The sequence below is a fragment of the Echiichthys vipera genome (assembly GCF_963691815.1).
Source record: "Echiichthys vipera genome assembly, chromosome: 5".
Classification (NCBI taxonomy): Eukaryota; Metazoa; Chordata; class Actinopteri; order Perciformes; family Trachinidae; genus Echiichthys; species Echiichthys vipera.
Window position 1 is genome coordinate 17,197,206 of NC_139830.1, and position 144,179 is coordinate 17,341,384.

Consider the following 144,179-nt stretch of genomic DNA (forward strand, 5'->3'; position numbering starts at 1 on the left):
AAAAAAGAAGAGACACTTTTATGATTCATCATGGCGCAACAATGCCATTATTCTTTAACTCATTTTACCTGTATCCACTTTTCTCCTCTCTACCCTTCCCCACCTTCACTTGTACCCACCCAGTCCCCCACCATATCCATACAGTGTCACTGTGATCTACTGCTAGCATACTGGCTAGTAAAAAGAGAGACAGACTGGGAAAAAGGGTCTAATATGCACAGAATGGCAGAAATGCTACTTGACGTTCAATGACACCTTAAATGGAGAGACAAGTTCCAAACATACAGCAAATGTATTGAGATGTATTCAAGAAAACATATGATGATATTGTATGAATCAATCTTGAATCTATAAACTGACAACGACATTGAGATTATACAGAGAGATCAAGTGTTGATGGAATTAACAGTTGTGTTAGGGAAACAGGGAGGGGGGTGGGGGGTGGGGTTACATAACAGAGAAAAGGTGGTCTTCAAAACTAAAAGATGTGTTTTCAAGTCCCTCCCGCCTCACTGAAATTTATTTTTAGCTTTATGCATGGTACTGTATTTGCTAACTCTAAGTTTATTTGTTTTTCCCATTTTTCTCCCAAAGCTTAATCCCATAACAAAGATCGTTCCAAAAAAAAGAGTTGGTCCAATTGTTTTGCAATGGTAAAACGTAACATCAGGGCTCTCGCAATAGAAAAAAGAAAAAGATATATGTTTGTTTTCAAAAGTATGTACATATATATTTCTATTCAAATATATAGCAAATATATGAATATTGAAAAAAAGCAGAGAAATATAAAAGCCGTTCTAATTGAAAATATTTATAAAAGATCACAAGACAATCGCTCAGAGTGAAAAACTGCGAGAAGGAAGAAAGAAAAATAGGAGGGATGTTTAAACGGGTAGCACAACCATGGATGGGAGATCTTGGAGAGAAAGGAAGTGATGTGAAAGAAAGATAAATGGTGAAATTGTTGGTGATTTGAGGAATGATACATTGACCCCCTTGTGATTTTCTAAATGTTCCAGCTGTAATGCCTGTGCAGCAGATAGCAGCTGACTGGGACAAGCACAGTAAAGTCAAATTATAGTGTGAGATTGTGTCGCTGGTTAACTGTGGTCTTTGGCTCAGTGCAGAAAGTGTGATGTTGAAAAAGAAAATGCTAACACAAGGACAGCCTATACAGTAAGTGAGCCTATTGTAATATGTTGTATTGTACCTTCCAAAGGTGTGTTCACAAACTCAATGCCATTACCTGACCATAATTATTGAAAGACAAACAGACCGAAGAGTATTTCTGTTTCTTATCTGTGTCATAGCGAGTCCTCAGCAAACTACAGGAGTGCAGGCCAATAAACATACCACACAGTAACGATTATAACTGCTAATATATGTATTAATGCTCCCTTTAATTTTAAAACTAGACCGGAGAGAAATTAATTAAGCTTTCCGTTGTTTATGGTTAAGATGCCTTTCCTTTTGGCCTTTATTTTTCAAGTTGTGCAAATACTTGTTTTTTTCAGTGAAACAAGAGTTTGGGAATGGGGCAGGCCTGCTTAAGTAACCAAAAAGACAGAGGCTTCCTTACTCCAGTTGTATGGATATTGGATGGAGAGATGATAAAAACTTGTGTCCAACCTGCTTTCCCCAGCTCTTCAGTGAAGTTGCCTCTACTGTGAAATACTGATATACTGTCTGTTTGCTCAGAGTATATGTCATTTGTATGTTTAAGGAAAATTCCACCCTCTGATATGTTTAAACTGTTACTGACAATATCAGAAATATTAACAGTAATGATTTTTTAAAAGAAAAGAGTTTTCATTAGTTTTCTATTTTTGGAAATATGCACATTTGCTTTCTTGCTAAGAGTTAGATAAAAAAAAAAAAAAGCATACTGTAAAAAAGTGTAAAAATTAAACGTTGTGCCAGACTATTTATCGGCCAGGAGACGTCTTATCGTCATTCCGAGGTTGCCAGGCAATCAGCGGAGATTTGACATTTTTACACTTTTGTTTTTGTTCAGACTAACCACACAAGATATAATGTGGTAATTAGTAAGCTTTTGTGGTGCAATATAGCAAATAACAGTGTCCCCAAAGTGTTGAAATGAACCATTATTATTATCATCATCTGAAATGATGGCATGTTATTGTATTAAAAACTAAAACTGACTAGTTGCTTAAGGCAAATGAAATTGGTAACCAAATTGTCCTCCAATATTTTACAGTAGGTCATTTTTTTTATCATTGAACAACATGTTATGCAAATTTCTTGCAGCCCATCTTAAGACTTTGCCGAATGTCTACAATGTTTAAATGAATAATGGATAATGGGTGGTTTAGGGTGAATTTTTCCTTAAAATACAACAACGTATTTTTCAAACTGACTCTGAGTCTGTGTTCATGAGGCCAACTTCATATGTGCTACTTCCCCAACCTTTTTCACATCTGCTCAACCAATCAGATCTTCCCCTCTTACTGTACCCCTTGCCCACCGATAAAACATTATTTCTACTCCATAATAGAAGACTTGTGTACATATGAAAGTGTTTTGTATAAATGAGTACTATTTTCGACATCTTCACTAGAAACCAGGGCACAATGTAAACTTTGAACTGAACTTATTGTAATGGAAGAGAAGACTTAATGAAAAACTATAGAATTATACAAACACTGCTTTATCTTGATTTATTGACCAGTTGAAACACGTCAGATGGGACCATGCAAAGTTAACAATATTTATCTCTTCTTTAACATGACATTTGGTTGCATTGTCTCCTTTTCTATTTATTTTTTTATCTTTAGTTTATTCTTTTTTTTTTTTTTTACTTTGTCACAGGTTGCTTTATTTGGAATTTGCCTTTGTATTCCTCTTTTTGGGGGGAGGACAGCAGCATTGCATGTTCTGAAATTTTGCTGGTTATAAAATAAAAAAAAGGGAAACGGTGAATTGAGCAATTTAAAAAGGGGGTTAATTAAAACATTTTAAAAATGCAGAGGTTGTTCCTTAAACTTTTATGGGAAAACGTTGCTTGAATTTGCAATTGCTTGTGTTTAACTCTACATTTTCTTTTCTATGAAAACAAACAAAAACAGAAAAAGAGTACTCAACACCTTGTGCAATAAAGCTATCTTTTTATGAACTGTGATATTATTCATTCTTTCACAACCATGTAGCATCAGAGATAAAGGGCCTTCTGTATTATCCAGATTTTATTGTAACCAGAACATGGAGACTACTAGACTGACTTTATGAAAGTCTTTGGCTCATTTGTTAAGATCCACAGACCTCACTGTGAACTGTTTTATAAGGACTACTTTGGGCAGAAAGTATTAAAAGTGTTCCAAAACACCAGTTCTGGGGACATACATTCAGTTTTGCAAACATTCTTTCAATTATGTGAGGACCAAAAATTAAAGTTCCTTATAAAAGTAGAAATAATTTGTGTTATGTCACTTGTTCTGACATTAAACTAACTATGACTGGTTTCTGACATACTAAACGTTAACCTTTTAATCATTCTGTTCACGACGTACTGTACTGTGACTTTTATATGACGTTTTTATGACATACTATACAATGAGTTTTATATGCTATTTTTCATGACATAGTATATACTATGACTTTTTAACGCTATTTTTCATTCACAAAGGATGGTATAGTATGTTATGAAAATAGCAAAAAAAATCAGTAATGTCACGATAGTATGGTATCTCATGAAAATGTCACAGTTGCCTTAGTCTTTTTAGAAAGCATTTAAAAAGTCATAGTATAGTATGTCATAAAAAGTCATAGTATGTCAAAAAAGAAATAATAATTCACAATATAGTATGTCATAAACAGTCAGAGTATAGTGTCATAAAAAGTCATAGTATGTCAAAAAAGAAATAATTCACAATATAGTATGCCATAAAAATTCATAGCAAAGTATGTCATAAAGAAGTAAAAAAAAAAGTCATAGTGTAGTATGTCATAAAAAAGTTTTAAAAAAAACTCATAGTGTAGTATGTCATAAAAAGTCATAGTATAGTACATCATAAAAAGTGATAGTATAGTATGTCATAAAAAGTCATGGTATAGTATTTCAAAAAAAGTCATGAAGAGTCATAGTATAGTACCGGTACATCATAACAAGTCAGAATGTCGTAGTATAGTATGTCACAAAGTCATAGCATAGCATGTCATACAAAGTCAAAGAGTCAGTCATATAGTATGTCATAAAACGTAAAAAAAAATCATAGAATAGTCATAAAAAGATGTGAAGTATATTCTAAAGTCATAAAAAGTCATTGTATAGTATGTCATACAAAATCATAAAAAGTCATAGAATAGTATGTCAAAAAGTTGTGTAGTATGTTCTAAAAAAGTCATAAAAACGATGTTATCGTATGTCATAAAAGTCATAGTATAGTGTATCATAAAAAGTCATAGTATGTCATAAAGTCATAAAAAGTCAAAGTACAGTATGTCATAAAAAATATTTAAAAGTCATAGAATAGTATGTCCTAAAAAGTTATAGTGTGCCATAAAAAAGTCAGCGTTTAGTATGTCATAATACTGCCATATACATGAAAAAAAGCATAAAAAAGGTTATTGTACATCATGCCATTGAAAATGTTTGAGGTTTTATGGTATACTATATGACTTTTTATGAGACACTAATATATATGGCTTTTGGGCAACAACTCCTCCATGAAGACCACTTCTTCTTCATCCACTGCAACAAGTTTCCTTGGCCGATCACTGCATCTACGATCCTCAATGTTGCCCGTTTCTTTGTTCTTCTTCAAAAGAATTTGAACAGCACATCTTGAAACCCCAGTCTGCTTTAAAATATGTGTTTGGAGAGACTTTGCTGATGCAGTATAACTACCTTGTGTAATGTTGCTGTGCTCAGTCTTGCCACGGTGTATGACCTGTGACATGAAACTGTCTTACACAACCTCCCCTCACTAGCCTGAAAGCTTTTTCACAGTAGTGTACATTTTATTTTAAACAAACAAATACACAAGAAACTATTAAATAAATGATAGGAAGAAGTTACAGCCAATGAAGTTCGTCAAATAATTCAAAGCATTTTAAAAACTCACCTTTTTTCAGTCAACGACAAGCCAGAGCCAGTGATATGATTGGCTAGGGCTATGTTCTGGATGGCTATATAGCCAGTTATTATTATTATTATTTAGATAGTTTCAGAATTGTTTGTATTTCTTCATTTGGTAATTTAATGTAATATTAATCTATTTGATTCTGAACACTTGTGGTCTTCATATTGACCGTACAAAAATATAAATTAATACATTCCTGAAAATAAATGTATGCTAATGTTCATCCATGATGTGATTCAGAAACGTACTGAAACACTAGAGGGCATCATGCTGCAATAAAGCAAAGCAGAGGCTACCAGAGGAGTTTATTGAAACAAGTTGGTAACATTAAACACAAACATGTTTGTTTTAGAAATATTCACATTGCTGACAATTTTTTTTTACATATTTATATACTCAGAACATTGGTCGTATATATTTAGATCATACTCACAGTCACATCCACTCAGTCACTCTCATCACAGTACATCTTAACTAATATTTATTCAGATGTAGTGTGTATTATAATATATATAATATATTATTCCCATAGAATATATTATTCCCATAGAATATATTTACAAACAGCTGTTTGAGATGTGAGCTATAATTGTATATTAATGTTTTTACTTCTCCAGGAGCTCTAGTTAATATTTATCTGTATGTACATTTTCATATGAGGGCATAGATGCATTTGTGTCATCACAGAGTTCATCCATCCTTTAGTGAACCCACATACGCCCCATCGTCTCTTAGGCTTCCAGCACCAGTACTACTAGCCCTCTTTGTCCATCTACTTGCCGTTCTTGTGCTTCTTCTGTTGGAACTTCCTGAAATGGGTCTGGATAGTGGAGGCGGCCTTCTCAACTTCAACAGGGCTGAGCGGAGGCACATCATGCACGGTGCACGTCCCGTTGCTGGCGTTGGAGCCTGAGCACGACAGGACACAGGGGACAGCCAGAGACGCTGAGGCAATAGCCATGGAGGCATAGTCTGTATCAATGATTAAGTTCAAACACATGGTTGTCATACTAGCCTTGATGAAAGTGTGCTAGTTTTTTGGTAAAGTTTTAGTCAGTCACACTGGATTTTAATCAAGTAGTTTTAAGATTAATTAATATGGCAGTGTTACTTACTCTTCCTATAAACCCCTATGCTGTTCCTTCTGAAGCCATCAAACTGTGAATGAAATAGAACAGCTATGTGTTAGACATACTCAGTGACGTAAAGAGAGAAAAAAAGGACAAGATGCATAAGATACTGGTTAGGTATGACCATTATCAATGTTACAATCTCATCTGGAACTTGAACACAACATTGTTCACATGCCATTGACTGGATGGTACAAAATCGCACGCAAACAGATAGTCTCAGAGGAGCTTATGCTCTGTTCTTCAACTCAAACTGTACAAAATGTGCAACATACTGTACATGTGTGATTGCACCTTTATGCATGTCCTTTCTATCTACAGTCAGAGTAATGACCTCAAACATAAATCCCCTTGATTGGGATTACTGCTCAAGCAGAGCAGCGGCAGGTAGGCCAGAGGCTGATGACTGCACAAGCTAAGCCTGCTTACCAGTTTGGCTGTGTGCCTGCATTCAGGTCCACACGCTGGCTCCATGACCTCCCCAGTCCAAAGATGTTACGTTGAATTTAAACTGGAGCCAGTCTATGGCACTAAACTAAGTTCTACACCTCCACTTCTGCTTTGTTTTTGTTTTTTTACCTCCCTGCTTGCTTTATGGGCTTTGCTTTTATGTGTGTTATTTTTCATCAGGACCTGTTCCCTCGGTTAACCACCAAAGTTTCTCTCCCTGCTGCAGTCGAGCCCTTTGCCCCTATTTGTCTTTTATTCACTTTATAAAGGTGTACGTCAGAAGTAACCTTCATACCAGTTACCTCGAACTAAGAAAACGATAAATGAATTCACAGACAGGTGAACACTTTGGACTGTCCCTCTTGATTCAGGAATCAATAGTGAAAGCCTAAGGAAAAGCCAAATAACTAAAGTTGTTTAAAGATCATGACTTATTCATTCTTTGATATTGATTCACTGCTGCACAAAAGGCCAATGTTTAACTGACTCTGATGCACTCTACTTCATTTTCATTTATTATTTGACTGTTGCTGTTTGAGTTCAGAGGCACCATCTCTGTCTCTGTATAACACACCGGCACTCCTTTCCTCAACAGTCCTCCTCTGAGACACTAAAAGCAAACATAGAACATGTGACCAAGCTTACATGCTCACATGCTGAGTCAAGGTTGACTGCTGAATTTAAGGAAAAAAGTTCTTGTGAAAAATGTAACCCTGAGAAGACTCCATTGGAGCTACTCAACATCCAAAGAGAGGTATATGGTTACAGTGGATGACTCAATCATTTGTAGAATGAATGTGCGTCATCTTAGCTGTAGAGAATCAAATGCCTTGGTGCATCAGCATACTGATGTGTGTGCAGGACAGCAACAACTGAGGTATAGATAACTACTATAACTACTAACCTCATCTGCTTTGCTGGTCCTCCGACTGTGTGACACTGAGTGAATCTGCCAAGGCAAAGGCTGGGACACCATGTAAGGCAAAGGGTCCTGTTGCCGTGCAAACCGCATACCTATCTGAAAGTGAGAAGGAATTTGGGTTAGAGGTGCCAATGTAGGAGTCAAGGCGTGCAGCACAAGCAACCTCATCACTCAGCCGACCTTTCTCCCACATGAGGAGGCACCATTTACTTGTACTTACGTCATTATATCAAATGCTTGGGAAAAACGAAACAAAAAAAACACACCCCATTTTAGTACAGTTTGGCCTACTGAGGTTTGTTAGAGGTATTTGACTTTTCACTGGTGACTTGGTAATTTTTTTTTTCAGAAGCATGGCTATAATGAGCAGAGAGGAATAAAGAATAACAACACTGTACATTAAAAGGTTGGTTTACATGACATTAATTATGTTTGGATGCTGTCAATATAAGCCTGGTTTAACTTGACACTGACTGCCTGTTTTAACACCCTTACTACATTTTGATGTTTCTATATAAACCTGTTTTACATTGGACGCAGAAGACCTGCTGGGTGAGAAAACACAATGTTATGGTTGCAGCAAAAACACAAAGCACTTTACCCACCTATGTATTTCTTTCTATTGAAATATTCTTTATTTTTCAATACAAATACAAATAATATTTTCATATTCTTAAGATATTTTAATATGGAATATTCAAAGCAAATCAAATATTAGCTTAACAAATTTAATAAGCATTAAACTATTACTACACTAACTTAAGAAAAAGCTAATCAACTGAAATTCTATGTCTACTCCAGTATCAGTGTAATAATCTTACCGATTCTACGACTCTGACCACCATATACATGGCTGTTAGCATGGTGACCAACATCTCGACCACTATTCCTTTAGTGTGTCTATAAATCCTTAATGTTCCCCTCGATTTTCGATGACTCTCTTCAGTCCTGCTGAAGGAAGATCTCAGCAATCAGGAATGCAACGCAGGGATGCTCAGGGAGAGGGCAATTGAACACACAGTGTTGGGTATGTTCACTCGCACAACTTTCTCAGGTACACACAAACACGCATACATAAACATGTGAACACATTTCATTCTCACAGTCCCTGCCACACAAGGGTAAGACTGCTAAAGAGCTTTGTAGGACAGAAATAGAGAAGCAGTAATCTTTTCCTTTACACAACACTTATCCCTCAGGTGTACTTTTACCACTCTGGCAGAAGAGACCAGGATCAGGTTTTATGTTTATTTATTCTGAATCCTGTGTTGGCTTAAAACAAGATAATAAACCTTACTGATTATTTGCTTTGCATATCATTGAATTTTCCACCTAGTTCAAACCTCTTGCTTGCTGATTATTCAAGCCCATGTGTTACACTGGTGTGAATCAGGAAGAAAATATAAGTTTATACATTTAGGACAAATCCCTTGAGATGTAACATCGTCTTTTCAAGGTAGTCATGTAAGACAAACAAAATAAAGACATTAAAGTCATAGGAAAGACAAAAACAACAACCAACAAACAACCATTGGAAACAGACTACATTTTTTGAAGAACACAACCATATATATGTATATTTGTGTAATATAATAAGGCACACTTTATGAAGTGTTTATAAATTGGCAATAATTAACACGTAATTTATTCACCCTTTCTAGATCAGCTATAAGCCTTCAACAAGAACACATTTTCAGTGGCCTGGTTGTGAAAAATCCCTTTGCCTGGCGTGTATCCTTACTAATACTTTGGTTATAAATGTATGTAATCCATTAATACATACATAATAAGTTTTTATGAATGTATTTTGGTCCAGATCCTTTATAAGCATTTTATATATTGTGCCTGATTGAAAAGTGGTGCCAACCTATAAATAGATAAATAAAATATACCTCAGGGTAATGTTAGATTATTGCTTTTAATTGTTGCTTTTTATTGAAATCAGTATATTCCCATGATTTATGTGTGTGTGTTTAACGCCAACCACAATTTTGTGACAATAAAGTTAAAGTTACAGGATATTATTTGGCTATGCTCTCATTCAAACACCTTAAGAAGAGTAAAACAATTATGTCAGAGTTTTTTTTTTAGGAAAAGCAGTCAAGGCTGGAGGGAACAGGTTCTAGAAAAAATAAAAAGCTTTCTATGAATAAAAGGGAATGTCAGTCTGCCAGCTATCGACTAATCAGATAGACCTATATCTGAGAGATCACACATGACTAAAGGTTCGTGTGCGTCATTGTCTGGAGCCTCGCCACTGACCCCTGCAGACCAATGATAATACTTTCGGCAGGTGTCTCTGCTCTGTCAAAAACAACTACTGCCTGTTGTTATCCGAGTATCGAGGTTGTCATGTAAAGATGTTTTACATAATGACTAATATCACATGTTTACTCTTGTCGACGTGTGCCTTTATGAGTGGTGAGTCTTTGTGCGTGTGACTGATGTTCATTTTGTTCTCTGATACAAGTGCAGGAATGTGTCTTATCACTGAACAGACAGGTATAAGAGCTCTCCTGACAGAGAGACACAACCATAGCGTTGATGACGGATAAAATGCAAAGGATATTTCTTTGGCCAAGCAATTGCATGAGGAGAAATAGGTAAGGTAAGGTAATGTGATTTTAGTACAAATTCTACTAAGGTAAAATGGCACTATCGCAGAAAGATTCAAATATTTGCATTATGAGAATAAATAATCTGTCTTATTTGAGAAATTATACACAAAACTGCAAACTTGTTGCATGAGGAGAAGTATTTTAATACTCCATCTATCTAATGTAAGTTACTAGATACGTTTTTTATTTAAATATAACATTTGAGATCATAAAGTACAATGCATTGATTAAGATTAAATTAGTGATTCCCAAAAATGTTTTCAACTTGTGAACTCTTCACAGGTTCTCAGTGCACACTTGGTGCTCCTTGTCATACTTCATAAGTCGTTAGCATTTGCATCAAAGAGATATTCGTTTGTTTTTTTCAAATAACAAAAATTATAAAATTTCACAGAAAGCAAATATTACAGAAAAGACAGAAAATTGAATGCAAATTTGTGTATCAGAACTTTGTATTTTCTTCTTTCACCTCCCATTAATGTTCCATAACCCCTTTGTGGTGGAAAATTTCATATTTACTGCTTATATATGCTTATATCTTGCATGTTTACTTCTCATATTTTATATTTACAACGCTGAACTGTGGCTTGGCTCTATGATATCTAAGCGTACAGGTCAGCAGGCAGGTAAGCTTTATCTTCGGCATTTGCTGGTGCCTTTAAGATTATTTCAGCATCGTCTTTGATGTCATCTTGTGAATTTACCTTTGATGTGGCCATCAATTTTCTTCTGTTATTGTGAGAAGGCCTTATCCTGTCATCTTTTGTCTCTGGATTAGGGACAGGAGACCAGATCAGATCAGAGCCAGGTGCATTTAAAATGCACACTATACATACAGTTTTGTTTTTTCTATGCAACAGCTTTCCTATAAAGTCAAGTGCAACTTCATTCTATGGCCCCTCTTACAACAGCATGAGCTCTGCATGCATTTTGTGTTCTATACCTCTGAAAGACAAATGTTTTCTTTGAATTCACTTCATAAAAAAATCTACAGCACTCACACTCACACATTTATTGATAATACGCCTGTGCTTTTACTTAAGTGGGATTTGAAATGCATGACTTTTACTTTTTTACATTGGGGTATTGCTTCTTTCATTTAGTATTGGCTAAAACAAGGGAAACCTCCGCCACTTGGATCTGTGCAAAACTTCATCTAACCTTCATTGGGCCATACATTAATTTAACTCAGAACTAAGCTGAATATAAAGCGCTGTGAGCTCTAAGCTGTGAAATATTAAAAATAAGAAGCAGCCACGTCAATGTTGAGCTATTAGTGGTGAGTTTACGGTCTCTTTCTGCGGAGAGTCGACATCAGCATTTCAGTCTGTCATGGTTTAGGTTCTATTATCATAAAAAAAGATGAATAAAACTGGCAGGAGATTATTGCTTATGTGAAGCATTTAAGGAAGATAAAAAACTGGATGAACCGGTCTTCTCTGTATTTTCCACAATGAGCAGTCCCCTGATACAGCAGGATACAACATACTCATATCTATTGTTAAGTAGGACAAAAGAGATTTTTAGTGGCATCAGTGGTATGAGGCCAAAGAAATTTTCAGGTACTTTTGCCTGTGTTGTGCTGCCTTTTGATCTCCACTAATGTCAGTGTTATGAATTTTAATCACAGGTTTCCAGTCAACACTCAACATTGTTAATGATGTGTCTGACCAGGGAAGAAAAACTCATTTAAAACGAAGAGGAGAGACACTTATCTGGATTCATCATGTCACTCAAGCTACCTAAGAGGCTCAGCAGCAAAAAGAAAAGTAAGATTCCTTTTTGTTTTTCAAGGTTGTGGTAGAAATCATAGAAATGTGTTTCATTAAAAAAAAAAATAACTCAAGTATGCTGTGGCTTAATTTATTAAGAGTAATTGATAGAAAAAAATGACAGATCCATTTTTGCTCTTTTGATTATCAGGGGGCCAGTTCTCAAAAAAAATAATCCGTAGCACCTTGTAGAATTGCTGTTATGACAAACTAAGTGAATACAGACCGTGTTACCCCTAATCCTCAGCTACTGCAAATATTTACATTCAAATGAAGTGCATGTTTTGGGTAGTAATGTAAAATGTGTACACAACAACCATATCACACCAAATCATTTGGATAGCCTGTTCATGACATGAAGGAAGGCAGAAATAAATTTGCGTTACTATGTAACATTAACAAAAGAAATAGGAAACATAGTTAGTCATCAGGAATTTTAATATGTTTTCTATTTATTTAAATATAATACAATGTTATATTTAAAAATTAAGGTATTTTGCCACTCTTGATTTAAATTAGAATGAGGCAACAGTTAAAAACTCCATAATGCACAAATTAAGTTTTGATAAGAGATCAGTATAATTTTATGTTCAACAACATGCACACACAATCTATATGCTATTCATTTTTTTTAAAAATTTTGAACCAAAACAAAAGCAACTTTGATTAGTCAAGAAAATTATTTGTTAGCACTTTAACTAGACATACTTGAGGATTTACTGAAAAGTAACTAGTAGCCACTTTAAATGAAATTGCTTTACTTCCTAATCATATGACAATTTGATTACACAGTGTTAATCAATTACAGGAATTAATTGGACAAAATATATTACCATGGAAGTGTAGCTTATCCACAGCTAAATTACTGATTATTTTTCAAACCAGAACCGCCAAAGGACAATGCTCAGGCAGAGGTCCTCAAGAAGCTGGGTCTGGAGGCCTTCTGGACAACACCACTAGACCAAGCGTCTATGTTGGACATCAGCACTTGGACTCTGGAGAACCAAGCCCCGCTAGAGCCCAAGGATCTACCAAATGCTTTCCTCCAACGCCTTTGGCTGCTAAGCCCAGATGCTCGGAGTCCTTGCTACACTCTGCACAATGTTCTGAACAATAACAACAAACCACCAGAAGACATGATCAATGGTTTTGGAGAAGAAAACCAGAGTACTATCAACCCCCTTGATCTAGTTACAGCTGCCTTCATGTCTGCCAACACTTTTCTTCAGCAGGAGATTGCTGTGCGCATGTTGCAATGCCATTTTGCTGTGCCCCTGGTCCTTCCGAACATAAATCCAGAAGAACCCAGTCGTTTCTTTCTTTGGCCTTTGAGAAGTGCTGTAAGCCAATGGATGTCTCACTTTCCAGATAATAACAGTAAAGTCCACGAGGGGGACTTGGCAAGCACATACATGCCAGTGGTTTCCTGTGTGAAGCTTGGTCACAGTGGTATATCGAAGTCACAAGTACTAAACAATGTTATAAGTACACTTCGACCTCCGAGTGACACATTTCTCCACAGGGGAATGGATGGAGGACAGCTGCCCCGTAGGCTCTCTAATGGCCTGGTAGAGATTGGATGGTATCTACCCAGTGGAGACACTGCCAGAGATATTTTCCCTGTCCCTGTAGTCATCTCTAACCTCCGTGGTGATGCAAGTACACATGAGAAATATCTCAATCTACTATGCCAAGCATCTTCAGCTGTGGTTGTTTTCTGTGGGAATCTAAGGGAGAAAGAAAAACAACTTCTTGCCTCCTGCAAAGACAAAGCAAGCAAGCTCATACTGATTGACCTATCAGATGCTGAGAAGGACGATGACAGAGTTGTGGGGTTTGTTGGACATGATCTTGAAGAATTCATGGGGCTTCCCGGAGGATTGCTGCTGCAAGGGAGAAATTTGAGTGAGGAGGAAGTGGCTAATAGGCTCTGTGACACCCTGAAAGATCTGTTACCAAGTGAGCTGAAACATGTTACACTTGAGGCAGCAGCAAAAATAGCAGAGGAGCTAGGCCTTGATGTAGATGAAGGAGCGGTCTGTAAAAAGGCAATGGACACTGTGGAGGAAGTTTTGAGAGGTTTAGATGAGGGATCTGCTCAATTTAGGGAGAAACAGCTTCCTTTGCAGGGGTCGTTATGGAGCAAACTTGCTGAAATAGAAAAGGAGGAGGGACAACAGAGAAAAGAAGGAAATGAAATCAATCCCCACCTGCAAAAAGAAAAGAAAGTTATCTTGGCAGAGTTGAGCAGTTACAAAATGACCCGAGCGATGAAGATTTTCACTGATGCACTTTTTGCAACAGATAAAGTGGAAAGGACTTATTTCCTCAGTTGGATGAAGCAGAGGCTTAGGCAGAAGCAATCTCAAAAACTGAACAGTCAACAAGATCTATTCACAAACCTGCAGTCAGAAATGAAAGATGGCATGCCAGAAGATTATTATAAGCTCCAAAATGGAGTCACTGAAGACCAAGGGGACAGTGATAGTTTCTGCACATACTCAACATTTGAAGAGGAAACAACTGAAGAGCAGCAGGTATCTCAGCAAGAGCTTGAGATTGGCCACAGTTTAGAGCATATTATGCCTAACTCCACAGAAACAAACACAGAAACACAGTCTCAAGATAAAGACCATTTTGATCCAGCCATAAAGCAGCAGATTGGTGGTGAAGTCATGATTGAAAATGAAGCTGAAATTCCAGATCCAATCTTTGAGGACCAAAACCATCATTTGGAGTCTGGAGAAAATGGAACCTTTAGTTGGCAATGGGAAGAGCTAGATGAACAAGAGCAGACACTACCTAAGTCAGATTTGACCTCTTCTGCTGAACAACAAATGTGCCTAGATTTTGAACATCATGGAGCCTCATGTTCACAGCATTCTGAACCTGAAACATCGTTGCTCAGACTTGAGCACTTTTTGCGTGAGATGGGCTTGATTTTTGAGCTAACACATATCAGCCCCGGCAGTGGGAGCCACAATGTGTTGCGTCTCCCTAGTTTAGCTACAGAACTTCTTCTCTATGGAATTCCACTTGAACTAATGGATGGAGATGCTGCAAACATCCCCATGTGCTGGCTGGGCTGTGTCTTTGCAGAGCTCAAACGCCGCCTACCTCAAGAACAGTGCAGGACTCGAGTGCTGACGAACCTTGGAGTACATCATGGAAGGAATGCTGAGGTTCTTTCTGCATTATTTGGGGTGAAATTTCCTGAAGGATCCACCAGAGGGGTGTACATGATTGTCCTTTGTCTCCCTGATAACCTCAGGAAGGACATGGAGTGTGATTTTCTGTTGTTAGTTGATGTAGTAGGTCTCTGCTCAATGTCTCCAGACAACAAAATAAATATGCTGATCCGCAACAACGAGATGGCCACTGTTGCAACAGGACTGAGTGATGTTTTACTGCAGAACATCTCTTCACATGTGGGTACTGAGTTTCAAACTGACTTCCCTGTCATAGTCAATGCTCTATTACGCATCAAAGAATGTGGCAACATGCCCATTTGCCTACTTCTGACCCAGGATGAAGAAATAAACAGCTTAATACAAGCATCACAGTTAAAACGTGTATCTGATATGCTTCAGACTGAGATTGGGGACAGAGGAACTAGCACTGCTGATAACCATTATGCAAAGACCAAAAGCTGTATCACCTGTGTCAAAGGGCCTTGGTACAGTATGTCCCTCTCTGAACCAATCGATATACAGTATAGTGAGGCCGTGTTAAAGCTTAAGCAAGACCTGTTTGAGGCATTGAAGAAGTGTGCAGCTAAATCTGATGCCACAGGTTTGCCTGAATTCATGAGCCGCTTGTTTGGTGTTTGGGATGCAGTGAAATCTGAATCATTCTCCATTGGTCTGCAAAATACTGACATAGCTTTGGCATTTTCTTTACTGTGCACAGAACTTTCCCACTGGGAAGATAGTTTGGTTGAACACATAGAAAGCTGGATTAGGGGGGCAACAAAGAAAATCTTTGCCACAAAGGCAAAGGCTTTGGACACTGTGATCCAAAATGGCCTTCTGAGTGAGCTTAAGGATGAAGCCAAAGAGGAAATCAAAACAGAAGTGGACAAAGTCAGGTCAAAAGTAGAGGCCTATTTGATGAAGGACAACCTTCAGAAACTTAACACATTCAGGCCAATCCTAATGAGAAATATGGCTGACCTTCAGGGGCGAGTAACTGACGAGATAATACAAAGGTTGATGACAATCAACGAGAGCCATTGTTCTTCAACACAGTTGGAAAGGTTTGAGACCTTACTGGGAAACGAACAGGAATTCAAGCTACATGCACTGGTAGAGAACAGCAAGTCAATCCAAGTTCTCCTGCAAGATACAGAACTAGAAGAGGAGTTTGAGGGTATGTGGAGTAAGACATTGTCTAACTTTGAATTCAGACCTTCACAAACAGAGGATATTACTGCAAGAGTGACCAATATTTTGAAAAAGAATCTAATCAGCCGTGGTCTCCATAAACACATGAAAAAACTTGAAGTCATCAGCCAGAACCAGCCATCTAGCTTTAAAGTTTATGATGAACACTTTGGATACCGCAGCAGATTAAAGCACATGTTTGAAGATAACAACAGATTGCAGAGGTTAGAAGCTCACAAAGTAGCATGCAATGTCATAGAAGAATACAATCAGTTTCTAGCAGATGTATCTAGCTTACCAGCAGATTTCTCTGACAGCTACATTACAAAACTGTTAGACAATGTTGAAAAAGCTTTGAAAGAAAAATCTATGGAAATCAGATCAGCTTTTGAAGTGGATCTGAAAGTTTATCTCTGTAGTACTGCATGCCAAGACTTCCAAAAACTACATGACCGCTATGCCAAGGACAGCGAGCTATTGGTGTGTATTAATGCGACCAAGAGCACTTACTTGGCAGAGTTTATCTACCAATTCAGGAAGAGAGACCAGTGCCAGAGGATGGCTCAAGCATTTACCTCCATGGTCATCAAACCTACAGTGTTGGACTACATCTATAGGCCACTGGGGATGAGTATTGTCAAAGAGATCCAAGGTAAAGCCCAGCAGTATCAGTCTCCATGGGCCTTCCACCAAAGCTTGCTAGAGGAGCTGTTAGAGGAGGACCACTTTGAAAGCTTCCTGGAATATTTGCTTTCCTATGAAAACTTCAGAGTGAGGAAGATCCAGGAGACAGTGGTGACTCACCTCTCTGAATCAACCAACTTGGATAAATGGAGGCAACAGAGACTTGGAGAAATTGTAGGAAAGATTGCGGCAGCAGTGAGTGAAACGGCAGAAGGTACCAATGGAGTTCTGTGTGATACGAAGCCGCTGCTGGAGAGAGTGTGCCTCACTTTAGAGAAAGATGGAGATGTGGATGTCATCAGGGCTTCTCTGGAGGGACCTTTCTTCAGTATCACCACAGAATGGGATCGCTTTGTCACATGTCTAATGGAGTTACTGGCTGCACTGCGGTTGCACCTCGCCCAGGAGTTCTCCCAAAAGGTCGATATCTGCCAACTTCTTCAGTGCCTTCCAATTCAGCCCCAACATGCCCTCTTCAACAGAGTGAAAGGGTGTAACCAACAATGTCCTCTCTGCAAAGCCCCCTGCGAGCTGGAGGAGATGGGGCATGAGGTTCACAGGGCTCTGCTCCACAGGCCAAAAGGCATGTTGCCTCATGACTCAGGTTCTCTGTCTTGTATCAGTCAGCGTGATAGCATAACCGAAGACAAAGACGCATGCAGCATGTCTGTGGCATGCAAGGGCCTTCAGTCCCTCTATCCAGACTGGAGCATCCCCTCTGAGGACCCTAACAGCCAGATGCCCAGTGCTTACTGGAGGTAGTGTGTAGTTTATTAAGCCTTGAATATCATAATTATACTTGATTATATATATTTTTTTTACATAATCTGTATGTTATGTGCCAGTATATATTCACATTTTAAGGTTCCTAAAATTAGTCAAATATTCTTTCATTTACAGCTATGTGATGGCAAGGTTCAATGAGAGATTTGCAAAGGCATACGAGCAGGAGCCAACAAAGATTCCTGAGAAGTGGAAGAAGATCACAGCGGAGGAGGCCAGGATCGGTCTGACAGAGGCCTTCACTACTGGACAATGTTGATATAAGGACGGCTTTGTTCTTTATGCTGTCTTTATCATAATACATGTGAGGTTTTATTGATCAAGTTCAGGGTTTACCTGGTTTCAAAGTGTTTTCTATCTATCAAGGATGTTGATGATGGTTAATGGTAAAAGTGGTGAGAAAGGTAATCAAATGGACCATTCATTCAAAACCCTGATACAACTGATTTGTTTTTGTTATTTGACTAGGCCTCATTTGACCTTTTAAAGCATTGTAATTTAAATATAATTATGTATAAGGGCAGGTATTTAAAATACGTCAGAATCAATCCATCAAATATTGCCTCATCATTTTCTCACTTTGTATACAGCAGTGAATACACATTGTAACTCTCCTTCTATGAGAACTGAATACTGCTTTATCAGCTTGACTCGCCACTGTGGAACATTCACTGAAGTTTGGATTTTCCTGCTTGGCAAATAAGGACACAAGTGTACCTTTCTTAAGGAACCAGAAGTACACTTTATTGAACATACTCAGCATCAATGACATGAAGAAGAAGAATGAGGGTGAAGTAAGTCAAAATGGTGTAATCCACAAGAGGACAATCTGGGATGGAGGAATCCATGACAACTGAAGACTAAAAAGTAATTGGTGTTATATCAAAAATAAATAAATGTAATGTAATGTATGTAAATGTATTCCTGATAAAATTGCCATTTTGGAAGATTACATACAGTAACAGTGACAATGACTTATAGTAACTGGACATATCTTTTCCGACAGGTCATAGCCCTATAAAGGTCACATCTAGCCTTTAGCTTGAATTTTGTACAACCTCGTGACCACAAGGATCTCAGGCTGTATGTGAAGGCTTAAACACTAAATAGAAGAAGCTACAGTGGGCTCTGAGCAAGGTGATGATGTGCTTTAAGAATATAAAATGAATTCTGAAGTGTTCATGACATGGTCCGATTCCTTTATTTTGGTAATCTAATGCCTGGCAGAAGAGACAATCTGCAGACGTTCTTAGGTCACCCTAGACGGAAACTGTGAGTCCCAAACCGTGTTTCATTAGTGATTTTACATGTCAACTCTCATTTCTCATCAGAACTTTGTAATGCAAGGCACTGTATTAAATGCAAAAGGTCAGAGGATTTCTAGATGCCATTTCAACCTTATGTAACACTTTTTACATATATTTTGGGTTATACACTACGAATACAATTATTTTAAAGTTACATCTATTTTCTATCATTTATGTCGCGTCAAAATAGCTTCATCCTTACATGACCTGAAATACATGAGTCAAAGCACAATTGTTATCATCATCTTCAGAAAGTGAAATTAATATCTGGCTTCTTTTTCGGAACAAATCTTGTTTCTCCTTTAACGTCAGGAAACAAATTGCTGTGCTGTGCCGATTCAAGACCAGGGAGTTATCATCACACGATGCTACAAATCCTTAATTTTGAATCATCAGTCCCTTCTTCATTAAATGGCATTATAATCTGAGAATTTAATCATGTAATTATTAGGGGTGTGGCTTCTACACTCATCAGTGTATGAAGTAAAAAGGATAGGCGAACTAACATCCCTGCTGGGCCCCTGTGTTGAAGCTGACCTGTTGTGTACAGTTCATATACAAGTGGTACCATCTAGGGCAGCTGTGGCTCAGGAGGCAGAGCAGGTTGTCCACTGATTACAAAGTTGACGATTAGATTATAGTGTCATCTGCCATGGATGTGTGTGTGCGTGTGTGTGTGTGTGTGTGTGTGTGTGTGTGTGTGTGTGTGTGTGTGTGTGTGTGTGTGTGTGTGTGTGTGTGTGTGTGTGTGTGTGTGTGTGTGTGTGTGTGAATGAGTGAATGAGAGGTTAAATTGTAAAGCGAGTTGGATAAGAGCACTTTATAAATGCAGGTGGGTGGACAGATAAAAAAGATAAATAGATAAATCCAGGGGACTGTGGAATGAGTGAGGATAATAACGCAGGATGCAGGTCAAACACACAAACAATCAGGCAGAAAACCAGCAAAAGCACATATAGCAGAATGGAAATAAATAAATTCTCGCTAAAAGGGCGATTCAAAATTTTACAGTTTTCATACAAACACACAGTTGAATACCAAGCATCAAAGTCACAGTATTTATTGGGAATTCTCATCAAATTTGCAATAATCCTGTTGGAAATTTGATTTTCAGGATATAACCTACCCGCATGAATGTTTTAATGTTCTGTTTTTGTTGAAACAGTTTTAGAGAAGTTGAGATTCAACTATTATTTTTTGGTTTCTGGGTACGGCTATGGTTGGCTAGCTATGTCTAATATACAGGTACTTTTCTTCATCTAACCAATAAATACTGAGATATATGCATTACTGGCAGCTAATTTGACTTATTTTGTTTAGTGCCTCACATACTAAGAGAACAGACGATGTACAAATATTCAGATATGGAGGTGGCACTGAGTGTGCACTATGGACTGCAAAGCAACTTAATTCTTTTTAATCTATTGTATTATTAGTTTGCAGCATGATCGTCTATACAGAGGTGCACCACGAATGAAACACCTCAAGAGTGACAACAAAGGGAAGAAAATGATTTTCAGAAATGTATACATTACATTTGCATTTATGATGTTAGTACATTTAACAATACACTAAACCTAACTACTGCTGTTGATTTTTTTATTTTATTTTATTTTTCAGAATGACATATATTAAATCTTTTTAAACTCTACAGGCCAAGTCAATCCGTGCCCCTTGTTTGTGAATGATATTGGATCTGTGTTGCCCTTTTCATCAATACTTTTTTTTTAAAAGTAGAACTCTGAAGTACATTACTTTGACACCTCAAATTGATCAATAGCAGGCCCAATTACTTTTAAGGTGTTGATAACGATTAACGCGGGTAGTGAAGTGAGCCGCTCACTGCCAGTTCCCAGCTCTGTGCGTAAATACAGTACAAGTCAAAGGTTTGGACACACACGATTGACATGAATGAGAAAGCGTGTCCAAACTTTTGACTGGTACTGTAGATCTTGTGTTTATCTTCTTAAATCACCTGAAAACAACAGCAGTCTGCTAGTTAAAACATACAGACCTCTTGTGTAACATGCTATGCCCAGACAGGTGCATCATATACACATTAGGTGGGTTTAAGCTGTCTGCAGACACCATGATCAAGGTAAACTATCGGAAGTTATTATGAATATTAGCCACGTGGAACACGCAGTCTCTTTACAATATGATTCCATCAGACCTAATATCTACACTGTTTAACCAAAGTTGGCCACTATGCACAGTCCCTTTATATTTTACAGACATTTGTAGATATCTAATAAGGTAAAACATTTTGTTTATGCTGCATTTTTCACTTCCCTTGTTTCATGTGTCAGGAACTTCATTCAGCATGGCTTGTCTCACCCTCAAAACAGCCTAATTTAGCCTTAAATAATATAGGAGTTACTATCTCCTCCGTAGGAGATAAACTTAGGTTTTAGCCAACAATGCCTGAAAAAACAGGGAATTTCAACTTGCCTTTCAGGGCTTACATACTGACTAGTTTGCCCAAATCGAAATTTGAAAAATCTACTCCAGCTGTGATATAACCTAAAAAATGAATTATTGTAGCAGGCATGCATAAAGGTCAGGATATTGCTAACATATCTGCAATGTCAGATTATTTAAGATTAATTTTACTTGTAGCGCTTTCTATGCCAGTATTACAGTCAGTGGCAGCTCCTTTCAATTTGACTGATATAAGGCATTTCTTTTGCTGCGGCCTTGTGTCCGGTAAATTAGAAATCTTACAGCCAGCCACTATCAAACCAAACAAGAGCAAACTGAATCAAATAGCGCCTGAACTAGCAGATGCACTTGAAACCACAGTTGTTCTCAAACACAATATGCCCTGCTCATTATGTATGAAGGTCAACACTCACTCTGTCCTCAGCTGGCTTCAGCACTCAAATTTAGTCAAATTACTCAAATCAAGAAAGCTGACTATAGATCATGGAAGATCTTACATAACCTTAAGTGAAAATGTTGCAATAACTGGTGAAAGAAGCTTGAAATATTCAGAATTTTACCTGGAAATCTGCTGGAATATGAGTCATGCAGGCTTGAAAAGGGCACTATATCTTACTGAAAGGATGTCTATGTTCTAAACTGAATTTCCCTTGTTCTTTTGGTTTTGGACAGGCCTACGTACTGTATTGCTCTGCTGCAAAATGCTGTCATGCTTAGGAAGTGAAGAGCCCCACTGTAAATAAATCAACCCTTTCAAATGATCCTGATGGTTATTCTGACAAGGAAAAATAATTAGTGTGAAAATGTCCGAGAAAGTAAGGAGAGGTGGATTTTCACATGACCGGGTTGTTTTAAGATGGAGAATGGCACGGCATGGAATCAAAATGAATTGACTAAAATCTCATCTCATCTTCATCTCATCTTCAACCGCTTATCCGGGGTCAGGTCGCCGGGGCAGCAGCTCTAGCAGGGGACCCCCAACTTCCCTTTCCCGGGCCACATTAACCAGCTCTAACTGGGGGATACCGAGGCGTTCCCAGGCCAGTGTGGGGATATAATCTCTCCACCTAGTCCTGGGTCTTCCCCGAAGCCTCCTCCCAGCTGGTCGTGCCTGGAACACCTCCCTAGGGAGGCACCCAGGGGGCATCCTTACTAGATGCCCAAACCACCTCAACTGGCTCCTTTCAATGCTAGGGAGCAGCGGCTCTACTCCAAGTTCCTCACGGATGGCTGAACTTCTCACCCTATCTCAAAGGGAGACTCCAGCCACCCTCCTGAGAAAACCCACTTCGGCCTCTTGTACCCGCTAAATTGACTAAAATGTCACTGAAAAATGTCGACAGTATGTACTTGTGTGTACATTATGTGTGCGTGCGTGCGTGCGTGCGTGCGTGTCGTTGAGTAGATGTGCATACGTGTAAAAATATTGAATATTGTTCTCTTGTAAAGCTCACTTGTAACTAAAAGCTGAAACCTTTTAAATATTCTCTCTCCCTTGTCTTGGAAGATGCTTTTAACTAAGATAAATTGATTTATCCTTTTTTTTCTGGACTACACTAAAAACACCACTCCTCTCAGAGGCGGCTTTAAGCATCTGGGAGCCCATTTCAAGAGCTAAAGTAGGGCCCAATTCCGGGGACTGAATATTTTAAGGAAGTAAAGTCATTTAACTTTGCTGAAGATGACTAACTTGAATGGGGATAAAATATCTTAATCATGTGGCTTTTCCAAACTTCCCAACCAAATCAAATTCTGACAGTGAAACAAGTCGTTTCACCAAAGGTTTTGACACTCCAAACTATTTGTCCACCGTTTTTACAGCAACAGTAGTGGCTACAGACTGTATGGTAGCAACGGAGTAGTTATGGCAGAGCCAAGCCCAATCCAGCCCTGCACACTGCACCTTTCACTGTATCTCTGCTTGTTCCTCCTTCTGTCCTCATCTTCATCCTTTTCCTCCTTCTCATCACCACCATGACTGCAGTCACCCTGTGTCCCAGCATCACCTCCACTTTTGTCACTGGACTTGACAAACAATATCAATAAACTTTGATACATTGCTGTTTTTTCTTTTTAATCTCAATTTCTCCATGCTTACTATTTCTTTTTCATCTTCCACATTTTAATTTTCTCCGTGCAACTTCAGAGGGAAGTGAGTGACCCGGCCAAGGGTCAGGCTGAGCCAATCAGATTTAACAAAAAGCGGAGCATTCCGATTTGAGAGGGGCCGTCCGGCCGCTCGCATTCCCCCACTAAATTGACAATATTAAACTGGCCCAGTCTGACTGCCAGGCCAAAGCTCCGTTTTGCGCTGTTACGAAAGCCAGGCCAGCCAATGTCGCGGCTGAGGGCTGTAGCATCACCTGTTTTAGTACATGACTGTAACTGACATCTGAAATTGAAATATGGCTGCCGACTGATGGCCAGTCCACCCCTCCAGCCCTGGGACATGTACACAGCAAGCTCTCATGAATGACAAGTAAAGAGACAGACTCTTAACTTTTAAGAAGTGGGTGAATTATTAAAACTCTGAATGCCAGTCGGGGCTCGTGTAAGGGCAAGGCCTGTTTCAATTGAAACGGGTGAAACATAGCTAAGGCCGCCACCGACTCCTCTGCTTTCACATAAACCACTAATCCTCTCAACATGGTCACCTCTGTTCCCTCTCCTTCGCCTCTTCCACTGCTTGCATCTTGACATTGTTTCTTTCCTACAGGGTGGCTCATAAAGACATATGGAGGTCAGAGCTAATATGCCATGACTGTTACTAAATGTGTCCTTCAGGGACATTGAATCAAAATTCCGACAGCCTGTGTCATGTTGTGAGGCAGACATGCAGTGCTGCTACACCCTCAAACCATCAGAGTTCAGTTCTAATCAAACTCAAACATTCGACATACTGTGAAATAACCTGGTTTTATAATGTAACTGCAAATGTAAGAAGCAGCAACAATGGCAAGCACACCATCTTCTATTTTATGCTACTTCATAGTTCTACACCCATATTTTTTACATTTCTCCAAAACTTTTATGATTGAGATTATTTTTAAATAATATGATAATCATAAATAATACAAGAGGGGTTCTGCTTTAATCTCCTCAGATGGTTTGATTTACAATATTCAAAGCCCAAAGAAGTACAATCATCCACTGTTTCACAAACAAACCTGTTAGCCTCATTAATCCATTCAACACCTCTCAGAGTGGGTAACCCGACTCGTCTGATGGTGGATTTTCGATCTTATGATCTTGAGTTATTGCTAGAATTCAGCTGCTGTACAAGGTAACAGACTGTGTCCATTAGGGTTTGTACAGCAGTGATTGACAGCTGCTCTGTGTGTGTACACAGTGTAAGAGTTTTAATACTTTGACTTACTTGTAAAGTAGTGTTTTCATATTAACTGAATAATATATAACATTTTCCTAAAATAATGTATGACTAATTACTCAGATTAATTTTGTTGTAGCGGGTAACGTACCATGTTAGTTTTCCAATTCAAGTAATCAGTTATTTAATTATGGTCTCAAATAAGTAATCTGTTGCTTATAAACTATTGTAGTATTTCCCTGCAAGGCAAACTGAACAACAGCACCTGTCAGCAGAGAGAGAGGGTGCTCACTGTCAGATTGTTAGCAGCCAAAGGGTTGCACAGACCTCTCAGTTACCCTTGAGGTTTTCAATTTATCCTACATCCATGTATACGGAAGTACATGAATACAGAAGTACTCTTAATAGTTACTTTTCTAGGTAATGCCATATATGGAGCCGAAAAATGTTATCATTTGAAAAATAAAATTGTAAATGAAAAACAAAAATGTGAAGCTGAAAGTTCAAGTTTTGAACTTTAACTTTTAAAAAAAACTATTCAAACTAAAAATAAGTGTAGAAAAAATTGTTCATGTTAAATATAATTTTGATTTTGTTTTGGAATTACTTTATACTAATAGAAAGCTGCTTTTTAATTATTGACAGCTGTCTAGGGTAGCCAAACATGAAATATGAGAGCCGCAATAGTGAACCAAAAGATTAAAGACAGCAAAGAGCTGAAAAGCTCTGTAAAGGCGAGTGAGTGATAATTCTCTGCAGTCCCCAAAACACACACACAGACACCAACTTACAGACGCTCAACCAACCACTTAATGTACAGCAACCTCTACCTAACAGACACATTTATTTCACAATCAGTCAATTACAGTAAATAGATAGCTGTGACACACCGGTAAAAAGGTTAAATAAATGTCGATTCATACCTCAGTACCTGAATGCTTAATCATATATTAGTAAAGAGCAGAAGCGCCGTAATTATTATTCAGCCCAAGGTGCAAAACATTAGCTTAAAACATAATGCATAAACACAAATATCAAATATCTTGTTTTTTGGGGGTTGGCAAAGAAAAAAAATCATAGTCGGTTGATGGATAAAATGTTTTATATTCGATGCTCATCACACAACCAAACCTGTAATTATGCACTGTTGATGTTCGGTGTTTATTATTGATTTCTTCTTTTTACTGGTCATAAATGTCCTATTTTTAGTTCCTCAGATGAAAATCTCCTGAATACTGTTGCCTTTTCAGTCCCCTTTTACTGACAAGCTTGCTGTGGCAAGACAAGTCGATTTAACATTCAGTTTTCTTTCAGACTCTGAACCGTTCAGAACTGCCTCAGCTAAAATGTAATGATCCATATCTACTTTTTTCAATTTTTGCTCAGAGCTCTTATGTGTTTGGCAGGATAGTGTGTTGTATTGAGTGGTCCGCCTCATATTGAATTCGTCCCCTAATTGATGTGTGTGAAATGGTTGTTGTAGAATAGAGGAGATTTCTGACCTCAAGTGGCAGGTCCTCATCACATGTTTAACAATAGCGATAAGGAGCGGTCTTTACCAGAGAGAGAGGGGGAGTGAGATGAAGGGATAGCTGAGAGTCTGAACATTTTCTATTCTGCTCTCTAAGCCACTGTCGAAGTGTCAGCAGGGGTGCCTCTGAGAGGGCATTACATTACAAAAGGGCAGTACAAAGATAGATTAGAAGTGTGACAGCACAAGCGCCTGTGGTAAACAGACTTACAGCCTCACATGTGGTGTAAATTATTATATTAATTATAAATTTAAAATTGTGCTTGTGGATTTTGTATTTAGGACTGGGTTGACATGAGGATTTATTTTTTTTTATCAATTGGTTAATAATGCAGAGGCAGCAAAAGTATTTGAGAAGACTCACATTTCTCAACAAAGTAAATATGATGCTGTCCCTTTCTCTGTTATTCCTCTTCAGGTGGCAAATAAAGGAAAAAGAATAGGCTGCCCTCTCCCCAAAGGGCAAAGAATAGGTTGCTGCACAGGTCTTCATAGCATGTTGCGAGGGATAAGTGTGCCTTTTTGTGTGTGTCTAGGCTGCGTGTTAAGTATGAATGCGTGTGGATGCAGGCAAAGTAAAGTAGAATAGGTGGGAGGGGGCACAGTTTATGAGGGTTTCAGGCAGAGAGGTTATGTGGGTCCCTTTTCCTTCTCCCTCCGTCACTCTCCCTCAGTGCTGAGTGAGACAGCACCGTCTTGCTGCTTGACTCTTCATATCCCTGCAGGCTTCTGTATAAGCTGGAGGAAAGCTTTTCTGACCCCACATATAAGATCTGTAACTATAACGCAAAGGAGTGGAAGAAAAAAAAGGAGACCAAGAAAAAAGAAGAAAATAAGCTATATTTGCTGAACTGAGGCGACACCGCAGGGGTATTCTCAGTATCTCCAATTTCTAACATCTGCACAGGTAAGATATTCTATTAGATAAGTATCTATCTGCTGATTCACTGCATGCATTGGCAGATATGCGCATCTACACAAGGACATACAGATACACAAACATACACACACACACAGTACACACATGCATACCATCAACATTTTTTCAGTGACATTTTTTCCCAGTATTTGCTCTATATTGTTTATATTGAAGTGTACTAATATGTGGTAATTTGCATAACACATAATACTTTTTCAGGGTGCTGATTCACAATTATCATCATTGTAAATGCAGTATTTTATGATCAGCATACAAGGGCTGGACAAAATAATGTAACACCTGATGGGAAATTATCTGAATGGTGAAATATCTTAATCACAATTACAAACGCTGCCATAAAAGTTCCAAAGCAGCATTTGTAGTCGTGAAGGTCAGACAATCTGCACACTGATATGCAAGTTTTTAAAAGCATAAGCAAAGCACCAAAAAGGCAAAACCGCAGCTGCATTAGTCCAATCAGTCCTGAAAGACAACATCTTTCTTATACGCATGTTTTGAAGGCTGTGTGGGGTAGTTTATTTTTTCATATGTACATTTATATGTACCGTACATAATGCATATAGATATATTACAAATATGTGGTACTACTATATTTCGTAATCAATTAATAATTTATATTAATTATTTTATGAGAAATATCGCCAGTATTAAGCAAAATATAGACAAATGACAAACAGCAATTACAACACAAAACCAATTCACATGGATAGGACATACAAAGTGTGAAATCTCCTAGATATAGATGGACACAGAGGGAGGCACTGTCAGGAAAACAGAGCTGAATAAAGGCTATTGGAAAATGGCATTCTGAAGACTGTCCTTTCCCCTGACAGCTGAAGCTTTAAATCGTGCATTAAAGCGTGGGTGTATGTATAAAGCATGTATTATTCTTTTTGCAATTCCATAATAACCTTTGTGTAGTCAGCTAGATAATATGTCGATCAACATAAAAAAAACTATTTTATTAATCGATTAAGTTCGAAGGAATTTTGTGGTGCAGAAATGCAAGAGATGCAATGTTTTCAGTCTTTCAAATACGGAGATTTCCTGCTTTTCTGTTTTGTATCCTACATTAAACTGAATATCTTTGGATTTGGACTGACAAAACATGACATTTAAAGACATCGACAATTTTCACTATTTTCTGATAGACCAAATGCTTAAAAATATATTCGAGAGAATATCGTCAGATTAATTAATAATAAAAATAATCATTAGTTACATTCATACCTTTCAGCATAGTGAAATTCAAGTAATTGGAGAGAAAACTAAACATCTGCATCTCCTCTTGGCTCTATTTATAGGCTTTAGAAAAGCTATCCTGTGACGTATATCGCAAACACGATGATTGAAATGAGTGACTAGTATTGAACAGGTTTCTGTATAAAGCATGTGCCTATGATCGTCTGGTGAGAGGGGCTTAAGTCAGAGAGGGGAGAGCTGCAGGAGGAGGGCTGTAGTTGGAAATTTTGGAGGGTTTTTTTGTGTGTCTTTTCCAGAAAACTTCCTACCTCAGTTTTAATGTGGCAATGAAAACTAGTCTGGCAATTAGGGAAGTATTCTTTTCCTGCCTGTAAGATAATGCATGAACGTTGCACCATTAACAAACCACAAACATGTTCTTGACCAGTTGAAAATACGTTAGGAGACCCGCTTGCACTCACATTATTTGAAATGATTTGATTGCCTCTTGATAATACATCACCACCCCTTTGAGTTTTTTTGTTGTCCAACTACTTGTTGAATATTTTCATCTGACCAAATCTGCAGTAAACATTCCACCTCTGCATCAAACCAACGCAAAACCTTCGGCAGAATATTTTAAATGTCTGTCACATATAAATAGCCTCATTGCTTGTGCTCGTACATGTGCATTTGTGCTTAACAAAAGCCCACCTCTCTCAACTGGGCCGCCGGGAAGTGCTGCCTAGGCATGGAACACTTGTGCTCACACTTGTCAAACAAACTTTTGCCGTGATTCGTGCTTGGGCAAGGAAAGAAAGGTAAGTGTAAGTAGGCCACAACACAGCTAACCTTTAAACAATGTGTTTATTTTTCAGAGCTGATACCATTAGAGTGGCTTTGACCTCTCGGGATGAAAGGGTTAACGGAAGATAATAACATTTAGCCAGCAGCTGAGCATTAGCCCTGGAGACTTGGAAAGACATTCTCGCTGTGTGTCATTTTCAGCGTTCTCTCTTTAAAACACCTAAAAGCACCTAGTATCTGGTTCAGAAAACATAGAGTTTACTGCAGAGTGACAAAAATATGTTATCCAAAGTTAATGAGAGCACAAGCTATTTTTCTTTTTTGTATGCCGGAGTATTTGTGATAAAACTGTCATACATTTTGTGTGGCAATAATGCAGAGTCAAAAAGAGCAGTTCTCAATTGAGGTACAGCATTAAGTTATCCCATCAGAATTGCATATGATGAACTTCGAACTCATTTGTCTTTAAGATGTGTCCAGCCTCTGCCCCCAGCTCTCTTTGGATGCCTCAGCGGCCTCAGAGTAATGAAAATGCAATATTGATAGAGTGCTCTGGTTAGGAGATGTCATTGGAGTCAGCGAGAGGGGGGAAAAAAGGAAGAGCAGATTTAAAGACAGGAAAAGAGAGCAGACAAAATGAGGCGGAGAGAGTCGTCAAGAGTTGTTCTTCCTGTTTTGCATTTAGAGGGCTCTCAATTCTCATCACGCTTCACAAATTAGAAGCAAAGTCTGGATGGTTTCCACAAAGCCCATGGCAACAGCGTTACTAGGCAAGGGTGGATTTCTACCAAGCTGTCAAATGGACTGGACCAGATGGGATCAGAAAACATCTTTCTGTGGTTGATCATGGACACAATGTACCCTTTGTCCTCCACTGGGATACTACCTCTAAGGTGGAGAACTGAATAAGGACATGGAGAATTTTCTCCTTCAAAATGATATTGACCCACTTCAGTGGCTTCTTCTGCTAAAGATCTGATCAGCTATCTGAATCATTTATGGTGTTGGAAAGCTTAGCTGTTTTGTCAACACCAGATTTTATTATATGAGATTGTTCATTTCAGTTTTGACAAACTGAGCATTAGACCGATTAATTGATTGGCAAATAAATGCCATTTTGAGATAAGTGGCATCTGCAATCTCCGATGCCTGCACTCAAGATGACTGATGACTCATTAGCCCCCACCTACTACTGATGAGTTAAACAAATCAGATTAAGATCAGATTTGTCATTTGGTATGTTTGTGTGAAGGTAAGCAAGTGTGACTGTGAAGCATTTTAGGGGCTGTCTCCACAACAGATTGTTTGTTAAACGACAATTTCAAAAAAAAGATGGGGGGGGGGACAATGACAAAAAAATTAAAGGAATCATGGTTTGCATGTGTTTCCAATGCACTGTAGCGGACTGCCTGAATTTTATTTCCTTAGCATGCCAGACAATCAGACAATTTAATAGTTTGTATTGAAAGGTCAATCCCAACAGGGATAAATGAATAGGTGTTATAAGGCGTTAAAAATCACCAGACAGAAGGATCACAAATATACAATCAATAATTAGAGCCTCAATGCAAAGCCAGTTTAAATCATTGTATTACACAATGAGCTACACTCGGCATCAGAAAATGTCTTTTAAATAATTGTCCAAAAGGTCCAAATTATGTTCTCCAACAGAAACATAAAGTCCAAAGTTAAATCAAATATCACTCTTCGGTTTCAAGCACAACAAAATAAAGAAAGAATTTCAGTTTGTTTAATTCTGTTGTAGTTGTTTGTTTGTTTTTTGTAGGAATGAATCATCTCATCTTCTTTATAAACAAAATAATAAAGGATTCTCTGATAAGTTTCAGTTTCGTTTTTACCGTTAGGAGTGGAGCCTCTTCCCAAACAATTTAACAAACGATCTTTGAACAAGTAAATCTCCAACGCTGTCGGAGTTTTCTGAGAATTGGAAACACTCAATCATGTAGAGACAGAATTAACATGCCGTTAGGATAAATAACAGAAGGCCGTTTAGTGTGTTTACTAAAAGGACAAGGTAGTAGAGCTGTTCTATAGGACAGGGATCCTTAAATGAATCCTGTTGTGATCTGACGCTATTCAGAAAATACATACAATTCAATAAAATTAACTGGACTTTCAAGGGGGGCGGGGTGTGCGGTGTGTGTTTTTTTAGGGAGACAGGTCGAGGTGGTGGTGGATCGCTCCCAAAACAAGGGACTTTCAACTGACTCACAACATAATTTCTAATCTTTAAAAGTTAAAAACTAAATCTTTTTATGCCTAAACTTAACTGGTCACATAACTAGGGCTGCCGCTATCAAATCTTTTTGTAATTAAGTATTCGACCGATTATTCCATTGAAAAATCGAGAAATCGGTAGATACTAGACAGTATAGTGGCAAAATTTCAAAAAAGGAAATGTGATCGCACAGCACAAAAAAAAGAAGCACAGTGACTGAAAGAACAGTGAAAATTCCTAAATTGACATGGTTGCAGACTCTTCTTCTGTTCTAGCGGGGGTTGTTTATGATAAAGCATGATTAATAATGTGGGGGGCCCCAAACAAACAGTAGCCTGGGGTTCCATGACTACCCTAATCCGCCACTGGGGGAAAGCCTATTTGGTGTGGTAACTTAACAGGGGTGGGGGTTGTGTGTGTGCGTGTTTGTTAGTTTGAGTGTGCACGTGTGCTTGAGGAGGAGAGAGAGAGACGAGATGTGTGAGTGTTGAAGGCAACACACTCGCAGTTTACCATGAATGAGTTAACTATTTAAACGATTCAAAGTGACGCATACAATTCTACGTGACGCACGTGTTTAGTAAAACAGGTTTCAAAGATAAATAGATTTATTTAGAAAATTAATTAGAGATAGATATTATCAGGAAGAGAGAGTCGTTCTCTTCCTGTTTATCGTAACAACAAGCAACGTACAAAATGTGACTGACGCATAGTCAAACAAAACTATGAGGCGGCCGGTGGAACAGTTGTTAGATCTGTCGCCCCATGAAAAGAGGCTGAAGGTCCACGAGGCAGCGGCCGCGGGTTCGACTCTGACCTGCATATCTCCCCCTCTCTCTCATCCCATTTCATGTCTGTCCTATATAATAAAAGGCTTGAAAACTGCCATAAAAAAATTATCTTTAAAAAAAATAACTAAACTATTAAGACTGACCAGGTAGGTGACGTTATGTTTAACATTGTCATGAAAAACTGAACATAGTGGCATTCACAAGGACAGCTAACGTTACCCATTCTCTTCCTGTTTCTCCGTAACTACGGCAACTGTACTCCTTAACCCGGAACAGCGGCTGAAACGGGATGGTTTCAGCTCAGACACTTCTTTTTAAGTGTGAAATGATCCCAAACTTATTCTTCACCTCTTCCAGATGTAGTGGTGTGCATACGCAAAAATGGTCCGTGTGGAACAATGATCCCTGCACTGAACAGGCCACATAACGTGCAAGATAGGAAGTTAACGAATCATCGATGCAGGGATTTTGCTTTTTGTTTTTAGCCCTACACGTAATGATAGTTTTGGTGCCTAAACCAAACTGACAACTTTTTTCCCTAAACGTAACTGTTGAGGTAAAATGCCAGTAGTTGTTTTGTAAGCTATCATACAAATTTGTGTGCATTACTTTTCGTAAGATATCATAAAGACCTGCCGATGAAAATATGTTGTACTGCTTTTAGAAAAAATAACCTCCATTCATTTTCAGTCATAATTCCATTGATGAAAAAGAGACACACAAGCATGCTTCCCTTTAAGCTATGTTAGGGATTTTTTTTCACTTAAGTTTCAACAGGTTAAGTTGGTACAAACTGATATAAATGACTGTAATAATTACAGTAATTAACAATAAATTACTGTTTAGTATTTGTTCAGACCATGGTTCAAGGTAATTGCCAGTTGAAATTTAGATCCCCTCTTCAGCACATGTTCACACATACACACATAGATTTCAGGGCGGTAGCCCAGAGTCAACCATGATACGATGCCCCTGGAGCAATTTGGGGGTTGGTGCCTTGCTTAAGGAAAACAAAGTAGTGCCCAGGGGGTGAACTGCCCCATCTCCAGCTGCCAGTACCCAATCCGTATACAGAGAATATGTAGAAATGTCTGATTACTGTCTAACGTCAATCTAAAATCTCCCACCAGCGTTTAATTGTGCTGGGACCTGGGACCGCAATGGCATATGATTCATATCATTTTCATTCTCATCAAACCATCGGTGTTATTTTTCTGCACTTATACGTTCTGTTTCTGGCTCAAGGCATGAGTCATCTCTGGTCAGTTAGGCAACCATTTTGGTCCAGACTGAAATGTCTCATGAACTATTTCATAGATTGCATTGAATTTTGGTACCTCGTGACTTTTGTCAATTGCCTCTAGTACCACCACCAAGTTAGCGGAGTCAGATTACCAGCAAGTGGCTTTAAATAATAGTAAAGATTTGAAAAAATATATACTTGGTTCCCTTGCACTGTGCTGAAAACATATTGTGACAAGAGAATATTTGCACTTCTTAGTTAAATATGTACAGCATGAGATATCCATGTCATTGGAAATATGAAATGAAATTGGACTGAATTAAATAAATGCTGGATGCTGAACATACCATATCAGAACATGGTATGTTCAATAAAATTAAACATTTAAAAGAATTTCAGTCACACATTATCAAACTGCATTGTAATCAGCTACCAGATGATTAACTTCCACCAAGAGTTTGCAAGCACAACTCTGAAAACAGACACAACAAAACACTTCTAATTTATGTGATTTGTGCCTTGTCTCCTCTCCTCTGTCCTCCTGCCTGTGACCTTGAATTAAATTTCATTATAAAGAGCTGAGCGTTATAGCCAAAAGCTTCTATCTTCATAAGTGATTTCATATCTTGAAAATGATATCACGATACCATTAATTATTTTCGGTAATTCAATAAATTATCTATATGAAATAACCACATGGTGACGTCTTATTTTGTGTAACGCTGTGTGATTGAATAGAGCCTCTTCTCATTTTACTTAGATTTAGTGCAAAATAAAACTTAACTTGCATGATCCGAACGAGAAGTGTGGTACGTAAACATTGCAGTAACACAGTTCAGTCGCTGTTCTTGGATATTAAAATATAGTATAAATGATAGGGCTGCACAATCATAGTCAATATGATAATCAGAAATATTTTGATCAATATTGAGATCACAATTATTTATCACAAATATTCCTTGACTTTTGGAATAAGTGGAAATGTTTATGGCTCATAAACATTTGGGCTTGGGTTTTTGGATGTTGCTGAGGAAAAACAAACCACTGTTCCCCGTTGGACATTTCCTAACTCAAAACACAGAGGGAGGCTTACTCTGTGTTGTTGTTTAAAAGCCATGCCCTGCCTGGCATGACTGCCCCCCTGGAAGACTTTGCACTTTAACTGTAACCAGGTATGTTGCTTGGGTCAGGCAGTACTTGGATATGTCTGCATAGTGGGGTCCATAAACAATCTTGAATTGCATAAACTGGGTATGACTGGAAAGCTGAGACTATTGTGGATTCAATGAGCCCAATTGTATTCCTATGTGATGATGTTAGTCCCCATAAAAGCCATTACAGTGTACCCGATTTTTAAACTTGAGCTCACTGTATGACATGAGCTGTGACTTTTAGGGTAATCACCACAAACTAGACCTAGGGCACTCAACAAACAACTTAACTCTGGATTTACAAGTGAGCTCACTCTGAAAGACAAATAGTCAGTGGTCCCACCACAGCGGCCTGTTGAATAGTTAAGAGGTTATTGTTATCCCGACCTGGGGTGTGCGCGTGTGTGTCAGCGTGTGCAAAGTCACAACGTGCTCCACAATAGTAAACATTAGTTTACCCGCTAACGTTGCGGCTAAACCGCAGTCCCACTACTCAGTCATCTCAACAACCTTTACACCACTCAGCAGACTAAATCTATGTGGAAAAAAATGTAAATGACAAAACATTTATTTTACATTAGTTCGAAGCAACTTACATCACACATACATCAAAAATGACAGAAAGAAAACATTGACAATAAAATACGTACCTTTCCGTAGTAAAGACCGGGCGGAAATGAAGCTCAACAAGTGAGTTCAACAGGTAGCATTTCAAAATAAAACCAAGATAGCGCTTCCAGCGACAACCCACCTCTTTTCATATTAGTCAAGCCCCCACCACTGCGATTTCCTGGTTAATCCAATACGGAAGTGCCAAAAACTGCAGTTCTCCGAGTGTCCAGTAGGAGCAGTTTGCACAATAGAGCAGTTTCTCACAGACCCCCATGTTAAACAGGCCGGTTGTCACAGCACAATTAAACCTATTTAGTGCTTGTGTACAAAAAAACACTCTCCCCTGTATGGTTAAGTCATATCTCCATGACAACAGTTAGGAGGGTAAATATTTTTGTAACAGGCAAGATTTTATTTTATTGGAGGTTAAAGTTTAAGAATAATTGGGGGCGCAGCCTCTTGACAGACTTCTCCTCGGAGGCTAGTTGTCAGGATTAGCATGCTAACTCTGTCATCTCGACTGCAGTCATTCGTGTGGTGGTGTTACCATAAGTGATAAGATGGTTTGCTCTTCTATCAACTGTACAAACACATGGTTTAGGAATACACTGTGTTAACGTTAGCTTTGTTATGCTAATTAAATAGCCACACTCGCACCATGATTTGCAGTACAGTCAGCTATCTATGACCCATACACTAGATGCTAATTTGGAGCATCGGGCCGTGGGGGTCGTTGTTTTACAGTCCATGGTACTGTGTTGAATATCAGTTTAAATCATATATCATAAATGCTGGCTGCCTACACTTCAGTTCCGGACCTGGTGTAATCTCCGCTAGAGACACAGGAATCCCACTCCTGTTATCCAAAAAGTCAGAGTCTGACAAGATGGCGGCTCCCAGGGGCGAATATGATTGGATCAAGTTGAGAGAAGAGGCCCTGGCGGAGAGGCTACGTCCATTTTTTATACAGTCTATGATATTAGTTAGCAGCATAACATAAAACACTGTTAACTCTCAAGTACTCATCATCAGTCTGTCGATACCATCATTCTTAGTGACATGAAAACCGTGACAAATATATAACTGAAATGTGAACTCTTCAAAATAAAAAGTCTCTATTTATTCTACGGAAGATTTTACAGAGATTTACCAGGTCCTGTTCACAACATAGCCCAACAACAACATACCACTACTACAGTTGCATGATTAAAACCATATTTCACAACATTAAATAGAACAGTCATATGTGCTGTTTTGGGAGTCATTGGTAATCGACCTAATCTGTTGTTAGGTGTGTGGACATGTATCAAATATCACAAAAGTAGATTTGTAGTTATCCTTTTCACAGACAACAGTAAGAAAAGCAGTTTAAATGTCAGTGCTTTCTGTGCCACATCTATAAGCCTACTAATACAGAAATATTATATGCTTATGTCCTCCATACAGTAGAATAGGCCAGTTCAGCACACCTTAAATCCATTAGACACACCAGGAAACAATCTCTTTCCGACAGATAAGGAATTTTGGGTTGGTCGACCTGAAGGGTTAGATGCTGCTGATTGTTCATGTGCTGGTGGAAAGCCACAGCCTCTGACAGTAGTTTGATGCAAACAGCTTTGCATTCAGGTGCTCACTTCTGAATAGGAAAGTCACTTTTTAATCTATAAAACTTCTTGAGGGACTTTTCAATCAATATGCACTTTCAACTGAGTTTCCACGTGACCTTAAAGGGAGAAAAATACAACAAATCCTTTAGGGAAAAGCAAATATATTCACCCACAACAATAAATTGAATATACTGTATATGAAACACTTTATGTGGATAAAGGTCAGGGTTTGTTTGTTGTTGTTGTTTTTTTAAGAAAGGAAGATAACATTGAAAAAAAAGATTCAAAGGTATCAGGAAGGTAAAGTGCAGGTAGGGATTTACTTAAAGAATAAAAGCAGTTTGGTGTTTTCAGTATTAACTGCAACAGCTATGGGTATTACTATTATAAAAAAAGAAAAAGACTGTACTAACAAATATTCTTGACAATTCAATACAGACCTAATCAATTCAAGATTAAGAGTTCACAGAAACTTTCCCTGGATATGTTTGACTGTGGACTGCTATTTTATATCTACAGGCTTAAAACAAGACAAAATAAGTCAGATCACTGCAAAGGTATAAGCACAATGAAATGTGATTCTATGAAATTAAACTGAAGCTGATCAAACACAAATTTGGAACTGAGTTAAAATCAAAATCTATCACTGTCCGAGTAGTTTTATGATGACTTTTGGATCAAAACAGCCCATCCTGCTGGTATATTCACAATGCAGTGAGCCAGACAACAGCTGAAAGGTCCCGAGTGACTTAAACTTTTCGAGGATCATTATCTCTGATGTCCATTGCGGAAAAAATGTCCATAATTTTGCTTAGAAATGATAGAAATCCTTCATCCAAAGCTTGATTAAGAATAATCATGTTTTTAAGTTTTCTTTTTTTTTTCAACATGAAAATTGAATAAAAATAGGGCTTTATATCCTGTTTAAGTTACTTTTTTTATAGTCTTTTACACAGTTGCCAGGTCTTTCTCTTTAAAGAACCAGTTTCTTGAACAGTTAAAAAAGCCTTATAAGAGCCTTAGGTGTTACCTAGCCATGCAGTCACTTCTAATAATGTACACTTGTATTCTACTTCTATCAATATACTGTTGACTTGCTCTGTCCCCCATTTGAAATGGTCTAGAACCTCCACTGCATATCGTTGTGAACCATTAAATCAAAATGTCACTGCCACTGAAAGCCAATGTCAGCAACACTTTCAGATTAAATTAATTCCCTATAGAAAATGCCCAGGTGTTACATTAGATTATCCATGTGATGCTAAAAGAATCCCGAATGGTAGAAATGTGAGTAGGTTATACTTATTGATTTATTGTTGATTATTCTCTCCCTTACTTTAAGGTGGACCTCCAGAGACATGGATATCTTCATGGACGGGGATTTCAGTGTAAGCGGTAACACAAGCTATGCAACAGGACGACAAAGACTAGAAGACAGCATAAGCCAAGGACTCAACCACAGTGACCCCCTGGACATGTTTATAGGCATAGAGCTTCTTCTACGTTACAAGCCTCTCTTCCTGCCTCTCTACTGCCTTGTAGTGGTTGTGGCTGGTGTTGGAAACTCCTTCCTGTTGGCTTGCATCTTATCCGACAAAAAACTCCACAATGCCACTAACTTTTTCATCAGTAACTTAGCAGCTGGTGACCTGCTGATGTGTTTGAGTTGTGTTCCACTGACTGTGTCTTATGCCTTTGACAGCCATGGCTGGGCTTTTGGGAGGCTGCTCTGCCACTTGGTCCCCTTACTGCAATGTGCCACAGTGTTTGCATCAGTGCTTTCACTAACTGCAATTGCTGTAGATCGCTATGTTGTTGTAGGTAAGGGACATACCATTATTTTTATACTCATGAGAAGTTTTTTTTCAAACCCACGATTTATAGGGTTTGAAAATGTGTTGTTTTTGTTCAAGTGGTTTGTGGACTGAAACTAACACATAGACAGCACCATTTTCACCAAGATTCTTTTTTCTATGGGCTATAATACAAAAATCAAAACATGGTGGCTTTAATGTGTGAAAAAATGTACTGCTTTGGTGCTTTATCCATGCAATGTTTTTCCTTTCTGTCTCAGCTCACCCAATACGGAAGAGGATCTCTGTGTGGGGTTGTGGTGCAGTGACTCTGGGGGTCTGGCTTTTATCTCTCGCCCTTGCTGCACCTCAATCTCTCTACACGCGCTATATGGACCTGCGACCTAATGGCATCAACTTAGTAGTGTGTGAGGAATTCTGGCCACATAGTGGCAATCTGCGTCTGCTCTACTCCTGCTTTACTCTCATAGCCTCCTATATGATCCCACTGCTGTCTGTCAGCATATCTTACTGTGCCATCACTATCAGCCTGAAACGCTATTCCGTTCCTGGGGAGACATCTAATAGCCAGCGGCGCTGGAGCCAAAGGCGGAGGAAAACCTTCTCTCTGCTGGTAGCCTCAGTGCTTGCTTTCGCCCTGTGTTGGCTGCCCCTGCAGGTGAGTCTGAGATCCTAAACTGCAAGCCATTATGTCATGTCAATTGCTGATACATTTACATGTTTCCCAGGAAATTTTGCATATCTTGTGATTAGTAAAAGGTGTCAAATGGGCAAGAGGAAGTTATAAATTGCAGCATACATGTCACAAATTTGGTGAAATTGCTCCCTGGCCCCATGGCCATTTAGTATTAGCGTTAAACCAAAAGGTAATTGCATAATTAGTCAGACTTTTAAAAAATCATAAACAAAATGGCTTTAAGTTGAGTGAACTTTTAAGAATTAACAGATTCAGTGCATTTGAATAAAGCCATGTCCATAACACAAGTTTTACCATGTCACTGTTTAGGTGCTGAACCTGATGCTGGACTTGGATCCAGACTTCCACATCATAGGGAAGCGCTACATAAATGTCTTACAAGTCTGCTGTCATCTAGTGGCCATGAGCTCTGCGTGTTACAACCCCTTCATCTATGCCTCACTGCACAGCAAGGTGCGCATGCACCTGAAAGGTTACCTATGTCCTTGTCGCAATCCTCAGGGGGTAATGGTGGAGAGGGCAACATCCAGGAGCTGATTCCAGACCGTGCCAACTATGATACAGCTGCTGTAGCAGCTCCTGACATCCAGATCTTTGTCCTTACCAACCAGAACACCTACACCCATTAGACATTAACCATGTTAATGTCTGAGGTGTCAAGGCAACTGACAACTACTGCTCAACATCCATTTTAACCACATTTCTCCATGCTTTTCCAACATTTTGTGACTTATGACACATGTAGTCCTCTCTTGTACAATGTCACCAGAGGCAATGGTGAATATGGTAAATGGTAAATACGGCCACTTATGACAAACAGACGAAGAAGCAGATACAGACCAGACTGTATTTTAGTATAATTATGAAGAAGATTAAGCCATCCACAGGGATCTCTGTGTTTTTCTTGTATGTCTGAGCTTCTGGCATAGACACTAAGCAGATCCTACAAATTTACAGTAGAAAGGCGAGCATAAACACATGCATAGGCTGATGGGTTCTGTAGCAGACAGAGAGCAAGACTGGAGGTTGAGACCAGAGGTTGCAGGGCCTGGTTATACTAAAACAGTAAACGCTTAACTTTAGGGAGATGACCGAACAATGAACTCTTCTCACCAGACATGGATTAGACCAAGAAGAGAACATGTGCAACAGACATAATGTAATTGTTTTATCTTGTCCCTGGTACTGATGTATGTTATATATCTTTTGTATTGCACATCACCTACATTTTATTAGATTTACTATGTCGAAGTACACATAGCCTGTTCATTTTTAGTGTCATTATGTAGTAGTTATTCTCTATGTTTTGGCTCAACTGTAAAACTTTGTGTCACCTGGTTAAATAACCAGTGGGGTTAACGCTTTATTTATAATCTCAAATAAGTAATCTGGTACTTTTAAACTATTGTAGTATTTCTCTGCAAGAACAACCAAACTACCACCACCTGCCCCTGTCACCAGAAAGAGAGAGCGTGACTTTTATGCATTTGAGACAGAGGACAGACGTTTCGATGGCCACAGTTAAATTACAGAGTATGTCTCTGCAAAGACTTATCAGGTACCCTCAAGGTTTTATATTTAGCCTACTTTCATGTACATGGAAGTACAGACCCACGCACTGTTCATCTCACTGCCCACATTGCCACAACAGAGCTGGATTTAGGCTAAATATCTCTTCAGTCAAGTCAGTTATGTTATTAGGCTGCAAAGTTACTGATTTTGATCTGTAGACGGGGCTATGTAATGATGGTAGAGTCAGTACATTCAAAGGTAAGCATATGCGCATCCTCTGGACGATATAACCAACATGTGCAATAGATAGATAGATAGATAGATAGATAGATAGATAGATAGATCCTGTTTGTTGTTTACAGGAAATTACAGTGTCACAACAGCTTAAATACAGAGATCAAACCACACATTTCCTCTGATAGCCTCCATACTTAATGAGTTAAAATACAATAAATAAAAACTAAAAAAGTGCAACGTTATTTTTGTGCAAAGGGGCAAAAGTACTCTTAATGAGTTACGAGAAACATTACCCAACAATGTAAATAAGTGTGTGTTTGTGTATGTATATGTAGTGTGCAAAGTTTGTGTGGACTGGGGTGATATATATATATATATATATATATATATATATATATATATATATATATATATATAAAATGTACTGCACTGAGTCATAATATAATATATAATATTCAGTTGAAATAACACCTTCACACCTCTGTACCAAATTCATAAATGTGTTTCAGTGGCTGACTGACACAATGATCACCATAATATTCAGAGTCTGAATAATAAAGTCCCTTGTAAGTGTCACTTTGCTATCGCCATTCCTGTTGAGTTCCCATCAACTGTGGTTAATGCTTTCTTAGTGCTTTGTTGGTTATTCAAAGAGTATGAAGTACATTTTTGAACACGCCTCCTGTTAAAAGAGCTACCAAAGAACCGATTAATGTGATCCTAATTATATGTGAGCGGCATTAATTCTATTAATTGAGTTATTCAAAGTTCTACAACTTTCATTATTATTGCTGCTTAGGATATAAGCCAAAATTAGTTTGGTAAGCCAAGTGGAAGGAACTAAAATTCTCAGTGTAGCTACGATACACGCTGATGCCAACTGCCACCTTTTAATAATCTGATAACTTTGCCTTGGATTTTCTCTCTAAGGGTGCACTCACACTTAACGTTTGTACTGGGCCTAAGAACAATTCACAGTTAAATTCTAGTTCATTTGGCCCTCGTGAGTGCAACCGTACTGCACTGCACACTTCCCGGCCCTGGCCGGGTTGAGAGAGGTTGGCTTCGGCACAGCAAAATGCACATGTACAAGAATGAGCATGAGCAAACAAGGTATAGGTGTTCAAGCAAGAAGCAATCATGCCTTGACCTGGATCTTTTGAAGTAGTATGAGTGCAGGCAGGGTCTAAACAGTTCATTCAGAGCCCTCCATCTTTTCAGGTTCATACTCCTATGGGTGTTGACTTTTTTTCTTTTTTTTGCTCTTCTGTTGTCTGGGTCATATGATCAATGGTAATCAGGATGCTTCCAGTACCAAAATCCCACCCTGTTGCCTAAAGATTCTTGCATTGATATGCAGATATCCGTTTAAAGAGATTGAAGCCCCTGTTTGAAATCTTTCGTGTTCCCATGATATTATTCTAATGACACTAGTATCCGTTAAGTAAGCTGCAGTCAGCATCCTGTTCTTTGGGCTTATGCGTATGCTCGCACTTTGTCGTCATGAGAGACCAGCCTAGGCATAGAGGTTTATCTGTTTTTGTTATTGTTTTTTTGCTGGAAATGAGGTTGATGAGAGCAAAGTTTGAGGGACAGAAAATCAAAACGTCTTAAAATAGGCTGCCTTGTTCTTATCAAACTCAGTAATTTTGTTGTCCAAGAAACCCAAATGTTAACTAAAAAAAACCATGTATTTTATGTATATATAACTTGTGGATTACTGCGGCAGCCTATATGACTGTACAATACGCAGTGAAAATTAAATTTGTTTTGCTAATGAAATATTAAATCTAATGACAAATCACTTTGGGTATGTGGTGCAGAAATGCATTAGGGTTCGGACAAATTGAGTTCATCATTAAGACTTGCTGCTTCACGAAAGACACACTTAATAACACAGTGAGCAGCCGGCGAGCAGCGGCTTAATACAAATATTAGACGTGATTGCTAATCATGGAAGGGGAAATTAAAATTTATTTTATATTGAGTGCTGTCTTATCACAAACAATGCTTAATGCTGAAATAACTTCAGTCTAAGCATAGCTTGCCTACATAGTGCATTTAGACCAACCCTGCATTATGAAAATATGAGTAAGAACAGCGAATCAATGAAACCATATTGATTTCCCAAGGAGTCTGGCTACCGCCTGCGATAGCTCCTTAAAAGCTCTTGAGAGTTCAGAGAAAATGGATCTGTAATATCTGGGGCCTATTGTCACATGATGATGGATGTCGGGTCAGTTATTATTATATAATATTATTCTGTTAAAGACGGGAAATAAAATAAATAATTTGTTCATATATATTTGTGATGGATGCCTTTAGCCGATCAAGCAATTATTACTGCATGTTAAACCTTTAGCCACACAGGAACATATTTTGTAATTAAATCAAACTTCTTACAGTATACAAATGGATTTATTTGCTAATTTCTCAGTGGACTGCATCTTTGGGTAATTTCGACTTGACAGCATTTTTAACATTTGCAAATGTGGAATCAAATCTCTTTTTCAAGTTGTGCTTCATCAAATTGCCTCAAGCTTTCATTTGCAAGGGCACTGAGGTGAAATACCAGGGTGAGGTAAGGACATCTGTTGGGAACATCTCATGAAATCGTATGAATTATGATTTTCTTTTTTCCACCTGACTCTCTCCCAAGCAGCAGAGCTTTCTCTTGACCTTAAGAGAACACAGAATCTGATCTGGCAGATGAATCTTCACCAGCAGCGGCTTTACAGACAATGTTTATAGGTAAGATAATTCAGTTGGTTTGTTTGACAGATTTGTTGACAAAAGCAAAACTACAGAATATCACGGGATAACAACAACAATGACATTATCTACATATTAAGGGGGCATTTTAATAAAAAGATGTAAAATGTTCACTCACAACTTATTTAATTCAGACTGCTAAGTGCTCAGTTGATATATCAATATGCATTATAGCCCTCTTTATGGATGAGAGAGCCACTCTATGAATAATGGACAAAATATCAAAGAAAGAAAAACAGTAATGTTGATTCACTTTCTCCCACTCTTATCCTTTTTCCACCTAAATCAGTGTATATAAGCAGGTAACATAGGATAGACTCCCTTTGCCAGTAGACCTATATGTCACAAACAGTGGAAAACAGGTTTAGTAAACAGTAGAAAGCAGCATGAAGGCTAGTGACATGATACGGTGGTTACTTCTATTTTACATCTGTTACTTATTCAGTCTCTCTTTCAAACTCGGTGGCAACTAATTTGGAACAACGTTTGAGCACTGCTTGGGTGAAGATGGACGGAATTTGCAGTACAGCAGTGCAGTTTGGCCATTAGACTGGGGATGAAATCCCGACGATAGACTGACCTTTGCTCCTAAGGCCTGGCAGAAAGCCTTCCAGACACGGGAGGTGAACTGGGGACCACGGTCTGAGACGATGTCTGCCAGTATCCCCTGAAGGCGAAAAACACGGTCCACTAAAATTTGTGCCGTCTCCATGGCCGACGGCAGCTTAGGAAATGGAACAAAATGTACCATCTTTGAGAACCAATCCATAATGGTAACAATGGTGTCTTCACCTTGGGATAAGGGAAGTCCGGTAACGAAATCCAAAGCGATATGGGACCATGGTCGTCCGGGAACCAGGAGAGGGCGGAGAAGGCCTGCTGGGGGTCGATGAGAAGTCTTCCCTCGAGCGCAGGTGGTGCAGGCCAGGACAAACTCCCTGGTATCAGGAGCCATGGTCTTCCACCAGAAGTGGCGACGAAGAAGGGCTAGGGTTCTGGTGATTCCGGTATGACAGGAAAGGCGAGAAGAGTCTCCCCACTGGAGTACCTGGGAGCGAACGCCGGCAGGAACAAACAGACGTCCTGGTGGTCCACCAGGGACAAACAATTTTGCTTGGATATGAAAGATTCTCAGAGAAATTATGTTTGAAATTGTACAAAAAAGCCTCTAACCTGGTGCATTATTAAAATATGATATTAAGAATAAGTTGCATTAAAAGGACTGTACTCGACATTCAAACCAGTCATATGGCAGTAAACAAATATTGTAAACATATAGTGGCATCCTGAGCAGAGAATGAAGTCACTCTCCCTTTGTATGTGTTGTAATCTGACTTTCTGTGTTTGTTTTGAGGTTGTGCAAGAGACTGCCCTGGCATCGGTATCAGACACTGAGGGCCATTCCAATACGTTGGTATTTGATGAGTTGGGGTATGGTCATTGAGAATAGTGTGCAACTTTTTTGTCATTATTTTGAGTACAGCACCTTTAATGTACTTCTTTTTTTTAACAGTAATAGCCATGCCAGTTTTTCTCTCTCCCAAAATGTAGCCTTATTTTAGACCATTATTTAACCCTCCTCCCAGTTTTACTTTTTATGAATGAATATCAAAACACTCAAATGAAGAACTATTTTAATTTAATTAATTTTTTAAAAACCTAACCCTGGTCATTTTCCCCAGGAATTGTACCTTTCCCGTTGTTAGTGTAAATGGGTTTTTTTCTTTCTTTCGTTTTGTCTTTTCCTTCTTTACCTTTTCAGTTATTGTGGCAAACATAAGACTTTCACACAGCATTACAGGTCTCCTGATTGCAGCCTTTGCCCCCTTGACAATTGTGCTTCACAGTTGTGCTCTATGTCTGACACTAACGGCAAAGTGCTTGTATGGGCTTATTATTTCCAAAGGTCTTCCATCCCTGGGGAAATGTATAAAATCCAACTGCAAATTGATCATCATCACACATTTTTTTCATAAAAAAAGCTTAAAGCCAAGTACCTGCTCAAACCACTGCTTTATTTAGATAGATATTTACATTCAACAAGTTTCACTGATTGTTGGACGATAAATGCACACAATCATGCAAATAGGTGCTTTCTTTGTGGCATGCTTTAGAATTAACACACTTTCAGCCATACCAGGGCTGCACGATCACAATCACAACATCCTTGTATGGATTAGAAGGAAATCACAAGTGCTCTTCAACTTCAGCTGTGTCCAGCCACAAACCAGAAGTGGCTGCCACTGATGAATTCTTGTGAGAGCCTAAATACAATCCAATTACAGAGCTTGCATGTTATTCATCCCAACCCCCTTATCATCACTGTGCAGGATATAAGGGTGTGTGAGGGGGTGGGCAAACAAAGACGAGCGAATATCTAGCACTCTCAAATGATGTCTGACTGTCTGTATATGAAGGGTTGATTATGAGTTGCAAATATTCCTGCTGCATGCGTACTCGATTACTCTTAAAATTATGAGTTTAAACAGCCTCAAACATGACTCAATTGTTAATTATGTAATTGAGGGTCATGAATGGATTCAGAAAAACATAGTACCAAGCGTAATTGTATAAATGTATACACACATATACACACATTCATACAAATACAAAGGTTAACTTATACAACCACATATACAGCTTGCTTTTCATATTAAGGTAGTATTGGACTTTCCTCTACTGAATATAGTTAGAGCACAGTTCCCTGTTTGTGTCCCTCTATGCCTCCTCCAGCACAGTTTCACTTCCTCCTGTACTCCATTACTGACCAACACATACAACACAGGGTCCACCACACAGTTGAGACTGGACATAGCCAGCGTGCATGAGAATGAAAAGTGCATTTTTTGTTCAAACTGGCAGTAACTTCCCAGAGGTTGTATGTCATCACTGTTGTAGAAGACTAGTGAGCGTGTGAGAAGGAGAATGTGATATGGAGCAAAGCAAATTGAGAAGATCCCAATCACCCCAAAGGACAGCAGGCGGACCTTCCTCTTAGCCTGGGCGCTCAGGCCGGGACTCTGGCCCACAGTGGCCAGCACCCTCCAGTAGCTCACCGCCAACACCAGAAGGGGTAACAGGAAACCAATGCCTACTCTGAGCAGGTTAAACAAGGCAACAGGCTTCTGCATGGGATAAGTCTCATAACAACGGTCATTGTTGTTTACCTCATCATGGGCATCAGTGAGATTGTCATTGACCAGAACCATGATGTGCAGCGCCATCACTACAATATAAACAGTAGCACACTGTGCCCAGGCGTAGCGTGATGTACGGTGGGTTTTGGAGCGGAGCGGGTAGGTAACCATCAGGCAGCGGTCCACAGAGATACAGCAGAGCAGGTAGATGCTGATGTACATGTTGGTGTAGTAGACAAAGCCAGCTATACTGCAGGAGACAGCACCTAACTTCCAGTGGTGGTCCTGCCGGTAATAATTGATCCAAAGGGGCATCGTTAAAACAAAAAGCATGTCTGAGAGTGACAGGTTGAGCAGGAAGATGCCCAGAACGTTTTGACGGCGCACTTGTTGCCAAATGGGGCCCAGGGTCAGCACGTTGAAGATCAAACCAAAGATAAAAGCCAGAATGTAAACAGACATCAGGATGTCACTGATGACACTCTCGCCAATTTTAACACACACAGTTGAGTTTGTGGTTGTTGTTGCTGCTGGTTGGACTGTGAAGTTCATTGTTCCTTTGGTTTTCTTTCGCTTTCAGGGTTAGAAATTCACCTATAAAAAAGAGAGTTTATTATTTTACAGTGGTATAATCTATAACTTAGCACATTTACTCAAGTACTATAAGTAGAATTGTGAGGTACTTGTACTTTAATTTTCATTTTTATGCTACTTCATACTAATACACTGTATTTCAAAGGGAAATGTTCTTTTTACTTCACTATACAGATATTTGACACATATAGTTACTTGTTACATAAATATGCCTAAATGGTAGGAGGAAATACTACTACTAATAGCTCCGCATTGATGAATTAGAACATTCAAATATATTCATAAATGATAAAAACAGAATATGATAATAGTTCATAACATCACTTTGAAAGGAGCCATTCTGCATAATGAGTATTTTTACTTTTCATCCTTTAAGGGATCATATTCTGTATTTGTTTACTTAACTAACATTGAACTGAAACAAGTAAGTAGAGTTTTCCAAGTACTTGTTCCACCGAGAGTTTGTCAGTTTGGCTGAGTAGAAGTGAAAACAGCCATAATGAGCACACTCGATACCATAAGAGTTGCAATACAGCTTGGACATTTTGTATTCCCCATCCTATTTTGTGGTTCAGTGAATTCAAGAGAAAATCATTTGGTTGTCCTCAGACGTGTCTGAATCTGAGATAGTTTGGCTCTACAGTATATGGTGCTTAGTCATGCTCCCTGATGATAATGGGTGTACTCAGTACAAACAGAAACTGAGATGCCAAAATCCCCTCCATTTCGCTTCAACTGCTCTGTGTGGAGAAAACATGTCACTCTTTATTTTTTATTAAATGTCCTGTTGTTGTTTTTTAAACTGAGAGCATCAAATGATACTATAATTTTTTATATCAGATGATTTGATGTTAATACCTTGGTAACACTAATACAGCCCACTACTTATGGTGTATTTACCAGACACTTTACGGTGGTATATGAATACATAGGCATACTAGCTCCTACTTGTACTTAAATGCAGGTACAGCGGAACAAGGAAGTCACAGTTGTGATTTTTAGTGGAAATGAGAAATACCTTACACAGTTGTGTGTAATCTCTAAACCGAATCTGGTTTACACTATACAGTGAGTTGACAGTAAGTTGTGGGCTATGTTAAAAAAGTGTAAACGAAACCTCTGCTCCGAACTCCCCTGAGCAGTTCACATTTTATGCGTTTATTGCCATGCATGGTCTAAATCAGAGTGGCAGATAGCAGCAGCAAAGACTGAACTCGTAAAGTGGGCATTTGCATTTTACTGCAGTAAGTGCCTAATACAACCAGTTATTGCTAATTTAAATGTATCTTCACAGAGAGTGACTGATGGCCCAGTTTAATGTCTGATGTAACAACCATTAGCAGAACTTGGTGGCTTAAGCATCTCTCCCAGACAAGGGCTGTGTAAATGTTCACTGTGGCTTGAATAAGTAATGTGAACTTTATGCCCTATGAATAAAACAATTCATTCCTTCCTTGATTGATACTGTGGATGCGAGGTCAGCAGTGGCATTTCTGCATTAGGAACGCCGGACACAATAATGTGTTGCGCTTAACTAAATAGCAATAAAATGTTTGCAATTTTTCATTATATTCTCAATGCAATTTATTTTCTTGGAAAGCGTGTCTTTGTGTCTGATGTTGCTTGCTTGTGTCCGCTTGGTGGGTCACAGCAGAGCAGGTCCTACTTCACCTGTTGTGTTCTAAGTCGACATGCTCACGTGTTAAATACAAACTTTTAGTTTTTCAACTGGGGTCTGAAAGTCACGGCCCCTAAAAGCATCCCATTGTTGATTTTAGTGCATTAGTGTGCACGTCTTGCTTGCAAGCTAAAGAGGGACTGATATAGTATTTTAACGTTATAGTACAGAAGTCATCATGTGGATTATCCACAGTACATTTAGGACAGGACCGCAGCATTCCATGTTTAACAAGTCAACTTCAACATTGAGCCAAATGTATTATTATATAATTCCTCAATTATTAATTGCTGTATTGACTCACATGTATTAGCAGTGTGCCATTCACCGCATGAGTTTTATTATTCAGAATTATTATTTTATTTATTTCATTTTGTCATCACTGGTATTGGAGATGCATAGGCTGCAGCAAGCAAGTATGGTTCAGTATAATGTATATCTATGGTACATCTGGACTGCATAATCTTTTGTTTTTTTTTATGATTACTGTCTGGCCCTACTGGAATTTTCATACCAAAATCCTCACTGATGGTCAGTCCCATCACAAAGCTGTGGGTGTGATTCCCATCTGTTAGGCAGGCATCCTACAGTAGTCTATGTTGCTTCCTCTTGAAAATGTTCTGGTGCTGAAAAGCCAAAAATTACTGACTGCCCAGCTAGATGACATCAGAAAATGGGTAATAATAAGTCCCTGGTCATTCCTTAATATAGATCCGTTGAAGTATGTCCTAGAAAGACAACATATGGTTGCTATTTTGATGTAAAAGAGCCCTTATTACCTTTTTTTGAAGACTTAATTCTATCAATTCCCTCTCTCTTTGAGAAATCAGCATGAGGAAATGAAATCTACCTTCTGTTCTATCGCTTAGGCCTGGCCCCGGTGTGTTTATAGGCTCAGGAAGCATCTAATGCCATTAGCGTCCAGGCAGAGATGGGCTGTCCCATCCAAACTCAATAATGGAGAAGCCATTTAGAGCAAGGCCATTTTTAGTGAGCCATAATGTGTGCGTGTGTGTGTGTGTGTGTGTGTGTGTGTGTGTGTGTGTGTGTGTGTGTGTGTGTGTGTGTGTGTGTGTGTGTGTGTGTGTGTGTGTGTGTGTGTGTGTGTGTGTTTGAGTGATTGTGTGTGTGTGTGTTTGAGTGATTGTGTGTGTGTGTGTGTGTGTGTTTGAGTGATTGTGTATGTGCGCGCGCATGTGTGTGTGTGTGTGCAAATGTGTGTGTGTGTGTGTGTGTGTGTGTGTGTGTGTGTGTGTGTGCGTGTGCGTGTGTGTGTGTGTATAAATGGCTTTGATTTAATGGATTTTTCAAATTATTAGGGTTGGGAAACTAGACTGACTAGTTTCGGAAAGTTTTGCTCATAAGTTTGATACCTTTTCTAAAAAAAATTCCTTGGCTGCTGTTTAGTCATCAGTCTGGCTGGCTCTATGACTAACCATAAATCCCCCACCCTCCCCCCTCCACAATAAATCTAAAACTGACAAAACTTGGTTCTATCCACATGTTTCCATCTCTGCTTTTTACAGTCAATATGGGCTGTTTTCTATTTTCTCTAGTTCATAGGTTTTCATCCTTTGGTGTATTTTTCACATGTAAGATATTGTTTCTTTTAATTTTATCACCCTAATACGTTCCAACAGCTGGTCCAGGCTTCAGTTCATCCTTTCATCCATCTGAGCCAACTATGTGTTTGTTAATGTTATGAACGGAACTGAGCTGGTTGTTATTACACAGCCTTGTCACCAGTGAGGCTTTAAAAGAGCTATACTTCAGCCTCCCCTCAAGAGAGGGAATGCACGATGTGAAAAATCCCTTTCCAAGCATAATGGAAAAATATGATTTGATTTATGTTTTATAGTTTGCCTCCCTAATACCAAAGCTGTGTATCACAGTTCACCTGCAGTACATTTCTCTCTTCCACTGTCTTCTTGTCAAGTAGTTTTCCGCACTAGTGAGATTGTCGAGATGACACTGCTGGGAAAACATTCAACCTTGCAGAGATTTAGCAATTCTAGCCTAATTATTTTCGCCACGCCGACTCACACAGCCTCTTGCATGCCACTGACAACTATCCACAGGGGAAGAAAACAAAACTCGCAAAGAAAGTGAGGGTTCAAAATAATTAATGACCAACCTGCTTGCAAAACATTAAAAAATACTTCACATGCATGACCTTTTCCCGGTAACGTTTTTGAGGTGTTGTTTCTTTTTAATCCAGTATAATTTCCAAATATCTCACATCCAGAACTGTAATCAATGATGACCTCACCTGTTGTTTTTGGGAAGAGGTGTGTCCTGATTGTAAAACAAAGCTGTTCAGTGAGTGAAGAGTTTCAGACACATTCCAGGGCTGCATTAAGTTTGGTAGAGTTCAGTCCAGCAGTTCAGAGGACGAGCTTCAGAGGAGACTCTTCAGAGATACTGACATGCAGCCAAGCCACAACAGTCCCACATGGTGCTCTCAAATGATTACAGCAGATAATTATCAGCTAATGTAATAATAATAGTGGTTTCTCTGTCTGTTTACTGTCTGAATAATTTTTGTTATAGTATAGTTGAGATGACACGCCGTTGACAGCCTCAGTTGAAATGTCAGCAAGGAGTGTGGGGAATAGATGAGATGAAGTACAAAAAGGGGAAGACACATGTAGGAGGAGGGAGGTTCGGTTTTGCACACGTGCACAGAGGAAGTATGCTTTAGGGGTGGGGAAAAACATCAGACTGTGGCTGACCACATATGATGCAGATGTTAATGTCCCTGAGCCGATGAGAGTTTCGGAGAGCACTGCATTTTAAGGTAAACTGAAACTGCGTGCAGACAGCCAGAAATGTCACATACATAAACCTTTATTTCCCCATTTTGCTTTTACATAGATATGAGTATTGTCGTGGTGAAAAGGGTTGAATATAAATCCTAATGGGGATGGTTTCACTTCTGTGAAACAGCTTTCTCACTAAGTGTAAATTCTCTTTGACGCAAAGTTAGGCAGATCACTTTCTTTATGACTCAGTGTAAGGAAACTACAGTACTTTAACTATTTCACTGATAAACACAAAAAAGTGAGCTGAGACAGATTCAAATGTTGTGAGCTATGTACCAGGGAGTGTAGAGTGCGGTTATCAGATGCAGTAATTTACCCAGAACAACCCCTTGTCAGTGCAAAATCCAAGGCCCTCTTTTTGTTTATGAAACGAATCTGTGACCGAAGCTCGCAGCCAATCTGTTAACATGTTGTGTAAACATTTACACCAGTTGTGAATGTAGTGATATTTCCTATGAGCAAGAATGCCTACCTGAGGTCAGCTTCAGAAACAGCTAGAGAGGGAAAGAGGGACATTCGAAAGAGGAAAAGCTTAATAGTATTTGCCAACGAGTCGTATGGTAGAATATTTTAAAAGGGGGGTTCTAACCTCACCACCCTTCATCCATCACCTTTTTTCCTGCTTCCATAGAAGCCATGTGGAGTTTTGAGACTCTGTAATGAAAATGCAAGAACAAGGTTAGTAAATGTGGGTACCTGCCGTTGTCCACTAGTTCAGCTGACTGTTCAGTTTAGCTAATACAATGAGGTGAAAGTAGAGCTTTAGTCACAGCATATTTATCATTGTGAAAGCATTGCTCAAGTTTTCAGAAGCCAAACTCAAAGCTACAAAGCTTAAAGATTGATCTCGCATGAAATTTATTGAATCCACTCCTACCTTTTGAAAACAGTTTGACTCAAAGTGTGGATTTTTTTCAAGGAACACACTAACACACGTGCACATACAGTTATCCTGGAGCAATGTGTGCAAACGTGAGCTTTCACTTTGTGATCTGTGATTTGTCATAATATTTCCAAAGAAAATGTCACATAACACTAACTTTAAAGGACAGGGACACATTATTTAGTTACAATACTCAAAGGCCATATATTCACTGAAAGAGTTCAGGCTGTCCTTACTCACTGCTCGTACATATACCTACAGAAAGAAATGCACTATGATTTGTATGTAATCATATTTATTACTGTAGGAATTCTGTCCTGAGGAAGGAAAAAAAGGAAATCGGGGGAGGAGTGTCAAGGTGGTAGATGTGTCGGAGAACACAGGACTTTCATCCTGAAGACTGGTATACGTGTCCCAGAAGTACTAAGTCAAACCACAAGCTTTTTCTAATCTAAACGTTCTTGTGCCTAGAGTTAACCACCACCTTTTGTTACCTACTTAACTTGAACTTTCATACAAACCCGTTTCACACACTTAAATAGACTATTTAAAAAAATTACCATAAGATATCATGCAAACCCATTGACGAGATTACATTGAACAAAATCCAAGTTCAGATGAAGTTAATATTATGATTCAACAGCCTGTGTTGCTCAAAATATGTGGGTATTTTACAGAGTTATAGCCTTTTTAGTATGAAATCCCCAAATTGTTGCTTCCCCAGATAGCGTGTCCTTGCTGAGCTATGGAAGGGGATGGATTATAAAATTAATTAAAAGAGTAAAAAGACTATAACCTTGGAAGAAAACCACTAATCTGACTCACATTTAGCTTCAGCTGAACATTGGAACATATTTTGGCACCGAATGAGGATTCTGGATTTGGTCCCTTATCTGTTACAAGTACTGTTTTATGACTTGAAAAATGGTGACCCTGTATTCTTTGAATTTAGTTTGCCGACTGTCATGTTTTCAATTTTGCAAATATACTGTAATGCTTCATTGTGTAAATTAGTCGCTGTTGTGATTGGATTCGGATTCACAACAGACACACTTAAAGGTCTGCTGGAATACACATGACTCTCTAGTTAACAAACAACAATATGACTTCAGGAAGCATGAGTTCTTGATGCAGTGCTGTTACTGTGCATTACCGTGCAGTGCAGACATAATACTGTTTGCAATCAATCTTTGCTACGTATCTGGTTTCTTATCTAAAGTGCTCCTGTTTCCTGTACAATGTATTATACTTAAGTTATAAACAATAATACATGATGATTTCAAACCTATGTATTACAATTTCCAGCTACAGCAACAGTTTATTGCCATAAAAACATTGCCTTTTAGTATTTTTGTTTGCTTGCTAATTTGGTACCAAACTTTCCTGAAACTCTGACTTTGTTGCTTTTGAATGTAACAGCTTTTTATAGACTCTAAATTTCCTGCATATATATGGAGCAAGACTGCATTCACATCCTGGCAAGTCAGTCACTTCACTGTACTGCTGCTTCCTCTTTAAAGGAAAGCTTTCACGTGAAAGCTGGCTTGACATTTTAGAAGCACAACTTATATTGTGATCTAAGTTCTACTTGTGTAGTGTGCTCACATTTTTAAGATGGTTGAGCAAGTCATAAGTGAAAATAGACAGAACACAGCTGAATTTAAATAGCAAAATTTCAGTGTATACAATTTTATAAAAGCATTTTATCAATTAAGGAAAGTATTGTAAAAGTTTCATTGCTCAAAAGACAATTGCCATTGTTAACTGACACTTTAACTTTAAACGTATAATATGTAGAAATGTTTTCAAACACAACCCCTCCTCTCCTTCCAGACTTGCGCTCAATTGCCAAAGAGAAAGACAAAGTAGCGATGGTTTAGCGTACAAAAGGCTGAGTGGCGAAGCAGCAAATCAGAGGAATAAAATGTTATTGGTTCACGGCAGTTACTTTAAAGCACAAATAAACACAAAAGTACCCCCACATAGTCCTGTTAGAATGCACTATCGGATAGAGAAAAGGCAGAGCATCAATGTCTCTGTTGGTGGTTGCCTTGTGCTCTGTGTGTCAGTATCTAAAGCTGAGGGGGAGGGGTGTCACAAAGTGGCTAAATAAACACAATCCAGGCAGAGGGCAGGGTCTCTGCAGATGCAGACCCTGCCAAAGTCTTCGAGTGAGTGATAAGTGATGATTGAGAGTGATTACTTTTGTTTTAGTTTATACAAATTACATACATATTATGCCTTTGAACACACTATAAACTGACCTGGTCTATTTACTTTTTCTTTTTTTGATTTTTCACAAAGTTAGAGTTCAGTTCTTGAAAAGACAGACTGTGTGATGTAAACGAGTTCTGGTGTTCCTTTTAGTTTTGCATCTGTCTTGAAGCTGAAATAGTTCTGCAATTTTCTGTAATTTTGCAAATTGTTTTACACTAATATTCCCTTCTAAAATGCATTAGGCCTGAGTGTAAGCTCAGTTGCACGCATAGCCGTTAAATGCACTTGATGGCCAAACTGTCAGTCATAACATCTGTTGAGGAAAGTGCAATTGGAATTTGCGATCATGTTACACTATAACAGAAACATTTCCAGAGCTAACCAGGCCTTTTGTGTGTGTGTTTACTGACAGTGTCATTAGGGATGGTCATCTCAAGAAGCAGGGTTTCGAAGCTGAGCTGGCTTAATGATGAGTAACAAGTAAAATCCCTGAAAAAAACTTTTTTTTTTAACTTCACCGCACATTCTTAATTTTTGAGGGTGTTCAATACACTTTCCTGTAATTTCCCCTGAAACAAAACAAAACATAGACATTTTGGTGGGTCAGATAGTATATTTCTACTTTTTCTTTTTTTCTTTTCAAGATTTTAGCCTTTTAATGATGACACATTTTCCTCAGAGGCTATGACAAAACATAATTTTTTGTCTGAAAGCCAGGCGTAGTAAATAAACCATAACAGTTAGCCCAATGTTTCACTTTAAGTAGGATAGGGAAGTATCCTATTGTATTAGAGAGACAAACCAGCACATTGTTGATTTGATGGGATTTCTTGACAAAAACAGAACATCAATGTTACCGTATTCTTTAATGTATGTTTCAGTTGAACTAATCTGGTCCTAGAACTTTGACGAAAACACACCTCAGAGCAGTTCAGCAATTCAAATACAAGAAATCATTAAAGTAAAACGAAATGGCTGATTGATTGAGGCTTAGATTGAAGAAAACACACTGTTCCGATATGCTGAGCATACACTTTCTTGTCAAAATCTTCATGTTTACGTATATTAAAGCATTACTTTTATTTCAGAACCTTTTCATCTCTCAAGTTCTTCACTCAAACCAGACTTTCAGAGGGAAACGCCCTCTTCCACTCATCCTCCTCTGCTGACAAATTACATTAGAGGTTGCATTAGATGAAGCTAAATGGAGAATTCATTGCTGGTGCCAGGTACTAGTGTCTCTGATGTTCAGATCTCTTTAGCTTACTAAGTGGAAGGTCTCCACTGCCCAGTGCAAAGACAGCAACCTGGAGAAGTGCAGCTGATGGGATAGTGACAAACCTGCCTACGCTTGAAATGAAAGGAGACAGAGAAAAAGAGTGTATCATTTGGTGTCATTTGGCAATAATGAGGGATTTAGTGTAGGAGGAAACAAGGGCATACTTTCATCTGAGTAGTTGTCTGAAGTGCGCTCATCACAGAATCGAAAACAATTCAATACCTTTGTCTCTATAGCCACTGGGTCCTCGAGTGGCACTCAGTCTGTGAGGTGTAATATACAATCTGACAGATGTGAGTGAGTTTTTTGTTTTAAAAAAATCAATCATATCGGAAGTGCATGCTGCAAACATCCTTGAAATTTGCATGATCCCTAATGTCAGACTGTGAGTAGAAAATACAAAAAAAGAAAATGTTATTGCCGCATAAAAATAAATGGTTGTTTGTCTCGTGTTATCCAAAGCATGTCTTCCCCTGTAAAAAACCTGAGTGACATTAATGGTCCTCGCTTCTTAAACATCTTAGTAGTGTGTCATTATCACATGTCCATGACTGTTGAGTTTTGTGCGTTTTCTCTTGAAAAAGCTAATAAATTACATTTCTAGATGAAGGGTATGTAAGGATGAACAAATAAAACATCCAAGACAAAAAAGAATATTGTTTAAGGTTTGTATTATCTGTTACCAAGGCTAGAAGTATCCTTTAAGCACGATGTACACAGTCTACGCACATTTGCGACAACATAAACTTAAGGTTACATGTGTATAATAGACCATCATAACTAGTTTGTTTTATATTGTGTCTAGATCATTTTACTAATTCACAGAAACATGCAACATATTGACGTGGCAGGAAGTCAATAATCCAAATACATATACTCTCCAAAACCTAGTTTAATAACCCAAGACGTCCATCTATGCACTTACATCACAGGGAGAGGTCTGCTCTTCTTAACAGTAAACAATGAGAAGTGACCATTTACCTGCTAAGGTGTAAAAATTCCGCGTTTATTTGCAGTATTTATATCTTATGTACAGGTAACTGTGAGGGCATATTATTCACTATTTAAATACACAACTGTTCGACATCAGAAATGGGTGAGAGAGGGCAAGTCAGGCAATGAGCAGCCCAATGCTCATTGCCTGACTTGCCCTCATTCATTTAAACCCGCAAGACATCTTTAATCTTGTAGATTTTCTAAGAGTCTATTGTGGCTCAAAACTAGAGGTAATTACCGGAAGATTTGCTGTCGCAAGATCAATACCTCCAGTTTTCACTATAGGACATGCATTTGTGGGAATGCATTATTGAATGTAGATGGGTTTGACTCCACGCCTTCACATTAGTAATTACTAGCACAGAGGAAGTCCTAGTCAAAGTACCATAGAGAGAACCAGTCTTTACTGTAGATGTAAAAAGACAGTAATTCCAGTCAGTCCAATTAAATGACACCAAAAACAAATTTAACAAAGTAACTTCTCTTTTAATGGGAGGCAGTTTCATTTTTCTTTTACGTAATCACGCCTATTTGTTTGGAAAAACACCTAAATAACACAATTTTTTTTCTCTTTATCGCATGTGATGAAGGGTTATTTCCTGCTTCACTTAGAGGCATCTCTGCAGTGGGAGGAAAAAACATGCTCTTTATCTGTGTGAGAAATTCTGATATAAGGTTTGACTCTAATTTAATCCGTAGAGACTTCCAAGGTTGGCCATGCAGAGGACGAGAACTAGTCCAGCAGTCTTAATCGTGAAAAGACAACCATTCAAAAGTTTAAAGAGAACAAATAACAGCAGAGGTAAATGATCGGAAGGAATTCTTGATGATCGCAGCCTGGAGGAGAGAAACTGGATTTATTTCTGTAAAATGGATTGCTGGCACACAGGTTTACTGTGAAAGTCTAAACACATGGACACTATTCGTATTAGAACCATGCAACGTTATGTCTCTTTCAAGCTCTAGGTCGAACATTCCAATCCTTCCTCCATCTCCCTAGTTCGTTCCTCCGTCCTAAATGAGCTTGAATCCTCTGTCTCTCTCAGGTCAGAGGATGCTGACCCTCTCAGTGAGGCCTTGCACATCTGCGTCCTCTCTACCCTCCTCGTCATCAGAGGCCGGCGCGGGAGGAGGAGGCACAAGGTGAGCGGGGTAAGGCAGAGTATGTTCACGGGCAAACATTTGCCAGCGAGTGTCATCACTCTCGTGGGTGATGTAGCGTCCACCGAGTTTAGTCTCCAGCTCCCGTAGGTCCAACCACGTCTGATAGTCCTGAGACATGAGAAATGGGAATAAACATGTGTGTGAGAGTAAGAACTTGAATGACCTAAGAGGGGTCCGACTGCTTTTGAGAAAATGTTAGGGACACCATGAAACTATAGCTTAATTAATGATTGGACATTTTTGCAACCAAAAAACAGCATCAGCAACAGTGGATGGGTTGAAATGACAGAGAAAGAGGGCCCTGCTTTTCCATGGCTAAACATTTAGTTTTGAAGGTGACATTTAAAAACTGTGTAGTCTCAATCAATAAGGTTTACAGATATCAGCCTTAAGCTCCCATTTCACTTCTTTGTTATAAATGTAGACTCCAGGGGCCAGATGCATAAAACTCAATTCACAACTAAAACTACGTGTCCACACAAAGGCAAAAATATGCATAAGCATTCTTGTCATGAGATTTATAATGACACACCTGTCAATGAGAAATAAGGCAAAGAAAGTGCAATTTCTCCAACTGTGCTGCAGCAGTGAGAGCATCTGTCAACATGCACGGCTGTCTATTATTGTAGCGCCCATACCATCAATTTAATGCCGTTTCTGCAAACCGCCATTGCAGCAAAATCTCACTCATCATTTTTAGACAACAGAAGAATGATCAATGATTTATTGATTTTTGGGGCGGCAGTAGCTCAGTCCATAAGGGACTCGGCTGGGAACGGTACGGTCGCTGATTCGAGTCCCTGTGTGGACCATGAATGGAGTGTGGACTGGCGGCTGGAGAGGTGCCATTTCATCTCCTTGGTGCTGTTGAGCAAGGCACCGAACCCCCAACTGCTCGGGGCGCCAATCCATTGGCAGCCCCCTCGCACTGACATGTCTCCTTTAACTGCAAGTAAATACTGTAGGTCCTGTTTGTGCATGTGTGTGTGTATGTTGGGCCTGTGTGTAATGTGAATAAATTGAATTTTTCCCTTGGGATGAATAAAGGCATTCTTTCTTTATTCCTCCATGGTGAAATAGACTTTACAAAGTGCTTCACAAATCAGATTATTAACAGAGACACTGGCTCAAATGTATAGAAAAATACTAATGAAATTCATCCCTCATGAATCAACCTAAAGCTAATGTTTCCTGTCTCTTCACTTATATTCGTTCTTCTCCTCCTCTATCACACACAGCCATGAGCTTCAAAGTGTGGGTATGTGGTTAACGGCACGTACAGCTGGTCTGAAGTAAACATGATGTGCAAACATTCGCTCTTTATAAATACCAGTTCATGTGTGGAAAATGGCATATGCATGTTTTTTGTGCCTCCACATATTCCATACATCTGGCCCCTGGTGTTTATATTTGCTTTTTTCTGTAATGGCAACAGATTTTATCGAAAGGTTTGCAGAAGTCAAAAAGTTATTTTGTGGTTCCACTCAGCCAGTCACTATAACTGGTAAAAAGTGCTGCTTCCTGTACTTTGAACTGGAGATTAACAGTTGTACTGTGATGAAAAAGAAAAGCAGACTTTAAACCATATACTAGTGTTGCATACAATGAGTTTCTGTATGCTACCTGTAAGTATACGTGGCTGAGGCTCTTGTCCACGCTGTAGCGTTTCCTCATCTTAACTTGCAGCAGGTTGTTGATCAAGTCTGTTGCTGGAAACACAAAAGTGATATGTTGTTGTGGTAGAAATACAATGCGATGAACAGAAAGTGTGCTTAACATGATTGTGTCATCATGATGCAGATGGAACTTCTCAGAGCATTATTACAAAACTTAAAATAACCTTCATGAAAGAAGGATGTATTAGACTGCATAAGCTTCAGCTAGGTGTACCTACTGTACGTAAGAAACTGAGTGAATCTCTAGATGTGTCAAACAATTAAACTCTCCTCTCCTCCCTCCCCCTCTGTGTTTACCATCACTGGAGATCTGTTTCCAGGGGTTGGGAGGGTACATGAAGGCTGCGTTGTGGATCTGGTCATTGATATCTTCATCCTCATTAAAGGGGAATGTCCCACTCAGGCTGACATACATAATGACACCGACCGACCACATGTCCAGTGAACGGTTGTAGCCCTGGTTGAGCAGAACTTCAGGGGCCAGGTAGGCCGGGGTGCCGACCACCGAGCGACGGAAAGACTTCTCGCCGATGATACGGGCAAAACCAAAGTCACACAACTTCACCTGAGAGAAGGAAACAAACAGCAGGCAGGGTGTCAGGGGGCCATTCTATGCACAAATATACAAGTGGTAAAAAAATAGATTGAGAATTGTACGGTAAATGGATGGTTGCTTTGATGCACTCATTATAGAGCGTGAAAGCCATAACTGACAATGGGTTTTAGTGTGTGTGTGTGTGTGTACCTGGGGGAAGGGATCAGCAGAGGCAAGCAGCACATTCTCAGGTTTCAGATCACAGTGAACGATGTTCTTAAAGTGTAGATGCCTCAGAGCTGCAAGAATCTTCACAGACATACGTGTACCCACAACAACAGGAAATCAATCAGGAAGAAGTAAAAAACCAAGGCCAATGCACACACACGCAGTTTCAAAGATGAGTAATGATGCATTAATGTAACAAGACGTCATATTAGCAGACCTCAAAAACTAAACAAACAGCTCAGGACGTCATTGTGAGTGACACACACACACACACACACACACACACACACACACACACACACACACACACACACACACACACACACACACACACACACACACACACACACACACACACACACACACACACACACACACACACACACACACACACACACACACACACACACACACACACACTACAACAACTTTCCATGTCATATATCTACTGATAAACACAACAAATCCCTTCTTTGCTGTGGGGCGCATACACACCTGTGTAATGAGGAACTTAGTGAGCCTCTCAGGCAATCTGCCTTTCTCACTGGAGAGGATCATCTCCAGCATGTCACCATGCAGCTTCTCCATCACCACAAAAACTTTCTCTGGGGTCTCAAACATACACTCCAGGTTCACAATGCCCAGGTGACGTAAACTCTGAGGGAGGGATGAAAAAAGAGGAGGAGGAGGAGGGCGAAGGAAGAAGGACGAGGAGGACAGTGAATACGATAAAATGGAAAATTGGAATTCGTTTGAAAAAGAGGGGGAAGATGAAAGAGCAAGCGAAAGAGGAGTGAGTGGTGAAAGACAAGTATACAGAGGCCAAGTGGTAATTGAAAGTGTGAGAGACAGGAACAGTATGACAGAGTTTGAAGTGAATGGGAGAAGAAAAAGAGACGAACAGAGACAGACATTCAGCAAGAGATGGTAAACCACAGGAGAGGCATAGAAACACAGCAGGGGGGACAGAAAATCGATCACTATATTGTCATGCTTGAAAAATGGCATAAAATGTTCTCCAAAAGGCAATTTTTATATTTTTATATGCTGATAGGTCAAGTGAGTAACTGTAGAGCTGAAGGGGAAGTTAGGTCTTTACAAGACAGTCATAAACACGTTTGGAAAGCAAATCGACTAATGCACCTCTGTGTCCACCTGCTGGTGAACAGGGAGATGTAAATTTAAATGAGCCTGAATCAGAAAAAAGGTCAACAAAGTGAAATTGCATTTCTATTTCTTACTTATTACACTAATAACAGGTTGAACAACAAAATGATGCAATTATACTATAGCCTTAAGTTTTAGAAGATTTAACTTAAACAGTATGTTTGTTGGTTCTTGACAAGTAGTTTTTTTGGTTTATTTTTTATTCATGAAAAATCATTTTTAATTTGGATTCTCCCATAAAATCTAAAATATGAAAATATAAATAAAGAGTATGAAGTAACTAAGCAAGCCTGATTTAAAAGGTCCTATATATTTTTTATTATAAAGTCTGTCTAGCTGCAAAGAAATGCACTGAAACTGTGTTAAAGAGCCATCAGGACTTCTGTACAGTTGTGATGTTACAATGTCACAAAGTCTTTCAGACAGAGGGTGAAAACAGGTATATTCAGACAGACAGTATGACATAAAGAATGTGTTTACATCAAAGCATGTAAACGTGTTCTGGTAGAATCCAAAAATGAGTATGACCCTGAAAATGAGCTGAATATGGGCCCTTTAAAAAATTCATCAGAACTGCAATTGATTGGGGAAATGTTTCCAAAAGACAGTTGAATTATCACTCTGCAGAACATTTGACGCAAATATCCAACACAAAATGAGTATTACAAACTACTACCTCAGTGCAGTGCTTTACTACCGTCCTGTTAAAAAAAACTCACAAGAACTACAGTAAGTGTGGGGTTTTTATAAGTGGGGTCCATAGATTCAGACATCATCTCTTCCAAACAAGTAAGCATGGAGGAAACCGATTTATCCTTTTAGAAATGGTTCTTCACCTGATTTATACTGGGACATTTGGAATATTGATACTCACAATGAACACAAGCCGTATCACAATGAACACCAACACTGGAATGGCTGTCAGCATTTTTCATGTATAGTGTGTGCCAATATATCTAATAACACCAATATACAGCAAAGCACCTGTTACTGTGTCAGCTTTTGTATGGAGGATATCCATTTACAGCTGCAATGAGTTTACCTGCAGTATGGCCACTTCGTTCCTCAGCTGGCTTTCCTGCTTGGTGGGAAAACGAAGCTTGTCAATGACTTTGACAGCTACGTCCCTCCCTGTCTTCCTGTGCTTTCCTGATGAAAAAACGCAGTGTCAGTCATATATACTGTACGTATGTGGACATGTATTGGGCTGTGTCATCCAGAGTTTGTGATGTACTTCTAACTCTCTATTTGAACATTGCACTGATAACATTGAGTGCAACAAATGCATCAGTGTAGTGCATGTTTTGAGGGGTTTGTGATGTAAAATAAGGCTTTATTTATCCTGAGAAGGGTGCAAATATAAAAGTCTAAGATAACAATGAGGTGCAAATAATGTGAAAACACAAAATATACATAATTACAAATCTTAATAAATCATGTCAAGAGAATGGATCATAAAAATAATAACAACAGGTTAATGTTGGGTTTCATATATTTATGCATGTATTGGGTATTGTTAGCTAACTTTACACACCATTATTTTCTATAAAGCATTTTAATTTAGTAATTTGGACCTTCACAAAATAAAGCAATCCAGAGCTCAGTCAGCATCACTGAACATAGATCTACACACCTCCATACACGACTCCAAATTGCCCAGATCCCAGCACTTCATCAGCAAATATCTGGTACACTGTACCAATATCCTGTAGGAAAGCAATATTTTACACATGCATAATCATCCTCAATATATAATTCATTTAAAAGTTGAAGGAAATTGCTAGAAATTGACAAAAGGTCATACCACATTCTCTTGTATTTGACTGTTGGACACAGATATGCTGACAGAAGCTTGTCCTGAAAACACAGCACCAGGAACAATGGAAAGGTTATACAGGATTGTGATTGATTAATAAATGTTGTCAACTGCTAAAATCGTACATCTTTTGTTTGGTAGTTCGCAATAAGTACAAACGTTTCTCAACTTCAGCTCCACATAATAAACTTGCAAAAGCACAACTTAGCTTAGAGCAGAATGTTCCACAGTTGTTTTGTCACATTTGGCCTATTGATTCTTGAGTTGGCCGATGACGTAGCAACAGCACACACGTCTTTGGGCATATTAAACTGACATGCCAATCCATAGATTTCAGGTTGCAATGTGCCAATTAGTAAATACAGTAAACCAAAAATGCACCACCTGTATTTGGCTGCTCTCAACTTACTGTGAGTTGCGTTCCCCTCAGCTGGTGGCGCGTCCTGAAAGATGATTGGCATGAGGGCCTGGCGAATGGCGCTCTCCCACGCCTTGGCCACCTCACGCCCGATGCCACTGTTGGGTGCTACTTGGCTGGGCGAGGGAGGGGTTTGGGGGAGAGTCTGGGGGTTGCTGGGGGACAGCGGAGGGAGGGTGTTGGGGTCCTCCCCTACAAAGTAGCACATAGCGCCTGTGATGAGCTCGAAGCAGTGAGGATTCGTGCCAGGGGGGACTAGAGTGAAGTTGGCAGCAGGACGCACCTCTAGGATCTCGGACAGAGGGATTTCCTGCAAGAGGACGGGCCAGTGAGGTTGCATACTTTAAATAAATGACTTAAGATAGACTATAGCTTTTCATAAGGTTATTTCTATTTACCTTGTAGTATTTGTTGGTGGTGTTGTTCTGGAAAAGGATGACGCACTTACAGTCCAGACGCCAGTAGTGCCTCTTTCTCTGTTGGGGGTTGGAGTAGGGCAAGATGGGGTTAGGGGTAACGAAGGTAAGGCAGGAGATTGAGGGGTAGGTTGGAGAGAGGACAGAGGGTGAGGGACGGGGCACGGATCGTGCAAAGTCGAGGGATCATTATGAATGCATTTCAAGTTTGGCGTTGACCTCCAGAGGAAGAGAAGAGTGGCCAGATGAGAAGAAGGGTGAGCAGAAGCACACGCTGCAAGACGAAAAGGTGGAATAAAAGAGAAGGGAGACAAAAATGAAAGAAAGTAAAGGACTGTGTTAGTTAAGCCAGAGAGGGAAAACAAGCAAGAACAAGATAAGAGAGGCAGCTAGGTTTATTTAAGGTTTAGAGAATATGTTTAGAAGAGGCAGAAAATGGGTTTTTGGCTTGAATACACGGCACATCTGCTGAGTGCTGTTATGTTTTCCGGGAGCCTCATCTTCAACAATTTTTTTAATACTGTCTGGTTCACTTCAGTGGCTGCACCACACAGGACACCACAGATACACACACACACACACTAATATAGTGAATTATTTTGTGCATTAAGAAAAATGAACAAGGTTGAAACTGTTGAGAGAGAGGCTGAACAGAAGAAGGTCATTTTTTTTCTCCAGGTGAGTGGAAAGTTAAGAAAAAAAAACTCACTGCAGTAAATCATAGAAAGGAAAGTGAAGAAAGTGCATCTAGAATGAATCGATTATCAGTTCCTGCAGCAATCAAACCCAGAGAGAGGATAGCATGGGAATAACGGGTCATGTTCTTACCAGTGTGTCCTTATTGCTGTAGTGAACCATCCATCCTTCCTTGATAGACGTACTGGATCGACGGGTTGTCTGTCTTACTGACTGCACCACCCTCATTAACGGGATGTAAACACTAGAAGAAGCGGGAGGACAGAGCTCAGTAGGTCAAACGTGTGTTTTAGTTTTTCTGTGTGCACAGTTCATTTGGTATCCCTAAATCATTCCTTTAGTCTTTTCCACCATACCTTTGGTCCCCGCCAGTTCCATCCTGGTTGTTGTCAGGAGAAAAGGACCCAGGGATGCTGCAAGCCTCGTCTGAGTCATCTATTGAAGACTTGTCTGAGGCGTCATACTCACTGCTGTAGTCCATGGGCACCTCAGTGTCAGTACTGGGACTCAACATGTCTGGGGCAAGAGAAGAGAGAGAGAAAGGGGTTGAGTGGAACTTAATCTAAAGTAATGTGTTTAAAATGCTGTGAAATAACACTACTACTTGCTACTGCTATGACTATAATTAAGACCTCTATTAGAAGACTACAGCTTGACATCAATAGAGAGTACTGATAATACTTACCGCAGTTACTTCTGTTGTCTGAAAAGATAAAAACAAAAGTGGTAGTGAGTTTCAGTCTTGTTAGATAATGTATTATATCATGATATATGGCTATTAAAGTATCCTTGATCTGATAATGGTAACATGCAAATGAGAGATCAATACTTTTGTCAAATCCATGCAGGGCTAACATTAAGACATTAAGCTGATAGATTTATACTGTATATTCCCTCACCTCCAATGGTCTCCCCAAGGCAGTCATTAGGAACCTTGTACACACAGCGTTTATGGCAGTTAAACTTGCAGTCTGAGAGGAAGAAATCAGATATGTAATCCGATTAGGTTTAGCAAATATATTTGGCATCACCCTGTACAGAAACAAGTCTCTCTCTTCGTCTGTGCTCACCTTTGCACTGTAGGCCCTGCCTGAACAGTCCTCGAAGAAGCCTCTTGCAGTACTGGCACACCGTCGGTCGAGTGTACGAGTGGACAGCGAACGTGTGTGGCACCTTCACCTTGCTCATCAGGATCTTGTCCAAATGAACTGGTCGGCCCGTGTAGAAGCGCCGGGCTTCACTAGGGGTCCGTGGCTAGAAGAATTAGAGAGGAAACAAAGATTATCCAATAAATTGTGTGTGGGTAAAAAAGAATCATTGTCTGCTTTTGGCAACAAGGTAAATTAGCGGTAATTACTAAAGCATTCATTTATTTATATATTTTTAAAAGTCCTATCCTTAAACCTGCAATAACTGCTTTTTTTTTGGGAGAAATTATGAACACAACATTGACATATCATCACCTATGGAGACCTCCTTAGCAAACAACTGCTTATTTACACATCCAGCAGGATTATTATTCATTTGGAAACAGGTAGTGTACAGTAGGTTTTTAGAGCTTGTTCATTGAAATCAGCCGCTTGCTGCAGCTTAAGAAGACGCCATGAGAGCGGTGAGAGTGAACAATAAAGTTGGGGCCGGACATCAACACTATGAGCTGAAACTCGCTATAAAGCTCTGTGCAGCCTGGGAGAGCTGCCGATTCAGGTGATTATTCTCTGCAGGTTTGTTACTATGGGCGACCCCATTTCGCCATAGGACGAATTGTTAGTATAACAATATTGATTATATTTCCTCTCTAAATAAATGGTTTCCTTTTTCTTCTGTATTTAGAGTAGAGTAATAGAAGGAATCTATCAGCATAATGCTTTTTGTCTTGATTGAGCTGTTCAGTGTACTTTAAGTTCTACATAAACACATGGCTACACCCTCACATACCTACACATGTATACTACAGCTCACACTGTACATACTGACCTATAGAGTATTTATATCTATACTACTTTCTATATTGTACATACCGGATAGTGTATACACCTATACATATCATATCTCCAGTTATTCTGTATATAGTGTTTACTATAAGAACAACTTGTACTGACACTTTCTGCACCATTTCTTTATACTTGCCTGCTGGCTTACTATGTTCTAATCTACTGTATGTCATAGCATCTTCATACCACTGTTAATATCGCTCATTTCTAGTGTATTCATACCCCTTCCTGTTTATTCTACATTCTACTTCTGCTATATATTATTGTGTAAATTGCTCTTTTTTGCAATTCTGGATAGATGCTAAACTGCATTTTGTTGCCTGAGTACATAAACTCAATGACGTGCAATGATAAAATTGAATCTATTCTAATGCAACTTCTAGTTGAATGCAGTCGTGAAGGCAGCTTTGGTTTGATTTTGCAGAGTTTTGCACCTCATATGCCTTCGGTAGAAAGATGCTCCTATGAAAATTGTTTGGAAAGGAAATTCTGCGATTTATTCTGAGTCACAAGGACATTGTTTGTGGAAAGTTGGTAGTGGTTTCACTGCCACAGAAGTGACCATCACATATTGGTTTCAGTCCCTAATAAAGCTTCTAAAATCAGTAACTGAACTGAGTTCAGTGGGTTTACTCAATTTGTGACACCAGCTGTTTTGATGTAGTCAAATAAATGTTGTCCACTGGAAAGCATCCTTCAATTTAATAGTCTACCTGACATGAGCATTGTGTGCATGAATCCACCAGTACCATTTGTGTGTGTGAGCGGATGAGGCTGGCGTCCTCTGTGCAGGTGGAGGACGTCCCTACACTGTACACTGACTCAGTGGTGGAGAGACGCAGAGACTGGGTGCTGCTCAGGGAGGTGGTGGACAGACGCCGTTTCCGAGCTCCACTGCAGTTGTTTGGGATGCTGAATGCACAGCGTTTGTGGTAGTTCAGTCCACATCCTGCAGGGGGCGGCATGGATCAGAGAACCAGGGGGCAAAAGATCAACAGAGCAAGAGAGTGAAGGCGATGAGAGCATATTTTAGGAAGTGTTACAAATCATTTCTCAGAGAAATTTGTTTAGCACACAATCTTTTCTTATTCAAACTTCATCTCTCTACTTCCCTCACCGTCACACTTGAGCCCTTGTCTGACCAATCCGAACAGCATCTCTCCACAGTGATCACAGAAGGCCGGGGCCCGGTATGAGTGCACGTTGAGTGCGTGAGGCCGGATTTGGAAATCTTCAAACGTGGCTGCAGCTAAAAAATTAGATAACAGATGTACAGTGTATCAAGATACAATCACTGGGCATTAAAAATAATGATTAGATGGATGAGAAGGAAGCAGGATGGAAAAATAGATTGGTTTCTTCCCTACAAGGGAGCATTAGAGTGTGAAACAATGAAAGAGCAGATTAGGCCAGTTTCACATATTACCTGTAGTAAAATAAGCAGATTGATTGATTTTAGGACTTGCAAAGCAGACTAACAAAGGGAGATAGCAGAGGAAAGAAGAAGGAAGGAAATTCAGATTTTAATATGGCTATATTGTAACCTAATGGCACAAGATAATCACGTTAGAAGAGAAGAGTGCCGGTTACTCACCAGAGAGCACCACCTCCACCAGATCTCCCTCCTGAATGTCACTGGTGCCTTTAACCAGTTGCAGTATGTTGTTGGTGGTTGTGTCATGCTTGAACAGCAAAATCTTGTCATAAATGCCGTAGAAGCCGCACTCTGGGAACTAGAACATACGAAGGAAACATAATGGAAATGAAAGTTAGGGGATCAGCTGTAGGGAAGGTAGAATTAAGATTAACAAACCTGAAAGAAAAGGGGGTAGAGGGCATTGTATCAGCTATCAACAACGAAAGCTTTACATGTGCATGTTTGCTGGTGATGTTCCAGTCAAATCAACAGTCCACAGAAAATGCTTAGTTTCAAATAAAATCAAGAGCAAATGCACAATCAACACTAACCTGTAACGATAGAAAAAAAGCCATCAAACATAACTTGCTTATATAACTTAACTTTATTTATAGCCGGGACATGACGGAGATATTTTTCTTCTTTCTAAAAGTAATTTTGATTTTGAAGTAATTTTGATTAAATTGTCAAATTTGATTATATTTGTTTGTATAAAAAATTTTTGAGTTAATAAGAGCTGTTGTTAGGTAGTGTATGGGAACTTTACTAAATATTACAAAATAACATGCAGTTAGCATATACAATTAAAAAAATCAATATGTTTCATAAGACCCCATAAAAAAATGGCAAAATATATTAAAAACAACCTTAATATGTTGGTACAATGGGAAGGAACATGCAAAGTGTGTAAAATGGACCAAATTTCAAAAGGTTCTTTGCAAACAGAGAATACTGTCTTTATTTTGCCAACAGATACAAACTATTATAATAAAACAGATCACTTTAAACTGACCTGCAAAGACAGATCATTAAGTTACCAGTTGCCTCTTTCTTAACTGTGCCAGGCATAGACCCCTCTGCCCTGGAACATATAGTAACACACACACACACACACACACACACACACACACACACACACACACACACACACACACACACACACACACACACACACACACACACACACACACACACACACACACACACACACACACACACACACACACACACACACACACACACACACACTGTAACAACTGATATACAAGAACCACAAATCAACTTGGTCAAAGTGGAAAGCAAGACAAAGGAGAAACTCTATCTTCCTTTCAGTCATATACAAGTACACACACACACACACACAGGCATGTCCACGAAGATCTTTCAAAGATATGAGAGATGAGAGTGTCAGTCAGAAGTCAGCAGAGCAAAAGGAGGCTGTTATAGGGAAACCCTGCTCTTCTAAATAGTTAATACTGTCTGGTTCACTTCAGTGGCCGCACCACACAGGACACCACACAGGACACCACACACACACACACACACACACACACACACACACACACACACACACACACACACACACACACACACACACACACACACACACACACACACACACACACACACACACACACACACACACACACACACACACACACACACACACACACACACACACACAGAGGATGGACTGACAGGAGTGGAACCGACTGAAGAGAGAAGAGAAAGAAAATGCTTTACACAGGAACACAAAAACACACACAACCCTCCCCGTCTCTCTTGTTGTTGTTTTTGCCATAGCGGAGTCAAGATTCCCCATCTGGCCATGGCTCTAACAACTTACAGGAAGGGAAGCCTGGACTCCACCTTGGAACGACATATGACACACACACACCTCCTCCTCACTTACCAACAGACACACCCTACTTACAAACAGCAACACACACCCTCTTTTTCCCTCATTTCTCCTAAATAGACACACAGCCTCCCTCTCAGTTTCCCAACAGGCACTCCACATCACCACATCTGAAATCCAGGCCTGGCTTGTACTGCTGCTGCTGAGCTACGCAGTGAGTCCACCACGCCCCAGCTGTGGGCTACTGCTACTGACCTCACAGTCAACTACAAAACTCAAAAAGCTCACCGTGGCCTTTTTTTGTTCTTTCAATCTGCTACCTGTTAAACAAATATTACATAAATAAAAGTCAAATCATGGACATAAGCTCACCCCAAACCAACGTAATAACAAGGAGGTGGAATGCCCTGGAAAACCCTGGCAGTGGTAAAAAGGTGTGAAAACAAATCAACGTAGTGCAGCAATTTAAACAATACCTCTGTTTGTTGAGCATATTATGCAAATTTGATTCACAAACACAACAAAAGAAAACCAAGAAGTATGATTATGCACTGTAGAAGAGGGCAGAATTAAATCATTTTAAGAGCAGTCTTATCCATTGGTGACTTCAGTAGAAAACAAAAAACAAACACACACACAAAAGATAAAAGTTTGGGGGTAAATTTAAAGAATTTTATTATGAGTGGTTATAAAGTACCACAAAAATCATGATTGTTGTTACGTTTGACTTTCATTTAAAAAAAAAAAAAAGAACTCAAATCAAGGCTGGTGTATATAGCCAAAATCTCAATATAGGTCCATTCATATGTCGATAACAATATATGTTATCTGGTGATTCAATAAATAAATATTCTATATGAAATAACCACATAGTGAAGAATAGTTCTGTATACTGAGGTGTGAATGAAAAACATGACAAATGAAAAGTACTGAGTTTTCTCTAATTATATTAAGAACTTTAATGCAAAATTAACATAACGAGCAAAGATCCTGTAACAACTGGGTTTTTAAACATAACAGCGTCCTATAATTTGGTCCAATGGGTGTTTGTTTCAACCCACAACTGGACACACACACTACACCTCAGTGTCTCTGACCACATCTATCATATAATTTTGACAGTTTTCCCAGCAATGAGCCATGAGAGTAATCACAGGGTCTTTGTGGGGTGACGAGGAAACCGATCCTCCAAGGGGAGCAAAGCCCCATGTTCGCCAGAGAGTTTAGAGTTTAGAGTGTAAGGACGGCTTAGGTGAAAGGAATTTCATTTCAGTTTGCCAACTCATGCGAAATAGACTGTATGTGACTGTTGATAATGTGAAGCGTTTATGTTCGACATCTATGCTCTGACCTTGTCGCTCCTCACAAGGAAGCACCACATTCAGCTCAGCAGGGAGCGATGATAACAACCTAGACTCAGAGCCTACAGCTGGAGCGGTGGAGTGTTCGAACGTTTGATATGATGATATACGTATGTGAACATCAGCAGCGGTGGTGGCAGCAGCAGCAGCAGCAGCAAGCAGCAGCATAGCTTTCAGGTGAGCAGTAAAAGAGTGAGCAGTGCACTGATGGATTTAAGTACACAGCCATGATTAAAAGGATTTATTGGAAATATATTGCAGTGAGAGAGTGACGTGATCCATAAAACGCACTGTCGACTATTTATTTGGTAGGAGTTCCAGGGAAAACAATTCCGTGAGGCCTGTAGATAATACAGGTACAGCATCAGGAAAGATGATTTTTGCATATTATTTTCTCTATGCTGTGAGCAGGGACACAAATTCCAATCCTCTTCATTATACTGGGGTGGAGGCAAAGATGGCCAGATAAGACCAAAAGTCTCTGCATGTCTAGATACCACTAGCCGTAAAAGAGAAAATATGTTGTTTTTATTGCGAACAAACCCTTCAACCCCATCAGACGACTGCATAAATGTTTCTGGCTTTGGGTCAACTTGACATTACAGATGCTAATGAGAAGAGGCTCCAGACTTTACCAACACCAGACTTTTAACAACCACAAGTTCTCTGACGGGCGTAAATCACGTAATAACAGCCTACATCAGTACCTGGGATTGTGACAAATAAGACCAACAGCTGACACTTGTAATTACTAAACACCCACAGAGCCCAGATCAGAGGAGACTCCCAGTTCTGAATCCACAGACAACCCTCAGCCTAAGCCATTTGTGAAGCCCCACGCCGCTGTTTGATGCCAGCCGCTCTGCCATTAACCCCACACTGTTACTGCTCACTTCTTTCCTCAGCAACTCAAGAAACAAGGCAAGTTAAATCATTCTGTGCCTTCCGTCCAAAACATACACGATGTACCAACCGCAACGGCAGTTGCCACGTCTGTGAAGACCGCGAGCCCAATATCCCAACTCCCCAAAACCACAGTCACCTCAGAGAAAATTACCATTTTTACTGCTTTTCTTCTCTCGCTGTCCCAGTTCTCAGTGAAAGTACAGGGTGGGAAGAGCACAAAAGTCACACATTACTTCTGTCTGTATGTCAACACAGGGGAAAATTACATTATTTGTCTTTCAATTACATAATCACCTCTGTATGTTTATGTGTGTACACTGTATATCTGGCTGTGAGGGATGAGGTGTTGTTTCAAGAGATTGCGTGTGTGCGTGCGTGCGTGCGTGCGTGCGTGCGTGCGTGCGTGCGTGCGTGCGTGTGTGTGTGTGTGTGCAGACAAAGAGCTAGTTGTATTATCATACATACTGTAGTGTAGTGTGGTTTGCCTGGAGACAGGGCTGAGTCTCAAGCCTGTTTCTTTTGGGTTGCCAAGGATCAGGTTGCCCTGCGTTGCCTTCACTATCCCTGCAGCTCTCCAGGCCAATGAAGCTATTATGAGTGAAATGAATTATGGACAAGGTTTTCTTTTTTTCCCCCACCCCTCCCTCTTTTTCTCCCATCACTCTTAATTTCCTTTCTCTGGACCTTGTTTATCCACCTGTCCTCACTTTTCTTCTGAGCTGCCCAGCTTTCCTTATCAGATATCAGTCTCTTGTTTGTTTTTCTCGTTTTTTACGAATATATGTTTTATGTGCCTCTCTGAAAATGAACAACGTACAAAAAAGAGAAGAAAATGCAGAAAGAAAAGCATTCTGTCATCTTTTACTAACAGCTCTACGAAAATTGCCCTTAATGTGGTTCACTCCCTCTCTTGTCAGCCAGCTGACATCGGACGTAAGGCGGGGTACACCCTGGACAGGACGCCAGTCTATCGCAGGGCAAATAGAGACAAACAGAGACAGACAACCATTCACACTCACACCCACACATACGGGCAGTTTAACCTAGTACGTGCATGTTTTTGGACTGTGGGGGGAAGCCGGAGAACCCGGAGAAAACCCACACAGACACGGGGAGATCATGCAAACTCCACACAGAAGGGCCCCAGCCAGGATTTGAACCAGGAACCCTCTTGATGTGAGGCAACAGTGCTAACCACCACCCCACCGTGCCTCTTTAAAAATGTATTTATGATAGAACATGCATTATGAAGAATTTAGAACTACAAATGTTCTACCAAAAAATGCATGGTATTGTCACACCGCGGTGAGAGGTGTCCTGTCTTGGGTTTTTTGTCTTGTGAAATTCATGTTTTATTTTGCAAGATTAATCATCCTCTCATTTCAGTTCACTTGCCCTTCCTCCTGTGTCACCTTTGTTGCCTAATTACCTGATTGTGTCCACCTGTGTCACCCTCCCTCATGTGTAAATAGTCCTCGTCTTCCCGTCTTGCATTTATTGCACTCTGACTGCATTTGAGTCCTCCTTTGCCTAGGCTTAACAGGTATTAGGATTTTAAAAGGTGTCAGCTCTCATAAAGAAAGTAATCTAATCAATCATGGAAATTTGGGCTGCACAATATATTGATATTATATTGGTAGGTAACTGTAATCACATTCTGTCAGTAGCTGCTATTTTTTGTGACGTGTATCATGTGGTAACTCTCTGGCCAGTCGGAGGCATCCATCCTTTTATGCATATTCTGATTGGTCAGACTCTGCTTGTGTGGGAGGGAGGTTTATTAGTGCTGCCATACTACTCCACATGGTGGAAGGAGAAAAATGGGATGTGTATACAGAGAAAAACTGTCAATGCCAGAGAGGAACTGGTGCCAATAAAAAATAAAACGTCAGCTGTATGGCAAATTTTTGGGTATATGAGAGACAGTGAGGCACAAACACATGTACTGTGCCTCACTGTCTTAGCCTAGAACTGAGTCGCTTCAATATCTATTAACCGCAAGTATTATCATTATCGCAATATTCAACAACAATTTTTCTCATATTGTGCAGATCTAATTGAAATATGCCATAACCAGTAAATAACATGTGTAGCAATTAATATACTCTTTACCATTAAGGAAAATGGGACGCAACTAAATATTGATGCACACGTGATGCTTGGATTGCTACACCACCATGCAATGAGCTATCACAAGACCCCGAGCTAATGATATCTTAACTGATCCTGATATCCACTGGTTTCATGTGCAGTCGTCATTTAAAGAGGAGGAGATTCACTGGAACTGATGGGGTTAACAGGAAGTTGTCCAAATTGGGGGGCAAAAATGAACAACTTACTATCTTAGTGTAAAGCTAACACTCAAAAGTGTCACTTTTTAGTAGCTGTGGGTCTCTGTGTGCCGTTGCTATTGTTAATAACGTCAGACATTTTATCCAGATTACTAAACCAGTCATTATTAAAAACACACACTCACACAAAACACTCGAAAGCAGACAAAACAAGAGATATCACTCCATGTGTACACTACACACACAAAAACCTCTTTGTCATATCAGCGTGATGTCATGGAACGAGGCTATTGTGGGTGAAATCTGAGCTCAAATACATTGTATTCAAAACACACAGACACACAACGCCATTTCCTTTCCTAAGGTGCTCGTATTCTGTTGGGTTTGTTTATTACCTGCTTCAACAACCCTCTGGTACGGTGGCCCTGAGAGGCAAATCACTACAGCAAATAGAAAACACAAAGCCAAATAGGAAAGCACAACGCCAAATCCCAAACCACAACGACAAATCGTAAAACACAACAACAAATCTCAAACCCCAACGACAAATCGTAAAACACAACAACAAATCCCAAACCACAACGACAAATTGTAAAACACAACAACAAATCCCAAACCACAACGACAAATAGTAAAATACAACGCCAAATCCCAAAGCACAACGCCAAATCCTAAAGCACAACGCCAAATCGTAAAATACAACAACATTAACTTATACCGGAAAGGGTAGGTCTCTCTGATCAGAGGATGGATCCTCCTGATTGGACAGACGGACTGTCTGTCTTTAAACAGGAGGGAGCGATGGAAACCCGCTGCAGCTGTGCATTGCCTACATTATTTATTTATTGTCGGTGTTTAAAAAAACAGTTTTATCAGAGTGGTAGTGATCCCCTAATCTACAAAACACAAAAAAAAGTGTATAAAATGTTTTTATACAGTATGACACTTTGAGTATTTTTGTAGATTGTCACCTAAACGGGACATTTCATAATCATAAGTCCTCCTCGTTCTGGAAACTGTCTCCTGATGATGGACCTGGTGAAGGTAAGGGCTTTCTAATGTGCCGGCCACAGGCCGAGCAGACGACCTGCATCTTAGCTGTGTTATAATAGTGCCTGTTTATATAAACACAATATCTACAGATAATGAGAGAAACATTTCAAAGGTAGATATAGGTAATGATGATCTCGTACTTAAAAAAAATATACAGAAAATAACCAAGATTCAGTTTTAAAATGGTCTCAAATTTACTGTTTTATTATATAGGATACCCTTTTTTAATGTTACTAGTCATCTATTTAGTTGTATTTGCAAGTTCAGAGATAAGTCAAGTCAACTGTACATATGAAACATGAGAAACATGAACTGCTCTGAGAAATGAATGACTCGTTGGATTTACTTGTTCAGAGATAATCAAAACAAAATGTGAGAAATTCAACTGAACGGATACGCAAGAAAGGGAACAGCAGCAGGGTCATGCAGAGTGTTTTTCATCAACAGGTTAGCGTCACCTCACACGAGCACTGACGCTTACAACACAAGCATCAGCACCAATGTCCAGATGAGCCTGTTTCACTTCGACTCTTAAGGGCTCGTCAAACGGCTATAGATCACAGCTTCTAAATATAGACCCTCTTTATATTAAGATGCTGCGTGTTGAAGAACACAAAGACTTTTATGTCCTGCTGAGAAGGCTGCTTGCTTCTGCTTTTCATCCTCCCCATCACTTCCCCTCCAGCAGCTCAGCATGAGCCACCTTCGACCACCAAGCCACACACACACACACACACACACACACACACACACACACACACACACACACACACACACACACACACACACACACACACACACACACACACACACACACACACACACACACACACACACACACACACACACACACACACACACACACACACACACACACACACACACACACACACACACACACACAAACACACAGTTATACTTCTTGTAAGTTTATGCAAAATGGCACAACACAAATGAAAGCAACTTTTACCTTTTATCTGTAACATTATGAAATCCGACAGGGAGCATCATACTGGGGATGGAACTGACTCTACAAACTACTCTGTCAGCCATTAGGGCATGTTGCTGGTGATTTCTTTGACTGCAACATATTTTATCCCTCATAAAAGGGGAAACTCCACAAGGTCCATTTAACTAACAAAGAAAGGACTTTTCTGGCTGCCGTGGGCCAGGAGGCCTCTACTGCTCTGTTTTATTGTTAAACTCATGTTTCAATACCATTCAGCACACCATAAATCATTATTTTTATTTATTTTATTTATTTAGTAAGTAGTAGTTGCACCAGTAGCATTAGTAGTTATTTTTGTTTTGTGATTAGCTTTAGCAGTTCTGTATTAATGTTATCCGTTTCCTCAATGACACAGGAAACTGCAACCTTGAGAATGTGGTTTATAGCTCTTCAAAGGTCTATAGTAACATATAAACATACAATGTGGGTCTAAGGCCGTTACCACAGTCAGAAAATACACACACACACACACACACACACACACACACACACACACACACACACACACACACACACACACACACACACACACACACACACACACACACACACACACACACACACACACACACACACACACACACACACACACACACACACACACACACACCAAGAGAGAGCGAGAGACAGAGCTATTTATTAAGATAATGCAGGATATTTCCACGCTTAAGAATCACCCAACCAGTTCACCAAGACTTCCCATGACATGGTCAGCACTGAGTTTTCTGATTAGTGTGTATAAAGAAGTGGCAAAATATTTTCAAAATGGCACTTAAGGTACATTTGAACTGCCCCTTTCTGTAAAAATAGACTGTCAAAGTGTCAGTTTTATTCCCCCGGGCAAAGCAGTGAAATAGGATAAAAATGATCCACTTTAAAATGTTGTTTTCAATAGTGCAGTGAAGAACGACCGGGGCACTGAGATGATACAGAATGACAGGAGCTGGATTTTTGTTTAGACAATGCAGTTTGTAACAGAAACACTGCAGTTCTCCAGGATCAGTCAGGCCCAACTCCAATGATGACAACCCGTGATGAATCTGCATGGATAAAATACAAAACGTGCCGTGTGTGACACTTCAGACTGAGCTCTGTAAACAGTGTGACCCTCTATAGCCCTACATGGTCCTCCACGCTGATGCGTTTCTGCAACAGACGCTGGTTATCACAACAGGAACTTGATCCAGCCATTTTATAGTCAAGAGGAAACACGCTGCATCCTTTCAACAACAGACATTGTTTAAACATCCATGTCTTACTGTGGAACTAATCATACAGCCTCCTGCACACGTGTGGGAAATGTACACACATTCTGGAGAGTTCTGCTAGAGGGTTGTGAAGCACCTGCACTTTACTGTGTGTGTGTGTGTGTGTGTGTGTGTGTGTGTGTGTGTGTGTGTGTGTGTGTGTGTGTGTGTGTGTGTGTGTGTGTGTGTGTGTGTGTGTGTGTGTGTGTGTGTGTGTGTGTGTGTGTGTGTGTGTGTGTGTGTGTGTGTGTGTGTGTGTGTGTGTGTGTGTGTGTGTGTGTTTGTTTATTCATTTCTTTTTGCATCTTTCTCTTTAAGAGACAAACCCTAATTGTTGGACCATAACTCCCTCCATCCTTGTTAACATGTCAGGCACGGGAGTCAGAGAGAACCACCCCACCTTTCTGAAAATGATGAAGTGTTTAATGAGGAGTTGCCGTGGAAACGGGCATGTAAAGACGTCAACGCTCTGCCCTCATTAGCTCCTGACAACAACTTGGCGCAACGCAAGAATTTTTCCTTTTGTGCTGACAGTGTTAGCGATGGAACAAACGTGTTGCTGGCCCGGCGCTCTATTTTTAAACCCCGGTGACGTCACACACTGACGAATAAAAATGGAGCAAAAATGACAGCCATCCCTGCCCTCTCTGTGCCCTGAGTCACCTGTAGCGTCTGCGCTCATGCTGGCTTTACAAAAACAAGCAGATATAACATGACCTGTTGTCTTTATAACACTTATGCATTAAATCACAACAGTGACTGAACTGAGTAAGAGCCATGCGTCAGCGGAGCGCTGGGTTTGGCAGACACAAAGAAGGAAAACACAATGAGGACGAATCAACATGGAAAATGTGTACACAATGACGGACAACTGAAAAGCTGCGAGACGGGGTGCAGTATACCACAGTCTTGTGACGTCACAGAGCATTACTTATTCACTTGATTGAAAGTTTGATTATCTTACATTGTGTGTTAACTTCATACTGCAACACGATCATCATCTGTTTCATCAGAGGTGGAAGAGTCTTCCTGCGTCTTTCATCTTTTTAACACAGTCGATTCTCTTCGCATAGACACAAACACAAAGTACCCGTGTGACTACATACACATGTGGCAAGTGGTTCAAAGCTATCTGAAAGCTTGTGCAGCAGGACGACAATGGAGTCAATGTGTTAACTATTGAAACCTAATACTGGGGAGGGACATGAGACATGAGAGAGATGTTTTTAAAAGTGTAAACCAATGGGACATTTCTGTAGAAATCCACTGTGGAGATAAGGGTAGTTTTATTTGAAACTACTTAGCAGAATTTTGGAGGCAGGACCAGACCTAAACCATGTCACTTCCTGCATTTCCCATAAAAACCCACCTTACCCACTCCTCCAGTTCCGCTTTCATATTCTGCTCCCCTCCCGCCTGACCCGTTCTCCTCTTCTCTTTCTCTCCTCTACGTAGGGTCCTGAGGGGGTTCGTCATGCTTGGACGACATTTCTTGGATAAATCATGGTGTGGTCCTCGCTAGTGAATTATTGGATGTTCTCTGTGCAGCTTTCAGTCTTTTTTGGGGGGTTTGCCAGTCTGAATGGTCAAATCCAAAGCATGAGTTGACGTAAAGTGTCTGATTCTGCATTGGTTGGTGTGTAAAGGTACAGCATCCCATGTTCTTAATAATGAGCATGAATATTGTGCTGCACTGCACTTTATACTGCATACTTGACTCAAGTGTGTGTGTGTGTGTGTGTGTGTGTGTGTGTGTGTGTGTGTGTGTGTGTGTGTGTGTGTGTGTGTGTGTGTGTGTGTGTGTGTGTTGTGTGTGTGTGGGTGCAGAGACATAATCAGGTTTACATTCCTGACCTGCTAGTTTCTACATACCAGAGATAACTGTGTAAAACTAGAGACTGGAGGGAGGAGTGTAAATCCTGGTCTCACACTACCATAAACACAAAATGCAAAAAACAAAACAAAGCACATGGCCCATAGACACATGAGAAACCAGGGCTGAATACACACAACATAAAATGCAACAGTGACAATGTAAATATGCATACACAGAATGCATAAACTTGCATACCTAAATACAACCATGGGTTTAATGTTACACACACACACACATTTTATCCACTGTATGCTTGATTTCTCTTCTTTCTCTCTTTTCGCTGTACTCTGAACTTATTCTACATGCATCAGTTTTGTTTGTGTAGGCATAAATCTTTCATTTTCACCATTGCACAATTTGTTTGTCTTCCTTTTCTCTTTTTTTTTAACCTTTGACCAGTTCTTGCATGCTGGACTCAGAGGTTGGTTGTGTTATACAGGAAACATGTCACATTTGGCATGTGTTTGTTTTGATATTGTGTGTGTGTGTGTGTGTGTGTGTGTGTGTGTGTGTGTGTGTGTGTGTGTGTGTGTGTGTGTGTGTGTGTGTGTGTGTGTGTGTGTGTGTGTGTGTGTGTGTGTGTGTGTGTGTGTGTGTGTGTGTGTGTGTGTGTGTGTGTGTGTGTGCGCGTGCGTGCATGCACAGCCAGTAAGTAGAAGAGGCTTAGTCTCAAACAGGAGCGCAAGGACAAAGCAATTCATTCTTTCCCAAGCATCAAGAAGGCCGTGTGGTAACATGAGAGCCGTGACCAGGCATGGGAGAGGGGTCTGGGGATAAAGGAGACACGCAGTGCTATTCTGAACCAGTCTTTGTTGGTAGCAGCTCCTGTCTCAGCCTCCACCCATCCTCCTCCACCTCTCTGTCTTTCCTTGGCTCGCATCTGAGCAGGTAAGCCGATAGGAACCTTGGATTCAATCCACTCTGTGCAATGAACAAGTCACTGATTCATGACAAGAGGGACTTCATAAGAGAAGAGACGGCAGGTCTGAATGACGAGTGAAGAAGGAAATAAAGGTGGATGGAAAGAAAATGAGCAATAGAATGAGAATGCTGATGCTCAAACTACTTCATCAGACTTCTTAGTGAAAATCCCCATTTGGGTAAAACTAAATTGTTATTAATCGTTGTACTGAAATTATGGTAAGATCAAGCCTTTTTTGAGTTGTTTCAGCAGCACCATTCCATATTTATTGATGGTTTGAAAGGCAGTTTTTATGTTTTAAGGCAAAACAGTTAGGGAGTTGACAGGAAGTGATGGGGGGGGGGGGGTATGAGGGATGACATGCAACAGAGACCCCAGGCCATACTCAAAGCGGCAGGCAAGTGCATGGATAGCGCCCTAAACCCCATGGCCACTAGAGCACGCCAATTCTAGAAAGTACTGTGAATGTACACTTCTAAGTTGGGCATATCCTACTGACGTACCTGTTTACCTGTATATGAATGTTAAACGTCTTCAGTGCTTTAGAGGTGTTGAAGGTTTGTTTCTCTCGGAGAGGGGGGCATATTGCATATATCTGCATTACAGTCCAAAGTCAATGGAAAGATGGTTTCATATGAAATTGTTTTATTGAATTTTGTAATGTATTGTATTAGAGCCGTGTAGTATGGTTGTCGATCAATAAGGGAATGCACCAATTTATTAGTTTTCAAAAAAAGACATAAAGAAAATTAAAAATCAATATGTTTCTGGGAACTACTGAACAGAGTAAGAAAGTTAGACCAAGACACAATACAACAATTCCATTGCTGCCACATACTATATGTTACTGACATGTTTAATTTGTTATGTATAGGTTGACTTTGGGATCTTTCTGCTGGTGAAGCAATTCAGCAACATATGGTTAACCTACTGTACAAGATATAGAAGAAGAAGAAAAGGTGAAAGTAGGTCCCTAATTATCATATTTTTTTGAAAAAATATTTTTTCCATTATAAATTTCAATTACGTGTGCATTTTCTCTTGAACAGTTATCATGGTCTTTATCATCTTTCAATGTTACCACTGTTGTTAAGCAGAAAAACTTAACTTCAGTTTTGTCATTTGCAACTTCTTAATGCAGATAATTACACACAATTACTGAAGCAAGGAACCTGAAATTTCAGATCAGAAGAAGTCAGAATTCCTTGTAAAGGCCAACAGACTAGCTTGGCCCTACCTTAAGTAATGCACTGTCTCACAGCAGAACTGACAGAAATGATTGTTTTCATCCGCAGTGACAATCATGTTGAAATATGAGGAAAGACGGGCGGCCTAACTTCTCTGCATGACTGCTCATGGAGATCCTGTCATTGTTGAAGCATCTTCCTCTGTACTAACATCAGAAAAAAGTCCCTTTATTGATGATGGTCCAGTCAGATCTAATAGAACACCAACAACAATAATCACATTAGTGATAACAGAAAATGAGAATGACCTGATAAACTGAATAACTCAGGTGCTTCAGAGGCCTGTGGTGACATCTTCCTGCTGAAATACTTTGCTTTGCCCTTTATTCCTTTCTTGCCAAGGTTAAAAATCAACAATTTCTTTGAGAAATTGACAAAGTTCTCCAGAGTGACCATAAAGCAAAAGCATGCTCGTACACTGGTCCATTAGAAGCACATTCTCCATGGACACACAAAAACTTCATACTGCACGCTGAGGGCCACAATAAGCACATTACTGCACTCTGAGTCATCCCCCCTTTTCCTTTATGCCCCCCCTCTCCATTTGCTGTTCTTTCTCCCCCTCTTTTCATCCATCTCCTCTCTCCTATGTGTGCTTCAGATCCAAATTGAAAGAAAACACTATACACTGAGCGCCAGTCTCCAGACCAACGTGTGGTTACATTTGTGGAGCTAAGTTGCTGTCGCTTCAAACTCTTATGTAACCGTAACCCTGGTTCTCTTGAAAATTGTCATTATAAAGCCAAAAAAACAGACTGCATCTTGTGTTTTGTGCTGCACAAATACACCATCTTTTCAGTATTCTGCATAACTGCAACCACATCTACATGACTGAGCATTAAAGCAATAGTTCCACAATTTGGAAAATGCACTTATTCTCCTTCTGGTGGAGTTAAAAAGTGTTCATTTATGAGCCTTTAGCCCAGTTCAGACTAAAGATTGAGAGTTGTTGAAACTTGCAACTACTTGCAACGTGCAGGTCTGCAACGTTCTGAAACCTGCCAGTTTACACCGGTGAGACGAGGTGAGATGGTGTATCATCTCCATAGCAACAACTCTGTACTTCTGTTCTAACCTCCGACTTTCTAGTCGTAGCTGGATATCATTTGTAGCATTATAAAATATATGTTAGGACAGAGATAGTGAGATATGTGCTATAGCTGCCTTTCTAACAGCAATGAAACAGCAAAAATACTGTTTATTTCCCTGATTCACTGCTTTTTCTCGATTACAGCTCGCTCTCCTTATTTATTGTATACTTAAGCTCGCTCAACCCTCTCTCTCGCTGTCTCTTTCTCTCTCTCTTGCACGCTTGATGAGCCTCCCTCCAAAACTGCCATTTCCACCAGATGGCAGTTTGTAAGTGGCTTGTCCAGTGGACTTTACTACGAGCTAATTGGCTGTTGAAGCAGGCGACGTGCTTTACGTTCTTAAACCAGCTGCTGGCGACTTGAAAAGCTAAATCGCAGGTCACAACATCAGCCAGTTTGAGTCCAGACGAGATGGGCCAGTTCCCACCACTGCAACTTTTACCTACAACATTCGAAAACGGTTTCGTCTCGTTGTGAATCTTAAGACTGAAGTGGGTTTTAGAGGTGGTAGATGGATGTTGTTACCATTGAAAAACAGTTTTGGCAAGCAGCAAAAAAAAGGATAATTTGCCAAAATGTATATTGCTTTAAAGATGCTCTATTATGCTAGTTTTCAGGGTCATATTTGTATGTTTTTAGGTCAGCTACAATAGGTTTACATGCTTTGATCTTTAAAAAACACATCATATTTCTCATATTGTCCTTGGCTACAGCACCTCTGTGTGGCAGTCTGAGCTTTTGCTCTGTGTTTGAATAATCACTCTTATATTTTACATAAGTAACTGTGATCATTACATGACACATAATTAAAGTCATTATAGTGAATATTCAACCTCACGTTGAGAATTAAAGCCCTAACTGATGGAGATTATTTTCCAGTTGCATTCCACTGACCAGTCTCCAATATTGATGTCATGTGTTTATCTACCGAGGTAAGACTTTTGCTAAGGCTATGCCCGTTTCCCCTTAAAACTAAGCCCCCACCCACCCTGCTTTCAGACATAGACACATACAGGCCCGTCACCATGAATTTGGGCCACCCTAACACACACACTGCACAAGTGCCCCAGACTAACCCAACCCACCCTGTTAACCCTCACACTGAGACCATTGTCTGCAGGCTTCCCGGGAACATGCTCTCTCACCCACACACACACACCTGACAATATAGCAGCAAATAGTTTCATGACCTGTAGCGATGTAAATCTCCCTGCTTTTCTATGAGATCATGCAAGATATCTTACTATGCACAGACTCACTTGGAATTGCTGTACTCTGCTATCATCTAAACTAAAATCCAAAACCTAACCACAACCAAAAGTATGACACAACAGATTTTTTTATACTGTTACAGAGTGTGTGTGTGTGTGTATATCTATCCATGATCTCCAGTGCCTCCTCCCTTCTCTCAAAGAACCCTGTGTTTTGCTGACATGAGAAGAAATTCGCTCTAACTGGTACAAACTCTCCACATGCCACCAAATGCTGCTCAGCTCTGCTCTGCAACTCCCAATTGGATTACGGCACAAAACCGTTTTTACCAATGCTAATCGCCAGATTAGTATCATAAGGTCTCCTTCACTCAGAACAAGAGAAGGAATGCAAGGGGCCGAGAGACCTTGAGGAACATGTGAATGACCAATAATATCAAAGGACAATTCTGCTTCATTACAGCTTATTTTACTTGTTACCAATTGTTGTGATCTGTGAACATCACTACAACGTTATCTGATGGGGGACAAGTTGACTCAAGTGCTGGCTTAGTAACATTTTATTTGAATGGAAAAAATGAAAGTTAACACATCCAAAATGTCTGTAACCCTCCCTCAATACACAGGAAATCAGTATGTACTGTTTGTTGCACAAAACTATGCCAAGTACAATAAGTCAAAAGGTAAAGTTAAGTCAAATCAATTTTTTCTATTTATCTAAAATCCCAATTTGTATAGCGCACAATAAGCCAAAGTGCAGTGCCATGACACATGTCCAGCCACTGTGTTTATCTCAGTTAAAACACAACCTAATGACACTAGGCTGCTACAGAAGAAACCCGTACAATAAAACTGGAACAGTGTTTCACGTTGTCATCGGCTTCATCCGCATCTTCTATTCTTTATTTCAAACACCACTGAACAAATAAAACACCATGATTTCCTAAAGAAGCGTCTTTCCATTTGTTGAGTTGTTCAGAGTGATGAGATCAGTAATGTGACTGGCTGAGAGTGTGTCTATCAATCACTCTGCCCTCTGATCTATACTCACCTTCACCCAGTGCAAAATTGAAGGTGAAGGCTGCACATACATGAGCTGAAATAGCAGGTGCACTTTGCACTTGACGTGCGCTTATGACTAAGTATGGAAAAACTGCAAAGAATAGACACGTTAATGATGAACAGTCGGATGTTGACTGTGTTTACAATGGACAGTCTGAGTAATAATTACTGTTACTGCCCGTTTTTTCTCTTTCAAATAAGTTTGACCAAACAAGGAGTTTGTTTAAAACCTGTTTTAAAACCTTGAGCGGATTTCTATTTAGAGATGTTGTCGTGTTCCCAGTGTTTAGCAGTTAAGTTAGTGAGAATAATGTTACCAGTAGAAACGCCAAACCTTAATAAAACATAAAACCCAAGTTGTAATAAACCAACATGATCCTTGCATACACTGTTCAGTGCTCCAGATGAAATTATATTATGTGCATATTTTCACTTCAGCATCAAAATATCAGCTGCTGGTGGAGATTCACACCCTTTAAATCTCCATCTATCATACCACCTGCTTGCACAGTGTGTGCTTTGAATAATCAAATGTCCTTGTGCGGACTAAGCTCCCCGTGCAGCACACCACTAACAGCCAGGAAACACCAGGCACAGTCAGTCATGCAAAGCTGTTCCGCTACCATGCAAATGTAGCAAAGAGAGGGACATACACACACACACCCACACACACACACACACAAACACAGTGAGAGGTATAGTTAAGCAGAACTGATACATGTTGCTGTGGGTCTACCCTTGTGAAAATAGACTTCATTTCCTTTACAGCAGAAATGTTTTAGTAGCTATGGTCTCTGTGGGGATTGGAGAGTTCGGCTAAAGCTGCTGCTGTGTTATCTTCATTCAATCAACAAATGGCATGCGGCCTGACAAAGGCGTGGTTTGTCCTTTCATTTGTATGTCCACCTGCCTGTGTCTTGCTAATTGACCGGCATTCATTCAATCATTGACCAACAAAGGTTTGGGCTGATAAGCAGAGCGTATTTGCCCAGTAGCTCCCACACATACAGTAGTACAGCAGGCTTTTTAATAAGTCAAACAACAAGACAAAACCCCTGTGACACTAGAATCAGAACAATGGATGAAAGCATAGGTGCGTGTCCATTAGGGTAAAATGTGGCCGCTCGGAAAGTTCCAAGCCATGCCCTCTCAAATGGCCTTTCACTCATCATGTTTCCATTACAAGAAAAAGGCCCCAGAGGGATTTGCGAGACTCCGGAGGTGACGTACCACTCTGAATGGGTTTCAATAGCCGGTGATCAGCTGATCAGTGATACAGCATCACGCGTTCTTTCTCCAAGTGAGAAATACAGAATAGTTGCAGTTTGATTTAAGGTGGCCCATATGATTCACAATGTCAATTTCTGTACAATTAACATGAAAGAAAACACTCCACCTTAAAAATTCTGGACGCAGGTCAGAATCCAACCTATCTACTGCAGCACTCATTTAAACAAGCCTGTGCCAAGATGTGCGTGCACAGAACATTTTCTGCGCTGCGTTCTACTACACGACTGGATCAAAGCGTCTACTCTACTTTGCCGTGTTGTTGTGGCGTCAAGTAGGCTACTACCACACGTCACATCCCGCTTAGAATTATATCCAATCAGCAACCAGGCTTCTCTCAGGGGAGAAAAATGGCCCTGATCTCCCACAGAGCGGATCAAATGCAAATTAGGGGCGTTTGGCAAGATAGACATGCCCCCTTTTTTTGTAATGGAAACACAGCAAGTGAACAGCCATTTGAGAGGGCTTGGCCTGGAACTTTCCGAGCGGCCACATTTTACCCTAATGGAAACGCACAGGTTGCAATTCAAGCTAAATTAAGTTGCCGTCCTCACCTACAGTGCCTCTGAACACGGAACTTTGTTGTTTTCATACAAACAATACAATCTTGTCTGTCAAACCAGGCCTTTATCTGGAAAATCAGGGGCAAATGTTACAATGTGAGAGTGTGTGTGTGTGTTTGTGTGTGTTTGTGTGTGAATGTGTGGAATACTGTACATGTGCAAGAGAGTGAGGTAAACAGGAGGTAGTGTGTATGATCCCATTCCCAGGGCCAAACTGCTTCTCCAGGGAGAGAGATAAAGAGACAGACCTTTCCAAAACGGAGGTGGAAACAATGGCCAGGGCAGGGACTCTCAGCCATAGCTATATGTTTGTGTGTGTGTGTGTGTGTGTGTGTGTGTGTGTGTGTGTGTGTGTGTGTGTGTGTGTGTGTGTGTGTGTGTGTGTGTGTGTGTGTGTGTGTGTGTGTGTGTGTGTGTGTGTGTGTGTGTGTGTGTGTGTGTGTGTGTGTGTGTGTGTGTGTGTGTGTGTGTGTGTGTGTGTGTGTGTGTGTGTGTGATAAGTCTTTGTGTTTTTAGCCAGCTAACAAAAATACTTCTATGTAAAACAATTAACAGAATCATAAAGTTTCTAATTACAAGTGTAGGTGCAAGTTGAAGACTGAACATTCAACAGATATGAATTCTTGTCAGTGTTCTTCCTACACATCCACTGCTGGATTCGACACAGCTCGCCGCCTGTTACATGTGTCATCGTAGATTAGACTGCAGACATATTCAATAATCCAGTAAATGTGAACCGCAGCGAAACACTGACAGCACTCAGCAGGTTCTCACACGCTGACACACATACAGTACAACACACCCCTCTGACGTCAACAACAAATTGATGATGATATTCAACAAGTTGTTAGTGTTGAGAGATCAGAAACCGTTAAGCTGACACACCTCTTGGCAATCTAGGTGAAGGAATACAAAGTGAGACCTGACCATACAGTATGTTAACTGTACTGTTCTGTAGCTCCTTGTGTGTTTTCAAAATCATAACCTGTCACCGATGTCTAATATTCACTGGAAAACATGAATCATTCCAGCTGAGGTAAAGAGGGAGTCTTCGTCACAAAAAAACCACGTCCTCCAAACCTGTATTGTCCTGCCTCATACAACTAGGTAAGAGTAAGAATTTCCCCACGTTTAGGCCACTCGCTTGAAGTGTATTTAAGGAGGAAAACAACCTTGAGAATATGTGGGGCTGACAGGGAGGACAGCGGCAGTAGGTAAAGAGAGGAAAGGAATGAACGGGAGGTGGGTTGTGAGGAGGAAGCGGACGCAGAGCGCGAGAGGAAGTCGGCGATAAGGCAGGCAAAAGGGACCGGAGATGAGCGGATAAGGGGAGGAAGTACAGGATCTGAAAGGGAGGTAGAGAGGGAAAAGGAGGAAGAGTGGGAGGTAGTGTTCCCAAAAAAGAGGAGAGCAAAAAAAATAATTAAGAGTGACACCAAGACTTATTTTTTAGGCTATAGAATAGGAACACCATAGATCAGGGGGAACCAGAAGGTAAAATGAGGAAAGGAAACAGTGACAGGGAAAAGACGGGGGTCAGTGAAGCCTGTCCAACAAAAGAGCAAATACATCAGAGCTGCATCATGGTTGAATGGAGACAGACCTCTGGTTTCCAGGCCACATTATTAGTTCTTGTTCCATCAGGAGGAGGGGCTGGCTAAATGGGATTTTGGCAAGCGCTGTTGCCAGGTATACAGCCAAGCTATGATTTCGAAAGGTGTGGGAAGTGTAGGGTTTAGATGCTGTTTGTGACAAAAGGGGGATTTTGATTTCTGGTCTGAGAGACTGGGATTAATGCTCAGATCAGGAGACTATACAGAAAAGAGCTGCAGGATGGACATTAACTCTGGGTAAGTGTTGTTAGTTGAAGCTGGGGGTGCATGTGCTCCTCTACAGAGAAAGTGAATGGAAAAACGTGTCCATGGAACACAAGGAGGGAGCCTGTGAATAAACAGAACCGGGCGGTGACTCACCCTTTCTGGGATGAGAGAGATGAATGTGGGCGGGGGTGTGGGGTACCAAACGGCCTTTCAATACCCCTCTAAACACACCAATGTAGGCATTCACGCGCAAGCACACAGGCCAACTCATGTGTCGCACCGAGTTAGGCAAACCAGGACAAGCTATCTATTGTCCAAATGTCCCACCTAAAGCTGTAGCTCGTAGCAGGGCAAGAATTCTGTATTTAGGGGATTTTGGGGATTTCTGAGCGTGCGTGCGTGCGTGCGTGCGTGCGTGCATGCGTGCGTGTGTGCATGCATGCGCTCTAACAAGGTCTGAGAAATATCAGGTTCTGAGCATCTTTTTGTTTGTGGGAACGAGGGTTCTTTTACAGATTTTTTTTCCTCTTCTCCAGATTTTCAAAAGTACAACTCAGGGTTGGACGAGGAAAAAAAAAATGCTCTGATGAACAATTAATACCTCTGGACCACACTCAATTAAAAAAAACACCTCTACATTGTATACTGAAAGGAACTGCATTAGCTTTACTACAATAGTGAGACAGAAACACCAGCCATTACTTGTACAGAAGTTTTGAAGATAGACATCGCAGAAAATAGGCATATACTCACTGGAAATTCCTGTTGTACTTTAATGAACCCCTACAGTGAATTTGGACCCATCATTACCATTTGGGTGCAGTGGGCAGCTATCATTGACTTGAGGTCAGAGTCTTGGTTGATAGGTGTATACGTATGTTTCATGTCTTTTGGGATGGGAGGAAACACAGAAAGAACACTGCTGATAGACAGGAACTTCAAACTATCAAGCGTAATACTTACATGTACCTGTGCATTATGTTAAATCAACCTATATACATTTAAATATCTCTTTAACAGAGAGGATTCCTTTCATTTTCCCTTCAAGAATCTATCGAGTTGGGAAAAACAGCATCACATATTCTTTACCGTCCCAGCTCCTCATTAAAGCTGTACCATGTTTGTTTTAAGACAGCATCTGTTCATCAAATTAAAATATTTTAGATGTCTATTATATAGCCTTGCATATTTGGGATCCTTGAAACCTTTGCATCTTCTCTTGAATTTAGATTGGTCAGTGTATCTAACAGGGTCCTGGTCGTTCTTTCACTTGGGTTGAGCTGAAGATGCTGAAAGTGATGAAGAACCAAACCATGAAAGAAAGAGTTTCTCTTATTTTGCCGATACAGGCGTCTTGGTCTAAATGAGATGCTGTGGAACAGGAACCACAATTCAGAACCCAACATGGACAGGTATATAGAATTCTGCACATGAATCAACTTTCCATTCACTCAGTTGTAACATGCCAGGTTGTTTATTAATTATCCTTAGTGGGGTCTCACTGTATGTCAGACTGATCTTTCTACTTCCTGCTACTTCTCAAGCTTCATCAAAATTCTCCGCCTGATCAATGCCATATTGTGATATTAACACACTTGCAAGCAGGACAAAAGTAGCTGTTTCACTATTGTTTTCAGAGGTGTAATAAATAATTTATTTCTTTCTTGCATATTTTCTTTATGGTACCATTCACTATTAGTCCCAACCCAACCCTAACACCCAGAAAAGTAGAAAAGACATTTTAAATAAATAAATACATATTAAAAAAAAAAAAATATATATATATATATGTATATATATATATATATATATATATATATATATATATATATATATATATACATATTATAATAAATATATATATATATATATATATATATATATATATATATATATATATAATATAATAATAATAATGAAATAAAAAGACAAAAAGTAAATAAAAAGGCGTATGTCACCGTTTCTAGTTTTAAAAAAAGACAGAAAATCTTCTATTCTCAGGAAGAAGCAGATGGCCGGTTTGATTTCTTCCATTGTAAAAACATCCGTCTGCTGGCTATCAAAGATGCAAATGCAGTAATTTCTCTCCCTCACAGTGAGACCACTCAGTGCCATTCCTGCATATTGTATCAAACTGATCCACCAACGATGTGCATATTACCATATCATTATTATTATTTTTACCTTAGCCCTGGCTGGTTAAGCATGGTGACCTAGCCTTCCATTAGCCCTACCTTCACCTTCTACAACACTGATGTACGATCTTTCTCACTAAATTCCAAGAGTCAAGGACCACAGGGCTGAAAAGTTATGATGTTTACATGCTTGAAAAGCCACAGGATTTTGGATAGATGACTTGAAAAGTATTTAGAGGGGGTTGGGAGAAACAGGTCAGAATTCAGTAATCTCCAAATAAGAAGCTGATTTATTTCTGATAAGACAAAGAAAAGACTCTTTTAAGCAGCAGAATTTTCCTCTGGGTTGTGGTTGTCACATGTCTGTTATTAGCTTTTCCTGTGTTTTGGGCCCATGTGACTCTAATGTACAACAAATTGTGAATCGCAGAGGTAACTGGTCGGCTGATCAAGGTTGAGTAACATTTTGTGATGCTTTTTTATGGGCAATCAGTTGAAAACTATGCAGCTGTATGACAGCTCTGGAGAAGCAATGCAAAAAAAAATATCAGCATACGAAGAAGCTTACTGAATATGAAAAATTCCCAACAACAACAACCTCTCTTACATGACTCGGAAGAGTTTGGGTTTGTCAGAGAAAACACAAAAAGAGGAGAAGACAAAGAGGCCAGAAGTGAACCGGATAGGCAGAGACAACGCAGCTGCTGTTAGCATTTTGATGACGGGTCGGTAAGTAAATCTGTATATCTGTTCAATCGTGTGGAAACACGGTTGGAAGCATGCCACACTACAGTACAGCTACTGATCTCAGTCTCAGTGCAGTGCCGTGAGTGGAGGTCCAGCATCAGATGCAAAGAACAGCTGAATTATCTTCTCTATCCATCCAGAACACAAAGACTGTTGTGCACGAGAACAGATTAGCAGAGTGGGTGCAATGGCAAGTGATTGTTACCAGTATTTCCTGGAAGATTTGCGATTGTGGGGAGTTTTTACAAAGCTGCTCTGAGCAGGCTGTGGAAATCTGTTACACACCTACCAGCCTAATCGGCAGATACAAACATACAGCCTGCTCAGACTACCACACCAGTGTAGGATAACAATATCACCTGCATGTGTTCGACTACACATGAACATTTGCTAGACTATATAGTTAAATGAGTGCTGGTGGTTCTCAAATACTGTAAACCATATTACCCATAACACTCATAGCTTCCTGTTGCAAAGAGGATGTCACTACTTCTCCCCTCTCCCCAACCCCTCACGTTTGTTTTGAAGTTTTCTTTTTTCAGTTTAGTAATGAAGACCAGTTTGAAGACCAGTCGCCCTCCTCATGTTTTATAATTTGAACCAATAATGTGGAGACGCTGTGCCAAGCTTTTGGAAGATAGCCTTGTGTGATCATTATTTGATAAAGTTAAAATGAGTGATGCTACATTTTAAATATAGCAGAGTCATTTTGCTGAAATCGAAAACAGTGCGAATGTGGAAGAAATCGAAACTCCAAACTGTAGAAAACTTGAAACAATGATATGTGCATGCGCATATTCTGGGCAAAACAAAGCTATAATTTAAATGTGATCAGTGACCCAAAAAAAAAGGGGAGACTAAATTTGGCCTTGGTTCTTTTGCAAAACCTCTGTAGTTGCACTGAGGAGAAACAAAAAGAGACTTCTGACCATCACAAAGAAAGGTCACAGGCATGGAGCACATAGGGATTATATACAGGATCCCACTAGATCTTTGTTTGCTTGTGACTATGATGGAAGGTGCTCCTCAACGCTTGTGTAACTGCATGTTGAGACGTGACATGACATAAGAAAAGTCCTGCAATTATTAACCTACATTTCCTGTTTCATGTACAGCACATCCATGAACAGCCAGATGAAACCATCTCAAACACTAAAGCCCACTGAATATCCCTGTGCTAGTCTGCAGTGCTGAATTTGGCATGACAAAGCCTCATTGACCGCAGTGTTCTCTCCAAACTGTGCTACAGGGGAAAAAATGCTACTGGTTGTAATTACAGCAGAGCAAAATTGTGACTTTTTGTACCTTTTCTAAGAGTCTGTTTAGACTGTTTAAATACTTTTGTCTGCTTGTGTGTTGACACAACAACAGAGTGAAAGAGAAAGTAAGAACCCAAAGAGATCATCTGACAAACAGCATAAAAACGGATTTTCCTGCCCGAATATTTTGGCAAATTGTATTTTGATGCTTTGGCAACATTGTTATTGAATCTTTAATGCCAATAAAGCCCCTTTGAATTGAGTTTAATTGAACTGATTTGAATCTTCTGAGCAGCGTTCCACCTGGAGAAAGCATAGGCACAGTTTAACCCGTCATGCCACCCTCCCCATTTCGTACCTATGAACCCCCCTACATGTACACATTTCCTACCTTGGTGTCAACAATGGAGCAGGCAATTTGTTTCACATAGGCCAGGTCAGCACTTTGGGGCATCAGGACGGATTCTCTGGTCAGGCCAATCTGGATGATGAAGGACACCCCTGCTGGAGTGGGAGGCAGCGAGGGTATCACGGGACCCTGGCCTGGTGTCAGATCCATCATAGGGAAACCAGCCTGAGCGGGAATAGACGCCATGGATATAGGGGTCCCCTGCTGCATCACAGCTGAGCCTGGTGGTGAGGAGCCCCCAGGAGGAAAGAAGACCTGGGCCATGGCCCCTGAGGACATACAAGGGCTTGCGTTAGCCATTCAGAGTCCTGTTTGGTAGCTGCCTGAAGCTCTTAACAAACACTCACAAACACACCCAGGTGCAGTCTACAGTTCTGAGTAAACCCAAACTCATTTGAAAGTGTCTAGTGGAAGAGAGAGGGGTAAACACACTGACACATGGGTGCGCACACACACACACACTCACACACACACACACACACACTGAGCAGAGTCCTGGTTCCTGTGTCCACCCCCTCCTAGTGGAGCAAGGAAGAAACACTTATCCAGGAAGTTGTGCTTTTTTTTTCCCTTTCTGCCACTTTTTTTCCGCGCTCTCTCGTCTTCACACTCCTGTTATTGTCCTGGCATGACAAGCATGAGCAATGTGTGTGAGAGACTCACAAACACATCCACCTTCTCTTCCCCTCCTTCACCTCTCTCGTCCAAAGAAGTTGCTCTGCATGGGGTTGAAAGTCCAGAAACTTGATTATGAAACTCCCTGTCGTGAGAGAGAAAAAACAAAAACAATGCCAAACTTTGTAGTGCCTCTCCTCCAGGGTGAGTAACAAAATGGCTTCCTTAAACAGGAAACTGTGAGAATGAAGGAGAGCGAGAGACTGCACTCCTTTTACAAGTCTTGCCCTGTTTCAGTTTCAGCCCTAGTTCAGTCTTTTTTGTGAAAAAGCACAGAGAGAAGAGACGTCTGATGGTACCTCCCTCTCCCCCTCCCTCCTGCTCTCTCTTCTCTGATCTTGCCACAGCCAGAGAGGAAGTGAAATGACTGACACAGCCTGAAGCCAATAGCAACTCAGAAAGTCCCACCCTTTGACTCCCTACTCCCTGGCTTCTCCCTCCCTTTTCCTCTTTCTCTCTCCCTTCCTTGCTTTGGGGTTATTGGTCTTGTTTGCTCCCTTTCCGTGTCCAGGCCAGCTAAAGATCCTCTTACACTGCCTGAGGGGGCCAGCTCCACGCTGAAAAGCCCTCCCATCTCTTCCTCAGGTTCCCTCTTATTGTTTTACCCTCTTTTTGTCCCTCCGTGAAACTCTGTTTCCTGACTTATTTTCCCCTTTGTAACACCTTTTGTCTTTGCATTTTTAGTAGACACACCTCTGCCAGACCGCAGAATAAAGACCACACCTATTGCAGAGTTGTTTTCATATGAAATTGAAAGTTTCAACAAAAATGAGGAACTTCATGGCAAAGGGGGGGTTGGTAATTTGCATAGACCAGGATATACCATATGCTTATAGAAATTCAGCTTGGTCACCACAATCTCAGTCATCTGCCTGACTGTGACTCTGCTCTACTTTTATCTTACATAGAAAGTATGCAGAAGGAAATAATGACTTTTTTTACCTTTGGTCATGAATACATCCCTAATGCAGAAACTCACTAACCATATTAAGTCCATCGTCTTACTTTAACCCCAGGGCCAACACATAGTGCTTCTCTCTCTGAATGATCTCACAATTTCCAATTTATTAAATCTAATTAATCACTGGACACTACAGAGACCTCAATAACTCAGCAGCTGCAAATAAGGTTGGATAGGATGCTACTTTCCACCACAAGAGGGCAATGTTTGGAACAAAGGGATACTCAATAATTCATTTCCAAGTAGAGACAAGGCCTGATGGCTGCTTTGTTTCCTTTTCACCTGAGGACTTGGCGTCATATGACAAATGGACAAATTATTATATTAATTATTATATATTTGTCTAGGTGTAGTGAGATGATCAGTATGTTCCATTAAGTGTGAAACAAAATATGAACATTTGCAGCCAGTATGTACCAAAATATAGTATAATAAAAGCCATTAAAATGACATATTTTTTTAAATATTGTCTTTTTGTGTGTGTGGAAACTTTTTAAAATATCACTTACCGATTTGCTGAAATGATTCAGCATTTGCAATGTGAAGATCTCATGATGAAGTAAAGAAAAGGCTCTAAAATAAACTCGTTCAAGTGCAGTCAGCCACAGGGCAGCACAGCCTGAGTCAAGATGAGGCAAATGAAAGATGGGCTTGCTAAAAACCAGAACATTCTCTTTGCTAGTTTCAGCTATTAAATGTGCTATTGGGTGGCTGCACTTAAAGGGGAACTCTATTACTAAGACTAAAACAAGCATTCTCACCCTGGACTCAAACACCTTTCATCTCATTTAAATGATCTGAGCCATAACTGCACTTACATTTATCTATCTATCTGCCTTGGGAAGTACTACTCAGCCTGTGAAAAAAGGACGGTGAGTGCAAGTTAACTGACTTTGGAAACTGGTTGGATAATTTTTTTTTTCTTCAAAAGAACAGTAGTTGTATTGATTTTGGAGTAGATGTTTGTTAGGAATTTAACAAGGTAATGAGGTAATAATTCATATAGTCTGGAGGGGCAATGTCCTAAATGTACAATGTCATTTAGCCTAGATAGACTGTGACATGTTGTTGAAAGCCAGAGACGAAAAAAAACCTAGTAGATGGACCTTGAGTTAGTTAGCCACAGATGCATAATGTTAGCGTCGTGAGACCATCCTGATCTTGTGAGCTCCATTGTAATTTACTCGCAGATCAGTGTGGTAACGTGCACCTGAGAAAATTTGGATCTGTTTGCCAAGCGAATGTCCAATCAGCGCTTGTTTTGAGTGTGACGCAACCAACTTATGCAAATCTGACCTGATCTAGACACATTTTCAGACAGGATTAGCCCTAATTCTGTTAGCCGCTCGCTAACGCTTTCTTCTCTTGGATCCTTCTCTTGGAATATGGACCAGGCACCTGATATTGTTCATTTTGTCTGTAAATTTGTGTTGCACAAACGGCAAATATCCTTTACAGACATGTTGTTAACTTTCTGATCTTTGCCCCAATGCTCTAGTACATGGGTGTCAAACTGATCCAGTAAAGGGCCGTGTGGCTGCAGGTTTTCATTCCAACCAAGCAAGAACACACCTGACTCGACATACAATCTTCAATCACCTGAACTGTCTTCACACAGTTGATTTGTTGGACCAGGTGTGTTTTTGATTGGTTGGAATGAAAAACTGCAGCCACACGCCCCTATACTGGATCAGTTTGACACCCATGCTCTAGTACGTCACACGCTTCGTTGATCGGATTGGTTAATTTGGCTCAATAGACAGATGGTTTACCCAATCACCAACCAGTATTTTCACCCCTTCCCACCACATCTCCTAACAAGAGTTCCCAGAAGGGGGCTTCAAAAAAAGGCATTTGGGTTTTCTCACTGGATGGTATATTACTTATCTTTCTCAGTTCTGTTGCCGTAAAAGGACCTTTCACACTGTAAGTGCGGGGAAGAAATGTGTATAATGCCATCAAAGTTACCTTGGCTAGAGACAGCAAATGTATTATGGGAAATGCAGAATCCAGCATTTTAAGAACTTCACAAATATTTGGACTGATGGAAAACTCAGTCTCCGATGCACCAATTTTAACCTGTCTCTTAAAAAATATGTCATGATGTATAGTATTCCATCAGGGTACTCCTAAAGTGTATTTACAGACATGAAAGGGATGAAACTTCCAGTGTCCAGTTGTTTTTTGCAGGTTTTTGTATCCATTAATTAAAGGCAAGAAAGACAACACAAAAAAGTCTCAATTCACTGTACAAAATCTTCATTTTTCGTTTTTTTCTTCCTTAATGACATACAACAGGGGACCCGTAAACAAAAAGAGAAAGTCATTTTGATACAAGCTAGAATGCAGTTCAAAAATATATAATAAAACAAAATTAATAAAAAGCAGGTCTCCTATCCCTTGTAGTTAGAGGAAATAGTTTGAATACAGCTTAATATGATGTACAAAATATCACACAGTGATAAATTGCTAATACAAAAATAAAAACACAAAGAAATGAGAGTCCTTTACCTTGGCCTCTGACTGGTAACAGGTTTTTTTTTAACTTGTTTTCTTCATTTTTCATGTTTTTTAATCGTTTTGATTTTTTTACATGGTATACATTGTCATCAATCACAAGCAAGTTCTATGCCTAGCAAGGAAGAATGATTCACTTATGATACTACAGTATTCTTACATCTTAATAATCATATTCATAATCAAAGGAAAGAAAACAAGGAAATGATGGACATATACAGCACGTAATGGCATCTCTAGTCATCATTTACAACCTCTGTTTAGATTTCTTTTTTGATGTGTCATACTGATTTGTCTTTATTCTCAGAGAGGGGCCGTCAGTGACTCTCACTGTCAGATAACGGTGAGCCGCAGCAGGTTTGCGCCCTTGTAGTATTTACTTCCAGATTGTGGAAGAAATCCCTGCAAAACATTATTTCGGCACCCTGTCTGTAATCACTCCTCACCAGAAGCATCCACTATTAGATGTAGTGCGAAGTGGCGCCAAAAAGCAGTTAAATGTGATAACAGGACGTCATGTCCAGCAGCAGTGCAATAATGTAGTTGCACCTGGAACTTTTTGTAACTCCAGACAAAAGTCCACCGACCTGTTTCAGGAAAAAAAAAAAAAATCTGAACTATGAATGGTAGTGTCCCCCAGTGATTAGGAAAGGAGTGTTTTCCTCCAGGCTACATTGAACCCTTAGAGCTGACCTCTGAACCCTAGAGTGACCCTGTCATGTTTAGGGACAGACACACATTTTATCAGTCTTTTCAAGGTAATTATATACAATTACCAGTCAAGGTATTTCGAAGTAAGGTCAGCAGTTAAGGGACAACTTTTTACCTAAATCTAACAAACATGTCCTGCAGTTAACAGTATAAACGCAGGACACAGAAGCCCAATGTTCTCTGGATCATGTTCAAAATGCAGCAGAGCAATGACAGATTGGCAAAACAGATTAGGTGCAGAGTCATGCTACTGATAGCAACTGACACCTTCACATCTTAAATCCATTCTTTCTTCCTTTTTTTTCCTTTTCTGAAAAGACGAAAGTGGCTGAATTTATAATGGCCCATTTATCCCAGCATGCCTCTTCAGAAGGAGGAGCACAGCTTCACACCATTTGCTTTCTGGGTAATGTGCTACTGTGCAACTGATGCACCTCGAAAACAAAGACGAGGGAACCTCACCTCAACACACAAGTGAAGGTAATGTCAAGCTTTGTTTAGTTTTTTTTGAAAACCCGAATAAATAAACAAGCCAGAACCTAGCACCACCTACAAACTGGCGCAGACTAAAATTAAATGAAAAAGAGGATCCGAAACAGCTCTCATCTGATGCAAAACGTTTTCAGTCCAAGTGGCTCTATACACTCTTCAAAGTCTGAAAACGATCACTGCTGACACTACTCGCGTCCCTTTAATGAGAAACATCGACAGTGACCGTTAATTCTGAAATGTGACCACAGTTAATGAAATGATTGGACAGCGAAATGTTATTTAAAAAGCCGATTCACTCTATAGCCCAATGAGTGAGAAACGCAGTCTCTATTTTTCACACGTACACACACACACACACACACACAAGACAGGTCCCTGATTCTGACTCAAAGACTCACAAGGTCTTTCATAGCACCGTGATCTAACGAGTGCATATACAAACACGTGCACACTCTTCTGTACAGTAAAAAGCATTAAGAGCACAGACTGTCCTCACCGACCCTGCTAGTCTACAGACTTTAACCGCACTCTCTTGAGATCTAACTTTAGCTGGTCAATGTGGTGCGGCAGAGTGGCCTTTACACACACACACACACACACAATCAATCAATCAATTAATCAATCAATCAATCAATCAATCACGGGGACGCTACATTACTCAGACATACAATGAGACTTGGCCATAAAGTTGTAATTAAAGCTACTTGTTCAACACTGGTTGTCAACCGTCTAATGCCTCCTCACGTCACACAGGGCTAAGTTCAACATTCTCCATCCCCGAATACGACACCCACACCAACACTCTATCTGGAGTCTTTGGAATGTAATACATTGATTCCCAATGAAGAGGTTGGTCAGGTGTTTTCTGCCGACACTGGGAAAGATAACCGTTATTAATTATGCGATCATATGCATGTTAGCTACGAGCTATTTGTGAAAAGGCGGTGGTGCATCAGTGCATGGTGTGAGCGGTGCAGTGTTTCCTTGGTGGTTTCTCCATGAAATGTGAGTAGTGTGACACACACACACACACACACACACACACACACACACACACACACACATACATACACACACAAACACACACGCACGCGCGCACACACACACAAAGCGGAACAGAATATTGTAGTGTAGAAAAGTGTTATTTCAAACATGATCATTTGAAAACGGAGCAGCCGGGACTTTATAAAAAAAAAGCAGTGTGATTAGTATAACAAGAAGTCACTGAGGCATCAGAGAACAGTGAGGAATTAAGGGGAGGTGACGTCCTGTGGCGATGACCCAGCCAGTGGGGTGCAGGACAGGTGTGTGTGTGTGTGTGTGTGTGTGTGTGTGTGTGTGTGTGTGTGTGTGTGTGTGTGTGTGTGTGTGTGTGTGTGTGTGTGTGAAATTTGTAGTCTTCAGTCTTTTTTGGCCCAGTTGTTTTTGTAGGACTCTGAAAGGCAGAAACAAACAAAGTTAAGGTATTACATTTTTTTTTTTTTTAAACATACTGTATTTGGTCATTTAGAGTTATAAAATACAAAAAAGATAAAATAGTCAAACAACCAAACAAAATAACTAGTTCCGTGCTCTGGGGGAAGACGGAAGACGAAGTCGTGAGGTGTGGACGCAGTACAAAAAAGGTCAAAAGCATATCTGTGCTCTCAACACAAGACCTCTACCTCTCTCCTTACAGGCAGGGAGAGGAGTTCTGAGGGTCCCAGATGCAAATTTTGTGAAGCTCAGTGGATTCTCAAAATGTATTTACTTTTTTTTAGGACAATCTAATCTGTTAAGGGGAGAGATCCAAGAGGTTTGGGACACTATTTCAAAATAAAAATGCTGAATTTTGTTTTAGATTAAGCATTTGTATCCATAGACAGATTAAAGGTGTACTCCGGCACTGAAATTGGTATTGCACTTTCATAAGGACTTGCAAAAGACATTAAAAAAAATCAATGGACAAAAGAAGAGCAGCAGAGGCTGCCCAAAATGCGACTCAATAGTCTTTCATTCTCCTCCCCCATTGCCTGTTAAATGCCCTCTTACCAAACACTACTAATACAGGCTTTTCAGTCAAAAATGTGAACCAGAATCGCACCAGAATGACGACAATGCTGTCAGACAAAGATCTTGGCAAGTGCATCTGCGCCGGCGCTGGCAATGAAGGGCTGTGAGGAGTGGAAGGCCACATCATGGATGGCCTCGTCGTGCTTCTTCCTGTGAGCCGTGATCTCCTGCACACACGTCCTGTTGTCCAGCATCCACAAGCGCACCGAGCAGTCGTGGCCTGCAGGGGGCAGAGAGCGGGCGGGAAAAAACAACAATGTTACGAGGGGAAGATCCTCCATGGAGTGAAATGTAAAGGAATCCTTTCTATTGTTTTACAGGTGAGACATTGCTTTTTTCTGCAATGCACTAGTGTCATTTTAGCCAAGACTACAGAGTGTATAGAGCTTTTCTGATTTCATTCTACCTAAACTAGACTTTTATGGTGTAAATGTTCTTTTATTAACTATTATCTATTTGTAATTTCTGAAAAATGGCCACTTGTCTACAGAATGGACACAGAATTAAAATAAATATATGTTGTGGTAAATGATGTAAATGATGTAGAATGAAAACAGTGTATAGAGAAGTGACAATGACATCATATTTGACATTATTTAGAAAATGATATAGAAGCCTGATTCTAAAGATGTTACATGCAGTAAAGAGGAGTGAGACTCACTGCCAGAGATGAGGTAAGTGCCTTTAGGGTCTGTAGTGAGACAGGTGACAGCGTCCAGGTGAGCCACCATTGAGTGGACAACTTTACCTGTACACACACAAAAAGCAATCTTATTTAGACACATTCACATTCTAGAAAAAAAAAGTCGACAGGAAATTAACAAATGACCTGTACAAAAAAATAAAGAGCTCCGGCAGATACCTGTCTTGTTGTCTAGGAAGCGGATGGTGCGGTTCTCGTGTGCAGTGATGGAGACAGGCTCGGATGGGTGACTGACCACACGGTTGATCAGCTCACTGCCTACAAAGAAAGACAAACGACTCAATTGAAATGTTTTATCTACACGTGTAAATAGTTGTTTTGAACTTATCTCAAAGCGGGCGACATTACTCGTGGTGGAAGAATCAACTTTAATAATTAGGGTCGGAACATACCATCCTTGGTTTGTGTCTCTAGCGCAGTGATGCTCTGCTCTGTGTTGAGGTCGTAGAGCAACGTCTCGCCAGCGTCAAATGACACCACCACCTGGTTGGGGTCAGTGGCCACAAAGGCTACCGAGGTGGGAGTTCCGTGCTCTGGGGGAAGACGGAAGACGATAAAGTCGTGAGGTGTGGACGCAGTACAAAAAAGGTCAAAAGCATATCTGTGCTCTCAACACAAGACATCTACCTCTCTCCTTATTGAAGACAGACAGGCAGGGAGAGGAGTTCTGAGGGTCCCAGATGCGAATGGTGCCGTCAGCTGAGCACGAGGCAAGACGATGGTGAGCTGCCGAGTAAGTTAGACCCCACACGCTGTCCTCGTGGCCGGCAAGAACGCTACTTTCAATGCCAGGATCTGGATGGACAAACGTACGTATTTTAAAGATAAAATAAAATAAAATAGGGAGGAACTTCTTAACTGCAATGCTATTATTACCCTGAAGTTGAAAAAACACTGACCATAGTTATCATAAGGATCCACATTGAGGTCTGGCATCTTCCAACATCTGACGGTTCCATCAAGACCCCCGCTGTAGCAGGATTCGCCATCCTCGCCCATGGTCAGCGACAGGACAGCTCCACTAGACAAAACAAGAGAGGTTTCAGTGGTCGCACTGCGTCCGTGTATGTCAGTGACAGGTTTGCGCACAAGGTGTAAAAAAGAGTATTTCTACTCAACTCACCTGTGTGCTCTAAATGTGTAGATGGGCTCAACGTCCAATGCTGCGTTCCTGCAGAGGGACACAGTCTTTTAAATTTGCTTCTTAGTTCAGTTTTCGTTGCCGTGTTTGATTTTCATTTGTACGTTATCTGCTGTATGAATTAATTTCTTGTTCTTAGTTTTCTTCATGCCCTGTGGATGACTTACTTTTTAGAGTGCATGGCCTTATTGAGGTTCCACAGTTTTAGTGTTCCGTCCTCAGACGCTGTGAGCAGCACCGCTTGGCTAGGGTGGAAGGTCAAAGCGCGGATGGCGTCAAAGTGGCTGCGTAGTGTGAAACGAGGGTTCCAAGTCTTTTTGAACTCGTCTCTGTTATCCTGCATCTGACGGGACACACATTTAAAAATAAGTCACATATTCTGACTTTGCACATGTACGTTGGATTACATCCTGTGTCGTGACCGGATCAAATGTGTTATTACATCCATGGAGAGATCGTTGTCATTGGCAACTGTAAGATCAGCCAGTTCACCCAGGTTCATGTCCCCTCCTCCAACGGCATCCATAATGAAAACGTCAGAGGAGAAGCCCAGGGCGCCACCTACAGGTACGAAGTTGGAAATACAAAAAGCCTCACTTCAAAACATTGTGGCCCTATAAATACAGGCTGAGATTAAGAGAATGTACAATATAGCAATGAATCTTAGATCTCCTTGGCAAGAATCCATTAATCTTGTTTCCTTAACTCCCACACTGTGTACCGGAGGAAATATTTATAGGTGTAGGGGCAGTTTTGTAACTTTACCCCTAAAAAGGCTTTAAAATTGAACAAAACTGGGACAAGACAGCGTTTAAATGTGTGACACAGTCTTGAGTGTGGGATAGTAGAGAATAGTCTATGGTTTTCGATGGGGCAGACATGATGAGGGAGTCTTACCTTCCCCGGAGCGAGCCTGTCCCGATACAGAGGGGGGCGGGGTGGGCTTAGGGGGGAAGTCCGACATCATGCCTTGTAACTTGTTCCTGCGGTTCTCTGAACCCGGCAAGAGGAGAGAGGGAGACACAAAACATCGAGTCATGCAGAGAGGCGGAGGAGGGATGGAGAGGCCAGCAGCCGGACAGATGAGAGACAGACGAATGTAGACAGGCAAAAAAGACAGACTTCATTCTTTAAATACGAAAACATACACAGTCATACAATTTTTTAAGAATTTTTTTTGTAAGCGGATGAAATCAATAAGAGCACAGGGTTACCGTGCCTCAAAAGATGAAATGTGGACATTTAACAGAGTAGGGCAGCATGCGTGATAACTTTTGAAAATGACCCCGCACCACAGAAAATACATCTAGAGACAGAGATGACAGCTACACAACTCTTAAGAGTCACAGACTGACAGCTCGTGAAACAGGACAGAGAGACAGGTGGTTGGGAAAAGAGGTTGGTTTTATTGACAAGAAGAGATGCCAAGACACACTGAGAAGTAAAAGATAAAAAAGGTGAAAGGGGAGGGGAGGGATGGCAAAAATATGACAGATACACTGGTGGCAGTGATTCTGGCAGTGCTGGTGCTGATGGTGTTGCTATGGCAGCAGCATACCTAACTCCCGGCCGTCCCCCGAGATCCGGGCCTCTCCCGCCCCCTCCCCATCCTCCCCCGAGCCCAGGAAGTCAAATTCACTGAGGGCGTCTTCTGAGTCGTCTTCGTCCTCCTCGTCCTCAGGGTCCAGGTCTGTGGTCATGGGCTCCGAACTCATCTTGAGAACAGAGCACAGAGAAGACGGTTAATTACGTCCGAGGCCGTGAGTACAGTTTGCAGTTAGTTTTGGTCATTAAGTCATTCAGTTTTCTTTCTTTTTAATACCTTTACACGAGACTTCTTGCTCTTGCGCGGCCCATCAATGCAGTCAGCAGTCATGCCTTGGAAGTCATCCTCCTCGTCACTGTCGTCTTCATCGTCATCCTCGCAGCCATGGAGGAAGGGGATCTTATCGAGCACCGAGCCTCCCAGACGTTCCTTAGAGCTTTCCTTGCCTGCGTTCCTACAAATGCACACATAATTATTCTCTCCATTTTGAGTTAAAAAGGGCAAAAATATTTTTAGGATAATATCTCAAAGAGGGAGGCAGGAGGACCTCAATTACACTTACAGGGCTGGACCCAGATATTCGACAATATTAGGATATTCGTTCGTTGGGTAGGTATTCGGTTTTCAATTTTGGTATTCGGATATTAGTTGTTGTTTTTTTGAAACAATCCTTAAAGAAAATAATGCTTTTATTAAACTTAAAGACACGCGTTGCAGCACAGTGTTTGCATCCTCAGTGTGAGAGTCATTGCTGTGTTTTGCTGTCATTTACGGACGCCTTGCTCCTCTCTCTTTTCCTCACGCTGGGTGCAGCAGGCAGCTGCAGGACAGTCACTAACTTGTTACTTTGCTACCAATATTAGCTGCTCTATTTCAACAATGTTAAGACCTAAACAACGTGCATGCAGGCGAAAATTCCCTGTTCTGTTCTGTGAATTTCCAAACTACTTAGGCGTCATTTGTTAATTCCACTGAAACACTGTTGCGCTATGCCGTCCATCTCAGCGCGGAGCAGACATGTCGGAGACATGGAAAAATCTGACTGTCAAACTTGCATTAGAACCGTCTACGCCGTCTGATGTGTGTAGGGATCTGTGTGCTGTGTAGTAGTGCAGGGCTAATTAATAAAGATAGACAACGTTTTTAAAAAGGTTTTATAAGTGCAACAACTACGAGTTTTATTGATTCACATGCTTTTTAAAAAAATTAATTAAAAAAAACACTCCTACTCAGACATTAAAGGCCCCGTATTATGTTTATTTTTAGATTCATGCTTGTATTCTGGGTTTTTACTTGAACATGTTTTTATATTCAAAAGACAATCTCAGTTTTAACTGACATATATGTAAGGTATGTATGTACTGTATGCTCTGATTGGTTGTCATTTCTGGGTCTTTTGAAACTGCGCTCTCTGTGGCTCTTCACCGTTATTGCATCCGCGGAATGACTATAAGGGTACTGAAGTGGTACCTTCTACCTATATATAGTATAGCTGTGACATCACAATGATACAGAAGTCCTGACAGCTCGTTTAAAGTCACAGTTTCTGAATACGGGCTGTGTGCATTTCTCTGTGGATTGGGTGTTTTGATACTTTCACTGTATTTTTATAGCACCTTGACCTGCTTTATAAGAAAAATCTCACTTTTTACAATATGGGACCTTTAAGGTTTTTGATAATTCTGTCCTAAAACATTTCCACCCACATATTTTATCTTAACATGGCTTAATGTGTACCAACCTGACAAGTACATATATTTTCTGGGCAATGACAGATATACCACTTTAATAGATTACTGCTTTTTTTTAATATAATCTTACCATGTTCTCATGTTGGAGGATGCCCTCCGTTTTAGACATCTTTTCTGCATCTTGTTCTGTTGGCTTTTGAGATTAGGATGTGCTATTGTTTCACTGTTTTCACATTTCTGCTACAGACAAATGCTACTCACAAAGCAGCCTCATGACACAATGATGAATTGTCTCATGGTAACACTGCATTAAGTACTTCTACCACGTATTTGCACTTTAGTCACTTGTACATTTTGTATGGTAGATCTATTTCTAGTTCCTGGCTTAACACTCTGCTTTATGGAAGACGTCTCAATCAGATCTCTTAAGAGGACAACCTACTCTGTACAGAGTGATGTGTGCACTACCTTTTGCTCTGTAATGCCTCAAATCAGCATACCATAATATTTTTAAGGTCATGTCTGTGAATAGGTAATCAGATTGGCTAGACTGAACAGCCCATGGTATGGATATATGCCAAAAGAGGCCTGACAGTTAACTACAAGATCATTATAATTTGAATTAGGTGGAAAAACTCACTAGCAGGAAAGATCATACTAGTAAAGGGATTTATTCAAGAGTATAAAAATGAACTAAAATAAAGAAAATGTCACTCTTTGTTTCACTCAAATGAAGTCATGATTTAGGCCTTGTGTTGCAAACTGTGGGTGTCTTCACTATTCTGATCAGTGGAGCAACAGCGAAGAGAGAGAGAACCTGTCTACTTCCACAGTCTCACCTCTTGATTTGTTCCTCTATCTGTCTGACCAACAATGACTCTCCGCCTCCCCGGGGCTCTGGCTCAGGGCAGGTTTCACTTGGCGGGGGTCCATTTGCCTCGGGGCTGCTCCGCCCTAGCAGCGAGCGCACACGCTTAGACCGCATGTCCAGGATGGTGTCTGAATAACCCACTTCCTCGAGATATCTTCATTCACAGGAAAAAAAAAAGTACATATAAATATATACCCATGCTAATCAGTCCTTCCAGTCTAGAATACAGATGATAAAGTACTGATGGAACGCATTCGTATGCTGAGATGAAAAGGAACTAAAAGAGAGGCCTTACTTGCGTAGTAGCTGACGTCCCTCCTTCCAGGACATCTGATTGGCTGGCTCAGAGTCTGACTCAGCCGGCCCATTGGGAACTACAGAAAATAGATGGGTCGATATGATGCAACAGCAATGAGATGCAGAACAAGAGAGAGGCAGACATGTTGAGCTCTGAAAGTGAAGCAGCGGTAACAGAGTATATGAGGGCTTGGTCAAACATACGTTGTTCTGCCTCCGTCTCTGGTTTCTTGTCTCCGGGACTCTGGTCGTTTCCTGTCTTCAGCTTCTGGTGCTTAGCCCTGCAACACCACATGAGGGCAGCATTACAAGGAAATATATGTAGGAAAACCCTTCAGAATACAAAGCATGCAAAACATGACAGCAGGCTGAGTGGATAACAGACTTAAGGACAAAAAGGAGTTTCCTGGCATTTGACTTACCTCTCTTGTTTGAGGGCATACTCCAGCATTTTGATCCGCCTCACCAGGTCCTGTTTCATATTCTCCTGCCCTTTCCTCTCCCCCTGTAGGAACGCCACCTGAGCCTGAAACACACACCCATAAATACAGGATGGTAAGGAAAACAAAGTACGTTCAAAAAGAGGCACGCACACACATACAGCAACCAAAAAACACGGCAAAATCATTTTACATTGGCACCATAACTACAGCACACTGTCTCACAAAATGTAATTGAAATTGAGTTTAATTTATTCTATTATTTCCAGTGCCAAATCATAACAAAAGTTATCTCAGGACACTTTACAGAGTAGGTATAGACAAGACAATGTATTTTATACAATTAAAACTAGAAAGCATTTGATATCAACATTAAGATTACAAGCGGAGACTGTGACTGTGAAAGAAAAAAGTTTGATGTGCCAAGCATAGCAAACATGGCTTCTGAGAACCCAGAGGAATAAGTAGAGGGTTGTGGAACAGGGCTCTTATTTTTAAACTTCTCCTAACCAAGCCTCAGTGCGCATCTGCAAAAGAGGAAAAAAAAAACAAGACACACCAGCCAAATTCAAATACCCTCTTTTAAGACACATCCTTCCTTTGTGTGCTTCCCCTCTCATTTTCCGTCCGTTTCCTTCCTCACTGACCTGATAAAAATCTTACTTTAAGGAAAGAGATGTTCACTACTTACTCTTGCCATATGGAAAACAATTAACAGGGTTTCCTGAGAAAACAAATGTCATAATAAGAGAACGCAGGGTGACTGTCAAGATTTGACGAGGATTTGACAGTCTTCTCTTGGGTAAACGATTATACGGCAACGCTTGACAAAGATGTAAAAAGGGCTGCCGTAGTGGACGAGAAATATTGATAACACAAGTTTGAATCATGGCGTGTTTTGCACCAGGTGATGCTTTACAGTGGGCAGTTTTTGAGGCAACAAACATTCTGCCCCCCATTCTTTGGAGGCACAAAATACCAAAACCAAAATACAACCACAGTGATCCCAGTTAGAATTAGGTTAAAAAGGCCTACCCCAGATCCTACTCTCAGAATTTGCATGCAGGTGACTGTAGGTACGATAGTTTGGGATTTCCAACCTGTCCCTCTCTTTCTCTCCCTGCACCGAGCGGTGCTGGAGCCTTAATGCCAAACGTTTTACAGTCTATTTCTCCACTGCACGTCCATGTCTGTATCCATGAGCTCGCTCCCACACACATACGCAGTTCTGCAAAACTAGAACAGTCTAAAAACACTATCTCATGGGACAGGCACTGTGTCTACTTGAGAGGGTAGTCAATCACTCGGGAAAGTGAATGTGCATACGCATACACACACACACACACACGCACACACGCACACACGCACACACGCACACACAGTCATGTAACCAGCTAGTAGGTCGAGTGGAACACAGGATAATCTGCCCAGCAAACCTTACTTCTGCTGCTGCTGCTAAGTAATCCTGATTAATGCAATGTGATTTAAACTTATCGGAGAATTCTGGAGATAATTGTCAAAGCTAGCATGTCAATACTGGAGGCATGATCAAAGAGGTAGTGAAACACAGATAACTTTATGTAGTTTATATTTGGCTGAACCTAGGAGGAGCCGTTCAGTTTGTAAAATAAGTAAAATGACTAATTAATTAACTGTGTTTCTGTAAATGGAACACTGAACGGATGTATCGACAACATTCATTTAACAAGTCAGGAAGACTCGTGAAACACAATAAATCTGCTTAGCTTCATAAACAGCTATGTAATTACATGTAATTTGCTGTGGTTATGTTTTTGATAAAAGCAGCTAGCATATGGCTAGCTGCAACAGTTAGTTAGCTGAACATTTACAGCTGGAAAACAAGCCAGTAAATGTTTAGTTGTTGTGTTTTGTAACAAATACCAAGTTTATACATTTCACACAAGTAGAAACTCTTGCTCCAGTGTGACATAATCAGATGTCAATGCTAACATGCTATAAACAAGCCAAGCAGAGCTCAGCTGTTTTGCTAGCTGGTTTAGATATCAGAAAACATGTACATTATTCCAGGTACTAATGGTTGAAAACACATGGAACATGTTAGCACTGATTGTGCATGTTAGCACCTCTTTAAGGTAAAATGGCAACAAAAAAAAAATTCTATCACTACGAGTAACATTTAAAGTTGACCTAACATCCTTCCATAATAATGACAAAGAACTGTTCAGAGAGCAACAAAGCCAACCTGGGTAAAACCAATCAAATTCAAGAGGGAGTAGAGTGGAATATGTGGTCCTCTGTTACACAAACAAACAAATATTCAACACAGACAGTCCGGGCAAGCTGTGAGTGTATTGAAAGGGATTTTAAAACAACGATAAATAACCCACAGCTCACTTGCTTTAATAAAAGGGCAAAACACCCCGTCACATTTGTTACACAAACCATTTGCAACAATAATAGTTGTACATTTACAAAATTACACCAAACAACACATTTTTATATTCTATGTACACAAACAAATAAGCCACAATAAATCTATTATAAGGCCCAGTCATGCCAAAAAACAAACCAAAAAAAAAGATACCATAATATACTGTGAAACTGCCAGGATCTTAAAAAAATATGTCAATACAAGTCTTTGGCCATATCGCTCAGCACTACTAGCTGCGGATAGGTGGATGCTGAGCTCTTGTAAAACATTCTTATGCAGGCTTAATTTGTACTGAACTTCACAAAACAGCTTGAATCAACAGTAGCTTACTGAAAACATGGTAATGTCGCCCTAGTATGAACAGTGATTTGAATATTGACCGATGTGCATTTGAACAGTGATGCAATTGCTTTGCTCAAACAAACAAAGTCAAATGGTCATCATTGACTACGCATCTTTAAACTCAATGATTCTAACCCGCAGAGTGCTTTGAAATTTCCACCTCTAAAAGGAATGTGTCTACTTCGTCTTGGAGGGGCAGGGCACAAGTTTCTACTCCTACTCACACACACACGGACGAGCTACAACCTGCACACACGCAGAGATAACCATCACACCCCTGTGCGCCGGTGTCACGCTGCGTTCTTAGAAAGGACAGGTCACCGGCCGTGCCCACAACCTTAAATCCCTTAACGGCTTCTTTGTCGGCTCAAGATAAGAGCCACGGATGCATGTGTACACATACTCTCAAACACCAACATGACAATGAACGCGCACTGTAAGAACTGCCTTTTCCTGATACACAAAAGGTAGCCAAAACAGAGGGATTAGTGTCAAAGGGTTTATGGTGCTTGCATTTCATTCTTTGTCTATTACTTAACTACACATTATTTGGCTTTGACCTGGTTACACTTGCTCTTATAATAATAGTAATAGTAATCATAGTATTTCTTTTTGAAGGTGGTATGGTAATGGGGTTCAGTGGGTAAAATATAACTAAATATAACTATAACTAACTAAAACACACCTATCAAGGTGTGGGAAAACAAGATTAACAAAAAACAAGTATCTGTCATTTCTTATACATATTTGTATTGTTTTTAGCTTTCACTGGTTTGTATTATTCTGCCCCTTTTCTGGTTCAGATTGGGACATGCTTGTTTTCACTTGTGTGTGGGACCTGGGCCAACAGAAGTCAGACAAGGCAGTCCATTCATCAGCTATTAAAAAGGTGTTTTTATCAAGAGACTGCCACTTTAAATAAGAGGCAACATGGAACAGTAGGTCAAAAGACATCAAGGTATTTCTAGAGAAAGTTATATTCAAGTAAATATATCGTTCAACAAAATCATTGGTTAGTCCTTTCGGGTGCCATTTGAAGTTGTTAACACTGACAGTGACAGCTGGGTTATTTTCTTTGTACTATGTTGTTAAATTAACAAAACCAATAAAGTACAAAGGGACTTTATTAGGCGCAGACCTGTCTTGCCATCTGATCTCTCTTTCCCATGGCTGGGTTTTCCAACTGGAGCTGACCTATCCAGAGTTTGTTGTAACATGGAGAGCTGACACATTTAGCCCCTATCTGTCAGTCCCCCTTAACTAGCTGCAGAACAGGGTCAAGGGTAGCTTTCTTCCTCCACTGGCCACCCTCCATCTTATCCACCCTTTATCCCCATGAGAGAATCAAAGAGCCAACAAATAGAGCACTGAACCTTTATGGGACAGTGTGCTTTGATGGAGCGTGACAAACAGTGTGTGTGGTATTTAGCTAGAGACTGATATCCTAAAAAGTTGGGCTTGCCACCTGAGTTTGATTAGAAGATGAAGATGATCATGAGGTTCTCAAGATTTCAGCACAAACAGAAATAATAAGAAAGAAAGAACTGCATACAGGATCCTAAAAACGAAATAAAATAAACGCTTATAGAATAGGAGCGCTGCAAGTGTGCTTGGGTGGGAGGCACACTGTAATAATGCAGTACATATGGATGTCATATGTGTGTCATGGCTGAGAGCACAGAGCTATTAATTAAAGATGTGTACCCTGGGGCCCCCTGGGCTACACTCAACAGGAAGTGATGTCAACTGGGTCACCAGTAATCTATTCTACGTAACTATGGACACGGTTAATACAGTTAAATAGCTGAAAATGAGAATACTACCAAGAAGAACAAGTAAAGGTCTGCCCTTTTCCCTGCAGAATAGTGGCTTGGTTCGATGTTTGCTGCACAGTCTGACGATTAAATTATAATGAGGATCAGGTAAAAACAAGCTTGTTCAGACAGTGCAGTAGTATGGTAATTTGATAGAATACACTGGAAAAAGCCACTTGTGTGTCTGAAGAATAGAAAGACAAGGTCAATGCCACCTGTCTCCTGTACTGCCGTCTTATGGACGTGCTGGGACGTCCCACCTGGCCCAGAGCGGGGAGGGCCTTCATTCCTGGCATGTCAGAGTAGACACGACATCACAGGTGGCATTTCACACCGAAAACACACTCACAGACAGCACATGTGTTGCAGTCTCACAGAGACGTGCTACGCTGCAAACACAGACATCAACCTGGTTGCACAAAGAGTCAGAGTCGTAAGATGATAGTGTTAATCTCAAATTTTGGTGATGATTTTGCTGCTGCTGGCATTCAAGATTTTGCATGCAGCTTCTTTGCTAGCCTTATGAATGCCATAAACACACAAAGTGTCATGTGCAGTCGACATGTGAGCAGGCTATGGATGCATGTACTACAGTATGGTGCTAACTGCACAAGACATGGCTAGAGGGGCATGCTAACTGGCATGTTGAGTGCCCTGCCAGCATGCTGGCAACAAAAGCCAGAGGTCTGTGTTAAAATGTAAGCTAGGTCAATTTTTTTCAGCCTAGCACTCCAGCGATCCTCTTTTTCTCGCAGCACAGAACGTGGTGCTAATTGTACCTGTGAAACCAGACCATGAGCAGCAAACACACACACGCAAACAAAGTTCCAGAACAGAGCACTAATGGTGTGTTGGACATGGTGATGGCCTGCTTCTGCCTTCCCTTTCCACTCTTTCCCACACACGACTAAGCTGCGAAAGCAACCAGTTTGTGATTATTCATCCATATTTTATCAAGGCTTCTATTTATAGATATAGCATAGGTTGTAGTAAGGGGTAAGGTTAGAAACAGAGCCACAGAAGAGAGGCAATGATATGTTTTTGTTTTTTTGTGGCTTTGTCAAGCTCATGAACTCCAGAAGAAAATTCATCCTAATTACAAGCAAAGTGCGGTTGCAGGAGGAAGACCACATAAGGGTTCAGGTAGATGAATTGTTTATCTCTTCATTCCAGGTGCAGAGCAAAAACATCTCTGCATGTGTCTATGTTTTCCTAACTTGCATTAATCATGGAACAATTTGATGAGAAAGCCCAATTCGCTGATTGACCAACACTCTGCTTCAACCAGTTACACACGTGCATGTAAGAATGTTGCATAGTACAACTTCTGTCTTCTGCTGTCAGTCTCTGGATAACTGGGGCCATTAAGGGACTCATGGCTTGCTCAGGGGCATTTCTATGGCACTGACTCACACATTCATATACATTTTTATTTCTTTCCATTTCAGAGACTTAAAGTGATGGACCTGGAGGACACAAGCTCACTTCTCTAACCTAAAGGCAGACAGCAAATACATATGCATGTGTTTGTAAGTGGCAAGTCATATTTCTTACATTTAGTCCGGCACTTGACTGATTATGACATTATGAATGATACTGACAAATGTATTACATACTTATCAGCCATTATCCATTTACAACACCACTGACTCATTCATCTACAAAGATAAATACATTTACTGCAAAAGACCATGTCTCAGAGAACTTCGTCTGAGGATATTTGATTTAATACAAAAACTCCTAGAAATCCAAATGGGTCACCCTTTCTCTCACTATGTGGATTGTTAAGTGGGTGAAATTAAAATGCATAGCAAAATGCAATAGCATCAAATGATTCCTCATTTTAATGGAGAATTCCCTTAGGTAAGGACACCACTTTAACAACTGATGCTCAAATGACTCACCTGAACTCACAGCTGTGACACTGTCATCATCTTTTGACCTCAACACAACAGCCACACATCGCTTAATTTGACCCTGGGGGTTTATGAAAACCTGATGATCTTCAATTTACAAACTAGGTTTCCACATGCATACTAAAATACAGTCCATCTTAAAAGGAGTCATCTTAAATACAGGCATGTTTGTGCTGTGTACCTGCATTAATGTCAAGGGGACACTGCAATAGCCACACCTACACTCTATTTACCTGACTTGTCTTTTCTATTTGCTGGTTAACTTGCGTGCTGGGATGACCTTTATCATCTAACTTCCTGCAGTATATCTTTGAGAATAGGATGTAACTGATTACATATAACCATTCATATAACCATTCAAAGGCCAAAAGACATGCTTTTTTAAATAAATAAATATAAATAAAGTTGATTTTATGTTTAAAGCCTACTGGTGGCTATATGGCTTTGAGTGATCATCAGATGGAGGCCAGAGAGTCCCTTTATTGTCATGTAACTATCTAATAATAACACATCCTGGTCAGTAATACAATATGATAGGGTGTAATGTTAGCCCGTTAGCATTTTGCCATCGGATTTATTGTGGGCATGTGTACTGTCACAAAGCAAGGACCTCCTGCGATATCCGCGCTGGCCTTTATTCGGCTAAATGATAAACAGATTTACCCTGAGTTCGTCTCTCTCAGCCTCCCAGCGGTATTTCTCGGCCTGGAAGCGTCCCCACTCGTACTGGATGAAGTGAAGGATCCCAGGAAGCGTCATACCCGAGTCCCCGTCCTGTAGCTCCCGAGCTTGCGATGATCCGGGCATACACCCGGCTGCTGCTGCTGCTGCTGCCGCCGCCGCCGCTGCTGCCATCGCTCCGGTCGCCGCAGCTGACGTCGCCTGGCCCGGTGCTGCTGCTTTGGGCCCGTTTGGGTTGCGCCCCGCTCCGCTGCTGCTGCCGCCGCCGCCTCCGGAGTTCGGGTTTGGTCCTCCGCCGGATCTATCCGCCTCCATTTTAACCGTTCAACCTTTCGCCAGGATAAGGAGGTGGAAACGGGCAGAGCGTACGAACAATAATAAAAAAAACACCTCGTACCCTTCTTCCAACCCAGCAGCACTACCCTCTTTTCTTCCTTTTCTCACGCGCACAGAGCGAAATTATTCAGTTAGCAAAATACTACACTTCCGTTTTCAAACCTTCAACATAAAACACCATGAGTAGGCTGCACACGTTGCACCGTGGCCTATTTAGTCTACAAATACGCCACATTCAACATATATTATTATTTTGAAACGGTTGCAAAGGTAATATCGAAATAAGGTTATGAAATGTCCCATCATGTAAAACAAGTGGTGCTAGCGACTCTTATTTTGTAGATCCCGGATTTGCTGGCTAGAAATGCCCAATGTGGGTGACAAATAAAGGGCCATGTTTGCAGTAATACACAATGAACATATCGCTAAGGGAGTTTATTTCCTGCCATTTTGTGAGTAGGGATGTTTGAGGACAGTAAAGTGAACCAACATTGAGCACACCTTTGTTTCCTGTTTGAATATCCATGAAAAATCTCCACGATATAGAAGTCCACAGTTTTGTTGCAGAACTATAATAATTTGGACTTGATTACAACAGACTTGAATTTAATTACCCAGAAGTATTTTGTGGACTAATTATTAAAACATGGTTATAGTCATGTTCTCATTTTATATAATAATAATAATAATAATAATAATAATAATAATAATAATAATAATAATAATGATCATAATCATAATCATAATCATAATAATAATAATATTTCAAAGGTAAAAAGGAGAAAATCAGCTGTACAGATGCTGGTTGAAGATTGCAGTATCGGGTCCCTGGCATACCTGCACTCTAGAGACATGTATGAGACATCTCTACGATATATAATATTGTATCGTTAAATTAATGAATTGAATCTTGAATTAAATTTAATTAAATTTCATTGTAATAATAAATTAAATACATACATTATCTTCAATTCATCCCTTGCATGTAGAAATACAGTATATGAAATGTATATATACTGTATATATGTGTGTGTGTGTGTGTGTGTGTGTGTGTGTGTGTGTGTGTGTGTGTGTGTGTGTGTGTGTGTGTGTGTGTGTGTGTAGCGGGGTGTGCTTGTGTGTTTGCGTGTGTTACATTTTTGAAGATGTTTCCTTTTATTCTGAAGGATTCGAGCCGGAAGTATTTTTGTTGTTGCTCCGGGCAACTCACAGACGGCAAGCGTGAAAGCTTCATGGCAAATGTGTGCATTGGGTTTCACGGTTGAGCTTGAGTTTAAGCTACACAGTAATGACATATTCGTGTACACTTAGTCGCGAATTTCTTCTTAAAATGTTGCAGAATGGATTTCAACCACAGCCGCACAAATGTGCGCTAACATTGCAGGTCAATGTGTGTGTTTGCTGCTAACGGTACCATCTCATTGCTCCTATGTTACAAGAGATGGGCCACCATGAAAACCAGATATAGCCCAACACGGTTGATGGGTTTAACTTTGCCAAAGCTTCTGATAACCTGGCTAATGCATACTGAATTTAAGGTGAGTGAATACATTTATTTTACCAAGCCTGTTTTTATTGATTGGTAATGTCGCCGCAAGTCACATTTTATAAAATAAAACTCTGAGTATCATAGCCTGCTTTTATAGAGATGTCTAGGGAGATTCGGTTCTAACCAAAGTAGTCCTCTGTCATTTTAAAGTAGCGAGGGATTGTATTGTACAGTCAATGGATCTTCATTGAGTTGTTTTGTGCATAGAAACGTGTCTTGTACCTCTTTTTTACAGGTTGTCTTCAACTCTCGTTCCTCTACTATAATACTAATGGGGACCTAAAACCCACCACTGAATTTCTCAATTGAAACTTCTTCTCCTGAGAGAAACTGGGAAGTAAACATCAGCTGCCATGCGTATCAGTCTCTGCCAGGGCTTGTTAACGGGCGCCATTGTCCTCAACCTCCTCATTCTCTACTATGTGTCCCGGGCCCAGCAGCAAATGATGGAGAAGAGGAAGGAGCTTGGCAGGGGCACAAGGAGGTCAGCTCTGCCAGCCTCTGGTTTGGGGGGGGGCCTAGGGTTACTTGTAGGAGCTGGAGGTGAGCCTGGAGTGGTCGGAGGTGAGGGGCACAGTCGTGGCCCACGTGTGACTGTTCTTCTTCGGGAGTTTGAAAACTTTGAGAATTACGTTGGAGATGTGGCTAATTCCTTCCTACACCAGAGGCCCGAGCATCCTTTCCTGGCTGTGGCTGACGTGTCTCCGTACCCTCCCCTGGTGCTTCCAGAGGGGGCACGCCTTCTAGTGCTCTCCCCCAGCCCAGACCAACCGCCGCAAGCTCACAGGCCTGAGTTCCACATCCAGACAGAGTTCGTGTTGCTGGTACCCGATGGGGTGGAGTTGGAACAACCTCGGTCCATCGAGAGGCTGATCAGGGAATTGGAAGGTGAGGGTGGAGGGCCTGTGAGGCTGGTAGCTGCACCTGTTTTGGCTCGATCTGCTGTGCAGTGTCTCCACCTGCGGGTGAACCTGAGAGAGTGGACTGCCACTTACTCACCGGCTGCATCTGGGAGCAGCGGGAGTGTGTGTACGGCTTTACACGGAGACGCAGTTGTCCTCATTCGCACTGAGGATCTTTTTAACCTCTCTGTGCCTCTGGGGCGGCCCCTCTTCTCCTCGCTCTTCGTCCAGACTGCCTTGAGAGGCTGGAAGGTCAAGCTGCTGGAGAGCCCCTGTTTTGCCGCAAACCACCGGCCCCTCTTCAGCTCCGCTCACAACCAGTGGAAAGCCGACACTCGACTGAAGGAGGCCACTGGGAAGCTCATGAAGAGCTTCGGTCTGAAGCGTCTCCTGCTCTCTGATGGGAAGGAACAGTGGTATGGCTGCAGTAAAGAGACACCTCGCTGCTTTGGCACTGTGCAGGATGACACTCCAGACTACCTTTATCTGGATCGCTGGACACCTCCCTGCTGTCTGCGAGCTCTCAGGGAAACCACCAAATATGTTATCAATATCTTGGAGACGTCAGGCGTGCGCTACTGGCTAGAGGGGGGGACTCTGCTGGGCGCCGTTCGCCATCAGGACATCATCCCATGGGATTATGATGTGGACCTTGGCATCTACCTGGAGGATATACCCAACTGTGATCACCTGAAGAACCTGGACTCAGGCTCTCTCGTGGATGCTAATGGCTATGTTTGGGAGCGCGCAGTGGAAGGAGACTTCTACAGAGTCCAGTACAGCGAGGCCAACCACCTGCATGTCGACCTGTGGCCGTTCTACCCACGTAATGGCGTCATGACCAAAGACACGTGGACAGAGCACAAACAAGATGTGGAGTTCCCAGAGCACTTCCTGCAGCCACTGGTACCCATGTCATTCGCCGGCATCACAGCCTACAGCCCAAACAACCACCGAGCCTTCTTGGAGCTCAAGTTCGGAGAGGGGGTTATTGAGAACCCTCAGTATCCCAACCCCACAAAAAAGAGGCTGGACAGGAGCAAATTATGAGAGATCACTCGGAAAAACCCTTGTGTGTCGTACTGTATCCGTTTACATAACACCACAGAAAATATTGCCTCCATTTTTGTTTTTTAAAAAGCTAGTATGGTGCCAACATGACTGCATTTGCTGTCAATTTTACCTAAGTTTTACCACCAGTATAATCACAAACCTGGTCAAATATTCTCTTTTCTCAGTATTTGGATGTAAAGTCTAACCTCGGACTGCCTTTTGACATTTGTCGGAGTGATGAGGTTTTGTTTGCAAGGGGCATGAATGCTTGGAAGATTTCAATCCATACACTTGTGTTTACATCAGGCATATCTTAAAGAGTCAGATTTACTACTATTAGGTGTATGTGTTGTACAAAAGTATAAATATACAACTGCTGTAAAGATGGTACATAGTTTTGAATTGTATTGATATTGGTTTCTCTTTCAAAAGCTACCTTGGGTGCATTATCTTAAACCGGATTTAAGGTTTTGTACAGAGTTATTTGTGTTCAATAAGTGGTGATGCACAAACAGATGTTTTATACATTTCTTGAGTGCGTTGCATTGATTTGCACCGGTTCTTTAAGTTTTGAACAGTTTATGAATGAATGTTACGTTGTATCGCTGCCATTTAGTACCCGACAGCTGTAGCATGGTGAGTAAAATGAAAAACGCGCTGTCATTCAGTAACAAAATATGAAATTTGGACTGAATTTTTGTAATATTAACCCTCAGCTCAATGATGTGCGTCACTACTGAGCACCCATGATAAATGAACTGAAATGGAATTTCAAGTCAGTAGACTAAGAAAAGTCAGTAGACTAAGAAAAGTCAGTAGACTAAAAAAAAGTTGCAACTAAAACACGCACAAGCTTTTCTGGGTATGACGTTTCCTGTGGTGTTGTAACTTGTGTGTGATGTATCACTCCAATTCATGAATGAAAAAATAAGAGTTGTAACAGATTTGTTTTTGAGGATTGTTGGCAAATCCATTGTAAATACAGTAAATGTCAAATATGTGTTTCAATTATTTTTCAACACTAGGTGGCACAACACACCTAATTATTTTATGGCCTTGAGCACTCCTCAGCTTCTGCACCAAGTTGTGTTCACCAAACAGTATTATCAGAGTTCTTTAACCATGTGGTATGATGGATACCACATGGTTGATGCTGCACATATGGTACGCCTCGAAGTGTGTTTGCAGTCCTCTCACTTATCAGATAGCCAACGCAGTTCCTTGTAATTAGATAAGCATCTATTCCGCTGAAAGTCTGTGTGGTTAGTTTTGGATGGACAAACACAAAGGGCCTTAGAGTATTTTAAGTACGTTTGATGACTGACTAACATAATGTATTTTGTATTTAATGTGTTTTTGATTTGCTGACTGCAGTGCTTACAACTAGTCATGGCAGTAAGCAGGGTTTAAACGAAAACAAAAGGTTCCAACAAACATCCAAGAGACAAAGCCAAATCATTTTTAAAAAAGGACTTTATTGTTTAAATCCTGTGGACAGACAAATTCAGACTGTAACCGGAACGTTCTTTGAAATATAGTACCCACTGTGATAAAATGTTTACAACTGCCATGTGAACACACACACACACACACATATGGTGAAAGATCTCAGAAAGGAATGATAAAATCTTTACAACCTTCCACCAAAAAAGACATGAATCACACTAGCCGCAGTGAGACATTTTAGCACTCTCTGATCACAGACCGTAGAAATGATGAGGGCACACAGCCTGCGGTGATTTCATAGATGACCATCATGGGAAATAAATACTGCAAAATTAGTACAATATAAAGCTGATAAAGGAAAAGAACAGAAATTTTGCATACAACATTAATAGTGTATACCCCAGTCATTTGGTAGCGCTTTAACCGGTTATGTGATATGGATGGAAGAAACAGTCAATAGTGCAACTGAACCATTAATCGTACATGCATAGTGCCGACACGGGACACGCACGCACACAAAACTGCATAAGAAAATTCCAAAAGAATCACCCAAAGGGACACCTTGTAGACAGTCAAGCTCACCATCACCAACCAGTTATAACAAGAAGACTTTACAAAAATCTGTTGTAACTAACATTGGCTAAACATTGTCTTTGGATTTTGATTAGGGAAATAAATATGGATTAAAAAAAAATATTCTGAGGCGTCAACAATGACATATACTAGTATTTCAAAACATCAATAGGTTTAAGTGGAGACATTCAGGTGCTCAGACCCAAACATTCAAAACGAACCGGCAGTCCACTGCAGCCTTTTTGTCAACGTAGCGATGTCCTTGTAGTGGAAGGACTTCAGATCCTTACACAACAGCAAACATTAAACCAACTGTCCTTATTATTACACTGTGCTTTAAAACCATTCTGTGCCTTACAAGATGTTGCATGCAACAGCATGAGTAAAATGTAAACTATTTCAAAAGAAAACAATAAAAACGGATATCTCCTTGGAAATGTCATTCAGTATAATGAGGAGTTCAATGCACTCATTCCTGTTTGCTGAGTCGGTGGGATTTTTGGTCTCAGAATATTAAGGAGCTGTTGAAGGAAAATCTTCAAGCCATAGTTAAACCTGAGGTTGTGTTGCCTGCCATCACACCAGTGTCCATTAGAAGAGGCAGGTATTGACTATCTGTGTGAATACATATTGATGTATTTTGAGTCCTTGAGCAAAAGTTCCTTCATTGAGCTTTGGGACGTTATTGAGGATAGGTGGAAGTAACATAAACAAACAGCCTAATAAGGTATTTGATTTCAGCTAACGGAGATTGGGGGCTGCGAGCTGTGTGGTGGTCCTCATCAACTTTTAAAGTCGGACATTTTCATTTTTTCCACCGCAACGTTGCTATCAAAGATCTGACCAAGTGTTAAATACCAGTAATGTACAGATTTGTAACAGGGGGACCAATAGGTAAATACATCTACGTAACTTCCATTTCTCCAATGAATGCAACATTTCTTCTATGTGTAACATTAAATCTGCCATTACTAACATCTGAGGGGGTCACTGCCCCAGGCTCTTGACTTCCCGGTGGATATATACAGTAGATTGGAAGACACCTGGACACCTGGTTTATGCAACTTGGTCACATGATGCAATTCAGACTTTAAAATTGACGAGGGCCGACCAAATGCAACATTAGTAGCCAGACTAATGAGCAACACTGTCCCTCTAAAGAAAGAAAAGTCGTTGTGCATAATTTGGAGTTTGAATGACCCCCCTGCAACCTTTTGCTTTCTGCCCATTAAAGTGTTTAGGACAGAGAGCTTTTCAGTGCCCCACGGTGTGCATGTCCATTCTCTCTTTTTCTTCAGGGCAGAAAAGAAATTAAAAAAAAATAAGGGGGAAAAGGTATCGTTTTATCAGGAGTGTCGTACAAATGTGTCATTGATGCTGTCAGCAGCTGGGTTACATGACAGACTCTTTTTCACTGGACAGAGCCTTCTTAGCATGTTCCACACCTCGCTTCTCTATAAGCGGCGAGTGCTCTGGGGCAGGAACTGACGAGTCTCCCTCCATCCTGACATCGCTCAGCTCTGCTCCTTCCTCTCGTTTGGCTGTGCGGTCCACCATGTGCTGCAAGAGCCCGGCGCCGAAGGCATCACCCTCTACATTCAGGATTGTGCAGGTACGGTCACTAAAGAAAAGACAGAATGGAAAGGAAATTTGAATACAGTATATAGTATCAAGTATGCATAACTCTTGCTTAGCTGTTGAATATCCACACGGAAAACAAAAGGTTTTGTACTTACACAAGCCAGTCAACAGCCAGAATGAGAGAGATGTCATGGGTGGGAAGCCCTACGGCCTCCAGGATGATGGCAAGGGTCAAGACACCTCCAGCCGGTATACCTGCTGCGCCAACACTAGATGCTGTAGCTGTCACACTAACACATTAGGAGTGAAGATGACACAGTTAGAGTAGAGTACATTTTTACACAGCATTTTCATACACATTAAATTGTATGTACAATTTGGACATAGTATTTAATCCTGTTGTGTAACTATGAACGTTTTTCAGTGGCTTTGGAACTCACAGGATGGTAATGACTTGGATGAAGTTAAGGGAAGAGTTGTTCAGCTGAGCGATGAAAACAGCAGCCACACACTGGAAAAGAGCAGCTCCGTCCATGTTGACCGTTGCGCCGATGGGCAGGATGAAACGGCTGATGTGCTTGGATACGCCGTTATTTTCCTCCACGCACTTCATCATCAGGGGCAGAGTGGCAGAGCTAAGAAACAAGAACTGTGTGAGTGGATAAAGTCGGACTATGCGTGAGTGAGTGGATGAAGGGGAAAGGTATGTGCGTGTGTTTATCAAGAGAGGTGTGAGCACATTATTATTGGCTGATATTAGCCTATCACAGACAAATCGATATGTTAAAATTAATTTCTACCAAACATATAATGCAGAAAACAACGCTTGGGGTGAGAAACAGTGTCATTACATAGTTTGTCCAGCAGAACGTGGTCAGCAATTGACTGATACTGAACATACAGTAATATGTGTACCCTGCCATTCTATGGAACAAGCCTTAAGCTCTCTGCACTTTATTGTATGTCTTTGCACTTTACTGTTGTCATGTCCTGTCTTCCCTGGTGGTGTCATGTTCTGTCTTGTCTGGATGTATGTCTACGCATGGGATAGCGGGGAACGTAATTTCGATTCCTTTGTATGTATAACACATGTGAAGTATTGACAATAAAACTGACTTGACTTGACCTGACTTGACTTGATCTTTATTAAGTTATGCATTGTTATTTTATTTATTCTTTAATAATGTTAAATATAGGTCTATTTTCATTCCAGATCAAGAAATTCACTATATCAGTTGCTGTGTGTGTGTGTGTGTGTGTGTGTGTGTGTGTGTGTGTGTGTGTGTGTGTGTGTGTGTGTGTGTGTGTGTGTGTGTGTGTGTGTGTGTGTGTGTGTGTGTGTGTGTGTGTGTGTGTGTGTGTGTGTGTGTGTGTGTGTGTGTGTGTGTGTGTGCGTGTGCGTGTGTGCGCGCATGTTTACCTGGAGCTTGTTCCGAAGGCTGTTGCCAGAGCAGTGAATATCCCCCAGAGGAAGGTGTATGGGTTCTTCCTTGTGATGATGAAGTAAATGCCGGGCAGCACGAGGAGGCCATGGATGGCATGTCCGATGACACAGCAGGCTATATATTTTCCCAGACTGGCAAATAGTGTGCCGACATCCTCCATCTCAACGATCTTGCCAGCTACAAGGAACATGATACCAAGAGGGGCATACCTGTAGAGAGACAGGAAGCGCGGAAAAACAGGAAAGGGAAGAGACAGATCACAATTATGGTTCTGGAACATAAACACAGATGAAAAGCAGAGAGCATTTAACAGCGAGCATGACATAGATTTTCATTCTAATCCCTCCTAACACCAGAAATATGCTGGTCTTTTCTTACCACATGATCCAGGAGACCAGCACCATGGTGGCTTCGTTGAAGGAGTTGAAGAACTTGATGAGGATTTCGCCTTCCTCTCCCAGCTTCCTCAAAGCCACACCGAACACAATGGCGAACACCACCAGACCAAGAATATTCATGCCGTCCTGGTCTGTTCCGAAGGGCACCTGAAGACACACATGAAGTACACACACATCCACCATCGATCATCGTTCTAGAGACAACAAGATGGAGTCCTTAGTTTATCTGCGGTCTCTTTTCTTTTTTTACGTGAACAACCAGGCCATTCACGTTGCTCACCTTCTCCACTGTGATGTTGGGGTATCCATCGGTGCCGTTCTTGGACACAAGCTTGTAGCTGGTTGCATACTGGATGGGAAAGAAAGTGATGCCTATTTAGTTTAGAAAACTCAGTAGGCTTTATCAAAATATTCCATGCATCTTTTATCATTTCTTTGAAAGTCTTTCTTTTAGTTTTAGGTACTAAATGGCCTGATCTGCTTTGATATCAGACATCCTAGTTTGTCGTTTTATGATCCTCCATGAAACCCAAGATCCTTGACAGCTGTCAGGTGCTACTTTTAGCCACCACAACCCAAACATATGCCTTTAAATATAAGACTAGCTGACTCAGTGGACAGTTTTAAATGACAATTCAAAATGTGTCTTTTTAATGTAGCCTATGGCTGGGTGATTTAATATCTAGTGATTTTCTGTCATTTTTAGATAATAGTTACACTAATCTTCTCTGTTCCCCCTTGTGCATGTGTCTGGTTTTTAATTTTGGTTTCTTTGTTTTTGCTGCTCAATTATAAAGCAAGCTCATGCTTCATTCTGTATACGAAAGGTGCTATATAAATAAAGCTAATTCATTAATTTGTATAATTTAAAATCATGATTATGCAAAATTATTGAATTGAGATGTAGCACTTACTGATTGGAAGGCAGCAGACACCAGGTTGGAGGGGAAGATGTTTCTGTGGAGAGAGGGGGAAAAATGCAACAATTTAACAATATATTCAATTCCTGTGTTCAGTGTGTACCACATGCGTTGCGGTTAAACAAATGAAAAACATCCAGCTGTAATTGAAGGGAGATTAATTACGTTTGGGAACAGAGGAGCAAAATACATATAGCACATAGTGTATATGAATGGATACACAGAGCTAAGATTTTAGTTCCTACAATGTTTCAAATGAAATGTTCTTTGCACCACATACTGTAGAAGCGTTTAAAAATCAACTACAAAGCATAGTCCGACTTTATAGCCTCACCTTAAAAAAAACTTGCTTTCTTTCATTCCGTTGCAGATAGCGGCTATACCCTCTGGGTGACAGTGATAGTTCAAACCCAAGGAATCACAAGATTGATCATGTGGAAATAGCTGAGAGAATTTAACCAATAATCTCCTTTTTTTTCACTCTGCCTCCACTTCTGATCTCTGTGATTCATTCTTCGCTAACAAGTACACACAAACCCTCTGGTACATAGGTCAGACTGTATATCAAATCTCTAAAGAACTCATGAAACCCATGCGTCCCTGATACCCCTATATGTTATGGATTTAGAGAATAATAAAGCCCTAACTCCACAAGCTCTTTCAAACCATTCATTCCCTTTCATTACAAGCATAATGCATTAGAATTAAAAATCATGTGACCGTGTGATGGGGCAGCATGAAACTGGATCACGGGCTGAGTTCTGATTGTGCTGCAGAGAGCCATGACTAAAACGCTGTCAGGCTGTAGAGACAATATTAGACTTAATTTGGATTTGTACAACTAAAATTGTTTTAAACTAATGGTTATGACTGGAGAATAAACCATATTGCATTGCAGTGTCAATTTAGTATCATAATTACTGTTTTAGTTAAAGCCAAGTTTACATACTATCTCTTCGTGTATATACACATGCCTGCAATCCTTTGGTGATCCCAAGTCATTTTTTGAGACCATGACATCCACAGACATGGATGTTTGGACAAGGCAGCCCAATGTGGCTTTACAACGTGCATATTCATTGACTCCCACATTTCACAGAGCTAATAATGCAGCGCTGAAGACACCTGGATTTCCTTGTTCTTTGCTGTGGCTACTTTATTCCTTGTAAAACAAATAAATAAATAAAGTACAAAACCTAACTCTAATTGTTTCAAAAAGAAAACGTTTTTTCAAGCAGCTACACATCACCTTCTAAAGCACACCTTAAAGTTGGTCAACAATGAACAGGTTAACGTCCTTGAATGTGCTCCTAGTTTGCCTAAATATGCATGCTACACTCAAGTAAACAAAGTAGTATGCCGACAATATGCACGCTCAAACGCAACGAGCTGGGTGTGTTTTTATGGCAGAATGCTGATTGCTTGAGGCAAACCAGGATCTAAAACGAAGCCCGGAACACACCTGCACACAGGTCTACGTGGAATGTTTAGTTTTGGGGCAGATGGTTTATGGCTTATCTAATGTGCACTGTTTTGTAATACCTTGTCTCTTTTTTCCATTTGTTTTTAGCTACCTGCTAAGCCGGTAAAACATAACCAAAAATAAAAGGATAAAATACAGTCTATCAAGCTAACCAATAACCTAACTGTGTGAAATGTGAAGCTCTTTGAGAAATACTTTGTGGTATTTAATATCACTAAGCTCAAGGCAAATGCTGTATGCGGTCAATAACTCCACAGGTGAAACTAGCACTGACTGATAGCGGTCACTTGTGAATGAGAGTGGGAAACCAAACAAAAAAGGTGGGAGATGGGAAATGTCAACAACGATGTATAGGAGAGGCCCCAGTCAGAGTTTAAACCATCACATTCATCCCTAGGCTGACAGTATTTGTATTTACTTTACTATTTGGACAATGACAGATAATATTGCTTGGATAGGGTTGAATAGAGTGTCTGTCTGTGAACAATGACTCAGCCATTTTTACGCTTTGATGAGCAGCTCTTCAGTCGCACACTGCCTTTGTTGTCAAAACTAACTAGGACACCAACTGAGAGGGCTCGCTCTAATGAGAGCCACGGGTTGTGTCTGCTGTCCTATTAGGATAATGTGTAGGTGTGTGTGCATGTGCGGTGGTGGCGGCTTGTGTCTTGCACGAGATAAACATTAATTAACTGAGTTTGCTTTTCTTTTTTTCCTCCTTCAAACAGCATCCAGCTACAGTAAATAAATCTGGACGAAGAGGCATATGAGATGCTCCATTCAGGCACATCCGTTAACAACAAACTGGGCCCCTGGACTGATTCTTGAAGTAAATCTACTCTTAATAATGAATATTTCTAGCTGTAAAACCTGAACAGAGTCAGAGGGATATTTTTATGTCACCTCAGATAAGGGTAACAATGTTAATCTCTGAGCGGTTACATGTTGCACCATTACTCTTGCATGTCTAATCTGGCTGTGGGCAGCACAAATGGTTTTCATATGTGTTGCCAGGGCTGGCTTAACTGTTGGAGGAGGAGGAGGGAGTGTGAAGCAGCACTAAACGCTCTAAAGAATGCTCAAACTAACCAGACAAAAACATTTGAGTAATGTGAACCGTGGCTTTCTGTTCATCGGGGTCGCTGAAAACAGATGTGAAGCACGTTTTCTGTTTGAATGCATCAACTAAGATGTTAATGAATTGTCGAGGAGCTTATAGTCCCATTAAACTCAAAAGGGGAATTTTTTTTTATTAAATACAGTCCAGATTCTTATATTTATAAAGGGAAAACATCACAAGCCTCTTGAGCTCACACTTAGGCAGTGTTTTACCAACATGTGAGAATTTTAAGCTTCAATAAAATACTAGCAATTTTTTTTTAAAAGCCTCTTTATACCACTGCAAAAGAGTCAATTCATCGTTTGGTCACAGAGCACAGTTGCTTCCCTTTAATACTAGTGGGTGAGGTGGCATGTGTCTCCTTTCCGTGTGTACCGTGAGCTACTGATTTCCAAATAGACACGTTTAAAAACAGCGTGGTGAAGAAGCTGACCTCGAAGTGCTAAAAAGGTGAACACATTAAAGGCTACAGGGCAAAGGGCGCCGAGCCAGCCTCCTGACACCCGTGAGATGTTACACCAACATTTCTCTTCACCACGTGTCTGTACATTTTGGTTTGGCAAAAACTTCAGCCCCTTACATCATGCATCCGGTAAATTCGTTGGAAAATGAACGTCCTCTGACGTCATCGTGAAGCGCCCCCTTACAGTAAAACTAAAAAAAACAGAGCAGAGCAGAGCTGTCGTCACTTACAAACGAAGTGTGACGCAACTCACCCCCCGTGGCATTATAATGTAGACAACATGTGATATCAAACCAAATAAGTACGTTTCGTTAAGTGTGTCTGGAAAAAACACATCATAAAAAAGGTGCCACCGCGACCACTGCCCTCTGTCCCGGCGAGTCAACCCTCATGTGGACATAAGCTGATGCAACTCGTGCTGTCATTACAGCACACCCACCTGAAGGTAAATTGAGTTAATTAAGTTTAAGTAATTTTAGTCTAATTTGGCTAGCAGTCAGTGGTCAGTAGTAGTGCGTTCTCTTTAAACTACGCTCTTACACATCATCATTAGGAGTGTGTGGGCTCAGCAGGTGAGACAGTGTTTTACCTGATCAGATCCAAGAAAGAGTCTATGACCTCTTTGGCGGCAGGCACTTCGTCATCCAAGCCCTGCACTTTGGGTTTGGCTATGGACCCGGACCCCGGGGTTAAGATGAAAGCCATCACGACCCCAATGGACGACGCGATTAAGGTGGTGACCAGGAAGAAGAGCATGGCCCAGCCGCCAAGTTTGCCCAGGGCTTTAGGGTCGATGCTGGCCGCCCCGGACACCAGACTGCACACCACCAGAGGGATGATGATCATCTTCAGCAGCCGGATGAGCAGCTCGCCGGGGAAACCGACGTAGATGATCTGGGTCCTGGTCAGCTCCGCGTTGCGCACACCAAGTCCAATAAAGACACCGATGATGACCCCGGCCACGGTGAGAATCACCAGCAAGTTGGCCATCACTATCCTCTTCACCCGCTGAGCCAGCGGCTCCTGGCTGTCCCTCTTGGAGCCGTCCATTCCGTTGGCATCGATGTGCGCTTCGCCATTGGATGCCTTCACGTCTTCCATGTCAATCTTCTCTGCCATGGTGCGCGTTGAAAGTTACTCTAGAACCTATCCTAAGAGAACAGATACTTGTGTCAGAAGTGGATGTTTCTGTGGCGGGAGTGGCTCTTTGGATTACCACGACTACCTCAGCGGCTTCTCTCACTACTGCACGGTGCGTCTCTGTCACACAGCGTGCGCTACGTATTTAACCGGGAAATGGACTACCCGTCTTTGCCACGCCTTTGTGGGCGTGTTCAAGCAGAGACGCTGAATGAAAATACTATTAATGTTGTTTTATTGCTAAGGTATTTTAGGTTGTACTCGTATTTAAATGGCATGTTAATCCTACGTTTGGGCAAATTGGACAGGTACACTACCATTACAGGAAGGGTTGTTGGTTAGGCCATACATTTGATTTAAGTCAGACTGGGGGCAAAGCTGATTGCATCATGCAATGATAAGTGATGTTTGCATCATTATTATGAAGATTAAAGGCTCTTTTTAGTGAAATGTCATTCATCTGTGAGGAATTTTCTGGTTGGATGACTATAAAAACCTCAGTTGTGTTTATTCTTTTTGTGGCAGATTTGATTTAATAATTTATGTAAAGTCAAACTGATTTGTTTGCAATGCAATATTATATCATGCAAGATGATATTTTCTGACAAATGTTTCACCACTGCAAATAGGCTATTTCTGGTGACTTGAAGTCAATGTGGGCATGACGCCAAAAAACAACTATTAATGTATAATACAGTATATGTATTAAATGAAGTATTTTAATTATTTAAACACTTGTTAATGGGCATATTTCTTTCTCCCTATATGATGCAAGAGTTGTAGAGTACACCTAGAACAACAGATGTTCTAGGACGAATTACTGACGGAAGAGAAGAAATATACTGTAGTTTGAGACAAAAGTAGAGTTTTCCTCCCAGCAGGCCTATGGATGTGAGTAGCATTTTCCTGTTTAGATTACGTATATGGAACCGCAATCACATATGCTATTTATTTAGTCCTATAAAAAAAAGTTGAAAACGCCACAAGTTCTTGTGCATGCGTTTGGGCTGCAATTCATTTTTGCTTTATGCAAACTAACCTGAAACTAGCTAGAAACTAAGTATTGCATCACTTCCCAAAATCAGACATTATAAAAAACACCAATAAAATACTGTAAATCAAATAGTTTAAACTTTAAATGGTTCCCCTTTCTTATTGGGATATACTACATGTGTAATACACACGGTTTTGTGGCTTGGGCTGGTTTGTTTATAGATATAAATGATCATGGCCATAGCAAAAACTAGAATGAACTGCATGCAATTTCCCCTAAGCATGAATATGCAAATCATGAGGCTGAAAAAGAATTAAGAAAACTTTAAAAATGGGGAAAATGTATTTAAAAAATGACACCCAGTGTGAAATCTAAAATCACAAAACTGCCAACACTAATCTTCTACCATTTATTAAACTGTGTTGCATTAGCAGAGGCTTTGCCTATACAGCTGTGAGAATACCACTGGACTTTGATGAGACCTCCCTCCTCTGTGTGTTTATTTGCTCCCCTTCCAAGAACCTGTTCAACAAAGAATATCATTATTGTTGTAGTGATGGCATCAAAGAGTAATGCATGTGGAATCATAAGCACAGCAATTAATCTAGCTTCTGGTATGTTTGAATGACAAAGAATGATATGATCAGGACTTCCTTTGCATAATTTCGACTTAGCCAATCATTAGCCTCACTAAAAAGGGGAACATGCCAATACACCACATCCTTAACTTTCATTCTGATATTTTTCCGGGATGATTGTTGGCAAAAATAAGAATGAAAGAGCAGGAAAGTTTGGGATGGAAACAGTTAAAGAGAGGTTTCAAATGTTCCAGAAATCATGGTTTCCTGGCTACCACCCTGCAGGTTTTGGCAAGGTGAGTATCAAACTGTAACAAGAGACAGACTCTCATTGTCTGAAACACTGAGGAGTACAGTCTGATTACTTCAAATGTGTGTGTAGGAGTCCAAGAAAGACTGGGGTTAGCTTACACTTAAACAACAATCATAGCCCATTTTAAACAGGATCCCACTGGTCGAAATTTGTGGGAAAAGCTCCTTTAACACCAAAGAATACCCACAGGACCAGAATTCAGGCTGATAGGAAGCCATGCTCTGAGTGCTCAGTTTGTTATCTCAAGCTTGTTCTTTGTTCCCTCTGACTGTGTGAATGATTGGAGGAATCGCTGTGATTCTGTGAAATAGTGCATTACGCTGTGAGAAAAGGCAACTTCAATAGCTAAAGCCACAGGCACATGAGAGCCAAGAGAGTGTTCTTAGAGTAAGCCCCGTTTATGAAAACAAACGAAAGCTGCACATGCTGACAAGATGAAAATTTGACTGGTCCTCTATCAATGCAGATCAGAAAGAATGACCAAACAAGACATGAGTCTTCAATCATTGACATTGACAACCGAGAGCATGCTGTGTGGACATTAGCACACATTCCCATGGTAACAGGTTTGAGTTTTGGTTTAAATTTTCTCTACATATATATTTACCATGAAGCCTGTGCCTCAGTCTAACTGACCACCTTATATCTGTTTTCACTGTATATGGGAAAGACACCACTAAACTACATGAACTGTCATAACATTTGGTGCAAACTTTCATGTAATTCTCAGGACAAACTGTACTAACTTTGGTAATCCCCTGACTATTCATCTAGCATCAATAAAGTTAAAGTTTAATTTGTCCAATACTTGGGTTTATGACCAAATATAAACATACAACCACCAGCTGCACTTTGTGTTTAGTGGCAATGCAAATGATAGCATGCTAACATGCTAAACTAAGATGGCGCACATGATAAACAACACCTCTGCTTAACATCAGCATGTTAGCATTGTTATTGTATGTATTTTAGAATGCTGACATTAGCATATAGCTCAAAAAGCTGCTAGTAAGGCTAAAGACTTCTTGTGATATAACTCACATCGTGTGTTTGCAGGTTATGTTGATGCACCATCATAGAAACTCTCATAGAACTCAGGATATATATGAAAAGCTAAACAATTCAAAGGTAAAGGCGATCCAACCACGGTTAAATCTGAAAAGCTTTTTTTTCCTTCAAAAGCTTATCCTAGCTTATCATTCTTAACCTACAGTGAAGTACTTTAAATCAAACTGGTGAAGTTACTGCTTGATGAACAAAGACCCGCACCTTCAAGCATCATGTGACCTCTGTAACTGGGACACTGAAAAAAGAACACGTCGTACAACAAAACGCAGCTATCTCAGGTATCTCAAGGTGAAAGACAGGGAGACTGACAGTGAAGAAATTAGAAAGGTGGAGACAGAAAGGAAACTTAATACTCCTTGCTAATGTGCCATTAAATTCTACTGTTATGCAGCAGGACCAAGGTGCAGTACAAAAAGGATTTACCTGATTGCAAGCTCACCTCCACAGGACAATGTATTTTGTATGAATTCTACAAATAAAAGCTTCCACAGAAGATAAAATTATAAGAATGTGTGACCATAAAACCATGTGGTAGACATTGAACGTGCTATGTCATGAAAACATGGCATGTTTAATAGATTCAGCACCACTTTTATCCTCGTAGTCCAGAAGTGAGAGGCAGGCCCCTAAACCCTGTCTGATCTCGTAGAGCTTTATGTAACCAGGAGGGGCCTCCTGAAATTATTTACAGCTTTACACTGTGTAATCAGGCTCACATACCCTGCCCACAACCATGCTTCTGTGTCTGTTACAGCCAGCCTTTCATGAACAGACTGACCTCCTATATGAGCTATGGTTTCAATGTAAATAATCAAATTATCTACATTACTTACCGTCTTTCTAATTTAGTATCGTTTGTTCTCATAGAACATGCTTGTTCTGGGATCCCTACACAAGGATAAGTGTTATTACAACATATCAATACCAACCTAATGCACAGGAACAGCCTCAAGTGTTACCATGATAATACTGTATACACAACATAAAAAGAAGCTGATCTTTGCACTTTAATTGTATTTTGGTGAGCACTTTGTGGATGTTGGAGGGGACCAGTCTCAACTCATAGACTGTATAAAATATGAACGTAGTGATTGTGATGTCACCCATAGGTTTATGGAGAACCAAATTTAAGCTCAAAATGGTTCCAGGTGGCTCAGGCCGTCAACATTTTGGCAGTGCCCGACGCCACCAGAAATCCCGGCTAATCCAATCCAAAAATGGGCAAAGACGTGGATGGAGCCAATGAAGCCTACAGTCTCCTCTGACAGTGCTCAAAACAGCCATGCCCTTTGGACCAGGCTGTAAACATGTTCAATTCTGCTGTAAAGTTTGGCTTTTTAACATGGGGGTCTATGCGGATTGACTCAGTTTTAACCCAGGGCTGCTCCCTATGACAAGGGGCTTGGACACAATTATTTTTCTGTAGTCTTTATGAATGATAACATTGGATATAATTGTCATCCAAAGAGCCAACAGGTGTCTCTGTTGGCATGGCAACTCTTGATCTTCTGACTGATTTCACATCAGATGTGCAACTTGTCAGTATTTCCATTTGTAACTGTGAGGTTTCATATGGCAACATTTTAATATCGCACATGAGAAAGTTGTAGATTGTCTATAACTCCTATCGCTCAATTTATTTTGAATGTTTCAGTCATCAAACTATCATCATAGGAGCTTTTAAATTTACAACCAATGCCAATTAGCCAGCTCAAATGGCCCTGAGCCTTCAACAGGAGCAGAAGCTTTGGACCTCAGACAACCTTTATTTAAAGGTCTGATCAAGCATTACGAGTCTTTTAAACCATGCTGGAAAAGGGCCACTTAATTCCTACATTTTTTGGCTTTTAATGATTAATTAATTGATGATTGATTAACTAATACAATAAACTGGCATGTTGTTCACCCTCTACATAACAAGTCAACGGCAAAGCTTCATAAAGCTGTGCATCTTCTTTTTTCTTTTTTTTGTCCCGACGCCCAACAATGTTCTTTTCCACATGACCCTCCCCCAGTCACAAACACTTTGAATTAAGTATCCACACACTGTGTATATCTTATTATCTATTTAAGAGCAACCTGTTTAAACCACACCATGTGTTGGAAAGTATTTTGCCCAACATGTTCTAGCTTTAAATGTTTAACCCTGCACTGCCCCCCCACCCCCCACCCACCACAACACCATTTTCCTTTTACCTGGGTGGGCTTGGTTACTGTGAAATGCTGACAGAGTGTTTTGCACTCATAACTAATGTATTTTAATTATCTGCCAGATGTTGGTTAATCTTTGTTACATGTAGTCGATTTTGGCAGCTGACACTGTATTTGCTGTACATATACACAGAAATAATCAGACCCACAATACAGTGTGATTTTGCATTCTTGTTAACCTTAAATTAATTATCATATCTAAAGAAATGCCTAGCCTTCTTCAGTCTTGGATGGTTCTGATAAAAAAAATAAAGAACCAGTGCAAACGGAAGTGATTCTTCCTTTTCCGTGCCAAACAGTTAGTAATTTGATCTTTCTGAATGCTAATTCAGTCTGCAATAGGTGGAGTGACTTACAGAGTGAAGGTCATAGCTTTCTGTTTAGTCAAGGCTGGTAAAAACACACCCTGCCACTGCCTCAAGACACAGATGGCTGTCAACATTCCCTCCTTTCCACTGAACCAACGCCAGGACAATAAACAATGCAAGCAGTTCACGTGCATGCATGTCATTACCACGTTGTGTCATTACCACGTTGTGTGAATGTGTTCATGTTTGTGCCACTGTGCATATTTGAATTAATGACCTACATTAGGCTGAGGTCAATCAATAACACGCAGAGAGGAGAGCAATCTACTGGGTCTTGTTTTCCTCCATGCAGGCTCATTGCTCAGCAAACTCAGGAGTGGCAGTTTAGATGTGTTTGGAATTTGGAAAATCAAATTATTTACTCTCTCTCCACTCAGTAAAAAACCTTTCCTCCCCTTACATGTGGCCACACTGGAGGTCAGAACCAAGGATGAGATGCATTCCTCACATATATTGGAAACAGTGCATCCATCCCAGCTCGGTGCATTGTTATCTGTCCCTCGGCGGGCCTTTGTACGGAGAAAAACTCTGGAGAAACATTCTTCTGAAACAGAGAAACACAGAAGACCCGTCATACTATTTTAGTGACACTAGACAATTCACACACTGCATTTAACCATCCAGTCAGACCAGTTTTTTTAAGCGTTAGCGCTGTCACACCCTGGAACAACTCTCTAGTCATTTGGTTTAGTTAAGCAGGTCTTGTCAGCTAGTTACCGTCCAGTATTGTGAAAACTCTAGGAAGTATCTTATTTCTGTTTGTGTCTTTACCATGTAAATAGATGGTTTACCTCTGCAATAGCAGCTTTTAGGGGCCAGATTAGAGGGGCAGGCATCCTGAGGACTAAAAACACATGCAGAACACAATCTTCCCACAGGACATGTGTGGGGAACATTCAGGCCTGGGCAGGACAAGCCAGACTGAGCAAGTGAGGGCTATGATTTGCTGAGATCAACACGCCCATCTTACCACACCTCCCCCCACCCCCCACCACCCACCGCCGACTCCTTTACCCGCAGTCCTGCTTTGGAAGTCATACGATACTGCATGGCATGAAAGAGCTCAGCATTTTTTCTTTTCTTCAGCCCACCCTCTCCCTCTCTCTCTCTCTCTCTCTCTCTCTGTCTCTCTCTCTCTCTCTCTCTCTCTCTCTCTCTCTCTCTCTCTCTCTCTCTCGTTTTCTACCTCCTACTCTGTTCTCATTCACTGGCTTTCTTTGTGTAGATAATGCCTGTGCCCAAAGAACTAAAAGAACTGAGGGAAAAGGAGTGATTGTTCTGTTTCTCATGCCACTTTTTCTTGCTTCTTTTAAGTCTGACATGTCAAATAAGGCTCATAAAACATATCTGTTCTGAGAAAGTCCCAACTTTAAAGGTTTTAAAGGTTCAAATTGTGCCCTCTGTGAGTGTGAATTTGTGCGGCAACCTGTATTGCTGAGTTGAGACCGGTATTTCTCTGCTCTCTTCACGCGCATACTCCAGCTCGTAATGAATAGTGTTTTGTGTGTATACAGGTTGCAGAACACAGAAATATGTGTTCTCTGCAGATCCTGCTTTAGTTTGCCCATAAATATCTGGGGCTACTAGAGGTCAACAAAAATATTTGGTACATGTCAGGGAAATACTAGGTTCTGCTTCATCAAGTAGCATCCCAAACTACCTCCAATGGTGAAGAAGATTATTTTGGACCGACTGAAGCTGGCTTGAGGATGTTACGGTTTTAGTTGTCTGGATTTTTACCATTTCAGATTATTATAGTTGCAAACAAACAACAAAATAGGCCACTTGAGGGAATTTGAAGGCATTTCCAATGTGTGGTTATGCAAAAATGAGGTCTGTCATGGCCATTTGACACTTTAAATATATGAAACAAAACAATACTAACTATACAACAGGATAAAAACCAGCACAGATGCCACACTGTGTGGCTTCCTCAGTTTCTTTTTCCTGTAGCTTTTTTCCCCCTACATGTCTATTGGGATTACCTGCATATGCCTTCAGGTGCACAGGTTAAGTAGTAAAGTCAATATTTGAAACAACTTAACAAACACAAAATACAGTATAGCGTCCATCAAAATGGGCTGCAACCACAAAAAAATGAAACATTATTGATATGCAAAATGCATCTAGTGGACACAATTTAAAATTCAAATAGGTTTAAAGAAGATTCAATTATTTAGTTTCAATGTGGCTTGCCAACTGTCATTACCTGATATGTAATATGATATGGCTTCTAGGAAAAACAGCAGGAGTGAGGTAAAACCAGCTGCACTGTAGCATGACCAACATCTTAGGTTCACTGTGTGCATGTTAGCCATAAGGCTGAGGGGTCCTCCACACACCCCTCACAGAACACCCTTATGAACATTAAATAAATGTCAACTACTCCTCATTTAGTTAAGCTCCCAGCACTATGCTAATCCGACTTTACTGAATTCAAAAGTACATTTTAGCAATATTTAAAAGAGGTAATCAAGACCACCACCACAGTTAATTGTGTACATGCAGCTGTATACGTATGTTACATATGAACTGTGTGTGTACATTCTGTTTGTGCCCACTTGTGTATCTTGCATGAACACTGTGTGTGGACTATACACCTGTTTGTCAGTATATGAGCATGTGATGTCTTTATTCATAGCTGTTAGGTATCTGGATGTCACTGACCCTGTCCAGAGTAGAGGCCACAGAGTAGAGGAAAGTTTAGATTTGAAGGAGAGTTGGAGGTGTGACAACTTTGTTTACTTTTCCTCTCACATGGGTTACCACTTGTGTTTGGCCAGGCTGTTGTCCTTCACACGGCCTTCACAAACGTATTGTCCCAACACTCCACAGATGGAGGCATGTAAATACCTACACGCATAAGCACTAAACTGAGATACCTACAACGAGCTATGATCTGCAGCAAAATAAGCTAAACTGAATTGTAGGAATGGAACAGTGACAATGTAAGAAACTGGTTCAATAAGTGTTAAATAACAAGGAAGTTATCCAGCAGCAGAGTGGAAATAATCTTTTTTTTTTTTTACAAAGAAGTTTAAAAGGAATTCCCTGAGGTAAAAATATCAGTGCTTCCATGGCGATGATGATGTCATAAACACCTGCTGTTTGCAGGGAAGAGGTTCCCTGCTGCCATAACAACCAAGAATTCTGCAGGTGTGTTGACTACATTACCGTGGAAATCTGTTGTATTCTATTCCATTGTATTGTGTAAGCCAGGGTCGGGCTCAGTCAGGTTTTACATCTTATTATCTCCTCTCCTGCCCTTGGACCCTTAATAACTGGAGTATTTTCTCATTCTTGTTTATACCCTTCATAATCCCTCAGTACGTCCACACATACCATTCTCATCAATGTTACTAGCATCTTAGTCCTTCAATATTGAAGGAGGAAGGCTGTAAACTAATACCCTGATGGCTACTGCTGAGTCAGTTTAATATAATTTCAGTTGTCAGCGCTATTAAAGGCTTCTGCTCAAAATGAAAACACAGTTGGAGGTCTTTATGCTGATAAACTGAAACTGGATTCACCTTCGCTGGGACCTCACAGTTATGGAGAGTACAGTGAGCATGCAAAAGGAAAAATCTCTTAATCTCTACTTCCTCAATCTCCAGATTCACAGCTGTTCCTCCCCCATACACTGCACTACCTCCCTCCTTTCCTCTATCTCTCTCAGTGTGTGCACACATATGGCAGCCTAATCCCCTTACTGTAGCCGATAATGCCTGTTGGCTCTGGCTGTTAGCTGCAATAGTAGACTGACTGAAGCACAGAGATGCCATGTTAATTAGATATACTGCTCCTGCTCCCACTGACACCATTTTCTGTTGTCACCTGACATGTGTTTCTGCCTGATCTCAACTGCTGGCATGACAATGCTAACTAGACTTCAGATTTAATAGCCATTGTGCAGTAGTGACTGTGTCTGCATTATCTTCTTCCTCTGTCCCAGTTTTCTACTGCCCTAATCCGCCTAGTTTGCATGCAATACAAAGCACACTGATACCTAATCAAACACTGGCCTGGCCTAAGAGGAACCCTCAGCTGATGCAATAGGAAATTAATGCGGCTACATGTCATGGTCGGGGATCATTTATTCTGCAGTACAGCCATGTCAGGGACTGGGACAGGGTAAAACGGAACAGCACTTAAGCACAGCAGTGCTGTGCATTTACATGCCTATGTCAGCTTGCAAATGTCATACTCACAATAACGATGCTGATGTGCTGATGAATAGCGGGTATAATGTTTACCATGTTCACTATCTTGGTTTAGCTTGTTAGCATGCAAAGATTTGGTCTTAGTCTTAAACATAAAGTACAGTTGAGGCTGATGGGAATATTTTTGCAAAGTGTTAGACACTTGAAATTTAAGACTCAGGGATCAACAAAGTTTTTACAATTCATGAGGATGTGTGTGTAACACATGTAATGGAAATCCAATATCCAATAGTTTTTGAGATATGCAAATTGTTTTATTAGAGTACCTGGAACCATCAAATGAGTCAAATGACTTTTGACGGTTAACAGTAAAAACTAATGCATTTTCTGTTGGTTTATTGAGTAATCAGTGAAGCTCTAGCCGAACAAAATCAGTCCAACCAACCAAAAGACACACACTGCCATGCTGCTAGCATGGCTAAATAGTGATGCATTTGGCTTTGACTGTCGAAGTGTAAGCAAACCAAGCTTGTTCACAATCGTTAGCAACTGGTTTACAATGTCATGTGACTGGTGTCAGGCTACATATTTTATGTGTACTTTAATACACCAGTTTAAGTATAACTCTGCTTCCACTGTGTACGTTTCTCCATCTGCTGTGGACACCTTTAACTGCACTCACCTGAAGTCAATATGAGTTTTCAAGTTTTGGAATGCAGAGCCATGTTCAACATTTATATGAGACTATACCCCAAGGATCAAGCTGGGACTACCCTCTGCTGATATTGCAATCTTTTAGAAATTGTAGCACATTCGACATTTTTTATAAACCAGACCTGAAAGAATCTTGCTGATGGGGCTTGCACAGACAGACGCCAGCAGAGGCAGGGCTCGTGGGGCCCGGTGGAGGATTGGGCAGGGGTCAGGCAGAGGGGTCAGACAGTCTAAGCCTTCCCCTGTGTTAGAGATGCCCCTGGGATAGGTGCTCAGACACACCCCATCCCGTGAGAACAGTCACACTGCGTTGCTCCCCTGGGACACAGAGACAAATACACATCCATGTATGAAGTCTGTCTTGCCAACCATCCTAAGTATATATATCTATCACACACAGGCAAATATTGACACTATACAGTACATACAGTGCAATACAGGTGACTGCATGTAAAGACAAAAATAGGCAATAAACGTATCACTGACACACAACAGACACACTTTGCATGCAAAAACATACTTAGCAGCTGCAAATATAATCTTTGAATAAATTAATCATTCATCAGTCATTTTTTTACTATTATCAAGTGTTAAAGTACTTGGCATTAATTATGGAATTCTATCTGTTTCTTGTTTATGCTGTCTTTTTATGTCAGGTAATTTCCTTATTTTAAAGGGCTTTGTGCTGCATTTCTTGTTTGAAAGGTGCTATACAAACAAAGTGCATCGTTATTAATACTCTTAGTAGTTGCAGCCATATTGTGTGTGTGTGCTTCACATATGGAGATATGTGAAGAGACACTATTGATTTAGCTATTTACAGCCCAGGAGAGATGGTAACAACCATCAGAAATCACTAATTTATTCTGAGGTATGCTGGCTACAAGATCCATCTCCATGGCAACTGCAGATGTGACCTTAGAGGAGTAGAGGACACGTCAAAGGCAGTGTTGAATATTCTGAGCATGAAAGACATAATCCTGCTATTTCAGTTTGGATATGGGTGGAAAAGCCATTCAAAATTAAAATATTGTTACAGGTTTCTGAAATTTCTTTTTGTACTTTGATTAACTGCTGATTTTTTTTTGTCTATCTACAGGAGGATATCATCACAATATTTAAGTCTAAGAGTAATTAAACATGTTTCAGCTCGATGGCAAGATGGACATGGTGTTACTTTTGCACAAAAGAAAAAAAGTCTATTGCCACATTGATGTCTCAACTTTTACTGAGAAAAACTAGAAATACTCAAAATAAAATGATTTCATGGAAATTTGTGAACTAACGGGAAGACTCTTCAGACACACCCTTTGACTAAGAGTGGAAGTCTTCTCAGCAGTAACCCTTACATGTGTCATCCTCCAAACTTAGACATAACAGTTATACACTGACATAGAAAAAGTCCACTATATCTAAAGATACTGACTTGACTGCAGAAGTCTCCACCAAAGATGGTAACATTTGTCAACAATACTATTCAAATGATGTTCCTTTGCCCGCCCTGTCATTACGCAACTTTTAACTGTAATGGAAAGAATGCAGCATACAGACTCTAAAAAGCAGGTAAAAAAAGAAGAAGTGAAGAGTGTTTTTGAGGCTGATACAGTGGCTGAACTGACAGGAACAAGGATCGGTGTAAGTGTAATGGCTGAAAGTGAGTAGGCAGACAGGAGCCTTGTGATCCAGAACAGCAGACTAGCAGGCAGGGATGAATCACAGACAGAACAAGCTGGTGAAGACTGGGAGAAAAAAGCCAGGGTTGATGTACAGCAGCGGATGATTAGGTGATGAGAAGCAGGTGTGCCAGCAGCCAGAGCTCAGGAGCAGGAGTAGCCACGCCCACACACACACACACACACACACACACACACACAAGCACAGACTAACAAACACAGAGGGCAGGGAACACAGAATCACAAGCAAAGGGTAGAGGAGAGGCAGAGACGACGACAAATACAGAAATCACCAGCCATAAAGTGGCAGAAACATTAATGAAAGCTTCATTCTAAGGTATCTCACGGAAACAGTTCATTACAAAACTATAATTGATTCTTTTAAAGCCCAGCTCAGGATGCCTTGGAGTGATTTAAATGTTTTATGCTGCTACCCGTTTGGCAACTTGACAGCAAAGACACTGACCATTCATTGCAATGCTGCTAAAATATAAAGCTTCACCTTTTTATCTCACTCTTTGCTCTCAACACAGTTTCTCTTCTGCAAAATACATTTTTCATTTCTTTATTAGCAGTAAAATATTTCGGTCGGACGGGAAGTGGAACAAAAGTATATTTATATTACATTACCAAGAGAACCCAGTGTTCCTTGGCACAAATGCCAGTTGTCAGGGGACATAAAAACAAGGGAAGAATAACGAAAGAAATATGTTTCTCATCATCTGTTAATGTCTCAATGTGAAACCTAAATGGTGAATGGATGTCACGGAAAAGGGTCAGAAATATCGAAAGGATGGAAACTCTGTCACAAACTGGTAATAACACAAATGAAAGCAAGGGAAAGGACGATAACATCATCAAGACTCTAAGACTCAGCTTCAGATAAACATGGCATAACGGCAAAGACCGACAGTCATACACCAAGGTCATCAGATTGATGCCAGACACCAAGTCTCCTGAACAAGTGGCTGCTTTTGTTTTGTGTGTGTACACGTAACAAACCAAGCACTGGAAATGTATGAGATGGTCTTGACAGCCAAAGCTAAAACAAAAACATCTCACAAACATGAACATGCCAAACAGGATATGTAACAAGCCCCTTTTGCCGCAGGGCGTGTGGCAACACAGTAAGTTGTAACCATTAATAATGTTGTGTGTGGGATGAATGGTACAGATGGGAAAGATTCACATTTTAACAACTTGCAAGTGTTCATTTCATCAAGTCTAGTACGATTACAGAGTTGGTTTTGTGAGAATTGAAATATTGTTAATTACCAATCTTACAAATGATTTATCTATTTTAATTTTTTTACAACTGCAGGTGGCTGATGTCAGACGTCCATATTTATTTGGTCTTCATGTGCTTACTTAAGTGTCAAGTCGGATATATCTATAATTCATTATCACAATAAAACTGATATGAAATGAACGCAGCATAACTCTTGCTGTGTGTAGACAAGTTCCTATCCTCAAACAGGTGTACAATTCAATTCAATTAAAAAAAACCTTTATTTGTCCCCGGGGGGCAATTCAGGGCACACAGAGCAGCAAATAACGTCAGTGCAACTATACAAAAACATTTTAACCTAACAACAAGAATAAAGTTGTACAACTTCTTTTACAGTCAAATTGCTCACGGGTTTGACATTTAAAAATAAAATGTAACACCCATAAGTGAAACTGCCTGTAACTATACAGTATACAGTAACAGTTGCCAGGTAGCCATTTGTAATCATTTTTAAAAATTGATTACTCTTTTTTGTTACATGTTAAAAAGTGGTTTCTATCAGTAATATATACAAATATAGGGACAGCAAACAGCAAAACATACACCTTGAATTAAACAGATTTTCAATATTTGTTGCATTAGTGATATTTAAATATTGCAG

The 144,179-nt window shown here is 40.4% G+C and overlaps 7 protein-coding genes across 8 annotated transcripts; 3 read left to right on the forward strand and 4 right to left on the reverse strand.

Annotated features, from left to right (window-relative positions):
- Positions 1 to 11,945: 11,945 nt before the first annotated feature.
- On the forward strand, positions 11,946 to 18,099 carry gvin1l2 (GTPase, very large interferon inducible 1-like 2; the record flags this gene model as incomplete). Its single annotated transcript, XM_083914215.1, has 3 exons — positions 11,946 to 11,988; positions 12,877 to 17,815; positions 17,958 to 18,099. 3 exons carry the CDS (start codon positions 11,946 to 11,948, stop codon positions 18,097 to 18,099), a joined length of 5,124 nt encoding a protein of 1,707 aa, XP_083770341.1.
- Positions 18,100 to 38,378: 20,279 nt separating this feature from the next.
- Positions 38,379 to 40,068, forward strand: LOC310946929 (prolactin-releasing peptide receptor; the record flags this gene model as incomplete). Its single annotated transcript, XM_083913519.1, has 3 exons — positions 38,379 to 38,841; positions 39,095 to 39,492; positions 39,841 to 40,068. The coding sequence occupies 3 exons, from the start codon at positions 38,379 to 38,381 to the stop codon at positions 40,066 to 40,068; spliced, it is 1,089 nt and encodes a 362-aa protein (XP_083769645.1).
- Positions 40,069 to 46,054: 5,986 nt separating this feature from the next.
- Positions 46,055 to 52,015, reverse strand: gpr184 (G protein-coupled receptor 184). Its single transcript, XM_083914431.1, has 2 exons — positions 51,731 to 52,015; positions 46,055 to 47,783 (listed from the first exon to the last, which is right to left on the reverse strand). The coding sequence occupies exon 2, from the start codon at positions 47,739 to 47,741 to the stop codon at positions 46,701 to 46,703; it is 1,041 nt and encodes a 346-aa protein (XP_083770557.1). The 5' UTR covers positions 47,742 to 47,783; positions 51,731 to 52,015; the 3' UTR covers positions 46,055 to 46,700.
- A 5,410-nt stretch (positions 52,016 to 57,425) lies between these two features.
- Positions 57,426 to 95,474, reverse strand: prkd2 (protein kinase D2). Of its 2 annotated transcripts, XM_083913688.1 has the most exons (20): positions 95,203 to 95,474; positions 94,522 to 94,808; positions 69,363 to 69,501; positions 68,886 to 69,017; positions 68,518 to 68,717; positions 66,845 to 67,028; positions 66,674 to 66,745; positions 66,460 to 66,477; positions 66,131 to 66,290; positions 65,907 to 66,018; positions 65,061 to 65,138; positions 64,654 to 64,972; positions 64,233 to 64,285; positions 64,062 to 64,134; positions 63,471 to 63,577; positions 61,757 to 61,918; positions 61,244 to 61,342; positions 60,796 to 61,063; positions 60,446 to 60,531; positions 57,426 to 58,930 (listed from the first exon to the last, which is right to left on the reverse strand). In XM_083913688.1, exons 2-20 carry the CDS (start codon positions 94,801 to 94,803, stop codon positions 58,706 to 58,708), a joined length of 2,769 nt encoding a protein of 922 aa, XP_083769814.1. In that variant the 5' UTR covers positions 94,804 to 94,808; positions 95,203 to 95,474; the 3' UTR covers positions 57,426 to 58,705. The 2 variants fall into 2 exon arrangements, with proteins under 2 accessions (XP_083769814.1, XP_083769813.1); XM_083913687.1 differs by having other exon boundaries at positions 94,522 to 95,474.
- A 2,980-nt stretch (positions 95,475 to 98,454) lies between these two features.
- Positions 98,455 to 116,238, reverse strand: strn4 (striatin, calmodulin binding protein 4). The gene is made up of 18 exons (XM_083913701.1): positions 115,785 to 116,238; positions 108,619 to 108,722; positions 108,401 to 108,477; positions 108,195 to 108,273; positions 107,868 to 108,053; positions 105,614 to 105,791; positions 105,350 to 105,506; positions 104,689 to 104,784; positions 104,234 to 104,352; positions 103,959 to 104,134; positions 103,774 to 103,821; positions 103,550 to 103,671; positions 103,278 to 103,445; positions 103,043 to 103,183; positions 102,810 to 102,908; positions 102,609 to 102,695; positions 101,979 to 102,167; positions 98,455 to 101,330 (listed from the first exon to the last, which is right to left on the reverse strand). Exons 1-17 carry the CDS (start codon positions 116,115 to 116,117, stop codon positions 101,998 to 102,000), a joined length of 2,340 nt encoding a protein of 779 aa, XP_083769827.1. The 5' UTR covers positions 116,118 to 116,238; the 3' UTR covers positions 98,455 to 101,330; positions 101,979 to 101,997.
- A 1,165-nt stretch (positions 116,239 to 117,403) lies between these two features.
- On the forward strand, positions 117,404 to 120,591 carry fkrp (fukutin related protein). Its single transcript, XM_083914667.1, has 2 exons — positions 117,404 to 117,676; positions 117,923 to 120,591. Exon 2 carries the CDS (start codon positions 118,041 to 118,043, stop codon positions 119,637 to 119,639), a length of 1,599 nt encoding a protein of 532 aa, XP_083770793.1. The 5' UTR covers positions 117,404 to 117,676; positions 117,923 to 118,040; the 3' UTR covers positions 119,640 to 120,591.
- A 506-nt stretch (positions 120,592 to 121,097) lies between these two features.
- slc1a5 (solute carrier family 1 member 5) lies at positions 121,098 to 130,314 on the reverse strand. Its single transcript, XM_083913540.1, has 8 exons — positions 129,661 to 130,314; positions 126,000 to 126,042; positions 125,366 to 125,434; positions 125,066 to 125,232; positions 124,663 to 124,896; positions 123,683 to 123,877; positions 123,398 to 123,532; positions 121,098 to 123,282 (listed from the first exon to the last, which is right to left on the reverse strand). The coding sequence occupies exons 1-8, from the start codon at positions 130,188 to 130,190 to the stop codon at positions 123,054 to 123,056; spliced, it is 1,602 nt and encodes a 533-aa protein (XP_083769666.1). The 5' UTR covers positions 130,191 to 130,314; the 3' UTR covers positions 121,098 to 123,053.
- Positions 130,315 to 144,179: the final 13,865 nt, after the last annotated feature.

What these genes read in the sequence shown, in the direction of transcription:
- gpr184 (XM_083914431.1), bottom strand. Translation starts at nt 47,741, where the DNA reads ATGAACTTCACAGTCCAACCAGCAGCAACAACAACCACAAACTCAACT.
- prkd2 (XM_083913687.1), bottom strand. Translation starts at nt 94,839, where the DNA reads ATGGCTAACGCAAGCCCTTGTATGTCCTCAGGGGCCATGGCCCAGGTC. An exon ending in ACGAAGTGGCCATACTGCAG is followed by an intron (nt 61,919 to 63,470) that starts GTAAACTCATTG and finishes TCCCTCCCTCAG; the next exon opens with AGTTTACGTCACCTGGGCAT. An exon ending in CTAAGTTCCTCATTACACAG is followed by an intron (nt 61,343 to 61,756) that starts GTGTGTATGCGC and finishes ATGTCTGTGAAG; the next exon opens with ATTCTTGCAGCTCTGAGGCA.
- strn4 (XM_083913701.1), bottom strand. Translation starts at nt 116,117, where the DNA reads ATGGAGGCGGATAGATCCGGCGGAGGACCAAACCCGAACTCCGGAGGC. An exon ending in GGACGTCAGCTACTACGCAA is followed by an intron (nt 108,054 to 108,194) that starts GTAAGGCCTCTC and finishes CTGTGAATGAAG; the next exon opens with ATATCTCGAGGAAGTGGGTT. An exon ending in ACAGGCTCGCTCCGGGGAAG is followed by an intron (nt 104,353 to 104,688) that starts GTAAGACTCCCT and finishes TCGTACCTGTAG; the next exon opens with GTGGCGCCCTGGGCTTCTCC.
- fkrp (XM_083914667.1), top strand. Translation starts at nt 118,041, where the DNA reads ATGCGTATCAGTCTCTGCCAGGGCTTGTTAACGGGCGCCATTGTCCTC.
- slc1a5 (XM_083913540.1), bottom strand. Translation starts at nt 130,190, where the DNA reads ATGGCAGAGAAGATTGACATGGAAGACGTGAAGGCATCCAATGGCGAA. An exon ending in CCAACATCACAGTGGAGAAG is followed by an intron (nt 125,233 to 125,365) that starts GTGAGCAACGTG and finishes GTGTGTCTTCAG; the next exon opens with GTGCCCTTCGGAACAGACCA. An exon ending in CTGGTCTCCTGGATCATGTG is followed by an intron (nt 124,897 to 125,065) that starts GTAAGAAAAGAC and finishes GTCTCTCTACAG; the next exon opens with GTATGCCCCTCTTGGTATCA.